General features: G+C 50.6%; 1 long non-coding RNA gene across 3 annotated transcripts; it reads right to left on the bottom strand.

Moving 5' to 3' along the window:
* Positions 1 to 50,438: 50,438 nt before the first annotated feature.
* On the bottom strand, positions 50,439 to 123,300 carry LOC119242974 (uncharacterized). Of its 3 annotated transcripts, XR_008551325.1 has the most exons (4): positions 123,097 to 123,300; positions 120,440 to 120,575; positions 90,098 to 90,166; positions 87,786 to 87,858 (listed from the first exon to the last, which is right to left on the bottom strand). It is a non-coding gene; the product is annotated as an uncharacterized LOC119242974 (long non-coding RNA). The 3 variants fall into 3 exon arrangements; XR_005124589.2 differs by lacking the exons at positions 87,786 to 87,858; positions 90,098 to 90,166 and adding an exon at positions 50,439 to 50,723; XR_008551326.1 differs by lacking the exons at positions 120,440 to 120,575; positions 123,097 to 123,300 and adding an exon at positions 119,961 to 120,064.
* Positions 123,301 to 143,845: the final 20,545 nt, after the last annotated feature.

The following is a 143,845-nucleotide window of genomic DNA, read 5'->3' as shown; positions in this document are numbered from 1 at the left end:
AGAGCAAATTTCTGTTCTTTTAATCACCCAGTGAGCAATGATCTGCTCTGGCAATCCAAAGAAACTAATAGAGCCTCCCCTGGTGGTGCAGCGGTTGAGCACTGGGCTGTGAAGATGCCCGCAGCTCTGCAGCGCCGGTTCGATTCCCGGTCGCCAGCGAGGGTCCCGCATGGTGCGCAGACCTCTCCTGCCGCCCGCTGCTCCCCTTAGCAGTGTACTTCGGTCCTTCTGCCTGCTCTGCTCCCTGCTCTGGCTCTGGTGAATTCTCTCACCCTTCTGCGCTTCTGACTGTACCTAGTGTTGTATAAATAAATAAATCTTTAGAAAAGAAACTAATAGGGAAATGATTTCCAAGAAGACTAAAATCCTCCCAAGCTTAATAAGACAAAATTTAATGAAACTGCAGAGTGAAAATGACAATGATCATCAAAAATTAGAAAGAGAGGGCCTCCCTGGTGGTGCAGCGGGTTGAGCGCAGCGCTGTGAAGCTGTCTGCAGCTTCTGCAGCACAGATTCAATTCCTGGCCAGCCAGGTAGATTCCCACATGGCGAGCAGACCTCTCCTGTCTCCCCTGCTGCTCCCCTCAGCAGTGTAGTTTGGTCAGTCTGCCTGTTCTGCTCCCCATTCTGTCTCTGGTGAATCCTCTCACCCTCCCGCGCCTCTGGCCTATACCCCAGCTATTGTATAAATAAAAAATAAATCTAAAAAAAAAATAGAGAAAGAATTTCCCAACTCACTCTGTGAGGCCAGTGTTAGTCTGATATCAAACCAAGACAAAGACATATAAAAACAGCAGACCAACGTTTCTTACAAATATTGATGCAAACTCAGGCCCACAAACCTATATATCATGACTTCTAAGTAAAGAAAACAAACAATTATAAGTTACCTCCTATCAAATGGACAAGAAATTTTTAACACTTTTCTCGTAACCGGTAGACCAAGGTGAGGGGTGGGGAGTGGGGGCGGAGAAGAAATATCAAGTATTAAAACTATGAAAATTAAAATTGATGATCTTGATGTAATTAACACACATGGAACACTGCACCTGAAAAGCACACATTAATTTTAGGCATGCATAGTACATCAAAGGAAAATTAATATCTCTTACTAAAGGAAGTGTCAACAAATATCAAAGAGTTGATCGTGTGTAGTGCATTTTCTGATTGCTTGTGTAATAGTGTAAAAATAAATTTTAAAAGGACAACTTAAAATATTCATTTGGAATAAAGTAGGATTGGATTAAAACATAAATTAGAAAAGAAATATCTAAGAACCAACATTGTAATACATTACAGGAAATAAAACAATAGAAAGAAAATACAAACCTATCAGCAAAATTGTCAATAATTTACATAGATGCTTTCCCTGTAGGAGAAAGAACAAAACACATCACAACTGAAGTAGAGGATACTCAAGAAATCACTATTTCCTTCCAAAATGTTTAGTAAGGAGGAGAGAACCAGAGAGTAACTTGTAGAGAACTTGCTGAGAAACCTCACATGCTCTACCTCAGTCAGAAACAGTGGTGATTGATGTATCCTTAATCTGATGGGGTGAAAGGCACATCAATGTCTTTCTCCCAAAATCTATCATCTTGGGTTAGTCACGTGATAAACAGTAGCTATACCATAGTAAAGGGGTTCCTACAATATATTTGACCAGCCCTCCTCACAGCTGTCAAGATCATCAAAAACATATAAATTTGAGATTCTATCACAGCCAAGAAAACCCTAATGAGACATAAATACTACATGGCATGTGCTATCCTAGATGAAATTTGAAACAAAAAGGACATTGAGTGAAAACTAAGAAAACTGAATAAAGCAGATATCAGTTAATACTAGTGTATCAGTAGTGGTTTGTTAACTGTAGCACACATCCCATACTGCTTTAAGATATCACCAGGTTATTATACTCTCAAGGGTAGCAAAGTAACCTCCAAAAAAGTTAGAAGAAATAAAATAAAAAATAAAAATTAATGAAATAATAAAAGTATAAGGTACACAATCATTCGCCTTAGTTATCCATCCACTCTCACAGTTCTCACTCCACCAATCTGTTTCTCTTCTGAGATTCAGAATGAAATTCCCATCCACTGGCAGAATATTGCCACTTGGCTATTCAAGGTGCACAAGTCATATCTACATATCTGAAATCACCACCTTCCCCGACACGCCCACTCTCGATTTGTAATCTTGAGAAGGACACCCCTGTTCATTCATTATCACCCCCGGAGCATCATCCCAGATGCTGTCTCTCTAGGCAATTACAAGCATGGAGGAGTTTTACTCTTTGAAATAATTTGACTATGTCCTAGATCCAATCTATATCATCTTTCACTTAAAATATTCCATTTTTTTAATTCTAGTTTTATTGTATCCCTCTTAGAGTCATCTCTATCACAGTTCCATTTAAAAAAAACAAAACTGACAAGATATTGCTTTGGAAAAAGATGTTTTATGGACACACCAAGTTCCATAGCAAGGGACAAGGTCAAGTTCCATAGCAAGACCCCTGGGACCTCAGGATGCCTGGGCCTCAGTCCTGGCTGTCTGGCCTCCTCTGCTCTGTGCGAGGCAGCAGAGAACTTCCTGTGGCTCCCTGCATGCACGACATGGCTATGGAACTCTGTGATGTCGTCACTATCACATGTTCTTCTGAGGAGCCTCGTGACACCTTTTTATGACAGCAAAACACTTGTTCACCTTCGAGAGGCCATCAAGCACCATCACGTCCAGGAAGAATGTCTTTCCTCCCAAGGAAGCTACACACCCCTGCATCCCTGCACCCTAGCATCCAGCACACCCTGCATCTCGGTACTTCAACAACTGTGTGTGTGTATTTCCTCTATTGACTATAAGTGCTTCAAAGTCAAATACTCCATTCAGCTTTTTACCCTGATAATTGAACAATAAACGATACAAAATGGCATGTGGATTCGTTGAAAAGAATTGCAGTACATACTCGTCTAATCAAATACAACAGAAATGATTATTATCAGTTTATCTCTTCTGTTATTTTCTCACTTGTTGCTTCTCATTCTGTTGTGTTCTCACTTGTTCAATTTGAGAACATCCACACATCTGCTGGAAAGAGGGTGCATAGAGGCTGGTGATTTCTAAGATGTTTTAATCTCAAAGTTAATTTTCTGCAAACTTTTCCATTTCTTCTCATGTATTCCTTTCAAGCTGGACACTTTTTCACACTTAGTTCTTAAATAAAATCCCACAGGACAAGTCTGTAGAACGCATCTTTGAAACCTCTTCAGTTTGCAATATAACCACAACTTTCCAGTCGTCTGGGGAACAATGTGATGGTGTCTGAGATTCTCTGGACGTTTCTATCTTCCTTTCTCATTTCCTATAAGCATTTGTTTGTAACCTGGGAGATGCAACTTGTCAGTAATTGCTGAATGCCATATCTCTATGAGAAATAACATTTCAGGACAAACACTAGTTCACACAGAACACTTAACAAGACAATAAACACAAATGAAAACTTACAGTTATCAATTTAAAAGTGGCTGTGATTTATCCATTCTCGGTGAATGACTGCAACCCTGACGCTGGTGACTGTATTAGAAATAACAGCCCTTAACCCACGGTCTGAGGACATAACTCAATGCCTGCATAAAGCCTCTCGTCCCTGCCTTTACCTATTGTCAGAAGAGATGAATGGATTGGCAAGTTAATCACAAAGCTAGACAAAATAAGAAGACATTGTATTCAACAGTGAGTAGTCTGTGGGAAGAAAGACAATCTGGAGAGTGGAGAAACTTGCTCAGTGGGGAGGCTGTTGCCTCATCAGATAAATCACTGGTGCTTACTCTTAACAAAACATCATTGAAAAAAATTTTCCTCTATCAACTTGTGAAGATGCGGGTACAAACACATGTTCATACACAAGCACATCCACCAACTCTAGTTTCTGCTGGGAAAGTTAGACTACAGAGGTCACGTCCTTCCTCCCCTTCCCTTCCAGCCATCTAGCCCGTCACCCAACTGTCACGTCTCCTCACCCTATAAACGTGCTCGGGTCTCACTCATTCTACAACAAAAACATCCTCCCTCACCCCACACTGCCTCTTAAGTCTTGCTCTTTATTTCTCCATTCAAGAAACGTTCATTGAGCATCTTCTCTCTTCCTGTCACTGTTTCAGACCTGGAGGCGTATATGTTACCCTGTGGAATCTGATGAAATCCCTCGTCCCCAGGAGACAAAGTCTAATCTGCTTCTCCTTTCATCCAAAGACTGGTCTTCACTCCTTCTTTTCCCATTTAAAAGTGATTTACTTACACACACACACACACACACACACACACACACACACACCAGAATATTATTTAACCATGAGCCAGAAGGAAACCCTGCCTTTTCAGTGGATGAACTTTGAGAACATTATGACAAGTGAGCTAAGCCAGACAGAGAAAGATAAATCCTATATGATGTCGCTCATGTAGAATCTAAGAGTGAACGTCTAGAAACAGAGACTCAAATGGTGGTTATCAGAGTCTGGGGTGGGGGACGGTGGGAAGATGCTGGTTAAGGAGCACAAACTTTGAGTTATAAGGTGAAGAAGTTCTGGGGATCTAGTGCACAGCCCTACGATGATCACTAACAGTACCATGTTATATTCTTGCAATTCACTGAGTGGATCTTAAATGTTCTCACCACAAAAAAAGAAATACTTATGTGACGTGTTGGAGGTGTTAGCTACAGCTGCAATCATACTGCTACCTATACACAAGTATATCCAATCAACACATTTTACACTTTGAACATATACAAAGTTATATGTCAATCATATCTTAACAAAACTGGGGAGCTTTTTAGCTATAGTTCTGAATTTCAGGTGAGGCAAAATATAACAGAAATGAGGTCTTTGTTGATGTTGTTTAATGTGTACCCTTCGTTTTATTTATATTTCTCAGAAGTATAAATAAAAAGTTTAAAAGGAACACAAGAAAATGAATACCCAGAAAGGAATATTCCCCAAAATTTTATTCCCATGTATAAGTTCTTCATAAAAGGGCATTACCTGAGCCATCAAGATACACTTGAAATTGATCATTTCTCAACTTTTATTGCAACTAGGAGAATTAAACTGCATTACTCATAAAACATTTTTTGGCCTTTTCTTTAGTATTCTGAAGATTTGTATCCTGTATAAAGGACTGGGAAGTTCCTAAATTATGTGTTCTGTGGAGCCAGCAATATGTGTGTCCTGAAAGTGGAAGTTACTCATGCCCTTGTCCACCTACCCACAGGCCCTGCCTGGTATAGAAACCATTACAAAACCAACCCAAGAGAGAAATAAGACTCTGAAACATCAAACAGCTCATTTGATCTAGAGAATGCTTTTGTAGCACAACATACAGCATGTTTAATTGCCTAAAGGAACAAAAGAAAGCAAAGACTAGCAGAATGACTTAAAAATGCTCAGAGTCTAGTTAAGGGAATGTTAGATTGCAATTTCTTCTTTACTACGCAAAACCAGATGGCGAGCTGAAGTGTTCAGAATATCTAAAATCTACAGATAACCCAGAAACATACACAATATTTTTGGTTGACAACTGAAGAGGGGGGGGAGTACATCAAAGACGGGACCGAGAGGTGATCGGCCTTGGTGACCTCATATCCCGCCCCCACGCATTGTTATGAAAGCACCACTCTTGTCCTTACATCATCTTTAATTCTTGTCCTAAAGACACTCGTACGCACTGGACACACCTGCAGGGACCCAATGTTTGAGGCAGGTAAGGAAGGAGAGGCGGTAGAGGTGACTAACACATGGGTTTAATCTTGCACAAATACGTGTAAGTTCTCAATGCTTTCTTCGTCTTGGTACCACCTTTGCAGGTCACACCTGCTGGAGTGCCGGAACACACTTGTCTTTACGCTCTCCTGTGCATTTGTCCATGTGTGCCTTGTTTCTAAAGAGCATCGCTAGTTGTAGTGAAGAAACAGAAAGCAAAAAAACCAAAAACTATCTTTGCTTTGGATGAAATTGGACTTTCAATGTCTTTTGGGAGTGCTGCCTTCCTCCTGTGTCCCTCAGCCAAATACAACGTACAAATTATACAGTCTGTTAAAAATCAATAATCATATATCGCGGTACAAAACCCAATATTTTGATACTGAATATAGGGCCTTTTGCTAACACATTAAACCAAACATAAGAGTTTTATGGGATTAGCAGATAAAAGATAACATTTCAATCTCAGGGACTGGTTATCTTTTTCAGGATTCCAATTAAACTGACTCAGCGGTCCAGTCAAAGGAAGAAGGTCATAATATAACTAGGGCTGGATATTTGTTTGAGAATTTATTTTCTTGAGAAATGATGGTATTAACCACCTTGTGCAGCACTGAAAAGGAACTTCTGGAATGGAACAGGATGCTTTAAACCTCTGTGCACACTGAGCCAACTGCAAGGCCTTCCCCCTCTCACACCGGTGTTAATTAAAGTAGAACAACATTGCAAGATCCGAGAGCACACTTTGCTTAACATGTCAGGATCCTGCTAGAAGCTCTGAAACTAATGCAGTAAAATTAATAAAGCAAGTGATCCAAAAGTGCATCAATACAGGTTGAAATGTTAATTCCAAGGTCAATACTCTCAAAAATGAAAGGAAAGGGTAGGCCTGCAGAGAGGGGAGGTGTTGGGAGATGGCCGACAGAGCAGTTACCATCCCAGTGACTTCGGTGAAGGTGAAGGACTTTCTTTGCTCACAGGAGCTGTTTCTTCGTTGTTTAATGGACAGTGATGTGATTATGAAAGGAAGTTAGCATCAGTTACAATGTTTTTTCAATTTATCAACATTTTCTTTAATGGGGCATTTTTTCCCCTTATATGCTTGTCTAAACAATATTAAAAGTCATATTCTTTCACTATACATATTTATAAAACCCTTTTAGTAGCACCTTCATTGACCAGCAGGGCTAAGGAGTTGGGTGTCTGGTGAATGGAGTTTTGCATCCAAATGCATCACACCTGCCTGCTTCATGTGACCCAGGTCTTTCTGGTAGCTCCTCATTCATTTAATTGAAAGATATCTAGCAGCTTAATTAAGCAAGTTTCTAATCTAGAACCTAATATTAACAAAATATTCAAATTGGGAGAGGCTATCAAGTGAAAAATGAGTTTTTCTTTTTCATGACATTAACAGTATGAGCCCAACCTAGAGAGAAAAAATAATTATCCCATTATTTCACATTATAAGTAGGTGTTTATATATTTATGAGAAATTTTGCATAGTTAAGAGATAGATGTTTCCTTAATAAGGCTAAAAGAGGTGCTTCTAAGAATATATTTATTATATTTATTATATATTTAATATATTTCTTATTAATATATTTATTATATTTATTTGTTGTCATTGTAAATAATGACTATTAAAAATAACCTGAAAACCTTAACTGAAAGACTGCATATAAACTGAATATAGGATTAAGTTTGTTACTAAACCAGATCCAATCCTACCTAAAGCAGATTTCTATAGGCTACAGAAGTTTCAAGTATTCTTTTTAAACGGGATGAATTTCAAACCTAAAATTCTAGTAAGAAATGGTTCAGAAGGTGTAGCACGGTGAATCACGTCTATTTGGGGGATAACAATGTTCTACCAGGTTCCCGAATCGTCCACCAGCTGCCTGGTGTGGCTACATAGGGCTGTGGACAGCTCTGCTGTGCCGGTGCTTCCTTTAATCCTGACACTGGCGCCGCAGCGCGTGGTCTTCTACTCCACTGGACCCCTCGTTCACCCGCAGCTGCATGTCTAGGCAAGAAGCAGGTGCAATTGCCTTTTGTTCCATTTCACCCAGCTCCGCGCCAGCATCTGTCCATTCCTTCGCCATCACCCCCACAACACAAGAAGCTGGATAAACAAACCCAGCTGAGAGAAAATGTCCTCTCCCCAGCCTGAAAAAGGTGACTTCAAGCCATTTCATGCCTCTTTGCCCCCTGGACCCATCATTGAGCCACAGGAATTCGAAGGAGATGCCCAGGAGGTGAAAGAGGAGAGCCCAGTGGATGCGGGACCAGGCGTGGTGAGAAGAGGGAGCCTGGTGGGGGAGAGAGAGCAGGGGAGGGAAGAGCTTATTGACACTTGGAGAGGTTAATGCAGAGAGAGAGGTGGTCCCAAGGCCTATGGAGAGCCATGGTTCTAACCCCTTTCACTTCAGGTGCCAGAATATCAACTTCACACCCTCCTGCCCCAGACCCCAGGCTACTTGCACACTTGCCAGATTCCATAAAATTATCCCATGGGATGGTGCAGAGGGGGTGGTGGGTTGGAAGGCGGGAAAGACTTGAGCGCTCCCTAGATGTTAGCATCTCAGGTGAACACATAGGGGACCAGCCCCCCAGCCTAGAACACAACACCGTCAGCTTCCCAGCCGTCAAGGTATGATCTAGTTCAGTTAATTACTCATTACCTACCCCTTCCCATGCTCAACATGGTCATTTATATCACATGAACAATTTAATAAACCAACAAATTCAGTCTTCAAATTATGACTTAAAGTTACATGTTTTTAAAAGTTATGAAGAGACTAAAGAAGATATGTACAAAAACACAAACTCAATTCTTGTGATTTGTGGGAGTTGTGCGCTGCAGAGCCCCTGCTGTGTGAACTGGTAGCTTCTGGTCCATTGCTCCCAGGGGGACAAGCGTGACATTCCTGTGACACTGCAGCCGTTTTGTGCTTAGAAACACTAGCCAGCGTTTTCGCAGCATGCTTGAGGGGAGTATCTTAAGCAACAAAGTCACATACAAAACACAAATGCACCGTTCAAGTGTGCTCATGAGCCCATCTTGTGAGTTTTTGAAAAAATTTCAGTAATTGTACTTTTCAACTCTAGAAATTCAAATTGTTTCTTTTTATAGTTTCTATTTTTCTGATGTCATTATTTGTTGATTGATTATCATCATATTTGTTTAATTCTTGAATCAGTCTGCACTTCCAGTCACATTATCTCAAAATTTTTGGTTGAAAGTTGGACATTTTACATTACATATTATGGTATAACTCTGGATTTTCATTTATTTCTCTGAGGCTGCTTTCTCCTCTTTTTTCTTCGCAACTCTTCACAACTCATATTGTGAACCCCGTCTCCCTTATATATGGGACCATCGAACTTTGCTCAAGTTTTTCAACCCTTATTGTGCATTTCATTTAACTTCTTAGTGATGGCCTCTATGTAGTGTAGCTGAGAGTTCACCAGTGATGTGGGCAAATATCGTGCTCAAACACTTCAGGTCCATGGTCTGCACCCTCCTTTTACTCACTGTGTGGGGATTGTGCACAGCAGGTTCAGTCAGTTCTCGTCTCCTTTGACCTTTATTTGCTGCCAAGCCTTCTGTGTCTCCCTAACGTGAGAACATGACTTGGGATGTGTGAAGAGCTAGTCCGGCCCTTATGTGACTCGTTTCCAGAGGGTGCCCCATTACGGTTCTAGTTAGTGGACCATTTACCCCAACAGGGGCGGTGACCTCATGCAAGCAAAGCCATGATTTTCCTTGTGTGTTTTCTAAGGCGCTCCCTTTTTCAGCTGACAATGCCAGCGTTCATTCTGTTTCAAACTGAGTCAGCGCCTTTGACTGCCGAGTTGCTGTTTTTCTGGACAACCTTATGCTGGCAAAACTACTGTTCTCACCCACTGGTCTGTAGGGGAGGTAGGGAGGGCAGAACCACCTCGGGCAGAAAGACAGTGAAATGCCGGTGCTCTTACTCAAAGCTCTAAAACTCTAGAATTTTGTTTGTTTTTTTTTTTTTTTTCAGAAAGAAATGTTTCTTAAATTGTTTCCTGCCTTCAGTCACTTTAAAGAGGTCCAAAATTGTTGTGTTTGACACTTTTGGAAAGTTTTGCACTTTCCTGGTGGAGAGGATTAACTAACCACACCTGGCCCTGACCACCTGGAGCCCCTCCCCTAGTTATTATTATATTTTATAACATAAAATTTTATGTACATGGAAAGTAAAGCTCACAGAAAGTGGGAATTGATTGGGCTTTTACTTCTTGTAATTCCCTATGTTGCATTCTTTTCCACTGAAACTTGCTGTCATTCCAAAGCACTGTATTATCCTGTGTTCTCACTCAGCTTATTAGAAAGGCAGCTCATTTTATTTTCTCCATTGACCTCAAACATACCTTCCCAAAAAGGTAAGAAATATTCCACAATGTCCCATGCCTGAAAATGAGAAATAAATGCTTTCTTTAGAGCGGCCTGATGATTTTTCTTTTAAATAAACATATAGGGAAAGTCCATGAAGCATTTTATCACCTATTTCGATATTTTATTTTTGATTGGCTGTGTTGCAAAAAAGGATATTGATTTCTCAATGTCATTCTCTTACTTCCTCAGCTACAGACTTCACATATTGCATTAGGTGCAGACTGGAGAGTAATATTCTGCCTGAAAGCATCTCAGGTTCACGCTGGAATTGTATCTCGATTCAGATATCACTCCTTTATCTGATATGAGTAAAAATAAGCCTTTCTGAGATTCATGCATTGTGTATTAGTATAAATAAGTAATATTCTTTCTCAAGGAAGGAACCCTTTCTTATTTATCCGTAGCAAGTAAACAGAAAAGGTGGCCAACTCCAGCCCCACATCAATCACCTTATTTACGCGCGGAGGGAAACAAAGCAGGTGCCTGCAGTCAATGTCAAGTGCGATCACCTGCCTGCAGCTCAGCACGGGAGGCCAGATGAGCCTCACCGCTGCGAGGCTGTTAGAAGAGGTGATGGGAGCAAGTAAACACGTGTGTATGTGGTGTCTGGGGAGGGGAAATATGGGCTCGTTTCACTTCCAACAAAGACTATTTTGATTCTTCAGGGTTGTGTGAGGCTGAAGGTCCCGTTTTGATAAGGAAAGCTGATTGTTCACGGTGGAACAAGCAGGACAGCTCATCCCTAGCATCTGCTCCTGTGAAGGCGGCTGCTCCCAGCCCCAAGGGCGCAGTGCTGGGGACACCTGAGACTGAGGGCATGGCGGGAGTGACTGTGTGTGGCTCTCCAGGGGCAGCTCGGACAGTCCTGCCCGCCACGCCCTGCCTCAGGCAGCGCTGCCGTCACTTTGTGAGCAAATCCAGGCTGGTCTTGAGGAGGGTGAGCAAGACTGGGGGCTCCAGTCTCCAAGGTCAGCCACAGGTGTGCGGCCTCCCGGGAGCAGCCACGTCGCCCCTCAGTGCCCACAATGCATGAGCGAGCCTGGACCACACCATGACCCCAGACCAAAGAGTCGGCTCAGAGTCAAGACAAGATGGTGGTTTTGAGTCAGAACAGGGAAAGGTCTGTCCCGAGATGAAGATGTAAGAGTGACCTTGAGTGAGACCAACGCCGGTGCACCAGCGCAGTGCCGCAGACATCCAGACACATCGTGGAGATGACGAATGACACTCAACTGAAGCAATAATCACACACACACATGCTCACACAAGCACACACAATGAACATCCACATGTGCATGCACACATGAGCATGTGTGCACACACCCACGTGTGTGCATAGTCTCCCATGCATGCACCTGCAACATTCATGCATGCACACATTTGCACGCTCACACTGTGTACACAGACTCATTCACACATGCAGGCATACACACATGAAAATTCACACGTATGCATAGACATTCAACACACATGCACTCACAAGCCACCATCACCTCCAACAACAGCTTGGAGTTGAAGTGGTTCCTGCTTATAATGTGTAGTCAGCAACGCTTGGGTTAGTGTCAAAGCCTAGAAAACCACACATCAGAAATCCATAGCTACTGATAACAAGCTTAATAAGAAAGAGTGGGATGCAGTAAAATTACTTTTAAATAAATTAAATGCTTCCTCAGCATACATGGTCATGAAGAGTCTCAGGCTTTGAAGTAGCACGAGCCTCACACCAATGCCAGCCAGGCCCTCCCACCTCTGCGAGCTTGCTCTGCACCCTCTGCTACTTACAGTCTCTGCCCCTCATTTATAACAATGATGATAAATACACCTCCTTCACAGAGTTAGTGTAAGATTGAAAGATGCAATGTATAGAATTGCCTATCGCTGCATCACAACATAACAAATGCCAGTGTCCTTCCGGGCCCTGCTATTTATCAGGTGTGCTGAGAAATACCGGAACTCGCTCTACCTACCCATGGTAAGTGTATGCGCCCCAGATCTAAGGAAAGAAGGTGAAAATATATGTAAGATACATAAGATGAATCTAAAACATATAATTTTATAATCGTAAAATATGAGTAAATGAAAATATAAAATACATCAGCATAAAACTTGGTTATTTTATAGTGCCAGTTTTTAGTAAAGCCCTATGAATAATAAATATGCTGGAGTAATAAAAGTTCTTACAGTTAACAATAGCTCAGGAGCAGCCCTGGCAAGACTGCATTTGGATGGTGCTCCTGGAGGCATAGGTAACCTCACTAACTCACCCCTACTCGTGCAGGCGGAGAGACGGCGAACAGCGGGGGTACAAGTGTTTGCATCTGTGTTCCACTGCTGTCCGTGGGGGCAGCCCTGGGGAGAAACGGCAGCTCCCGGGATGAGGGTGAGCTCTGCAGAGCACTAGGACGGCTTGAGACGCCAAACGCCCGAGAGGCAGGTCCAGGTGTGTCTGAATAATGCAGGTGCCTCCTTGACAACCCTGCGTCTTCAACGCCCTTCCCTCTGTTTTCAATCTAGACTTGTCTTTTCTACAGAATTGAGCAAACTTGAAGGTCTAGTTTTTGATAACACTTTATACTTACAAAAGGGGCAGCTTGATTTTTTACCGAAGGACCAACATGGTAGCAATTTTCCAGGATTATTTTTTAATCAGTTTCTTGGGATTGTTAATAACACCATTAATAATCTGCAAATAACCGCAGCCAACAGTTCTTTGAACACACATTATTTATACAAGAAAATCTTATTACAGAATTGATGTATTTACAAATATTAAACAGTTTTTCTTACCTCACACAAACTCTGCAAATATTCTTAGCTTTGAAAGCATTTTCACATATAACCTAGACATATAGCGAGATATTTATGCTAATGTATGCATATTGTAGAAAGGCAAAAATACTAATTAGCATGAAAATTGCCATGAATAGAAATGGGAAATATATTTTATAATAGGAATTCAGATGTATCACAAGTTGATAAATATGTTACCTATTTAAACATCCCATTTGAGTGCAGAAAGGCCCGCATATATATTGCACAATTTACATCATTAAAACAGTTTTTGCAAAATATTGGCTTGCACTTCATAAATTATCATTTACAAAGAAAGTATATATTTCCCCCTGCTGAGTTATCAGCACGTGCACACTAAATGCTTTGTAAGCAGGTCATCATTTGCTTCATTTTAGCCATTCAAATACTTCTTTTCACCCTTTTATTTTTTTTGCCTTTGACATCCAAGAGAAAATGAAATAGGATCTACTGCATTATTGTGTTAATATTTTATCTCAGAGTCTGCTCACTGCTTATGACACTAAATAATAACATTTGAAATAGCAATCCAACAAAGTTGATACACACTACAAACGACTTTTTTTGTAGTTGTAATGACATATCTGCCTTGTTCATTTAAAAACAGTAGACTCCTTAATGTAAAGGTCTCACAGCATTCAAGACATATTTAATTGAAAAAACAAGGCAGCAGCACCCCCACGTAAGGTGCTTGATGAGAGTGTTGCATTTCATTGCTCCAGGTGACATATAAAGAAATGGTTTTGAACTTCTTATGATTGAAAAGGAGGAAGGAAACTTGCACCGTTCCTTTGCCTCCCTTGGACGTGAGTCCAATTATTACCTCTCCAGTTCTCTCCAATATGCCCACAAAAGCCCTTATCTTCTTTCTATGCCTCTGATACCCTCTTTTTCTAGTTTCAAAATAGAGAAATTGACTTGACTGACCAGTGTCTCTAGCAACGAGGCATCACGGTCTCCAAACCATGGAGGCTACTTCTGTTCTTCAGGGGCGCCCTTAGTGACCCCTGAAGCTACCAGAAGAAAATATAAAACCTTAATTATGTAGTTTCATCTGAAATCAGCAGCACTCATAGGACTGTACCCCCACAGGAGGCACCGGTCACTGGGCCACGGCCCCGGTTCACCCCTCGGGTGGACACATCCAGGGAGAAGAAAGTGAGCCCCCGAGGAGGGGCTGCCCGTTAGCTCAGCTGCATTTACTTCCTTAAAGCTTACTGGTTACATGCAACCTTTTAAGAGGACTTGAGAGATTGCATGACCTAATTTTACCCAAATCGACTTCTACAAAGCAAGTGTTCATGTCTGAGGATTCTTGAAAGGAAACCAAAGAGAAATGTGAACCTCAAGGAGGCTGAGGCTCCTCCAAGAATCACCCCCAGTCTCCAGTCACACGCCGAGCAGCATCTCCCTCAACTAATGTTACAGCTTGAAAAGGGCGACGCTTGACCTGCTGCATTTAACGAGAATCGTCATCAGCACCACGGCGAGGTTAAACTAAGTGGCTATCTAGTGTTTATCCAATCTGAGACAGAATCAACCAAAACATCACTAGCAGGATGAGGGTTGACACCCAAGCTTCTCTACAGTGGTAACCCACGCCCTGGGGTCTCTGCTGGGAGACACCATCGCCTCCTGTCATGCCCTGCTGAGACTGGCCCCAGGAGCGCACGTCATCCCTCTACAATCTGCTCAGCAAAGCTAACAAGACTTTGTGAATCTTTTTTTTTTTAAGATTTATTTATTTATACTAGCACTGGGGTACAAGCCAGAGGCACAGAAGGGTGAGAGAATCCACCAGAGACAGAGTGGGGAGCAGAACAGGCAGAAGGACCGAAATCCACTGCTCAGGGGAGCAGCAAGCGAGACAGGAGAGGTCTGCCGGCCATGTGGGAATCTCCCTGGCTGGCCAGGAATCGAACCGGCACTACAGAGGCTGTGGACAGCTTCACAGCGCTGCGCTCAACCTGCTGCGCCACCGGGGAGGCCTAAGACTTAGTGAATCTTAATAGTAAATATTTGCAAATGCCATTGTGGGTTTTTAAAAATATTATTATAGCTCTCCATGCATAGCACCTGAAAATATCACAAGGATATCAAAGGTGGGCAAAACAAACTCATGAAAAAGTGTTCAAGATACTGTCCTGTGCCACTGGCTCCCAAATATGGAGGTAAACAAGGGGACCATATTTAAAATAAAGATGCCTGACGTCTGCTTAGGGAATTCTGGTACAAATTTTTGGAATATCACACTGTAAGGATTTTTTTCCTTGAAAAACCCTTTTCAAGGTCCCTTTCTCTGCACCTGCATTTATAGCATGCTTGTCTTTAAGAAAACTAGGTATTTCTGTTCCCATTTATTTACTGAAAGTCATAAAGTAGGAGTGAGGTGCACTTGCTGTAAGATGAAGACGAGCTCTGGCCAGGTCTGGCTGGGGACTCACAGGGAGGCACAGCACCAACAACACTTTTCCCCAAAAAGCCTGATCCAGATCTTTGCCGAGACTCCGCTCTGGAAGTTACCACCAGCAGCTGAGGGCAGCAGGTAGGAGGCATCATCGTGCATGTGAACATGCATCTCCCAGCTCATGTGGACCTGCTGGGCAGCAGGTCTCCTCCTTGGGAGAGGGTTTGGAAAACGGTGGCTTCCGTTCCATGTGTGCAATAAAGTACGCAAGCACCACATACGGTTTTCAAAGCCAATATTACTTTTTCAAAGGTTCATTGATAGCCATTCCTATAATCTCAAAGAAATGGAAATTTCTCTGGGTATTTATGTGAAATCACAGAGCTTCAAGGTGAAATCAGGAAATAACTTATAGATCTGAAAAAATATATTTATGGAATGATTTAGTTATATTAAAAAATAATTTAGGTTCCATTGCACAGCCAATTGAAACAATACAGCTATTTATAAAGTTAATAGGATATAAAAAGATTAATGTTTGTGATTTCTCAGCTGTATTGTAGAATTATCTTTTTGAATCTGATTTCCTCTAAAAGGTTGAGTGAATTTGGCAAGTCACTGGGTGTGGGTTTGCTTATTTTTATGTTGAGAATAATAATGACGCCCAACCTCAAAGTTATTGTAAAGATAAAATGGGGTTATGTTTATAAAAAATATTCTGATAGGTATCTAGAAAACCCTACAGAATTATTGCACGTACTTAGAAGATTGTGATGAATTATTTGTAGAATTTTTTAATACTACAGATCAATTATAGAACTATCTTGACTTGAAATCAGAAGACTTGACTTTACTACCCACCATGCCTTTTGCTAAGTGTGGAATGCTGCATCCTTATAGTTTTTCATCTGAAACTATCTACTTCCTGCATTATATATTATATATATGATTATATATTTTTAAATATTCTGTACACATACATGTACACATATATTGTATACATATATAGAATATTTTAAATAGCCTGAAATGTGAAAATGTATAATATATGTATACATGTAATTTGTATAGTATTGTGCTGATTTTATTGTTGTGTGAAGAAGCTTTACCCTGAGAAATTGCATAGGTTAGTGGATCAGGAAAACACACGTCCTTGTCAAGAATATTATTTTAACAGGTGGCATGTATTTGCTTCATAGAAAAGGTTCTTAAATCTATTATGTCCAATTATAAAGACGAGGCTGAGAGAATATTGTGCAAAGCCAGATATTGCAAATTTTTTGAATGAGAAAAATTTCATCTGCCAATAATCTAACCTAAATTTTGTACCCAAACTCATCTTGGTCTAAATCAGCCTAGTTCGGGTGTACAGCTGCTGAGTCGGCCTGCTCTGCATCATAAGTTACATGCCTGTTGCTACACAGGATTTCTACACAGGATGCAATGGGGAGGGAGCACTGGATTCCCTCCACCCCAGTACCCACCCCAGTACCCACCCCAGCGCCCAGCATCCACCAGGAATAGCTCTGCAGGCCTTATCAGCTCCCTTGCCAACATGTCTTGTCACTATTTACTAAAAGAAGAAAGAGTTTCTGATACCAAGTCACCCTTCTCCACACTGAAAAGCGGCGCAATTGCAAGGCGTCCTGGAATTCCAAACAGGACTCCTGCCTTCCACATTCCTCTTTCATTTTTTAAAGACCCGTGCCCTTTTGTGATGAGAATCCACCTTTTTGACTGTGTGCATTTTTAGGCGAGTCCCTTTATTTCCTATACAGTTAAATGATGCGTCTGTACCCGAGCTCAGCGCGCATCCTTAGTGTAGGCTTTGTTGGCAAATCACCGCCTGGGCCTGCAGATTTTGTCCACGGTTAGGAAAGCCCTTGGAGGCGCTGCGGCAGCACCAACTCATAAATCACTTTCACCATCGCTCAAAGAAGGCCTGCTGCTCGCAGGCTAATATTCCATGATGCTAAAATTAGTTTGCATCATTCCAGCTAGGGGACAAAAAGCTGTGAAACATGCTTGGATCATAAATAATGCATTTACAAGCGGCTCGCTCCACGCCGGCCAGTGGTGCTGAAAGGCGGGATCCGGAGCCCCAGACACCCCCGCCCCGCAGGAGTTAGAAGAAAATAATCTTTAATTAAAGTATCATTAGGGTTAATAACTTCTCTGTGGACCAATAACTACAGAATGAAGAAAAATCACCAAAAAATGGAGCTGGGCTAATGGGCCGCCAGCGAGCAGCAGCGGACGGACCCGGCCTCGCCATGGTCACTCCAGCGGGCAGTAAGCACGTCCGTTAATTCCTCACAAATAAGTGGGCACCCCCAAACTGTCAAACTGCTCCAATAAAGTAAACCATCGTCCCAGGTCTGATGGGGGAGCTCAGCTTTCTTACCCTAGTGGCCCGTGCCCCCCGCAGCCGCCCCCTGTCCTATACAGATGGTTTTTCCATCACTCACCGACACCCCAGGCCATGGCAGGGCATGGGGGCAGGTTCACCTGTGGGGGCCCGTGGAGGGCAAGACAATGAGGTCCCAGAAAGCCAAGGGGTCCACCCAGTCCTCTCTTAGCACACCTGCCACTTGACTCGCCTGGTCTTTGTGTTATGGGGTAAATAGGAAGCACAGCTCACCTGGGACTCCCCCTCGTCATACCTGAGCAGGTGAGTCAGCGCCAGGCTTGACTGCAGATCCTCAGAGATCCCAGGGCTTCCTCCTCCGCCTGCTCATGACTCATTCTTACTAAAGGGAGAGGCTTGCATGATGCCTTGTAGCTTAAAGCCTTGCTTTAGTGCTGAAACTCAAAAAGAAAAAGGAATTTGTGAAAATTACTTAGTGGCCAAAATGGGACTAATACACGAATAGGAACCCCAGCCCCCATGGAAACCTCATTTTCCTAAATTAAAAAAAAGAAAACGTAACTTTCTTTTCCAGTGACACAGAAAAGGGAGTCTCTGCACACATACATGCAGCACTTTCTTGTAAGTGGGGGAATGTGGTTTTATTAGACTCTAAGTAACAAGTTCCCTCGGTTCTGCCTTCCAAGCTTTCTTAGGAAATTGTTCCTTCTTATTTAGGAAAATGAAAGTCTGATTTTTAATGCTAGCAAGTACAATGTCACTCACACGGAATTTTTTTTAAATCTGTTTTGATGTAGAAGGAAGAAAAAAAATGTCCCCTTTGAGTACATTTTGTACATGCACAAATACAAGACGTGTCAAATGTACATCTGGTGTGTTCTTTAGCTGGGTCCATGAGAAAAGAAATCAGTGTAATAACTTCGGATAACCAAGTAACCGGCTTTTCTTTTCATGTTGCCTTTTACGGTTTGTACTTTAAGAATTAATCTGTTTTTTAAAAATCTCATTTAAACAAGAAAAACAAAACTTTCACCCTTTTCTGAATACATTATATCCACATCATTCTGTCTTCACCACAAGGTGCTGCAAAATAACTGAGTATATCAGCTGACATGTCAGCCCAACACTATGCTGCTTCTCCGCCCGGTGGATTGCTCCTGTCTCCACCACAGGCTCCTCGACCTGACACCAGCACTCAGGGCAGGGAGGAGAGCGTGACCGGGGCCTGCTCTCCCTGAACATCTTCCCTGTACACAATCCACACGCCGTGGCTCCAGATGGGCGTCCTTCGCACATAATCCTGTCGATCTGAGCATCAGCAAGCAGACGACAGCACTAAATATGCCTAAACCTTTAGCTTTAAGATGAAAAGAATGTCACCAGAAATATGGTGTGCAAGACAAAAGTGACATGAGCTTTGGAAAATAAACCCATGAGCTGTGAACACTCATGCGGGATGAAATATGTAAATTCAGGACAAACTTCAAATAGCCTCAGTTTAGTTTAAGCAATCATTGTAACAACTGGTTCTTCAAACATCCCAGTGGATGAGAAAGAAGAACTGTCTCTACTTGGCAAAAACTGAGTTTGCAAAAATTCTTCCCTACGAACAGTCTAGGATTTTCGTAGTCTGTGCATTGGTGGGTCAGCTTTCACTGGGAGGTCAGCAAAGCATCCTGGTCTTCTGAATATATTGACTTAATTTGGGGGAACGGTTAATATGTGTTTTCCCTAAGGGGTGGGTAGTGTGGGTTAGCCTATAGAGCCTACATTCAATTACGCCCACCAATGGGAAGTACAGTCTCCAGCACATTATTAAAGTCCATATTTTATATTATGAATAAGATTTTCCAATTTATAATAATATCCTAAGGCATCATGCATCCATTCACCAAGCAGTTACTGAGCATCCCCTGTGTCAGGCATTGTCTGGCAAGTGCTGGCAGAGAATACAGTGTGGCCTTTGCCCCCAAGCAGCGGGGAATTCAGTGGCAACAATGAACATGGAGTCACACTGCCTCTGTGGCGGCGCCCAGGGCCACTGAAGCCAGAGGACAGTCACCGGTTGATGGATGGACGGACTGATCTGGGTTCCCTGCGCAAGAGAGGGCTGCCGTGTCTTTATCTGACTTGTCTCACACGTGTCCTCGAGGTCAATCCACCTTGTCACAGATGGTTGGACTTGCTTCTTGTTCTTGCTGAATAATGTCCTTCCATAAACTATCGTGTGTGTGTGTGCGATGATGTGTAAGTGGTGGCTCCCCCAATGCCGGCTTCTGTTCCCAGTGCAAGGCCCCAGCAGCCGACTACTCTGAGCTACGGTGAGCCTGCTGGCGCCTCCTGCCGTGTCTCTCATCTCTCGCTCGGGAGAGGTTATTCTCTCTGCTCCTTGGCTCTCTCTGTCACCCCAGCGCCAGTTCCAACTCCTGGCATGTGGTGGGTACCAAAGAATATAGCAAGAGAGGAAGGAAAAAGGACAGGAGTGTAAGGAGGACAAAATTGCTGAGAGGGAAGAAATCAGATGATATTATAGGTCCGATAAGGCAAGAAGGCGAGGGGGCAGGTACCACTGAGTCAAAGCTGGTGGTGGTCAACATCAGTGACAGGAAGGACATGGGGTGCACAGGACCAAGAACTCCGTCCTTGTGGATTAGCCGTCCTTCCTCGTTCCTCACCAGACCTGGCCAGGCCGTGGTCCTCCAGAGACCAGACGAAGCTGCTGACGGGTATACCCCTGATGAGTGCTGGACTCAGAAAAAGCAACGTGCATTTTGTAGCCCCTTTTTGTAACGAGAAAATATTTTTCAGGATCAGTGTGAAAAGATGAGTAAGTCACAGCCTCCGTCAGGACCTGAGAGACCGCACAGGGCGTGACGCTGCAGGGTGTGGTGGATTAGGCGACGTGACTGATCTGGACTTTTCTGACGTGAGTTCCCTGAGCCGGCTGAGCCCACCTGCACGCCGAGCCACACCCGCGCGGCCACACGCAGCATGACGGCCTCTTGCAAGGGCCCTCGGCACCTGCCTGCCCTGTGCTGCAGCTTATGAAGATGGCGTCACCATCTTCAACTGGCACACACACGAGGGACAAGGAGGACACACTGAGCGTGAGTTAACAACTAAAGATGTGTCATTCCTGGTGCGCCAGGACAGCGAGAGAATCTGACAGGGAGGAAGACAGCCGAGAGTCTTTAGCATAGAGCTTTTGACATTTCCATAAGATAAAACGTGTGATTTCTAACTTTAGCCTTCCCTTCTCCATCTCAGCGCCGTCCTCTGACATGACTCCGGGCTGCTCCGGGGGAGGCTGTCGCTGGGGCGAGACCCAAGGCCTGCGCTGCACCTCCCGACTGGCCCCTGAGCGTCCCCTGTTGTCAGCGCAACCACCTCTATTTTCTGCCCCGCTTCAGGGGTGTCTGAGACTCAGGTAAAGACTGACATTTGGGGCAGCTGTGTGGCCCAAAATAAAAGCCAGCTCCCTGAATGTCAGATGATGGGATGGGGCTCGCTGGGGACATTCTTATTCCGGGAGTGACGCGGAGATGCTGTGGCAGAATCCAACGTTTCATGCCATTTTTTCTCAGGCTTGGAAGTTTCAGAGCAAGACGTTCCTGTCATTTTAAATAGGAAATATCACCAAGACAAAAAGAAAAAAAGGCAGAGGAAATAGACTCAATATTGGAATCACGCTGAGCTTGACGTTTTTAATAACTGCGCATCCTGACACCCTGTCGGCGCCCACGGGCCGCACCCAGCTCTGAGCCGCAGCGCACAGGGCCAGCAGCTAAGGGGTTTTCTGTTTCTTTAATTCATGCCGGTTATAAATAAAATTACCTTTTATTTTTAAGATTGATAAATAATTAAATTAAAGTATTATAAAAATAAACTTAGAATTAGCATATATAGGTATGAGGAAATTTATTTTTTTAAGATTATTTATGCATACAAGAGCTGGGGTGCAGGCCAGGGGTGGGGGGTGGAGGATGAGAGGATTCACCAGAGACAGAGAGGGGAACAGAACAGGCAGACTGACCAAGGTACACTGCTGAGGGGAGCAGCGGGCGAGACAGGAGAGGTCTGCTGGGCCATGTGGGTAGCTCCTGGGCCAGGGATCGAACTTGTGCTGCAGTGGCTGCGGACAGCCACACAGGTTGCGTCTTATCCCCTTGTGCCACCAGGGAGGCCCCCGTATGAGGAAATTTAGATTTGGTTTTGCTTGAGTGTGTGTAAAAGAGAGAGTGTGACAGAGAAAGGGAAGAGAGAGAGAGAGGGAAGGGTAGCGCTGAGGAGACACACGAGGAGGGAGAGAGGAGCAATGAGGACTCTCACAGATGATCCCCAAACTTTTCTGGGAGATCAGCTCTTAAAGCAGGTAGTGAGTGTTGGCACAGAGTAAAATTTCTTAGATTATCGTCTTATTTTAAAAGATTGTATTTTATTAAAAAAAAATTCTGTAGTAGTCTAGGAAAGCATCTTTCTTGTTCAGTGGTGTTTATTCACCCGTGTACTTGCTTATTAATTTAGTCCAGTATTGGGCACAGACTGCTAATTTCTGGCGACCAGCAGCCAAAGGAGCCGTTCCTGCCGCTCGGGGCCCCTGCGGGCCACAGGGGGTGCAGCGAGGTCACGGGTTGTGTGGCCTCCCAGCAGCCGCTCAGGACCCAGAGGAGCTGAGGAGGGTGTTGTCACAAAGGCCCCGCAGCTGGTTCTGGAACGCAAGCATGATGGTGGACACACCGCAGCCTTCTCGCTGCCACAGGAAGGGCCAACAACGTTAGAGAAGCTTAACTGAAGGTCGCTGGGTTACTGCTGCGGTTCTGCCAGAAGACCTTCGTGGAAGCCTCTGCGGGAAATAAGCCCACGTTTGATGGAACCCCTCTAAGTTGTATTTTCTCCTACTTGAAAACAAAAGCATCCCTAACTGATACCTCAAGTGAATGGATGTCAAAAAAATAATCAAAACACATGATAAATAGAATCCCATAAATAAAGGGAGAGTATTGCTGTCAGCAACTAATCACAGTCGCCCTGAGAAACAGACATTTCACACCCACAGAGTGAACGGTCAGCCGGACGCTCACTCAGTGTGTAGGAATCTCACTTCACCTTAAAACTAATGGGCGAGCCAGTAACTGGGCAACAGAAGAAGCGGAACATGCACCCGGGCAGGGAGCCTTCAGGGAGGTCCAGACAAGAAGGGACAGGGAAAAGAGGAGGGGGAAATGTGGAGCAGAAGGAAATAAAAGACAAAGTATAAAAAACTCCTGTTACTTAATATAATGAATTTTATTACTTGTGCAAGCTTAAATAATATGAAGAGTTGAAATAAAACAGGAAAACTACCAAATAGTGACGCAGGCGTGCACACACCCGCTCCCCCAAGCGACAGCAGAACCGGGGCTGCCACGCCCACCTCAGTGCACACATTCGACTCTCCTCAGAGAGCAATGCGCCCAGCCAAAAAGGTAGATTGCTGCTGCGCCTCCTTACCTGATCAATAAATGCTTATTTGGCTAAAGGAATTAATTGTAGTAGAAGAGTCTAATCAGGAAGACAGAATTCAGTTTTCACCTTTCAACTAGGGGAATTTAATGGAAAATGAAAAGGGAGCTGGACACACAAAGATGATGCAGAGAACAGGGTGCAGAGAGAGGAGGAGTAGGTGCTGGGGCTCAGGAACTGGACCCCCAGACAGAGGACAGAACCAAAATGGGCCTCCCCAGGGAGAGCTGAGCTCCAAGGACAGGCAGTCCACGCTGGGCGTGCCGCCAAGAGATGGGAGATCGATCACTCTTGCCCTCCAGTTCCCTCTCACGAGGTGAGCTCAACCAGAAGGCAGCTCACAAGAAGCCGGAGCCTGGCAGGGTCCTCCATTGGGGGGCTGCAGGGCATGAGAAGGGGCTGCTGGCAACAGGCATACTGGCCAGGCAGGGGCAGCTGCAGACTGCGGGTAGCACGATTTTGAAACATGCGCATGTTAGCAGCAGTGGATGCACTGTTAGGACATGAGGGTGTAACAAGAACCAACGTGACAACTGGGAAAAAATAGGAATAGAAGCGAAGGCTTGAGCCAGTGACGAACCTTTGCTTTAATAAAGAGACCCACAAAACTGCATACAAGAAAGTGAAGACACCCATAGCTTGCAAGTCTTCATGAAATGTGCAAGCAAGTTAAGTATTTGCTAGGTCATGAAAATTACTCTGTGATCGTCATGTGAAGGGGAGAGAGAGGACATTTTTAAACAGCTTTGGAAATAATTCTTGGAATAAGAAAATGGAAGGCACAGACTGTGGAGGGTAAATTGCAATGATGAAGCATTTCTGCCGTGTGGCCACAGCAGGCGGTATCCAGGGAGGATACTTTTACTAGAAGACAAGAAATACTGAAAATAAAAGTATTAGTCATTCCCTGCTGGATTTCTTTCACAAAATGAACCAAAAATAATCAGTTATGATAAAAGGACAGAGTCATAATCACAGAAGATTATGATATAAAGTAATGGAAAAGTTTAAAACAGCGGTGTTTGTGAAAAACTGGCCCTTCAAACAACTGATAAAAAACACTCATGAATTCTAACTAGAGAAAGTGAAAGACTGTGAGAAGGAACATGAGCATGGTGAAAAGAAGCCAGAGCTAAAGTCACAAAGGAGGTTTTATTTTTTAAAAGAAAAGCCAGTTTTATTAAAAACTAAAGCAAATCAATTCTGTTCTAGAAGAAAACATATTAGAAAAAAATTGCCTCAAGTTGGAAAACTTGATTACTTCCTATAAAATAAATTGAAAACATAATTTCCATTTTTACAAATTTCCCCTGAAAACTTCACAATTCTATTTTTTCTAGGAGGTTTATCAAACCTTTAAGGAAGACCCAGCCCCTGTGCTAGGTAAAGCGTGCCCTCATGCTCTGTCTTGGCCTGTCCCGGCTCCTGTGACAGGGCCGAGGGCCGGCAGCTTCTTCCGCCCTGGAGGCTGGAGCCCAGATCAGGTGGCCCTAACTTGATCTCTGGCGGGGAGGCTCTGGCTTATGGGCAAAGCCTTGTGTGGCCTTTTCTGGGTGTGTGTGCACAGGGGAAGAGGGAGGGGGTGACAGGGAAGGAGAGCTAATGGGGGAGACAGAGAAAGAAGGGAAGAGAGAAGTGGGTGGGAGAGAGAGCAAAGAGGGGACGGGAGAGGGTGAACGGGGAAAGGGGAAGCAGCACAAGAACTATGCTTTTGTGCCCTGGTGCCTCTTTAAGGACACTAATCCTGGGGCCTTAGAGCCCCACCCTTAGGACCTCACTGACCTCAGTTACTTCCTCAGCACCTTGCAGGCCTTCAACATATGAATATGGGGTGGGGGGCGCAGAGAACACCTTCCGTCTATAACACATTTAAAGGAAGAGCAAACTTTCCCAACTCATTCAATAAGATATCTAACTTAGAAATTCAAAAGAAAAAAAATCCAATTAAATATTAGCAAATCGACTCCAGTATTACAACGAAAGACTAATGCAAATAGGATTTATCTCGGAATTGTTCAACATTAAGAAGTGTACAAGTCTAGACTGTGATAAAATTATCCTTTGCACTTTCCCCAAATAGAGCTTCTTAGTGTTTCGACACTCACAGGAGACTCTGCAGGGCAATGAGGGTTCCACCACTATGCACCACGTTTGCCTTGGAGTCTCACACTCGTTTAAGGCGAGTGTCTTAGGTAACTTGTTTCACTGCAGGTTTTTGTCCCTGTGGTCAAGACATTTCATTTCTGCTGACATTACGTATGGGCAAATGCTTTAATCTGTTATCAGCACTTGGCAGATATTGTTCTCTTTAAATGCTTAAATTGCACTTACTCTGTATTAAGTGATGAATTTAGTAGGTTGGCATATTTGCTATTAAGCAAGAATCTGTAATTTCTAACAAAAGAAGGTAAAATCCAGTTAATCACAGGGTGATTAACCCAGGAACAACTCACTTTACATGGAATTTGAGATGTCAGAGTTAAAATGGAGCTAAACATTTTATAGGCAGTGTCATTCTCAAGGTGATAGGCATTTTCTCTCTACACAAAGTGTGTATCTTTCCTATTAAAGATCAAAGATCTGCACTGACTCATCATCCCTACAGGAAAGTCCCTGAGCTGGCACGGGTCATCTGGTCTACCTCAGCACCCTCTCTAAGAAACTGCACGCCCTCTCCTCCCTCCTCTGTCGGGCTAAGTACTGCTTGTTTACTTGTTCCTGTGGGCCTTCCAAATCAGTGGCCCTTTTCCAGGAGGAATCTTATGTAAATCGATTTAGGGTTTTGGTCATACCAAAGTCGTTTTTTCTATAGAGAGTGAGCAATAACTTTGATCGACTAATAACAATTTCAGATTTTCTTCCTTATCTTGTTTTCAACCAAAGTTAAACAATACTGGACAGCTAGAGAAACCAAATGGCAGGGAAAGCCCACCATCATCAGTTTTTCCTAAAGCTCACAGGAGAATTTTGTATTTTATTTGCAATTTTTTTTTTTTTAAATCAACTTGCAGGAAAGTGAAGTTCAACTGACCTATGAATAAAGAAAGGAAAGAGGTTTGATCAAGTGAAGAGCTACTCAAAGCAAGGGAATTGGGAGGGCCACTGCAATATATGTTCCTATCAATAAGGTGTTGGCTTTGCCAGCATTAGTTGTGTTTCTCACTTTTTTTTTTCCCCCAGGTAAAATCAGCATCTATGTGAGCTGCATCCACCCCAGGACCACTGTGTAAAGGGACAGGACAGGAAGAACTGGCACCTGTAAAGATTTTGCCATGTGCTAGCCACAAGTTTTATCGTTCTTTCCTCTAGGTGTCCTCTGAGGTAAACAGGGTCGTGCCAGCTTTACCTAGCAGGAAACTGAGACACACTGAGGTGGGGAATGCCCCTAATGTCTTACCTGGAGGGCCCTGGACTTTAATAAAGATCTTCCTCTATAGTCTTTACATTTCCCAAGGGGACCCAGAAACAAATAGAAATAAATTGGCCATAAGACTCCATTTCCAATACATTTTGGGCATTCTGGGATAAACAAAGTGACAATGGTCATCTGTGTAGGTCCCAAAGTGCCTGCATGTGACAATAGGCATCGTGAGTCTCCAGGAGGAGATTCAGACTCGCGGCAGTGCCTATGTGTACGCAATACGGAACCTTTCATCTGAAACATCTACAGGCTGAGCCATTTGGGAAATGCCTGCTTCAATCCCCCGAGCTCCTCGAGCTGTGTCTTGAAAGCGATGGTGGGTTTCGATGGTCAGAAGCGGGAGAAAGGCAACCTAGGGGGCTTAGGAAAGAGCAAAGTTTGATCACATGGGTTGATAGAGATTTCTAGGGACTATTTAACGAGCAACGTTACAGAGCATGCTTAGCATTTTGAAAACTACAACTGACACAGAAAATCTAATAAAGCAAAAGCTAAAACAGTGCACTGGCTGTGTATTTTCAGTTTTAGTTGTAAAGTAGATAAATTGTGTGTTCATTGAAAAAAGACTCACACCTGGGATTCAATAGCTTCACCTGCTAATTCATCCACTCGACATGTCTTCATTAAGAGCTCATTGTGCTCCAGCGCAGTCCTCTAGGAACTCAGGGTGGAATACTAAACAAGACAGAGCCTGTCCCCACGGCCTGTGGCTTGTGAGGAGAGAGGGGCGCTTCACGGATCATCACAGGTGCCTGTAGGCATCACGGGGCTGTTACGGGGGTTCTTGAGCAGGGGACACAGACTCAATCTTTTCTAAGGGCACCAAGAGCCTCAGCTTTGTGACCTAACCTGTGGGATTTAAGGTGAATTATTTATGTTTTCTGATGTAAATGTCCTTATCTGTAGCCAGATTGGCATCTTACAGTGTCCTCGTGAGATATGTATCACATGGAATCACTAAGCAGCACCTGATAAATGATCCTATTAATGATTAACATTGATTCGGTGAACACGGTATGCATCATTTTATAGTCATTAAGTCTGTTAATCCTCAGAACAACCCTCTGCATGTGAGTTCATGGCTTTCCTCTGTACCCCTAAAGGTCTATACCTTTGTAAGTAACTGAAGTGAGACACGGAAAGGGGCTTTTGAGGGGAATCTGATAGTTTCCCCCAACCTCAGCTTCACCCACAGAGCTGGAGGAACTCCGTGATGACCGAGACCACAGGATCGTTCGGGGGCTCCCCAGCTGCAAGTCAGTGCAGAGACTGAGTTGCTTGTCTTTGCAATAGTGACTCTGACACCAAACTTTAGAGACTTTGGTCCCTTAATTGCTGGAAGCTGAGATAATGTGTTTAGAGTTTATCTGTTTTCATATTTGTTTGTTTGTTGACATGGTGGCTCTTATTGTAGAAATGAGAAACTATTTTGGTGCTCACGTCTTTTAGCCCTGAAAGCGAAACTCAACACATCGTTGAAATAATACAAGAGCAACATTTTAGACAGAGGTGTTGTTTGCACCACATGGAGAGGGGTTGCCCCTGCCTGCCTCCTACTGTGAGTGGGAGGAGGGATCTGGCAGCTTCTGTGCTGAGAAATTCACATATCAAGAAACGGATGGAAGCCTCGACGAGAAGGGTCAGAGCTCCCTCTGTGGTGGAATGACCAGGCTACCACACTCTGATCAGCTTGGGGGCACAGCGGGAAGGAAGGGAGGAGGCAGCCCCTAGACCAGTCTCTGCCCACACTGCCCTCTGTGCTCCATTTGTGCCGTCGAACCACTGGCTAGGTGTGGCCACTGACACTCGCCATACGGCCACATGAGGAAGGCGCTGGCTGCCGAAGCTGTGTTTACATTTATTCATTTAAATGTAAACAGACTCGCTGAGCGGTATGTTAGACAGTGCAGGCCTAGACCAGCAGGTGTCTGCTTCCGACTTTGATGTGCTGGTGACACGTGAGAACAGGATTGGTGGCCTAGTGTCCAGGATCTGAGTGTTCAGATACCAGCAGGCCCTGAGGCTCTCAAATTTGTTCATTCAGAGTCCTTAGAGTCGGTGTATATAATTTCCACAGCGCCCCAGCCCCCAAAAAACTAACCATTCCAAGCACTGCATAGTTAGATCCAAACAGTGCGATCGTGTAACAGATGCCCCATGGATGCCATTGGGCTTCCCTCAAAAATGTCAGCCCTGCCAAGGCAGCTGGAGAACGCCCTGTGCTGCCCAGAGGGGTCTCTGAACACTGAGCGGGAGGCCTGGTTGAGGCCAGGGATTCCCTCCTGAAAGTCACAATTTCATGCAATACAACAGCGCGCCCCACCCCCCCCCTGGCTGGGGCGAGCCCAGCTGCCCACTGGCCAGCAACCTCCCTTCACCACGCTCCTGCTATGTGAAAGGTACTAAGATGCTTGATCATCAAATCACCCCACTTCCTGGCAGCATCTAATGCAAAATTAGACATATTTCCTTACATTCTCCCCCAGATCAAAAGCTCAGGCCCACCCTGACACTCTCCATGACACGCCGAAGGTGTGCGCATCCTGCCGGAGCAGCTAGCCCACCTGGCTTGGATGGCCGTGTGCTGCCGGGGCCGAGTGCTGGGGCTCACCGAAGGAGCTCCAAGGGTTCACACGGCAGTTTAGAGGAGAAGCACCTCCGTGTTTCACCGTCAGGAGGATGCCTCCCTTCATATTCCCCTCGTTTGTGGTCTCCATGTAAATCAAGAACCAGCGCTTCAACCTCCTGCGACAGTGAATGGGAAGTAACAACACCCACCTCTGCTGGGAAACGAGCAAGTACTTTCTTCAACAAAACTTTTGTTCAATTCCTCCTTCTATGGATTCCTGTGAGGAACTGAGCACAACAGGCAGAAGCTGCACCAGACAAAAATAGTCTCTGACTCACCTTCTGCACAACTGTCCCAGGGAAGCCAGCCAGGAGGCCGGCCTACCTTCCAGAAGCTAGACTCGCAGGGGTCAGACCCCCTAGCCAGCCTGTCCAGAAGCCAACGCAAAGCCCCTGGAGCCATCAACTTGAAAAGGCCAGGGCTTGGCTATGTTCACACCACTGTTCAAAATTCAGCTGTGTATTTCCTGATGACCCCAGGAACTCTACAACTTATATAACCACCAGTGAGCTTGGGATTTCTGGAGCCTCACAAATGCTAGAGTAGATCAATCTTCCAGTCTTCCTGATCTGTGACAGGCACTGACTGTGCTTCGGTGTGATGCTGACCTTCGAGTCCCTTCTTTTTGGTCATTCACATTCCTGTGACCCTTCACCCCATGTGGTGAACTCATATTCCTATTTCTGCCTGGACTGGAGAGACTCCCACACCCGTCTCTTTGAGAAAACAAGCTCCCACCATCCTGCTCGTGCCTGTCGACTCTGTCAAAGACCGAAATAAACTATTTTCAGGAGACCCAGACCTTCCACTCTGCTCAGTCCTAACCCCTGCCCAGACCTGTGGTCTCCTTGTTGACTCGGCATTCTACATAGTAGTAAACAAAGTTTAAAGCAAACCTACAATGTCAAATTTTATGGTTTTTACCTTACTTGAAAGGACAACTTCCTTTTTCTCTGGCTCCCCCGTTCCCTTGGAGAAGACTCGGAGCCTTCTCAGTGCCTCACTGTCACACGCTGTGGAGACACTCCCGGCTTCTTCCCACAGGACTAGGCCACGTCCTGCAGAGACTGCAACAGTAAAACTGCTGCCTGAGGGAAGCAAATCACGCAGCATCGCTGGCTTATTTAAGTGCATAGATCCCACCTGAGTGGGCTCAGGGAGAGAAATGTGCGCCACATGAGCCCACCAAGCAGAGCGGTAGAGAAAGGAAACCGGTGTCCGCGGCTTGTGGGCAGAGACTCAACGGGCCAGCTGCGTCCTGCCAATCCTGCCAAGAACAGAACAGCTCCAAGCGTGAGGAGTAGAGCTGACCACACCGTGCCTTGACCACAGCCCGCTGAGCCGCAGACGCTGGTGAGGCCTGGGCTTGGCGAGAGGCCCCAGCGGGGTCCTCAGCCTCCCACCTGCCTGCTGCTCTTTCCTGGCACAGAATCTTTGCCAAATCCTATCAGAAAGGACCTCCCCGTCATTTCCACTGAGACCTAACTAATTAATTAGTAAATAAGCCATTTTAGAGTTATAAAAACTTAAACCATCAAGAGAAAATAGGTGCTCACTAAGGGAAAATATCCATTTAGGGATTTTTGACCCAGTTCTCCGCAGACGCCGCCGTCCCTCGGGCCTTGAGTCCAGCTCTGCAACTGGGGCTCGCATTTCTCCCAAGACACTGAAAAACTCAAGTAGCACTTCAGGGCCAGGGACCACGTTCCCTAACAGAGCTGGAGGGGGCACGTTTTCTGGTTAAGGTCACAGGAATGTCCACCCAGCGGGAGCGCCGAGTCCGCACACGGAGTCCCGGGGCGGGGAGGGGCGCTCGCTGGCAGCAGGGCAAGGTGGTTCCGCCGTGGCGTTGGCTGGTTTTCCTGGGACACTCGAGGCGGCTGCAATGAAGCGTGAGTGAGTCTCCTTCAAAGTCATCTTCGCACCAGCACGCTGACGTTTTTAAATGCATGCACGAGAGAAGCCACGCCAAGTCTATTGTTTTGCACTCCCAGCCATCACCCTGTCTATTTGCAACTCACTTTGCATCAAGAAAAAAATTCCTAAATTTAGAAAATTTAACTTTGTTGACGTGTTCTGAAAAGCACTTGAAGACGTGTAAGACCATCCCTGGCAATGAACTCAAAGGACTTAGATGATTAAGTGTACGGTTCTCTCGATGTTGGCAAATGTCTCATGAAGCCAAGAAGGAAAACAGATTTCCTCAGGTCGAAGATGTGGAGCAGGTCGGAACAGCTGTCATCTGTTCTGAAGGTGTTTCTTTGGGGGGGCACCGGCATAAAAGACAAACAAAGCAAGTGACCGGGAAGAAGTCAGCGTTGCTACAACAGGCTGAGTAAGGAAAAGCTCACACACCGCTCAGAAGCCAGAGAAATGACTCGGCCCGTTTGGTGCCAAGCCCGTGAGTGCTTTTATATAACCCGGTGAAACTTAAATACAGTGAAGGAGCAAGGCTGGTTACTCAAATGCCTGTTTCAACATTTTGAGATACTGCATGAGAAAAAAGAAAATGCACAAGGCCCTTGCTTAGGCGTTAATAAGATTCCCCTATTAAATGAGCTGATGATTTATTTATTTGCATTGTTAACATGAACCCCACTTAGGAAGGTGTTTGACATTTTAATATTTTCCTCAATGAATATGAAGAAAAACTTCCATCGTATGACATAAAGCTTGTCTGTATTAAACAAATTGCCTCGTTCCCCTAATTTGCATGTTAGAGTCCACTCTTACCTCTCCCTTTTCTCAGCTTCTGCACGTTACATGTGAAAAGAGTGAGGTAATCCAGGAGTTGTAGCCTTTCAAAATAATAATAATAAGAGGCAAACGCGGGACTGAAGTGTCCTCCTCAGGGACGTTTTTCGGGTGGGCGGGACGGAGGAGAGACGCGGCTTCTTGTGTCCCGTGAAGATGTTATTTCAAACGCTTATTTAACTAGCAGGTTGTTTTGAAATGAGCTTCTGCTTATCGCTTGAAAAGGAAAACATTAGCTTGGCAAATGGAATATAAGCAAGAGAAGGACGGACAAGTTGCCCATTAATAAATTGCTTTCAGAAAAGTTTTGCAAACATATTTTGCCCACCCCACCCAGGGAAAGCGTCTGGGGTGTGACCGGGGACGTGGCCCCAAGGCCGGTTCTTCACTCGTCAGGGTTGTGAACGGCCAGGGCTTCTTCACTGTCCCCCGCTGCTGAGTACCTAGATCACCTCCTCTGGGGGTGCTTAGGAAAACACCTCAATCTTTTATTTGTAGCTTCTCCGTTGTCTGAACATCTTCTGTTATTTCCTCGAGCTATTTTCCTACAGGGAGCATGTCTGAGTCAAGGAGTAGAGACTTGTGATAAATATTGAGAAATTGCTTTCAGAAAATTTTTGCAAAACGTTATTTGCCCACCAAGAATATAAAAGATCCCTGCGTGCCACATCCTGGTTGACATCATTATTAATATTCTCATTAATCTTCACCATCTTGTGGGTAAAATGTATGTCTTCGGTTTCCATTTCTCAAAGGCGCGCTTGAGCACTTGTCTGTATTTATTAGCCTTTGGTGTTGGAAAGAACCTTGTCACATATATTTGGGCGACTGTCCTTTAACAGCAGTAAAAGTCTGTAACACATGGAGGATCTATTTCCCACCAAAGAGTAAGAGTAAAAATAGGCTACAATTTTATTCGGTGACAAAATGATGCTGAAATATAAAGATTTAATTTTGGCAGCAAAAGCACAGATACTCCTTACACGTGTTCAGCATCTTAAAGAATATGATTGCAAAGAAAAGACTCCATGGGCAGGTGAGCGAAACAGCGCGAGTCTCATTCTTAGGCCGTAGCACAAATTGCAAGTCCGGGAGCGACTGCCCAGTGAACCACCAGGGGCCGGGTGGCTCCGGGGGAAGGTGGGCCTTCTCGGCCCATTTCCAAGTTTGAACCAACTTGTGAGCAATGGATGAAAAGCAGAGGATTGAGAGCAAAATATATCAGCTCTCCGGAGGGTGTCACAGGAGCGCAGCTCTCTGGAAATTATAAGGACACGACACGCAGGACCCAGTGCCCAGGGTCACCAGGGATGGCCCGGAGGACAGGAACTGACAGGACCACCAGCACGGCCACCTGGAGGGGCGCTCAAAGGAGAGCAGCCAGCAGGGGCGCGGGCAGGCTCACCTCCTCTTCGGGGAGACAGCCTGGGGGTGGGGAAGGGCTTCAGGAGTGAAGTCAGAGGCGCACAAAGAACAGCGCAGACTCTATAAATTGCTTCACTGCAAAGCAGCTAAAGTCAAAACTGCTTCCTTACGATATACTTAATTACCAGTAACTTTTTCTCACAGAATTTCTAAACATCTAGAACATCTTTAAGTGGGGCAGACGCTTCGTCCTACCATGGGGCCTCTCGCCACCGTCCAGAGTCAGCCTCTGCCTCCCTGGGGTGGTGACTGTGGTAACTTGAGGTCCCCAAGGCCCTGTGAGCCCAGGGGCTCAGTTACCAGCAGGAAAAATGCAGTTTTGGGTGCAGAGGGCGAGGTCCCTGAAGGGGTTGGAGCTGCTGCCCTGGCCTGCACCTGACTCGGAGAAGGGATCCTCCCTCCTTAAGCTTCTCCCTTTTCTTGAAGGAAGACGGACTCACCATTCCCTTTAAATAACCTAGAACATAGTTTGGTTTTTTTTTTTGGGGGGGGGGGCGCCTCACCCAGTTGTAGGACATGCTGTTCACCCAAGAATCTCTTTACTCTCAGAGGAGGTTGAGGTCACCCCTCCCCCACCTGTCAGGGAAAGCCCCCTCTCTGCCCTTGGTGCCCTAAATGCGGGTTAAATGTCCCCCGTCTACTCAGCTGTGACTTTGCCGCCGGCACTGGGAGGTGGATTGCGACTTTGCCCGCCCGTCTGAATCTTCTCTGATGACCCCTCTAGCCCTGGAGGTCCCGAGGGCTGGGGCTCTCTCCTGTGCCCTGACACTGAGCCTCTCACAGCAGGTGTTTGACAACCTTGTATTAATTGAAGTTATAAAACCCCCAAGTTAGAGGTAATGTGACGAATGAAGACAACAGGGTGCCTTTGAGCTCAGTTCCGGGGTGGAGCCCCTGAGATCCAGGCCCCGTCTGCTGCGTGTGGAGCTAGCCGGTTTGTCTTGCTTGATTCTGTCAGCAGCACAGGGATCCAGGAGGGTTTGTGATCATCTCCTGGATTCTCCCAGGGCATCCAGAGGGAAGTTATCTCATCGCAAGGAGCCTTAGAAATGTGAGGCTAGAGTGGAGCTAATCTGATCACCTGATGGCCTGGACATCTGTGGATGTTTGAGAACAACAGCTTATAACCTTACAACACTGATTACAAAACACTTCCAAGATGAATCAGAGGGACATTGGATGCTCATTTTTGAGAAACTGAGGCACAGGGCTGCCGTGGGATTCAGCAGACCGGGGGTTCTGGAAAGAGCTAGAAATCAAACCCAGATATTTTGGTTCTCCAGGGCATTTTTTCCCACCCCTTCCCCCTCCTAAGGCAATGCACAATCATGTTAAAATAAATTGTGTGATACATTTTAATAGTTTTCTTACACTTTCATTTCACCTTCAACCACTTTAAATGTCTATTTATGAGTTCATTGAAAATCCCAATATCCTGACTGCTTGAAAGGCAAGAGTTTGTTTCTGGTCTCTCCCTGGGTTTTTGGAAGCAAAGGGATGGCGTTTGACCTTCAGGATTTCCTATGATGCCCAGTTTGAAAGTCCCAAATCAATAGCACTTCCCAATACCCCCCAATTTTTTTTCTTTTGGCATCTTTCCCAGAGAGGAAGGTGAAATTACTATAACTGTTGGCTCTAATGGGTGTTCTAATGGAGAAAATCGATACAAAAAATAAGGTTTAGCTTATTGATGAGTTTCAAAGATAAGAGCATAATCTTTTTTGATGAACATTAGCTGTCTGCAAGTGTCATTCTGTGAATAACATAAGTTGCATTTGATTGGACTAAGAGGAGAGTCTTATCATGTGGTCCTCGTAAGCTAGCCAGATTTGGAAGAGATTTTTTCTATCTGGTTTAATAGAAAAAAATTCAATTTTCACTTTTATAGCTGTCTCCTGGGGCTTCCAGAAGTATTAATTATATAAATGAATGAATCGGAGACAAACTTCTTAACTAGTTCAGATAATTTGGCAAGCTGATGAATAAAGGAAGCTGGAAAAGTATGGGAAAGGAAATCTTTGGGGGATTGTAAGCATGTTGGGGAAAGATCACAAGCTGAGTTTCAGGACGTGAGTCAGACACACCCCCAAGGCACTGGTGGGAAATACTGGGTGCGGGTGAAAATACAGACTCAGCAGCCCTGGAAGTAAGAACCTCTGTGGAGACAGAACGCAGGAAATACCAGCCATTGAGGATATCAGAGTAGATGACATTGCCCAGGAAGAGACTCAAACGGGGGCGGGGAGGAGCACTTTAAAACTAATCTGAAGCCTCTTGGATGGCTGGAAACAGGCAGGAGGCGGCTGGAGAGGTGACCAGGAGGATTGAGGGGTGGGAGGGGCCAGCAGCCCAGAGCTGGGGTGCTCCCTACTCTGTGGAAACCAGGGGATGGGGGGTCACCCACGGGCTCCTTGGAACTCGGGGTTACCTGTCTCACCCATAACAAAGGCAGAGGGGCTGAGGGGTTGAGGAAGAGCGGAGACAGAAAAGCTAGGGAGAGCTGGGGCGCAAGTGGGGAGTGAGGAGGTGGGTTCTGTTACAGCGCCCCTCAAAATCCTGGCTCTGGCTCATGGAGACACTGGGGCCTTCGGACATCCAGAGAGAGTCATTTTTCTTTCATTTTCTTTTTAAGATCGGACAGTGCTGTGGGCCGCTGAGCAGAGAGAAACAGTGACAGCTTGGAGGAAGGAAAAGGGCGGTGATTGGAAAACCAGGAATGGAGGGCGAGGAGACACTGGTTCCATCCTCTACCAGTGCGGGAGGAAGAGGATCCTGAGGGGAGCCAAATGCCCATGTTTATTTGTAGACACTAGAAACTCCATCATTTCCTGCCTAAAATAGCTTCTGTGTTCAGGCTTCAGCCGCCTGGGTAGTCACCTGCTGAGATTCAACCCAATCAAGAATTCTCACGCTACTTCAAGGGTGTGGCAGGCCGTGCCTTTGCTAGATGTGGCCCACTGGTGTCAACTGGTACAGTCTCGACACCGCGGTGGGCAGTGCTGCCCAAACACCTAGCCTGTGAGGCGGAGCAAACCATTCACCACCTCGCTTTCAATCCTTAAAAAAAAAAAAAAAAATAGATTGGGGGCCATGATCATTGCACTGACTATAAACTTCAGGCAAGCAGAGTCTTTTGCTCAACATTTTACCCTATGCCTAGCAAAGTGGCAAAATCAGAGCGATTTCTTCAACACATGTTGAGTAAGTGTTAGTAAACACAGCATCGGCTCTGCTTTCTGACTTATTTAATTATAAATAAAAAGTACTGGAGAAAAAGTCCTCTCCTAACACAAGCCAACTATCTCAAAAACTTTGTTTTTGACATTAAAATATGTTGTGAAGTGCTTAATAACACACAAGAACTTAAAGCTGTACAGTGAAGTGAAAACGCAATGTGCCTTCGTTAATTACTTGAGAGCCACTGTCATAGAAACAATGCCAATTACATTCTCGCTGCCATTAAATTGGGCAGTTTTCACCCTAAGCTGCTTCTTTGTTTTGTATCCCTAGAGAGGAGCAGAAGCTATCATAGGACAGATATTTCATAACGGTCGTGAAGATGCATTGAGCAGCCAGAATTGTATGTTTGTTCTTAAAATAATTAGAGGATCTTACATGGAGCATCATCGAGTGACAAGATTCCAAGTGAAGGAAATATAATAGAAGGTTCACGGTCGTGCCCCATGTCACTGACTTAAGCAGCCAGTCTCATAAAACTGTTGAAAACATGCTTTAAACTAAAACACTCCATTGACCACAGCTGACAACATGCAACTGGATGTTCTTTGAGTGTGCACATTCAGAAGGTGCCTGACACAGGCCAAAGCCCACTCTGTCCTGTGGAACACAGAAACTCCAACCTATTGTTTAATTAATTTAAAATCATCTAAAAGTGGATATTCTTCCATTTAACAGATTAAGTGTTTAATCATTACTTTACGTTACGTTACAAATCATTCCACTACACATAACACGGCAAGCCATTCATTCATGAACCATGAGCAAGTCACTGATACAAGTTCAAAATGTCAGTGGAACGTGAGACTCTTAGTCATGTCACCCCTCGATGGTATCAATAAGATCTCAGCCTTCCTTATCTCTCTTCTATATTGTATTAGATTCAAATTACTTCACTCATTTATTCTATAGTTTGTTCAATATTTAGGCCAAACACTATTTCTCTGGCACATTTTAAAATCCATAAACCAGGTGAGTCAACAGAATCTGAGAAATTTATTGCTAATTGGCATTTATCCAGATTCCGCTACTTGTTCTGTGTAAGGATGTTAGCAAATAATGAATTCAGAGAAAACCTGCATGGACCAGATGGCCTCAATTGATTTGCTTCCAAAATACTGCGCCTTAAGGGTTTTATTAAAATAAAAAAAGGTATTACAGAATATAAGCATGGCACAATTTCTTTTTTTAATTAAATAAAAGGGAACTAACAAAGGATAAGAATCTGTTAGTCTATTTGGTTCTATCGATAGTCACTAAAATCTACAGTCAAGTGACTTTTAGTCACGTAAAAGCGCAGCTATGGAGACAGCTGCAGGTGAAGACACTCACACGCATTCCAGCTGATACTTCAGAGGTCAGGAAGTCAAAATATATTTCTGCTTCTCAAACTGGGCATCCTAAATCTTAGGAAATAATGTCGTGTCTTCCCTGTGCTCTGCTATATTAACACATATACATGATTGCACTACGTACATTAATACCAGAATATTAATCAACGTACTTTTTATATTAATACCAAGATATTACAGAATCATGTACAAAATGTGCATCTGCTTCTTAGCACTGAGAAATGATCTGCCGCGTATGAAGGAGTTGTTCAATCCATGAATTTGACTTCAGGTAAAGCACTTTTGTTTGTTGCAAGTCAGGTCATGTTAGGCGCCCAGGCGTTAATTCTCATCTGCTTTTAAAAATGCCTTAAGAGAGTTGAAGAAGCGCCATGGCTCCGGCTCAGCCCACGTGCCCACTGCTCCGTTGTTTCTTATGAGAGATTCTTTCCTAAAAGAGACGCCGCCCAGATCACGCACCCTGGCTCCGCTTTCAAAGGTTTGCACTCTCAGATGAGGGGCACAAAACTGAAATCACACTTACCGGGATAATCAGAGTCCACGTACATCATCGACATCACAAGTGGAAACATCAGCGCACATTACTCACAAGATCGCTCAAACAAAGTGACTCATAGTATAAACCTACGTCACGTAAGTGTGCTCTGGCAAAGAAAAATATGGCAAGGCAAAGTAAAACGATTGTTGTATTGTGTGGGTCAGTGTTGCTGGTGAAAATTCAGGCCAACGGGTGCTGACATCCCTGTGGAACTGAGTAAAGGCGCCTCCTCTACAGTGACGCCAGGTGCCAACCCTCTCCCGACAACCTTTCTTCCTCGTGTCATCCTGACATCTAGGTTGCTGCCCCCTTCGCAGAGCAGGAAAATTAGGCCCCCACATGCAGAAGAACTCTTAGAAAGACTCACAGCTGAAGTGAGATGTCAGTCCAGTGTGGGTCTGGTTCACGTCACTGTCATGAAACCCCGTCTGGACACCCCGTGTTGCTTCTGCCTGACCCTGTGTTATGTCTCGTGGAGCGTCAGAGACGCAGGTTCTCCTTGACCTGAGCGATGGCTCCAGGCGACCCGCAGCTGCCCACAATCAGAGGCCTCTTCACCCAGCGGCACCTGCTTGTAGGAGGCACAAACAGGCTCTCTTGCCCTCACGGCACCTCTCAGGCGAGCTCACATAGCAGCTCGTGGCAGCGACGGTCGGGCCATTCCACATCTTTGAGGATCACTGCCGGCTAATTTTTGAGTAATTCTCTGTCTGGTCTGAATGAGGCATTTACTAGGGGAAACATTCACTAAAATTGCAGACCTAGGTACTGAGGTCTTGCACCATTAATCAAATCCAAAAATGAAAAAAATGCAACTAAAATGGTTGCACTGCTGTCCCGCTGTTGCGATGTTCCGGGAGGTGTGCTCGGGCTCGGCGGGGCTGCACTGCTCTCCAATCATTGCTGTTTCTGGGGCAGCCGCCTCTGCCCAGGACAGATCCCAAACTGGCTGACTTCTGCTGATCCATTAGGAAACTTCCCACTTCTTAACTGAGTCCCTCAGACAACAGGACTCTTGGTCTGTTAAGGAAACTCCAAACAGATTTCACTCAATCTGTCATAAAGATGCAGCGACAAGTCGAAACAGAACATCTCCCTCCACGTCTCCATGTTTGTCAGCTCACAGCACACAGCACAGGCCTTGCCGAAAGAGTTACTAGCTGGTCTGCTCGCTGACGTTCAAGGGTGACAGGCCACGGGCCACCCCATCAAGGCCAGCCTCCCCGCTCTGCTCATAACCACCGTTACTAGACCGTTGCAAGCAGTGCCTATTTCAGATGCTCACCACTCACTATTCATCACGAAAACTCTGAGCTTAGTGAAACTAAGGCTTCAAAGGACTTAAAGACTCTCCCTACCTATTTCAGACAATATGAAGTTTCTTAAGGGTATTGCGTTAGCCACAACAGCAAAGCGCACATAGGTAATTACAGGCTGCCAGTAAATTCATTCAATCAACATGATTAACAGGATTAATCCGATTAATAGGGGAAATTAATGGGATTTATTGTTCCGCAGGAATTTCCTGCGCATGTTAATGATGCGCATGTATAACTCTTGGCTGACAGCGTGGAGGCACATGCAGGAGAGCTGCTGATTCGTTCACGAGGCAAACAGGGCAGGGGATGTAAGTCTCTGACTCCCCCTGACAGCGTCGTAAAAGAATTCCTGTCTCCTTGTTTTAAATGTCATTATTGACTCGCAATTCCTGTTCTCAATAGCAGGTAAAAACTTCTGAATGATACACTCCTATCGAGCACAAATCCAGCCGACAGCGCGCTTTACTGCACCTTGTTACCAAGAGGTTAAGAGGAAAAGGAAGGTTAGAGATTCATCAGCATTAGGACATTTTACAAAATGTTGTATTTCCTTCTCCCTGAGAGAAGGACATTGCTTTCCATAAATATCTACGTTTTATTGTCCTTAAAGGCTAGTTTTATATGAGAGGGAAAGGAAGATAAAGAGTTGGTTAGGACCTGAAATCCACCAGCTCCATGTTACGAGGCCGTGGTTTTCCCCAGGCACAGCGCAATCAGGGGTAATAATACCAGCATTGTTAGTGCTGCTGCTATTATTATGGTCATCATTACTTCCCTTTATTAGACAGCAAATCGATGTTATGACAATGAATTTAAAACCCTAAAACTCTGCAAGTGTGCTTAATTATTCTCATCGTATTGAATTCCTTCCCCACAGGAGGAGGAACAGTCTCTTCAAACAGCAATTGTAAACAACAACAAAGCAAAGGAAAATGAGGGAGAGAAACGACGTTGATATGGCTTGTTTGTAGCCTTGTTTGTCCTCCTGACAAGCGGGGGTACAATTTTCACGTGGGGTTTACTGACCCTGAGGTTCCTGGGGTGGGGAGACCAGGCCAGTGGTGCGCAGAGGAGTTCCGCCTTGTGGGAGCCGGGGCAGGAGGCCCGCCAGGCAGTCGTTAGTCTCAAAATTGGCTGTTGTGAGAAGCAGAAATTACCAAGGTTTGTGATGACAAAAGTGAATGCTGATATAAGGAAATCTAGACAGCCACTGAGTCTTAAAATTAAGTCTGGAAGAGCTTCATTAGTTCTTAATAAGATGTGACGGCAGCAAACATTATCCTTATCCATTAATGAAGTAAAGTTTGAGAGTTGAATAAAGGTGATAAAATGAAGACAGATGCTGAAAGAACTGGAAATTTTTACCCAAAGAGAAGACTCAAGAGTAAAGCAAGATCAGAAAGGATTCGGAAATATTCGGAAAGCACAAGTCAAAATGGATAGTTTTGTACATAGATTAGAAAATAGCTCTATTACCAGACGGCTAAACAGCTTTAAAATAGTCTCACTCATCTTCAGTAGTGTTTGTAGGGCCTCCCTGGTGGCTCAGCGGTTGAACGCTGGGCTGCAAAGCTGCCCGCAGCCTCTGCAGCACCAGTTCGATCCCCGGCCACTGGCAAGTGTCCCACATGGCGCGCAGACCTCTCCTGCCGCCCGCTGCTCCCCTCAGCAGTGTCCTTCGGTCCTTCTGCCTGCTCTGCTCCCCTCCCTGGCTCTGGTGAATTCTCTCACCCTCCTGCGCTTCTGGCTGTACCCAGTGCTTGTATGAATAAATAAATAAATTTTTAAAATTTTTTTAAAAAAATAAAAAATAAATAGTGTTTATAATGCCATGACACTCTCTATCCTACAAATACAGAGTCCAAAGCATTCTAAGGTCAAACGATTGCATTTTAATTCAGCAAGTACATGTTTACTAATGTTTACCTCGAGCACGGAGGGATGAGTCGGCGGCTTCCACCTGCTGTAACAATACTCTGGGTCCTTCGTCTTTCTGGCTTTCACACTGTGCTCCATGTGTTTTGTGTCAATTTTCTAGAGGAAACTGATCTTCTCCAAGTGGGAGCCCACATGTATTGCACTTTTCCCTCTATCCCTCTTTCTCTGTTTGCACATGGCAGGTGTTGGTGACTTTTAAATTAAAAACTGAAAATACAATAGTTGTCAAACTCCATCAACGCTGATTTAGTTACAGAAGCTGTTCCCATGTATTCTTGACTTAAGGCAAAGTGTATCTATGCCACATGCCAGGCACTGTTGTCGGAGAAGCAGCCTATGGGTGGGACACGTGACATACGAACGGGAAAGGTGTCAGGGAGCAGAGGGCCTGCCTGCCGGGCTTACCTCCCCACTGCCCCTCAGAGTACCCCTCCCCAGACACCTGCCCTCATCTTGGATCAAACTGAGTCATAGCTTAACGTTGCATCCTGCTCCCCCACACCAACCCTTTTAAACCTGAGTCCTTTTCCAGTTAAACCTGTGTCCATTTCCCTTCATTTTGGGAAGCACTGTATGCTTCTTGGGTTTCTACGTAGAAGTGACCTTCTCTGGGAACCACCTCTGTGGGGCGTGCACCCGGATTTGATCCTTCTTAGGTGCTGTGTAGCTCCCTGTCGCTGTGCAGCTCATCACACTGCAGGGAGTTCCCACTCATGCTGCGCCTCTTTCACCCAGGAGCAAACTCTGTAGTGGCATATTGCACTTGTTCTTACACGTTTCCAGAAAGAACACACAACACCTTGCACGCGTGGGCCAGACCCTCCTCGCTGTGTACTCCCCAACCCTCCCAGCACTGCCTGTGCCCAACCTCAGGGACCAAACCTCCCAGACTCTCCCCTTTCCTGCCTCTATTCCAGCAAGGTTATAGGTACATGGCCCGGTCCTACCTGAAGAACCCAAAAGGGAAATTTCTCCTTATTCATAAAAATACCAAAAAGAAGAAAACACCCCTTTCTTCTTCATGGGAATGTCATCCTGTCTGATGTGGCACCTGCAGTGCGTCATCCCTCTTGCCACCAGACTAGAGACTGAGGTTAATGTGGCAGAAACACTAAGACAAAATACACCTGAGTCCTTTTTTTATTATTTTATATAATTCTTACATCATTTTTCATTTTTGCACAAAGCATGCCTTTTCATTTCAGTTATAGTCCCCAGACAATTCCCACTCCCCTTATTATGACCCTAATCCTTCCTTTCCCCCGCCCCCCAGTGTGTCTCTGGTTTATAGCTGCTTGTTGATTTTGATTTTTTCTTTAATATAATTAGTCTTTTTCCTGGTCCCTTATTTAGGTTTTATAGATTCCTGCTATGAGTGAGACCACCCGGTATTTTTCTTTTTCTTTCTGGCTTATTTCGCTGAGCATGATCCCTTCCAGCACCATCCATATTGCTGCAAATTGCATGTGTTTATCTTTTTTGAATGCTGAGTAATATTCCATGGTGTATATGCACCACATCTTCTTGATCCAGTCATCTACTTTTGGGCATTTGGGCTGTTTCCAAAGCTTAGCTATTGTAAACAGTGCTGCTATAAACATAGGGGTGCAGGTGTTCTTTGGAATTGATGTTTCTGTGTCCTTTGGGTAAATACCTAGGAGTGGAATTGCTGGATCCTATGGAAGCTCTATGTTTAGTAGGTCCAGAAATCTCCACACAGCTCTCCATAGTGGTTGGACCAGTTTGCACTCCCACCAACAGTGCAGAAGAGTTCCTTTTTCTCCACACCCTCGCCAACATTTGTTGTTGCTAGTTTTTTTAATATGTGCCATTCTCACTGGTGTGAGATGGTATCTCATGGTAGTTTTGATTTGCATTTCCCTGATTGCAGGTGATGTTGAGCATTTTTTCAGTCCTTAATCTTGGTTGTTGAGCGGACAGCGGCACCGCTCTGGCAGGGCTGCGGGTCCCTTGGGCAGACGTGTGGGCCACAGGGCAGCTCCCAGAGCGCATCGCAAGCCTGAGCACAGACCCGGCCTGGTCTCTGATCCCAAGCTAATGGGCTGAGGGCAGGATGCCCTGACTTTGCTATGGTGTAAAACCCACGCACCGTGCAAGGCTTCTCAGAACTTCCCCTGCAGGACACTTGCCAGGGCGCACACTTGGTCAGAGCCCAGCAAACCCAGTGAACTCTGCTCCCAGTGGGGGCCTGTGGTTGCGCCGGGTGAGCACACGGCCTCAGGGGAAGCCGAATAAATCAAACTCAGAATATGTGTCACTTAATGTCTGCACGATGGCTTTGCTTTTAAAATTAGTGTAAGTTACATAAATTGATAGTTTTGTACTTTGAGTTTGATGTCAGTATGCTAAACTCTATAGGGATATAAAAATGTGTGTGATTTGGAAATGGTAGTGGGTGACACTAACTGCTAGGTGGAGGCAATATTCTAAACCAGTTGTGTTAGTACCTCTGAAAAACAGAAGCTGGGCCTAAAGATCAGGTGACATGGCCGGGGTCCCAGAGTTGAGATTCCACCTGCTTGCGCTCACACTGACATTGTCTCAGCCTTAATTTTGAAAATAGGCTTTTGAATTTAGGACTCGAAGGCAACACTGGGGCCACTGATGGGGAAACTGTCCTCACTTAGAAAATACGCTAAATACGGCAGCTGACACGCACCACCCCCCCAACCTGTGAAAACCAAGGGCAGGTCTCCCCGCCATGCTTGGCGGAACCCAGACTATCTCTGGCGTTGGGGTCAACCTCATGCCTGATATTCTGGGTCTCCACCACTTTGAACATAAACGTGGCTCTGAAAGACGCTATCATCTGACTTTTCTGACAGTCTTAGGTTATGTAAAAAGAGACTATAAAAAATGTAGTCAAAATGCCATGCATTTGAATAATGCTTTAGAGTTTTATATATGCACCCGCAGTCATTGCTTATTCATTTATTCAAGTTGCCCTGGTGGCGCGCCTTGCAGCTGCTGTGGGCTATTTGAAACTCAACAGCGGTGGCCAAGACAGACCCAATCTCACTCTCAAGGCGTTTGTGTTCTAACGTGAGTCGTCCAGATGATGGGACAACAGGACCGCAGGCTGTGACATGTGCCTGGAAGGCTATGAGTCCACACCTCGTGGAGGTGGGTGAGACCCCTTCAGACGGCACATGGGGACCTCTGGGAGACAAGTTGAGACTGAGAGATGAAAGAGTGAGAAGAAAAGCATCTGGGCAGAAGGAAACAAGAATATAAAGACTGAGTGCCGGATAGCTGTGGGGTGGGGAGCCCAGGGGAAGGGCAGCTGGCGAGCACCAGCCACAGCAGGGGTGAGCGAGGGCAGCCAGAGCAGGGGAGATGTCAAGAAGTGACATTGGAGGGGCTGGAAATAAATATCATGTAGCTTATCTAGGTTGCTGCAAAGGGCGTGGGATTTCATGCCAAGTAAAATGACACAACATTAAAGGTGTCTGGCTCGGGAAGCAAATGAATTGACTCGAAACTTAAAAGTGTCATTTTAACATCGCCTGTCGATAATTTCTATTACAATCAAGACTGCTGGAGGAACTTCATTACTATCTCTGTTCAATACACAAGGAAACCAAGGCTCCGAGAGGAAATCCAGAGAAAGAGAGCGCCTGGGGTGGAGACCTCACCCAGGGTTCCTCCTGATTTCCCTCCCCTCGGGTGACCTCTTCGCATCTGTCAATAACCAATTTATACAAAAACAAAATCAAATGTCAAACCGGGGTATTTCCCTAATGTCCACATACTGACACTAGTTCAGATCACACTGTGGCCTTAGGTGAAAGTGATGAGAAAAAGTGATGGCTGCCAATAGGAATGAAATTATTTGAAACGAAAAGCTTTAGTCTGATTGACTAACATAAGTTGCTGGGGCCAGGATGACCAGGCCAGATTTGAACATTCTGCTTCAAGTCATCTCTTCCCATTTCTTCCTACGGCTGTGAGCCTGTCGGGAGTGCTCGTGCCCACACCTGCAGCCCCCTTGGTTGGACTCACTTCCGCTCAAGGTCGGCCACTCTGCCCACTCCAAGGGCCTCGTGACCTACCACGACATCTACTGCAAAGAAAAAGATGTAACTCATAGTTTCATAACAATGTCATTGTTGTCAATGCACCAAAAACACAAAGATATAAGCAGTTAACATATAGCGATGGAGTTAGAAATTGCTAGGTAGTAAGTATTAGAATTGCTAAGAATTGTTGTCCAGAAATGAGAATAATTGAGGAAATAAAATTTAGAGAAGCGGGACCTAAACAACTTAAGAATTTAATGAATTGTACATTTAAGAAAGAAAGACACTTTGAGTTCTGGCGGTAGGAATGCATGTAGACCTTGACCGTTCTTTGACTAAAAAGAACTAAAGCTGTTGAATAAAAGAGGAAAATCTATTTAAATACCTCTACAGACCCACTAGGGAATTAAGGGGTAGTCAGAGCCCCAAAGTGAGAGCATCACTTCACATTGGTGCACGCAGCATGGGAACCAAGTTTTCTCTTGAAGGCGTTTGCTGAGCTCGATGCGTTTAAACTTTGGGTTTGGAAGCCTGTGGTTTGTAGGGTTAAGAGATGAGCACAGGGGATGTGTGAGAAGACAGCTCTGAAAATAAATCCAAACTCAGAAGAAGGCGGTGGCGCGTGAAGACAATGTAAGAGCAATGGTCTGTCTTTGACCTTGGCACGGAGTTGAAAAACAGACGGGAGAAGCGCCAGAAAGCCACACGCTTCCATAGCGCTGCGTCTTCATCAGTGGCCAACCAGCTCCTCAAACACCAGGCCCAGACAGTTTGCAGAATGTTCAAATACTCCAGAGTCAAATGCATCTTGCACAAACCGTTTCAGGGTAAGAGAGAGACTCCACAAATGTCTAAGTGTAAACTGATATGCGGACATTGGCCGTGAGAGCAGGAAGGGGGGGTGGCCCAGCCTGGCTCGTGAGCACCTATTTGTTGGCTTACATCACTGGGGGCATTCTGGGAGGACAGTCTTATTCAACCCATCCAATGAAAGTCTTGTAAACCACTCCCATGGCTCCAACTTTAAGTATTTTTTAAACTGAGGTGGCGTTGTTTCACAAGCCTGTGGAAGCCCAGATTCACAGCTTCCAGATGGAGGGTCTCACGCTGCGCCCAGAACCTCAGGGCTGATCCTGCTCCAGCCCGCCAGAGACCTGCTCCCACCCCTGCGCTGGTGACCGTTGCTTTGTGTCAGAATCCAAAATTCATTTTTGTTTTGCTTTGTTGGCCCATTTGCTCTGTTTATGTTCCGCATGAGAGAAATCACCTGGTATTTGTCTTTCTCCTACTGTATTTCACTAAGCACCCTCCCCTCCCGGTCCACCGATGTTGTCACCAATAGCAAGATTTCCTCTCTGCTCTAGCTGAGAAGTATTCAGTGTGTGTGTGTGTGTGTGTGTGTGTGTGTGTGTGTGCACTCTTCTGTATCTGGGCACTCAGGCTGTTCCCTAGCATGGCTGCAGTAAGCAGTGCTGCGGCGAGCAGAGGGGGCATATATCCCTGTGAATTAGTGTTTCACGTAATTTGGAAGAATACCTAGACGTGGGTTAATGAGTCAAAGAAATCAACGCTGCAGTGAATGCGCTTCTCAAGCTCACGTGACCCCAGGAGACCAGGGCTGGAGCAGGAAGCCTCCTCGGGTACTGAGCTTGGGGCCAGCGCTCCTGGGCGCCTTCTGGGCTCCCTCTGACAGGAACGGACAAAGTGCACAGCTCACTTGTTCTTAAAACACGAGTATGCAAACACCCTAGTGCTGTTTCTTCAGACGGCCCAGGAGCTTTTTATTTCATCCTGTTCTAAGACACTGGAGACTGCGTGGAAGCAGAAACAAGCTCCTTTTTACATCTTTTAGAATATGGCTAGAGGGCTGGTTCAGTTCACCCACAGAGGGACATGGGGTTGGCCTTCCTGTCCTAGAACGACTTTATCAGCAGAGTATGTCAAGCGCCAAGGAAAGAAAATAAATATGCCTGCAGCAGAGAAGAAAGACACTCAAAGACACAGCAACGAGAGCCATCTTCGGACACTGCACTCTCAGAGCAGCGAGGGTAATTGTTTTTCTGAGTCTTACCTTTAAGCAAATTTGCTTTCAAACTACTCACGTGGAGTCATCAGCCTCCCGGGTCTGGAAGTCATCCCCGTCTGGCCACAGAGAAAGAGCTTTTCGGGAACAATGACCCTCTTTGTAGAAAAGTGAAGAAGGCGGATCCTCCAGTGTCACTTCAGTCAATGGCCTTGAAGAGCTCAACGCCAGCAAGAAGCAGAGCGCGGAGAGGTGTGTGCTCTGCTGGGCGGTGCTGAGACCGCCCTGGTTCCGCTCCTGGCGTGGGGCTCAGCGTGGCTCTGCATGTGGCGTCTACCTGGGCACCAAGTGAGCTGGGCGAGCCAGCCTGCAGCCTGTTTCACGCTGTAGTCATGACGGCCCCGGAGCACGTCGGCTCAGGTACAGGCGCTGGACGTCGTCACGCGCCCACTTTCCGGCTGAGAAACCATCAGGATTTCCAAGGCCACACTCATAAGTGAAGGACCCGGCAAGGGCCACTCACTCGAGTGACACACGTTCCCTGCGCGCCCACGGAATCTGGGAAGACGCGGGCCTCTAAGGTGTCCCGGCACAGGAGGGGCAGCCGGACGGGCAGAGGGACGGAGATGCGAGCGTGGCCTCCGGCTCCCAGGGGCCAGGAGACTAGACACAGCACAAAAGCAAAACACGCAGCTGACTCGGGGGGGGGGGGCGGGAGGCGGCCTCTGACTCTTCCAGGCTGTAGGATGAAGGACAAGGCGAAGGTGGGCCCTGGAGCCCCCACCGAACCCCCAGAGCAGCGGCGGCGGCAGTGTCCTGAGAACAGTGATGAAGAGCAACGGGCTTGCCAAGCCCAGCTCGGCTGCTTGTGACAGCGGCTGGGGCGGTGACGCGGGTCCGAGGCCATCTCAAAGGTGACAACAGCGACAGTAGGAGGGTTCGGGTCCAGGGAAAAATATATTTAAAATATAAATTAAAAACCTTCTCCAGGGCAGAGATTCCGACCCCACACCAAGCATTTCTAAGTGGCCGGGCCCTTCTCTGTACCCTGAGGGCCAGGCAGGGCCAGGGCGCCCTGTGACCTTGAGGGGTGGCCATGGTGACCTTGAAGGGTGGACATGGCTCATAAAGGCTTGGCTGGAAAACAGACAAACCCGCCTCTGTTTTGAGGTGACTGGAAGGAAACTGACATTTCTTTCCTTACCGCCCTGCTCCTTTCTCCCTGGCCCGCCTCAGCCTCAGAGCCCTGGCGGTGTTTTCATTAACCCGCACCGGCTCTGGGAGTCGCTGACTTTACAACCATCCTGCAGGAGAAGCCCAGGGCTTGTCTTGTCACCTGACCCGCCTTACTGCACATCATTCCCTCCAGCGCCTCCATTTTCTGTAAAGGGTGACTCGCTTTCCACCCGGCTGAGCAGGTGCCGGCGCGTCCTGACCCAGCCTCTGCGGTCGCCCCGAGCCGCGCCCGCTGCTGTCGTGGGCGCCGCAGTGACCGGGCGGAGCAAATAGCTTTTGCGTCGATGGTGTGGTGCTCTGGGAGCGGGCCTCCGTGACAGTCGTACATTCTTTCCATTTTTAGATTTTTAAGGTACATCCAGGCCACTTTTCAAAATGGCTGCGCCAGTTTTCAGGGCTACCAGCAGCGATAGAAATTACCTTCACTTGGAAGTTTTACTGAGAACACGTGTGTCACATGCGGCTCTAAGAAAGTGCACGCAAGAGATTCTGCTGCCCTGCACCCCGCTGGCCCAGCTTGAACATATTGCAAACTATGGTACAGCCTCATCCAAGATGCTTCCCCGAGTAAAATGCACAGACTTACTCCTATTGCCCCAGTTTTGCTGGTCTCTCGATGAGTGTGTGTGTGTGTGTGTGTGTGTGTGTGTGTGTGGCTCTGCTCACCTTTAGCGCCTGTGCGGATCACAACACACAGAGCCCCTCAGCCCTCCAGGGCCCCCCACAGCCTTTTCAGAAGCCCACCTGCCACCCTCTTTCATTCCGGCTCCTGGGAACCTCTAATTTCCCCACCATTTCTAAAGATTTTGTCATTGCGAGGAAGTTATTTAAATGGAACCCCGCAGTATGCAACCCTTAGGGACTGAATTGTACTCACTCAGCACGATTACCTGGAGTTTATCCAAACGGCTGGACGCTCTCCAGCCTCTCCCACTTGTCTCTGAAGAGTGTCCCGGGATATCAGGCAACACATTGTTTCTAACCATTCATCTCCTGAAGGGCATTTGGGGTCCCCTAGCCCCCACCCAGTGTCTAGTCCCTGGTTTCCTCTGCAGTCCTTTGCGGGTTCCTGCTCCTTGGCTGCCCGTGTTCGAGCCCTCGCTCTGCCCCCTCCACCGCCCGCCCTGTGCTGGTGTCAGCCTGCTCGCCCTGCAGACGTGTGCCCAGCCTCTGTCTCCCCAGCTGCTGGCCTTCTTGCTCCTGACCCCTTGGCCACCCCCAAGCTTACACCTGAAAGCTCTTCATTCTCACCAGGAGGATGAAAGGTAAAGGGTTTGCGACGATCACTCCCTTAGACCTCGGAGAGCTTTTCTTTTACTTTCTCTGACTTGACCAAGCTGTGGCCGTGGCCGGGTCTGCCAAGACACGGACTTCCAGGAGGGTGAGACTGACACGGATGAAAAATGAGTTGTTGAGGATCAAAAATACCTTGAATAGAAAATTACTTTGTTTCCCAGTGTGGACCAAATAAGCTTAATGGTCTTTGAAAACACCAAATAAAGAGGGAAATAATTGCTTCATCTCATTGAGGGTAGTGATCTCTGAAATTGGATAAAATAAAACAGAATCAGCTGGTTTTACCATCGTCCTCCTGTTGAAATTAACAAAAGAATACTGACAAAAGACAAGCCATAACCTGTGAAAGTCAACCTTCATTTGAGACACAAGTTCTCTGTACTCTCACTGATTAATGTTAATATTATTTTAAATAAACTTGAATATATCTGTGAACTACCTACCCTATCCCATTGAATTATGGATCAATTATAGCACGACTAGGAAACCATAAGGATTTACGAATAATTGTACGAATAAATGAAAATGAAGGAGAAAATCTCTGGTAAACATTGCTTTAATGGCTGCAAATATATCTTACCACAAAGAATAAATTTCATTAGAGTGAACTGGGGACAAATAAATTATTTTTGATATTACAATTAAATCGTAAGTCTGTTTGAAAGCAAATCAATTTACTGTGACATTGATAAGGAAAAATTATACTACTTGAGACAGTATCTTTGAAAGTTTAATATCAGCAGCTAATACATTCAGCAAGCATTGAAAATAAAAATTGGAAGAAATAATACACAAATTCTTTATTTTTTTAAGATTTATTTATGCGTACAAGAGCTGGGGTGCAGGCCAGAGGTGTGTGGGGTGAGAGGATTCACCAGAGACAGAGCGGGGAGCAAAACAGGCAGACTGACTGAAATCCACTGCTGAGGGGAGCAGCGGGGAGACAGGAGAGGTCTGCCATGCCACGTGGGTAGCTCCCTGGCCAGGGATTGAACTCGTGCTGCAGTGGCTGAAGATAGCTTCATAGCGCTGAGACTTAACCCCCTGCACCACCAGGGAGGCCCAGGCAAATTCTTTAAAAAGCAAAATTACACCCAAATCTCTCTAGATTAACAAGAAAAATCGGTCAACTGCTCCTACAGGTTTAATATTTTGTTGACTAAGCTCAACTTTTCAGCAACGGCTCAGACTGTATCATGACCCTTTGCTTTAAAGCCTTGTCATCCACACAAGCTTAAAAGCAGTTTCTGGGGTGGAAGCATATCTTCTCTTTATTTTTACAGCCCAAACACATTCACCACAATAATATCTAGCACAATGCTTCAGGCATCGAATAGTTCACTCCTTGTAAAAACTGAAATTAGACTTTGCTTTGTGTTTTGTGAGTTTTATGCCCAGAAAGGCCTCCTGAGTTTAGCTTAAAATAAACCCTTAAAATTTTTAATGAGAACAAATTAGTCTTACAAATGCACATACAGATTGAACATAAAATCAACTGTCTTTGGAGACATCATTTCTACAGACACATAATTAATTATAGCCATGAAATATAATATAAATAATGCACATTCACATTTTTCACATTTTGAAATGAAAGTGCAGACATATTTGATTCATTCTACCTGACAACCCAGAACCGTCCAAATCAAATGGAGGCTTTTTTATTACGAGCAATCAAGTCTCTAATTAGGACTGGCATTTCACCCATCAGCTCCCTATCATTACTGCGGCAGCTCGTGCATTTGACAGCCTAAAAAAAGCTGGTTGGGGAAAATAACAGGATAAAAATGACTACTTTTATAAAAAGAACTTCTGGGGTAGAATTGTGATTAAGCCAAAAAGTTTTTTAAATTATATAAATTTCAAAAGACAAACATACGTGGTTAACTGCAAACAATGACAGTGTGTTTAGAGGAATTGTGCGCCTCCCCCAAGCCAAACACAGGGTCATGGCCAGGGGTCTGCTGTAATCGTCAGTTTACGGCGTAACCGCGACCTTTGCCTCATGTCCTTGGTCAGGCCTCTCTTGTTAACGCTGCCCTGCAACCCCACTCCCCACCAAAGGCTGAATCTCAGTATTTTTGACCCCCAAAATTCGGCACGCTCAACTGAAGTCACCCTGAATTCTTCCATCAAGAAGCAGAGTTACCTTCTCCCTCCACCACTACAGCAGGTCCTCAAACAGCATCATTTTGCTCCAGGCTGCGGGGTGTAGCATTGATGAGAAAACGTGAGGGCCGGTCCCGGGCACTGTCAGTGTGGAGGTGGCTTCACCCCGTGCCTGGAAGATTCTCCGGGACCTGGTTCCCCCAACGTGGGAGACACACGGGCCTGGGCTCAGCCGCCCAGTGGGAGTGAGTGCAGGTGTGTGTGGTGCATGCGTCTCCTCGGGGTGGAAGCCTTGTTTGCACCCTAATCTCCCCAAGAGGAAAAGCTCCATCGCCCCGGACACGGAGCAGGAGCAGTCAGGTTGGAAATGGAGCATGAATGAACACAGAGGACCATTTCCTATTAGCTGTGTTTGCGGTCTTCATTTAGAAGTCTGGTGACTTTTTTTTTTAAGATTTATTTATTTATGCATACAAGAGCTGGGGTACAGGCCAGAGGGGTGTGTGTGTGAGAGGATTCACCAGAGACAAAGCGGGGAGCAGAACAGGCAGACTGATGAAATCCACTGCTGAGGGAGCAGCAGGTGCGACAGGAGAGGTCTGCGTGCCATATGGGTCAGCTCCCTGGCCCAATTGCCCCGCAAGGCGCTCTCAGTCTCCCACAGGCCTCCCCAGGCGCCCAGACACCTGCGCAGAAACTCTCAGGGTGTCGTCAAAGCAGAGGCCGGCAACGGTGACCGGTGTCACCCGACCTAGCAGGAACAGCCAGCCTCCCCACCTCACCTCCACCCCAGCCCCTGGCCGGAGTCCTGTGCCGAGGCCCCAGATGGCTGCAGCCCTGTCTGCAGAGGAGCCCGGCTAACCCTCTGCCACTTCCTAGCGGCGGCCAAGCCCGGCTTGCTTCCCCGGCTGCCCATGAGTGAGCTGAACCCTGGTCAAAGCTGAACCCTGCTTTTCCTGAGGGAGACACTTCAAGGGCCCATCCTGAGCGCCCCTGAACCCTGTTCCAGCTCAACGGCCGCAGCCCTCGTGGCCGCAAACTTGTTCACTCGGATTTAATTAGCGCCGGAGAAACACTCGAAGCAGAGAGGAGCTGGCCTGCCCTGCAGGACAAGGCCCCACGGCGGGCACAGACCCCAGGACACTGTACGCGCCGGAGTAGAGGCCTCTAACCCCAGAGGTTCTGTCTGAGAGGGTCTGACTTTGAGGGGCAGACAAGTGGGGTCCCACGTCTTCTATCTACTCTTTTGACCTTCAAAAAATCACCTGAGAGGCTGCTCCCCAGCAGAGAGGACCCCACACCCCCGTTCTTGTTTTCCTTCCAAGCCAGAGTTCTCTAGCCCTCGCCCCTCCAAGCTGAATGAGGTGTTTGCTGCATCCCAGAGAGGAATCTGCACTTTGGAACATTCTCTTCACATGTCAGTGTTTGGAAATGCGAAGAGCACACATTTAGGAAAATCAAGTAGCTTGAAAGGAGACCAACCTTCCCGCAAGGTCAGCGCTGCGGCGCCACACGGCCGTTTGTGTGATGGGCGCGAGAGGGCGAGGAGCTTCACGGTCATTTTGGAACTCGCGGCCGGTCTTTCTCATCTGCCGGCGGGGAGCCCGGCTGCTCTTTCCAGATGTCCAGAGGTGTCTGCGTGCGGCGAGGGGGCATCTGTGGAGAAGGCATTGTAATGCGAGCAGAGAGCCGAGCCCGGCAGCGCGCCCAAGGGCTGCTACTCGGGCCAGGCCAGCTCCGATGTCTGCAACAGCGAGGGTAATGATGATGATCCCGGCGCTCGGTGATGGGGCTTTTAACCTTGCTGCCCAAATGCCCAAATTTCCTTTTGATGAGGCTGCAAGGGAGTAGTAGCCTGTTTCCTGTAGTCACAATGAAAGCCTTGGGCCAAATGCTGGAGTTGAGCTCTTGGGGGACTGGGGAGGAAGCCGGAATGTGCCCGTGTGCCCTTGTCAGCTTCAGTTCTTTAGATGCTTTCATTGCCTGGAGCACTTGTCCTTGGGCCACAGTAAGTCTGCTCCAGAGCCCCCAGGTGAGACGTGTGTGTCCCCAGCGCGCTGGATTCCCCCATGGTGCAGCACCACAGGGGTGCAGCGATGTCTTTCTGGAGTGCAACGTGTCAGGTTGGCATTGTCTTCAGCGTTTTTCAAATTACTGAGTTTGACAAGGTGAATCTCCCCCATTGCGGGGACAAACATGGGCTCCACTCTGGGTAGTCGGGAGTTGATGAATCAACCTAGAGGAAGGCAGGATCTTTATGCTAATGAAATTTGACACTAAGTTTCCAGACTGATTTCTGCAAATCTGGAGTCTGTCCACAGCAGTAAGACCTCCCGGCAGGTTGGCGGTTTGTTTCATCTGGGAAGTGGATCTCTCGTCTCATGTTCTGTCTCAACACTGAGAATCCCAGAAGCACTACTGTCGCCGGGTGCCCGTGACTGACTGCCCGTGAGTCATCCTGGGCCACACGCAAGTCGCTGAATCTCCCCAAGATCCAACTCGCCTTCTGCAAAATGGGGTGGCGGCATTTGTCACGGCTCACAAGGGCAGTGAGGGTCTCTGAACAAATCTCTATGAACTTAAATTTCTGTGGTCCTTAAAACGAGACATATTTGAGTAAATATCAAACTGCACAGCTTATGAGAAGTAGTCGCTTAGAAAAGTGTGAATGTGAAAGAAATAGGATTCTTCAGTCTTTTGTCTGGTTAGCCATAGGACCGGATGATGGGCTATTAGTACATGACACTTTTCTGGAGAGGTCAAGTGTTAAAAATGAATTTTTGTTCCTGACAAATGTGTTCCCATTACGCACATTTCACCCTTGATCTGCTTTTTAATGTGAACTTTTTTTTTTAGAAATGCTCCTATAAGTTGTTGTCAACACTGGGGACCCCCAGATATCTATCTACAAGCTTGAGCTGTCCATTGAACTTTAGACTTATAAAAAGACACACCACACACACCCCTCTGTGTTTATTCCTCTAGTGCTTTTGTTTCTCAGACCAACTGGCCCGTCTCAGGACAGAATTCTGAAACTCCAGCTGGGGAATTCCTTCTTCTTCGCCCTCTCTACCTACTCAGTCACTGTCCTCCAACCTGACCTCATCAATATCAGGGCTCTCCAGATTCTTTCTCTCCTTTTCCCGTCCTGCTAGCACTGCTCTCGTCTATATTCACATAACATCTCACGTGGCTGGCTAAAGCAGCCCAATAAAAAGGTCTTCTTGGCTGCCATCGTGTGCTCAAACTGGAGTCAAAAACATTCTAGAATTATCTGTCTACACCCAAATCCAAGGTCATTATTCTGATGAATGCCCTTGCTCTTCATTGTCCAAAGCAATGTTTCTCTAGAGAGATGGCACCTGATTGTGTGGAAGTTTGTGTGTGGCTGTTCGGCTGTCATAACGCTGGGGGCAGAAAGCAATGGCATTTAGTCATGAAGTCAAAGCCAGATGTTTGGCAACGGGCGGGATGTTTTCCCATAAACCCAAAGTACTTGCACAGTTGTAATGTGCACTGATTCTCGCAGCAATGCCTCTACCTTGCACCTTGTTTTATTCTGAAAGGTAGCAAATGTTATTTAACATCTTAGAAAAATCACATCAAGGCAAAGTTTGGGGGCATTTGAGTCATCAACGTGCCCCCTCTGCCGTCCACAGCTGGCACACCACACCCACCGCCCTCTGCGGCGAAGCATCTGCTCTCTCGTCATGTTTCCTCATGAGGTTACGGTACAGAAATTGCATACTTATGTTCCTATTATTTGCTTGATAATTTTTCTTTTACGTTTGCTTCTTATTAAGTAAAAGCACCATGTTGATTTTTCACACTGATGTTGCAGACAGGCCCTGGGAGGACAGGTTTCAGGACAGCGAAAGGAGCATTAACTGAAGATGTAATTTCAGTGGTGGGATGTGTCAGGGGAAGAGAACCTCTGTCTTACAGCATGAACCCAAACCACTCAAGCAGGTGCAGTCGGCCCTCCACAGCCAGCCACGCCGGTTTCTCCAGATCCGTCTCTTGCACAGCCAGAGCATCCACCTCGTTGGCTGCTGGGCTTCAGTAATGCTGATGGCTGACATCTCCCAGACACAACATGACTCCTCGTTATGCGTCTTCATTTAAGCTTTCGGTCCCTATAGGCCTTTTCTGCTTGATTTTACTTGACCGTCTCCCACCCCAGGATGTGACCTCACTGGGGCCCCGGGGCCTGAGGAGCTGAGCACGCCCCAGCGGGTGCATTGGCTGTCAGGATTCCCCCACCCCCGTGTTGCACCCACTGGTGCCGTGTCTGTGCTCCTCACCTGGGCCTCGCAGGTGCAGGTGTGCGGATGTGCGCACAGATGAGTGAGTAAATAAGTCAAGGGAAGTGAACTGCTAGTTGGGAAAACGTAGTGACAATAAAGAGCCTCTTGGGTAATCAAGTGATAGACACAGTGGTCTCCTGAGGCACGTTCCAGCTGACAAAACCCATCCCTGAAGCTCAGCAAGGAACGTGGTATCCAGATGATGCACTGTGTGGAGTATGAAGAAATCAAATAAAACACAAACCAAACCAAAATAAACCTTCGAAAACTGACTGTGGATTGAGGTTGTCAAAGGGGGCGCATGGGGTCTGGGGAGGATAAACCATGGATTTTGGTGGAGGACTCTGGGTCCCGACGGTGGTGGTGTGGGGTGACGTACATCTGAAGAGGTGTAAGCCTGCACCCCCCGATGAGCAGTAACAGAGGGTGATTCCTCTCACATACATTCAAGGCTTGGCGTGAAGTGAGAGCCAATAAGTGGGCACACACGATGCTCAGAGTCAATCAGCTCAAACAATTAATGAAAAGCCACTGGTCGACCTTGCTGCCAGCTGACTGTCATCAGCTTGTTCACAACAGCTCTAGGAAGCCAAACTTGAATAGGGTCAGTTACCTAAGAAGTCACCCACAAACAAAACAATCCTTGATTCTAAGAAGCCATGCGCGGATCTGGAGACAGCCACACCAGGAAAACACCCAAGAATCTATTTCCCCCAATATTGGGGGTTTTCCCCCCACGAGCTTCATATGAGAAAAATCTACTTGAGTATTTTATTGAGAATCGTAGATCTGACCATACCACTCAGCAGCAAAATCCTCTCATTTCGAGGCAGTATTTCATCTTGGCATAGTGCAGGTGTCCCCCAGAGCCGCTCGTGGTTTTCCTGAAACTGCGGCAGATTGTGTATCACGCGCCAACTCCTTTCACAGAATGTAAAGACACACGGAGCCAGGGACACCCATGACATTTGGTGTCGTTTCGGTCAAGTCAGCAAGATTGACTTATAAAATTAATTTCCTATAAAACACAAAAATGAAACAGAGGGGAAAAGATTTGGTCCAGGACATGAAGAAAAAGTCAAATATTATCAACTTCTACTCTCTTAATGAACAATATTCCTTTAAGAATGCAAGAAACATTCAGAAGTTTTATTGACATAAGCAGTCATCAAAAATAACTGTAATATGTGGCCATAGAAAAGCCATTTTCTAATTTGAAGCAAGTTTGAAAATGAAAATCAAACAGTCCAGAATTAACACACACACAGAGGAAACAATAAAACCCAATCATGCTGTCAGTCTTCAGAAATTCTATGCAGGAACAGCAAAATTATAGATCTTTAAACATTCCAGATAAGGAAGAACTATGGTGTTTTTAAGTCATTTCTCTACGAAGCTCTCATCAGATTGACGTGGGTAATGTGTTTGCGAGGTAGACGCTGCTAGAAAGATAGAGGGATGGGGGACAGCCAGAGAAAACTCCACCATCCTCAAAGTAATCAACGCGCAGGATAAGTCACGTGTGTCGTGGCTGCCGCAGGGGATGGATGAAGAAAGCCGGGAATTTTCTCTAAGGTTCCTGGTGCTATGGACTCAATCACGGCCCCCCTTGATTCAGATGTCGAAGTCCTGACCCCCAGTATCTCAGAATGCGGCTATCTTTAAAGAGAAAGTTAAAATGAGGTCGTTAGTGTGGCCTCTCGTCCTACAGGCCTGGCGTGAGCTCAGACCAAGGGCAGGTCAGCACAGCCGGCGGGGTCAGTCATCCGAAACCCAGAGAGGGCCTCGGGAGAAGCTGACCCTGTGCACGAGCCCACCTGGGGCTTCCTGCCTCCAGGAGGGCGCCCCTCGCTGTGTAAGCCGCCCAGGCGCGGTGCTCGTCGTGACACCCCTGGTTTGGCCAAAGGTCAACCGGATGAGAGGTCAGCCAAATTCATGATGCAAGGGCTGCGGACCCCCCCGGTTCTCAGAAATGGCCAAAGGTCAAGGTGGAGGTTTTGCTCGAATCAGACAGAATGTCTAGAAATAATTGAATTTCTTTTTATTGTTAAATGATGTCCTATTGCCACAACTGGTATAATGCTCAGATTTTATTATACGTCCAGCTGCATGAGTTGGCCTGACGTGCACCAGATCCCCTCTGACGATGCCGCAGCATCGTTTAACCCGCACGTTAAAGTCTGGCATTTTAAAGAAGGCCTGGATATTTTACATGCACATCCTTCCGGTCATTCGCACTCATCCCAGAGTCTCTCTGCTTTCTGAAATCTACTCTATAATGGAAAAAAAATCTGCAGATCCTTGCGCAATCCAGGGATAACAGGTACCAGCATCCGGGAGAGGAAAGGAGCCTCACCCAGAGGAAATACTGACAGCTACCGCCAATTAAAGACACTTAGTCTACGCTCTTAATATTTAGAACACCCCAAAATGTGTACCCCATTAGAGTCAGCATCAAACTACAGTTGAAATGATATTATTTTTGATACAAATGGTTACATAAAAAATTTATTAGTAGTGTTTATTTCGTTTGTTTCTTTTTAATTTCACGTGCCACCAGAAGAGCTACTGGGACAGTCCGCGCTGTACTTCTGTTGGGTGGTGATCGTCTAGAGAACTGGGCCAGAGAGTGACTCAGAGGAAGGGAAAAGAAAGGAGCTGTTTCTGGAGCATGAAGCTTTTCCTTGAAGCTCGACAAGAAACTGGAGTTTGAAAGGAAAAGAAAAAGGGAACTGACAGAGTGAGAGCAGCGAGCCTGCCCAAGAACAGAGGCCAGGGTGCTGGGACTGAGTAGGGACCTGGCAGAGGAGCCCAGGGTCGACCAGCCCATGCTCTCAGCCAAAGGCCTCTGAGGACCTCGGAAGCGCTGGCCCAGCGGACTTGATCCTAGAGCTCAAGGAATCTCGCTCAGAGTTGGGGATCGGGGCAGCCAGATTAGCACAGTTGGTGGAGCCCGGCTCAAGTTTCATGATTGAAATGCGTTTAGGCTTTCAAAGCAGTAAATGCACAGCCCATCTATTTCCAGAGCAGAAACTAAAGCATCACCAGCTCTGCCTCTGCGTCACGATGTCAGACGAATTCCAATTTTTCAGAATGTGGGCAAACTCTCAGGTTATGGCCGCCAGGCTGCAGACACCGCCGTGGCCTCCGTGGTCAACGTGGCGAGATGGGAGCTGCCTTGTCCTCCTGAGGACGAGCTTGGAGGCTGGGAAACGGCCTTCAATCCACCACCTCCTTGCAAGTCCCTGGAGCCACTGCTTTTGAGGTTTGCCTTGTCAATCAGGAAATCTTTTCTTGTGCCCCTGTTACAGCGGAGTTTCATGGGGGAAGCAGGCAGACCAGAGAGAGGAGGGAAGCTCTTGTTGACGCCGGCGCGCCCAGGGAAGATCTCTCTCCAAAGCCTGAGCCCCGAGCAACTCGGTTACAGAGCATTTATTGACTAGAGCGAGGGTACAGCCAGCTGGGAATGCATGAATCAGGGCCCTGTAGTCTTGAGGGCGCTTATCAGTTGTTCCCTGAAATTCCAGTCTGCGGGCTTCGCCCTGACTTCAGCTCATCAGCAGGTCAGCCTGACATTTTCCACGCCACCCCCATGGAGGCTGCAGTGGTGAGGCGCCATCTGTAATGTCAGGGAGGAGGCCTGGACAATGTGCGCTAAACACTAGAAGCCCGTGACCCGGACCAGCTACCCCATTTGCAAAGTGACAGCGTGTGGCCCCTTGCTCAGAATTGGAGGCGCTCCTGGGCCTGAGTGCAGAAGGGCCCGTGCACCTGCACAGGTAGCGGCCCACCTGGGACGCTGAGTCGGCTCTGTACTGGCCGAGAGGCCTGGGAGGGCCCGTGATCTCTGACCTCTGCGCATCCCCCGCCTCCCCCCCACCCCGGTGAAGACAGGGCAAAGGAGACTTAATCCAAGGTGAAAGGTGTCAGCAAGGCCAGAGACTTTAATCCTCTCGTATTTAGAACATTCTGCCCCAAAGGCTGCCTAGAGTATTTAGGAACATGTCTTTCCACCCTAATCCACTTCTACCTCCCCACGTAACTCGCCCTCTGAATGACAGGACCCGGGCTGGGTCCTGCCCATACACTGACCTCCAGAGTTTGAGCGAGGCCTCCACGGCCTCAAAGGACAACCCGGCCCCGCTACGGGGCAGCGGTGTACACGGTGACGTTTTCACAGTCGAGGGGTCGTTGCTGTGCGACTACCGCAGAGAAATACACGAGCAGCGAGGGCCCCGTCGGGGGGTCATTTTGTAAACGTCCTGCTTTCCTCCGGCCCACGCAGCCTCTGGCTAAAGCCCGCATTTGTAGCTGAGCCTGCGGCCTAGATATGGGCCAGAATCCCGATGCTGCTTTCCTGGACGGCGAGGAGACCCCCGCGCTGGAGGCTCTTTGGGGACCGATGCCCTCAGCGGAGAGGAGCTCAGCGCTCAGGCCTGCCCTGAAGCCTCAGGGGCTACTAGGCAACCGCCCCCCAATACCCAGGGGCCCAGGCTATCCCCAACCATCCCCCACTGACACTCCCCCTGCCTCCCTTAGCTCCACTGGCTCAGAAGAAAACCGCAGTGCACGGGGGGAGGCCCCTGCTCCTCCTGTCCCTCCCTCAGCCCTAAGGTCAGGGCGAGGCCTCAGTGACCTCCAGGCCTCCTCTCACCCACTGGCCCCATCTAAGCAGACCCACCACTGCTCCCCTCAGGGACCCCACCTCTCACCCCCTCTACCGGCACAGCGTGACCAACAGCCTTCGTGTGACGACACTGTGGTCCCCCACCTGGCACCTGCCCTGGGATCAGCTGCCGGCCTCACCCACACCTGCCTCCTGGCCGCAGCCCCTCCCTCTCGCGTGCTCCGCTTCAGCAGCTGCTTTTCACATCTTTTTTTTTTTTTTTTCATCATTCTTCCTTTTGTACAACGTTTGCTTTCTCCCCGCAGGTGTATCCCCTGTAAAATTCCCACGACAAACTCACCCGTGCACAGTCCCTTGTGTCCGTCCCGCCCCTGTTTTGATCCCTCTCTCTCCCCGTCCCCTGCAGAGTGTCTCTGATGGAGAGTTGCCTGTTAACTTTGTTTTTCAATTTATTATAATTTTTCCCCTACATTCCTCTTATAAGTGAAACCATCTGATAGTTTTCTTTTTCTTTCTGGCTTATTTCACTGAGCATGAGCCCTTCCAGCTCCATCCATGTTGCTGCGAATGGCATGAGTTTATTTTTTGATGGCTGACTAATATTCCATTTTGTATATATACTGCAGCTTCTTGATCAGTCATCTATTTGGGGGCATTTGGGTTGTTTCCATAGCTTAGCTATTGTAAATAGTGCTGCAATAAACAAAAACGGCGCTTCCAGATGACCCAGCAATTCTACTCCTAGGAATCTGCCCAAAGGACACAAAAACATTCATTCGAAAGGATTCCTGCTTTTCACTTCTTATGGCGCCTCTCTGCTGCGGTCCCGCCCACGAGCAGGGTCTCACCTCCAAGCTCCGGGGCCGCCTGCCCACCCTCGATCGGAGTCCACGCCAGCCCCGGCATCTCTCCCTGCAGGGCCTGGCCCCATCCATGGGGGCGGCCGAAGACTCCGAGCTCTCTCCCCAGCCTGCGCCATCGAACAGTGCAGACACTCAACTTCTAAAAACCTGTTTAAGGGATGAAAATTAGAAACCATGTTTTTAACTAAACACAAAAATCCCCACTTGTGCCCTTAAAAAAACACTCTCAATTTGCTTTGACTGTATCAGGTCGTGCAAACTGCTTCCTTCCTTCCCACTTCTCCCTGACTGCCCTTCCCTCGTGCTGTGAAGTGTGGCTGACAAATAAATCCGTGCACATTGAGGTTACACACATGCCTTTTTTAAAAAACGTGCATGCACATGCATTGGGAAATGATGATCACAATCAAGCTAATCAGCACCTCCAACACTGCAAGTATTTTCTTTTTGTGGTGAGAACATTCACCCAAGACTCCCTCTCAGCAAATTGCAAGGGTGCAGCATACACAGCACAACACACTGTGGACTGCAGTCACCGGGTGCGCGCTCGAGCCCCAGAGCACGTTCACCTTGCGACTGAAAGTTTATCATTTGGCCAGTTCCCCTTCCCCGCCCGCAGCCCTGGCAGCCGCTTTCTCCCTGGTTCCATGGGTTCAACGTTTACAGATTCTACGTGTGAGATGCCGCAGCTCCTCTTCTGTGGCTGACTTAGTTCACGTAGCACAGTCCCCTCCAGGTTCATCTCGTATGTGTGTGTGTGTGTCGTTCTTCTATTGCACATAAATATAAATATACCAATAAATGCCTCCTTTATCCATCCATCTGCAGACACGCACGTGCAGCTGCTCTCTATCTTGGCTGTGGGGGCGATGCCGTGGGAGCGTGGGGATATGGAATGAGACCCTGATCTCACTTCCACAGCAAATATCCCCAGGGGAGGGGCCGCAGGACCGCAAGACAGTTCTTTTTTTTTAAGATTTATTTTTATTTATTGTTGTGTAGAACTGGGGTGCAGGCCAGCAGTGCAAGGATTCAACAGAGACTAAACAGAGCAGGGAGCAGACTAGGAAGATCCACTGAAATCCACCGCTGAGGGGAGCAGCGGGGAGACAGGAGAGGTCTGCTGTGCCATGTGGGTCAGCTCCCTGGCCAGGAATCGAACTCATGCCGCGGTGGCTGGTGATAGCTTGATAGCCTCGAGACTTGATAGTCTGTGCCCCCAGGGAGGCCTGGCAGTTCTCTTCTCAATTTAGGAGCCTCCACTCTGTTTTCCATCGTGGCTGCACCAAGGTACGTTCCCACAAACAGTGCCCAAGTGATGTCTCTACTTGATATCACTTGATTTTTTTTTTGTTTTTTTGTTTTTTTGATAAAATCCATTTTAGTGAGTGTAAGCGATTCTCATGATTAGGAAGTAGTATTTTTAATTGAAAGGAAAATTTCGATGGCTGGCAGCAAGCACATTTTGAGGCTCCTTATTTGGTTTCAAGCCCAATTTTGGATAGCTGCCTCGTATTAAACTTTCTGCTAGACACAATCAAGACACCGCAAAAGGAGATAATAGAAGGGCAATTTCATGGCAGCAGCAAGTTCAGGGCCTGTGGGAACTGTTCAATCTTCCAGCTCAAATGAGCAAAAAAAGCTCCGCTTTACCAGGGGGCAATTATACAGCGGATTTCCAGTCATTGTCCTGTCCGCCGCCACTTTGGATACCCACGCATAAAAACACCTTCCAGTTACAAGGAGGAAAGTAACAAAAGGTTTCGTGTAAAGGGCAGTCACCCTTCTAAGTTTTCCCCCGAATAAACGCAGCCCTTCGATTTCTTCCATCTCCTCCTCTGGGGGGTCAGAGTGAAAGGCAGAGCAGTGATCAAATAATGCTGATTCTCCTTAGACGTTCTCTGTCGCTCCTCGGCTCATGGCGGGGTGTGCTCTGGAGATGACAGTGATAACGAAAGGGGGAGGTTAGAAGAAAAGAAAGCCAGCGCGACTCTCTGAAGGGGTGACATGAAAGCAAACGCAGTTGAGATGGCAAAATTGCTCAGAATCTAAAAATACTACTCAGGAAATTTAAAAAACGGTGAGGATTATGCACTCATAAATGTTAGTCGAGTGAATCCGCCTTTGAGAGCCATTTTCAAAACCTCTCCAAGTTCTCCTTAAATGGGTCTTCAGTGCTCTGTTCTGGACGCAAGGAGCCCTTTACAAATTCAGGTTCCAAAAAATCAGCCTCTAGAAAATTAAGAATCGATTGAAGAAATAAATTTAAGCATCTTTTGGAAAATGTACAGACTCCAGCTTGAGAACAAGGGAAACCAAACGACAGACATACGTCGCCCCAGGGAGAACCGCCGAGAAGGGGAGGATTTGGTGCCAGCCCGTGATACATCCCCTGCTGCTGAGGGGCCCAGACGTGGGGTCTCCACCAGGTGGGGGGCAGGCCTGGCCCAGGGCTCACCTGAGGAGCAAACAGTTCTAGGAAAAAGATTCCAGTGGCCAGAGTCTTAGCATTTTAAAGAAAGAATACCCTCAAGACACAAGCTAAGAAAAAAAACAGAGCTGAATCTTTTCTAACCCTGTAAAACACAAGCTTCTGATTGAGAATAAAATAGATGGAACTTATCGCTGCGGATTCACGCGGCGCCTGCGTCAGTGGGTGGCTTTATTTCTCCAGCACTTATTCTAAATATCATTGTATTTTTACCGATACCAACATCTCCAAAATTTTATTTTGGTCACTGTCTTTGGGTAAATGTTTATGCTGGGATCAATGATCATGCTGTATAAAGCAGGAAATCCCTTCGTTTGTTTGAAACTGGTCTTTCTCGCTAGCAAGGAAACCCTTGTTACGAGGGTGGGGTGCCCTTCAGTCTGCAGCAGATGGGTGCATGGGGCAAAGCGGGGGCCCCTGTCCTATCAGTAGGTGAGAGCATATGTGTGGACAGGTGTGTGCACACCTGTGTGCCCGTGCTCGCGTGTCTACGTGAGTGCAAATGCAGGTTTCCACGCTCAGCTTACACAGACTCCCCTTCCCAGTTCCAGGGTGAACCCCTGCTTCTGGTCATTTCCTTCTCCCTCACCAGCTCCCAGCTTCCTGGCCAGTCCACAGTGGCTGGCGATGGTGACCAAGCCCGCGGCAACCCCCTCCCCGGCTCCCGTAGGCCCACCTGCTCACAGGGCTAAAAGGGTCAGCCGCGTGGAGGGGAGAGGCCGCCAAGGGCTCTGGAGGGGTCGGTCAGCCCGTTAAGCCCCGTTGAAAGGGAGGCCTACCATGCGGATGCCGTCAGTTCAAACCCCTTTCCCAAAATAATCTGGCGAAGCAGAAATGCATGCAAATCAGCCCCTTGCACAGCTCCCTATTAGACAGCGCCCGCCCACCCCCGAGGGCTGCTATTTCAGGGCCCGGAGGCGGAGGGAGGCCTGGAGGGTTGCATAATGCTCACCGTGGAGATGTGCACAGTTCCTGAAGGTTCCAGCTCCCACCTAGACGATCGTTTCCTACATGGGCCAGGAGAGAGCTGCGAAGTGGCCCCACAAGAGGCGATAAGACGAGGTCTCGGGGGAAAGGGAGCAGCTTTCGCTGGCTGCCCGCCTTGTGCTTTCTTCAAAGTCACAATTTAGGAAACTCCACCCTGGATGTGGCAGCAGCTCGGAAGGGGACCGGATGGTGACCTGCCTCTCTGTGTCAGGGCTCCCCGTCACCCCGCCCCACCCCCAGCCAGACATAAACTCCACCATAAGGACACAGGACCTGCTCGGCTGCCCAAGGACACACAGATGCCCCACAGCTGCTGTCAGCATCTCTAACTCCCTCAGCGCCTGTGGCCTTGACCCGAGTTCCCCGCAGGGGCTGCTCGCCAGCCCCTGCGCTTCTGCCTCAAGCATTTAACACGTTAGACGGTGACGATTCCGTGAGCAGATGCTGCCGGAGCTGCCGCCCGACACGCTCGGGTGGCAAAACCTGACTCCAGCTCACAAAAACCTCCAGATGCTGATGGACTTATTGACGGGAAACAGGTCGTCAAATTTATAAAGGGAAAGGGAAAGCCACTCTTGGCCCCCAGTGGCCAGAAATGTGACACCCCCTTGCAAACTTCAGCAGTCGTGTTGCAGAGCCAACCAGGGACCGGGCAGCGTGTGCGCTCACCCTTTTTAAGCACAAGGGACCCTGCGGTGACCAAGACAGAAAGAGCCTTCGCAGATCCTGTGTTTGGAAGTCGATGGCAACAAGAGAGGCGGGAGAAAAGCCACCGGTCCTCAGGCGTGGGTGGCAGCTAGAGAGACGCCGCCGCACCTGGGCAGGACCAGAGGACGGTGAGGGCAGGCGGGCGCTCAGGGGACGCCCGCTGGGAGGTGGCCCTGGTGCCAGGTCTGCAGCATGAGCACGGATCTGGCGGGGACCCCGGGGGCTCGGAGCAGCTGGGGGGGGTGGGCGGTGAGGGCAGGAGGGGTGAGAGGAAGCCGGGGGCCTGGCCAGCACCTGCGCTGAAGGCCTGGGAGCACCGCGCCTGCCCACGAGTGGGTAGACACAGTCCCAGCGTGGGTCCCTGTGAGTCCTGGCAAGGAATGCAGATTTGCTCCCGAGCATAACGAGAAGCTGTAGAGCAGGGAGGGATGAAAAACCCGATGTTCATTTCAAACAGATCAACAGTGCGGGTGACTGGGCAAGAGTGGGAAGGAGACAGGTAAGAGCTCAGGTGTGGTCGGCAGACGTGAGCCCGTGAGCACAGTGGGGTGAGGGGGCGGGGATGGAAATCCAGTTTGCTCCAGTCACAGAAGGCTCAGCAACGTGGGACCTTTTTTCAAGGGCTTTCAGACTCTTCAACACCGGGGGCATGAGGTTGGGGAGAGGCACTGCTGAGGCCTCTCTGGGAAGTTCTGTAGCTCTTGTTCTCCAAACCCTCCAGCAGAATGTGGGTGAGGCCTTGACATTCCGAGAGCCCCTGAGGGGCTGTGGCTGAGCTGTGAGTCCCGAGGGCACTGGGTGTGAGAGCGTCTGGCCGTGTCCACTCTGGGGAGAAGCCCACACGCGAGGCCACATGTGTGTGAGGCATCTGGGACCTGCGTGGCCACTCGAGGGCAGCTTCCCAGGCTGCTGGGGACATCCCTCAGTTGAAGGTGCTTGGCCAGCAGCTCACGTGCCTGGTCTTGGAGGTCCAGCACCTTCGTGCTGGGGCACCAGTAGAGTCTCTGGGACACCCCAGAGCCGTGGCCCAAGGGAGCTTCTCCTGCCGGACAGCCATGCTGAGGGGCACATCTGCCATGTCCTGGGGATGAGGGGGCGTCTCCAAGGTCACTCCCCAGGTTGTAGGGGCTGCGTGCCCCGGTCCTGGCCGCTTCACCTCATAGTAACACCCACAGAATTGACGCTCTTACTGATCTCTCAGCTTCCTCTGGGAACCCTCCTCTGACCCCTAAATCCAAGTCTAGGCCAGATGCCTTTTCTACACCCCATGGACCGCAGGGTGTGGACAGGTGTGGACAGTGCCCGTCTACCGGCCAAGCTGCTCACGCCGAAGGGGCAGCCTCCAGCCAAGGGCAGCCACTGTGCATCCTGCACGGTGTTACTCAGGACGTCTGTGAGCATCCACCCTACACCCGGCGACAGGCAAGATGGTTGGGAAGGGCGCCGTTCATTGGAGCCCACAAAACAACAACTCGGCATCCACCCACCGACAACAATGCATCTGTGGCGCTGTGGGATGCAGTGCCATAGTCGGGGTGAGTTGTTATCTTCACATAAAGGAATCAATTCATCAAGAAGAGGAGTCACTCTTAAATGTATGCACCCAACACCAGGGCACCTAATATATTAAGCAACTATGAACAGATTTGAGGGAGGAAAAAGACAATAACACAGTATTATGAGGCTTTATGTCCACTTTCAGCAACGGGTAGATCATCCAGACAGAAAGTCAATAAGGAAATACTGTGCTCGCACTATCCTTTAGACCAAATGGCCCTAACAGACACGCATGGAGCATTTCATTCAACAGAAGCAAAATGCACATTCTTCTTGACTACACACAGGACAGTCTCCCGCACAGAGTGTGTATTAGGTCACAAAACAAGTCTTAGCAAATTTAAGAAATGTGAAATCACACCCAGTGTCTTTTCCTAACACAATGGACATGAGACGAGAAAACAAACAGCAGGAAAACTGGAAAATTAACAAACTTAACAGAAGGAGGAAAAGAAGGAAGGAGAGAGGGACATGGGGGAGAGAGGAAGGAAGGAAGAATTTTTCATGGATGAAATTTCTAAAAGTCAACAGTGTCTTTCTGAACAACCAGTGAATTAAAGAAGAAATCAAAAGGGAACTTAAAATCAAAAATGCAAACATATCAAAACTAATGGTGTTCCTCAAAAGCACTCTAAGAAGGATAAATACATACACTAAGAAAAACAAAATCCCAAAACAAACACCTACCTTTACATCTCAAGAAACTAGAAAGAAAAACAAAGAATTGGGAGAAGGAAATAACAAAATCAGAATAGATTTAAATGAAATGAAACCAGAAAAATAATAGGAAAGAACAGCAAAATCAAGAGCTGTCATTTTGAAAATATAAAACTAACAAAAGTTTACTTAGACTAAAAGACAGAAGGCTCCAATAAAATCAGAAATGAAATTAAAAGGATCATAAATCACTACAATAAACAGTTAACACACCCACATGATGAATAAACTTAAATAACATGGGTGAATTTCCAGAAACAGACAATCTATCAAGACTGAGTCATGAAAAATAGAAATCTGAACAGGCCAATAGCGAGTTAGAAGATTGAATCAATAACCAAGACCCGCCGAACAGAGAAAGCCCATGATGGTCTCACAGTCTATCAAGGTCTATCAAGCATTCCAAGAGCAGAGAACACCCTCAAATAGATTTTTTGAGGCCAGCATTACTGTGACAGCAAAGCTCGATCAGGACACTACATGAAAAGAAAATAACATCCCTGATGGATATAGACATAAAAATTCTCTAAAAAATATTAGCAGGCCATATTAAACAGTACATTAAGAGACTCATGCTCCATGACCAAGTGGGATTTATCCTTGGGGTGCAAAGATGTTTCAATGTACACAAATCGTTAAATGTGATACGCTAAATTAATAGAATGAAAGATAAAAATCACACGAATACCTCGATAGAATAATAAAAAGCATTTGGCAAAATTGAACATCCTTTCATGAGAAATGCTCTCAACGAGTGTAGGAGAACCCATATTCACATAATAGAGGCCATGTATGACAAACCCACAGCCAACACCAGACTCCACAGTGAAGCTTAAAACCTTTTCTTCTAAGACCAGGGGCAAGATATAAAGGCCCATGTGCCAAGTCTACTCGATGCAGTACAGGAAGGCCCCACAAAAGCAATCAGACAAGAAAATAAAATAAATGTCATACAAATCAGAAAGGGAGCAGCAAAAATGTCTAAAGATGATAACTACAGATTTTATATACAGAATATCTTAAAGATGTCATGAAAACATAGTACAACTAATCAAGGAATACAGCAAAATTACAGGATACCAGATCAACAATCAGAAATCAGTTACGCCTCTGCACACCAACAACGGAACATCTGTCCAAGAAATAAAGAAAACCATCCCATGTACAATAGCATTGGGGCAACAAAATATTTAGGAATAAATTTAACCCAGGGATGAAAGATCTGTACACTGAAACCTGTGATGCTTTGATTTAAAAAATTGAGCAAACACAAATAAATGGGAAGGTGTGTTCCCGGATCGGAGGAATTAACACGGCGGAAAGTCCAGGCTACCTGAGGTCCTCCACAGAGTCAAGTCACCCCCTATCGAAATTCCTCACTAGTGCATGTCCTGCCCCCGGCACAGGCCCTGAATCTTCGATAAGAAAGAAAGGAGCGGGGAGAAGAGAGAGGAAGGAAGGATTTCTCATGGATGCACCTTGGGAGACCAGGGATGTTTGCGTAGCTGTGAACGGAAGTGGGCATGAAGGGGTCTTCCTTCCCTCACCTTTTCTGCCACGGCTAAATGGACAAGCAGGTGGTTCAGGGAGGCTGATCGCTTTGCTCTGATCTCCAGGAAGATTCAGAAACCAGGTTGTGACCATCTACCCACAGCCCTGCGTGCGCTCGCAGAGGCCGCCTGGGCCGGGCGCGACTGGGGAGGCACCGCAGGCTGCTGGGGCCCGGGGTCCACGGGCCCCTCTCTGCGGAGCTGCTGCCAGGGGCTGTGTCACCTCCAGAGACAGGCTTCCTTCAGGGCTCCCACCTCTCCTGGGTATTTTTAAATCATAATGAGCCGGGATGACTCACTGAACCCTGCAGGAGGGGAGCAGGCCCACCCGCAGTCATGGGCGGTTTGCAGAGTTAACTTTTGAGAAACACCAGCCCGCCCTGCTTCCCTCCCTCCCAGGGGGGTCCCCGCAAGCCCTGCCCCTCCACCCGGCCCCTTGTCCCCAACATCCCGCAGTGGAGGTGACCGCCCGCGCCCCCCCCCAGGCGCGGCTGAGTCCACGGTGGGCTCGTGGGAAGATCCACGTCTTCCACCCTGTTCTTCCAGATCAGGGGCTCAACCGGGGACCCAGGGGGTGGACTGAGCCGCTGACCCTGTCCGCCACCCCGCAGGAGGGGGACAGAGGGCAGGACCCCGACCCCAGCGCGTCCCCCTGCGGGGGCCTGTCAGGGACGGCCCCTGGACAGGGCTGCATAACGCCCGCCGCGGAGGACTTTGGGGTGCACCAGCGCCCGCCCAGATTCCGTGTCTATGCAGCTGTTCATTTTCTAGTTACCCCGCTTTTCCTTTTCTAAAGAGATTTATGGTGATTGTGCCAGGCGTGGGAGAGAGGCCGTGCGCCCCTGCAGGCGGGGCAGGCCGTGCCCTGGGCACACGGGTGTCCCACGGTGGTCACGCCAGACTGACTGCTAGTGAAGGCCAGCGGCAGGCAGTGCGATCACAGAGCACCCCCCCCCCTCTGAGCACAGGCACCTGCGGGCCCTGCCACCCCCGCACAGGTGTGCCAGGTGCCAGCTGCGGTCCAGGGACTGGGCAGAAGGACCAGCTCCTTGTTTTATGATGGACCCAGAAAACCCTCCCTCACCGTGCCTCCCTTCTCTCTGCTCACCTGCCACCCACGCAGAGGGCTCAGCACAGGGCACCTCAGGGGGCACTGCCTGGCCCCCAAATCACTGCACGCAAGGCTGCTCGCGGAAGATCCTCGCTGTCCTGTTACACAGGGAGCACGTCCTACTGTGTTGTCCACTGAGATCTGAGATGGGCGATGGGAGCAAGCAAGGTGCTGCCCTCCAGAAGCTGAGGGCCTGCCAGGTCACGTAACCCCCCCTTCTACAAGTAAACTTGCTGCCCAAACCCCATCCTAATGACAAGGGTCAAAGGGCAGGCAGGTGGCCAACTGGCCTCGCTTACCCTCGGGCCCTTTTCCCTTCCTCCGGATGCCAAGCAAGGAGCAGCAGCAGGAGGGAGAGAGACCCTCCTCCGAAGGTCCCCAATTCAGGGAGTAGCTTCGCTAACTCCTCCGGCCGAGCAGCCCTCCCAGGGCACTCGTGAGTCCACACTCCGCGGCTGCGGACAGAATGTGAGGGCTGATACACGGGGATGAAGCGACTAGGACAAGGAGGCCCAGCTGAAAAATTGTCCTAACCAGACGTCAGCTGCAAGGGAATTCCGGAGTCTGCATTTCCCCTCCAAGGAGGCGATGGCATGTCTGTGCCCGCAGAGCTCCTGAGCGCCTCCGCCCCATCCCCAGCAGGTATCAGCCACGGTGTCCACTGGTATTTCTGCTCTTCCTTAGGGAGGAGCGTGCTCAGCCCCCTGGTGCACTCAGAAGAGTCTGATCCTTTTATGGCTGCGGGTGACACGGGGATAAATTAAATAATCTCATGTCACGCTGCTCGAGGCCACCTCCTGGCAGCCCCAGGCATTCCCACGCTCTGATGGCAAACACTGTCCTCAGCTCGAGGCCCCTGGAGCGTCCGGCCCCATTTACATCCCGCTGTACGGTCCATTCCAAGACTTCAAGGTCCTTCTCCAAGTCTCTTCAAAGAAGCGAAATAGCGAGGAAACACCGAAGACAACGGCAATAATCCGCGGCCGCGAACAGCAAAGTGCTGAAGCCGGAGAGACCGTGGGCTATTTCCATGCCCTCCGGAGAGGACAAGCAACAGTTTAGCGGAAAGGCCGAGAAGGCTGCGCAGAGACTGGCAAGAGGCTGTTCACAGGTAGGTTTTCCTCTTGGAGGTGAAGTGCTTCAGCGTTTTGCCCAGGACAGGACCCCAGAACCCCTCCCCTGGCCCTGTCCGCGGTGAGCGTGGTGATCGAATCTGCAGGGAGCCACGGCCCAGAGTGCCCTTGGAATCGCCCGTGCTCTGAGTTAGTTGAAGCGCTATTTTTATAAATGACTAAAGATAAGACCAGCGCAGAACCTGCTTTACGCTCTTCTGCACCCAAGTCACAAAAATATCCGTGCAGGATCGAGCATCGACAGGACTCCCCGGCTGACCAGCCTGTCCGCAGCTGATCACCCGGGAGCCGGCTGCCCTGATCGCAGCCTCAGCTTCTTCAGCATAACCCGACGGGCCGGCGAGGGATGCTGTGTCAGGCTCCATTTCAGTCCTAACATCCCATGACTCGCGGCCAAGCCGTTTTTCTAAATTCAGTGACGCTCCTGCTATAGTTGAGGAACTGCGTGTTCTAGTTACCGCTCAAGGGTTTTCTGGAACATTCCTTTGATGGCTATTCCACACTGTTTTGCTTCCCTTGTTTGCTAATTGCACACCCTTTCCCTTGGATCTAAAGCCCCTTCTTTGTCATTAACTCAGTTTCCAGCTCATCACAAATGACAAGGCGGCTTCTGCTTCCTCCTAGGGACCGGGGGCCTAGTTAGATCTGCAGGGAGGACACTTTGGCCTGCCCTGGCCTGCCTGCTCCTGCCACACTCACTCTTACGCATGTGCCTCAGTTCCTCTCTCTGCCGTGTCCTTCCTCCCTGCTTTGGACACGCCTCACCCTGGGCTCAAGCCCCGCGGCGTCTGGCACGCTGTCCCAGCGGACTCAGCTCTCGTCTGCCACCCCTGTTGGCCTGTAAACATACGAGGAGTAGATGAAGCGGGCCACCCCTCCCCACCCCTCTCCCGCGCCGGCCCCACCCTCCTGACCCAAGCCCCTCTCCAGCTTCGGGGTCCCCTAGCACGTCTGTCAAGAATAAAGTCGATGGTAGCGCAGCTGGTGCTGTTGGTTCGGTGCATAGTGTTAGGGAGACGGAATCAGGAACAAAAACCTCTCTCAGCCCAGAAAACCCTCCCTGCGGGCAGGACAGAAAGAAAACAATTTACTATGGAGCGAGCATGGCCCTGCATTCGCCTCACAGACGATCGGGGCTGAGAGGACAGGAAGAAACCTGGGCCTCGCCGGCGCCCGATAGAGCAAACTACTGCACAGCTGCTCAGGATGAGCCCCAAATGACGTCCTCAGCTGGAGGACTTGGCCAAAGCCCGGCCACGATCAGCTCCTCCTGGGTCACCCGGCGGCCGGGGGCCGGCGGCCACCAGGGCTGATGCTTCACAAGGTCCATCTTGTTTCCGTAGAAGCAGGCCGGCCCGGGCAGCCAGGCGCCCCAGGAGCAGTTGGGGGCCACCTCCGGGCCCAGGGGGGACTGGTGCATTTGCCAGTGTAGCCGTAGCTCCCGGGCCTGGAGGGAGACGCCCCGGGGCTGCCTGACTTAGCTCTGAGAAAGATCCACACGCAGTTCCGGAACTGGACAGAACCTGCAGTCACAGCAAGCGCGCAAGGGGAGCGAGTAAAACGCTGCCCTCTGAGCGGGGAGACAGGGAGACACCGCTTGGCTTTTTTTGTTTGTTCATTTGTTTGTTTTTTAAGATTTCTACGAGGAAAGGAGAGAAAGAGAAACCGGGGCCACCGTGCTGCTGCCTCACCCAGGGCAGCGCTGCACGGCGCAGGGCGCGCGAGAACCCCGAGGGAATGGGGGGGGGGGGCATCCGGGCAGCGAGCCCTGTCCGGGCGGGCGCGCGGAGAAAGGCCAGTCAGAGCCCAGCTGCTCCTGCCCGCTGGGGAGGCGTGAGGCAGGACACGAGGGTCCCCGTGCGTCTGGGGCTGCGCGACCTCGCGGTGGACAAGGACAGTGTCTTCACTTCCTTCCCCACAACCTGCCGCGCCGCCCTGGCGGCTGTGACCGGGCGCAGACACTGGAGACGGGCTGTGCAGGACCGAGGTGGCCGGAGCGGAGACTTAGGCAGGCGGAGAGGGGCCACCCGGCGTGTGTTTCTGGAGATTTCTTCGCTATCGACTTGATGGCACAGAGAAAGCAGAAAGACCAAGCACAACACAAAGCCCCTCTGATGCACCCCAACTGCTCACTTCCCCGGTACCAGCCAAGACTCATTCTCCACCCTCTCGTGAATGATCTATAATATGTTGCTTAAGTAGCAGAAATGGGATCGAATCTTCCACGGGGTATTTTTAATAAAAAATCTTAAGCTTTGATAGTCACTCAAGGACAGGCTTGGGTGGACCCTCAGTCTCTTAATTTTAATTTGTGTCAATCTATTAAGCTGGTCTAGACATTTAAGGCAAGGAAGCTTCCTGCACGGCAGGAAGCTGGGGCCACGGAACCCCTCTCCGGGACGGCCGGTGCTGGCCTAAGCAGCTGTGCTTTTCCAGACACCCCCAGGTGCTATTCATTTCTGGATTCCTTACTGTTCCCTCCGTCGTGGCAGTGCCGATCTGCTGCCATCTCCTCCGAGCCTGCCCCGTCCTCCCCAAGGACCTGCCTCCCCTGCGCAGAGCCACACGGCACCGGCTTAAACAGTTAGTGGTAAACAGAACAGCGAAACCCACATTGGCTGGAAAACAAAATCTACCGCTATGGAAATTCCCAAGTGCATTCCTGTGACTCTGTCTTTATCTGTACCCCAACTTGCTGCCCCAAACAAAGATGAGCAGAGAGTCTCGGGACCACGTGTAGCTGGATTGTGCTTGGTGAGAGTATGACCGTCGCGGGGACCGAACCTGCTCGTATGTGTATCTATATTATATATAATTTTACATATATATTTATATCATTGTTCATATTTCCACAGTATTTGATTTCTCCTCTCAGGTGTGATCCCCACAAAATTCTACCAGCCAGTCACCGTGAACAGTCACCATAGTCTCCCGTGCTCGTCCCACCCCTGTTTTAATCCCTCTCCCTCCAGCTTATAGCCTGGCTGCTAGTTGGTGTTTTTCTTCCTAATCCCTTGTTTAGTTCCCCTGTGTTCCTCCTATAAGTGAAACCGTCCGATACTCCTCTTTTTCCTTCTGACTTATGTGCCTGAGCATCGTCCCTTGACCCAGCAATTCCGCTCCTAGGAACCCACCCAATAACCTGCTCTTCGTTTCAGGTCAGAGTCTGGCCACCTGCCTCCTCCACCCCGGGAGACAGACGTGCCCCCAAACCACAGGGGAAGTCCTTTCGACTCACTTTGTCCAAATCTAGAAAGTGCCGTGTTTTCATGCACGAGCGGCTCTATTAACAGTAGACTCCTTTCTTCAGATGATATTTTACCATGGGGCCTTTTTCAGAGTTTTTTGTGTGGAACTTAGGTGGGTGTTGCTCTGGCCCAGGGGTGCAGAAACTGCTGAAGGAAAAGTGGCACATATATTTATAGTTTCATGAGATGCATTTTGAGAAGGCATTATTTATTTATTTATTTAATACACTCCTTAAAAGGCAGCTTCTGTCTTTTCATTGGATGTATTTTTGAGAATTTAACAACTAATTGAAATGAAACAAATGAAGTAAAATGGAAAAACCAATGGTGACTATGGTTATGCTGAGCAAAGGCCATATGAGTCCATGTATGGTTCTCGACACTGACAAGCGGCCAAGATGGCTGACCTAGTGGCTGAAGGACCAGAAGTGATTTTGGATTAAGCTGCGGCTGCTTGCACGCAGCCTGTGTGATTCCGCGGCCGCCGGCCCACGCTGGGCTCACCTGGGCTGCAGGGATCCAGCCTTGCCCACAGCGCAATGTCTCTGCCCCCACACCGTGTCAGTGACCTCAAGACCTTTGTGGCTTCGCCCCTCTGTGAGGCCAGCAGGAGAGCACGTCCTTGGAGCTTCAGGTCAATAGTCAGCTTAGAGGTTATTTTTCAAGCTCTGGCCGTAGTTCAGTCTCTCTGTATTTCTACATGTGACAACATCCCTCTGACTTATTTCACGTAGTGTCATCTCTTCCAACTCCGTCCATGTTGCTGTAAATGGCATGAGTTGATCTTCGCACTTCTGAGTAGCACCCCATTGTGTATCTACCACATCTTCCTGATCCACTGCTCTGTTTGGGGGGGCTTTTACGTTGTGTCTGTGTCTTGGCTGTTGTAAACAGTGCTGTGAACACAGGTGATGCAGGTTTCCTTTCTCATTAGTGTTTTTGTATTTCTTGGTGTTCTGCGAAATATTGGATCAAGTTCTTCAGAATGTTATTTTGAATCTTATAAGGAAATGTGGTTTGGAAAATACTTGCGTGGATTTGTGTCTGGATGAATAAATAAAGGTAGAAAACAGCCTTCTTATCAACCTGGGAAGGAGGCTCCAGAGAGAAGCCGCTAGTTGGATGAAAAGATAAAAATCATCCTTATTAAATCTGCAGCTGGCACAGGTTGAGATAGTGCAAGTGCCTTAAAGGACAGAGCAGGATCCAGAGCAGTCCCAGGATGGAGAACATGACGCTACAGGGACGCCACCTTACACGAGGTGGGCCGATTTGGCTGGGCAGCCTTTTTAGTGCAAAAAATGTCTATTTTGTTTTAGTTCACTGGAAACTCAAATTGAGTTAGCAACCTTCACAGCAATTTAATTCTGTGGTGATAAAAGAACAATGTCCAAGAAATAAAAAGGTGGCAAAATTCTACTACGCTGTAAGCTGTTCCTATTCCAATCTGCTTTGGGGTCCCTATTTTAGGGGGAATATAAACAAAGAGATGTGCTCGGGAGAAGGGGCCCATGTTGCTGAAAGCCTGGAAACCATCCCCTGAAAGAACAAAGGAAATGCCAGTGGGTCGCGTGAGTCACCTTCAAAGTAGGTTTACAGGGAGGAGATGAAAGAATCCACTTTCACAATTCCGTTCTCACTGCCTCCTTGTGTCTCTGTCCTACTTACGGCCCCTCACAAAGTGCACGTTTCTTCCTTTGTCTTATAAAAGCCCGGGTGGTGCGGGCTCACCAGCTCCACATTCTGTTTTCTTACTACTTTCTCCACCCCCGGCCCCTGTCGCCACATCTCAGCTGCCAGCCCCCCACCCCGATTCCAGCCCAGACACACCGAGATCCACTCCCTTCCTCAAAAGCCCGTCCTCTTGCTCTCAGTCTCCTGGCCTTGCTGTCCCTGCTCTGGACACGCCTCCTCCTCTCTGCTGTGCTGAGCCTGAGCATCCCTCAGCTTTCATCTGGAAGAGCGAGCGGCCTGGCCCGGCCCTCCCTGCACGCTGCGGAGTGCGCTCTCCCAGGTGCTTCCACACTGCGTCCGCGTGGCCCAGACCCTCCGGCACCGGTCCAAGCGCCACGAAGGCACAGGCCTCCATCTCTGCTGCTCGCGTCCACCACAGCCAGTGCGGGGAACTAAATGAGTGGATATTCTGCTTTTCAAGAGCAAGGTTAGGCCAACGTGGGCCATTTGCGTGAAGAACTTTGCTCAAATTCAGGAAAACACTTCTCTGCCTTGACCTCCTGGCTTGAGGTCTCCTCCCCCAAACCCCTCCCACCCTGGGTCTCGACTCTGGGGCCTCCCCCTGTGTCTCTGGGCACCCTATGTAGCTCCAGAGAGGCTTCTCTCTGCGGCTTTTTTCCCGGGGAAGACTATAAATTAGTGGGAAGCAATTTTACTCTCGAGCCACTTCCGCGGGGAAATGTATGTTCTTTCCAAATGTGTGGCAGTTTGGATCTAGAGGTTCCTCCAGGTGCTGGGGTGCAGAAGGCTTGGCAGATGCAGGAGGTGTTTAGCAAGGGAGGATAGAGGCATTTCATTGGTTAAAAACTAGTAATTTCTTCAAAGATACCCACTTCCACTGTGTAAGACCCCTGTGGGTCTGACAGTCTTTCACTCAGACCTTCGTTGCCCGGGGAGCCAGAAGCCCCCAGAAACCACGGCGTGCCCGGGCCATGGGAGGGCCCTCGCCTGCAGCAGCCTCGTGAGGGGGGTTTCCTGCACTTACGCGCCCTAAATGCAAGCGAGGTCGGGCGCGGCAGAACCTCTGGTGTGGGTTTCCTCTGCCCAAATCCGCTTGCAGGGAAGAGGTGCGAGCGCTGCAGGGGCCTCGTTACTTAGAGCAACGTGCAGTAAACACGCCTCGTTTCAGAATTATTCTTAAAATCAGTAGAAAACAGTCCCTAGAAAAATGAGCAGAACTGAGGCTACTAGAGGGGAAGGAGGTTGGGGACAAATGGGGAGGGGCCGATGGACTGTGGTGGAGGATTATGGTGCCTTGGGGTGGTGTGGGGTGACCTACGTCTGAAGAGGGGTGAGCCTGCACCCCTAAATCATCTCCAGTACTGTAAACCAGAGTTAACTTCTTAAAAAAAAGTTTAATCGGTGTGATTATCCTTTGTCTTTTCATCAGCTGGAGGCACAAAATGTTAATTTCGAATTGGACCCCACATGCACCTGGGGGCCAGCTCGGGGCGTGGGTCAGCTGCAGAGCTCCCTGGCGCTGCCCTCGCTGGGCCCAGACTGCGAAGTCCACGCGTGGCAGGCGGCCAAGCGCCCAGGAAGGTCGCCGGGCAGGGATTGGGAGGCTTAAAGAGCTTAAAAGGAGAAGATAATTACCAAATACCCCGTTAATTTTTTAAAAGCCTGGAAAAGTCTACTAATAAAATGTCCAGATTATAAATTGTGCCGTTGTCTTTCACAGCAAACTGTACTCCAGAGGACACACGGCCCATGAACTGCTGGGTCCACACTCCATCGCCGCTCAGCATAAACCTTCAATCCTGCTGCCTGGGCACGAGATTGGTCCTTTTTCTGAACCGCGCACGGCTCAGGGGTCCTCTCCATTCGTGGGTGTGCTGTGCTTAGTCCTTTAAAAAGGACAAAATTCATTTCCCGAGAGAGTCGTTATCCCTGCGGTCCCCCAGGCCCCATCCCGTTGAAAATGTGGCATTTTAATTACCTGTAATATCCCCGGAGCCAGGTTCACTTGATAATGATCTGCCTTTGAGTTGAGTTCAAATTATGTGGGTGTCCCCAAAGTGCTCCCGTTGATTTTATTTTTAAAAAGATCACATATTTAAGGGCGTCGGGGAAGCTACTCTGTGCGTGAGAGCTGCGTGACTCACCCTCCAGAGGGTGGGGAATGTGCCTCCCCGGAGGGTGAGCTCGCCCTCTGGGCAGGGGAGCAGGGCCTGGCAGGACCCCAGGGAGGCAGCCAGAGCGAGAGGGCGCTGGCTCAAGGGCGCTTCCAGGGCCGCCCCGGGCCCTCCCGCGCCCCCACGGCGCTGGTTGTAGGCGAGGCCGCGTTGCTGTGAGGCCCGTGCTCTTCCGAAGGCTCTGGAAGCAGCCACGCCGTTACTCAGCTGAGGCTGCTGTTGCCCCGAATACATCCAAAACCTCATTGAGTGTAATTTCTTTTGGAACGGCAGACAAACCAGGCAAGAAGCGCCTCGACTTTACCACTTCTGTCCTGCCCGGCCTTGCTCGTCAAAAACGAAGCCCCTGGCGCGAGGGTTTTCATTCCTTGTACCGCTGGTGTCACTGTTGTTCCTCTTGAGTCTCCCCGACCTCAAACTCCCCCCTGATGATGGACATTTGCTGTCACTGAGAGGAGCCAAAGGGACGCGCTGCCCTCCCCAGGCTGAGGACGGGCAGCTCTCCGGGCCCGCGTAGGCGCAGCGGCCGGCCGGTGGGGAATTCATCTGCCCCAACAGATGAACGTGCATCGCGGGCAACAGAGAGTGAGTCTGGATAACACCTGCTTTCTTCTCAAGTCACTAGACATAGTTTACTCCGTATCCTTCGGCGGTTTTGCCTCACAAAGTGTGGGGCGTAGGCCCCGGCCACAGGGTAATACAGTTACCTTGGAGACCTGAGCGCAGGTGATTATAGAGTGTTAGGAGGAAACAGTACAGCTTAAGGATTTGCCGGGACACAATCTTCCCTCGAGTGAATGTAAACAAAAGAGTGACTAAGAGCAAACCACCACCAATGGCTGCCGAGGGGCAGCGCACACCCCATGGAGGCTTCTTCTCCTAGACCAGCGTCAGAGGATGCTGAGGCCTAAAATCCTCAACCTTTTTTCCTGCTGCCCTATCCAGGAAATTATCCTTTGTTCTTCAGCTGCCCAGAACTTTCTTTGCATCTGAAATGAAGACGAACTAGATTGGAAGTGGGGAGGAGCCAGGTCTCAAAAAAGAAACCTTGGAAGGTGCACGCGGAGAGAAGCATTTCTTTCCCGGTTGGAAAGAGGAGAGAAACAAGTGCTGTGAGGACGGGGCAGAGAGGCAGGTGGTGTGGGTGCAAGGGGCGGCACCCAGCGGCGCCCACCCCTCGCGGCTGCGGGGGTCTCACTCCCGCCCTGGGTCTGCTCTCGGGGTGCCCAGCCAGGAGAGCTCCTGCTGGCAGTTCACTCTGCTGCTGGCTCCCGCAGCCGCCTGGGCAGGCACATCCCCAAACTATTTTTATGAGCCATACCTTTTTTTCACGAATTTATTTTTGAAGAAAAGTGCTGAAGTTTGAGCTGGCCGATAAATCATAGCAAATATAGAGAGAAGCTTGGCTAGTGGCCCCTTGGAAGGTACTAACAATCCAGGAAACTAACCGAATGGGGGTTTGGTTAGCACCCAAGTAACTTTCTAGACACACAATTTATCTTCTCGTCATCTGCAGAAGAGCGGATGGATGGTGCCAGCAGGAGACAGGAGAGCCGGGGCAGGAGGGGGGACAGGAGAAGTTGGTGGAAGAGGAAAAGTCAAGTGAATGTGATTTCTCAAAGCGCCGAGTCTGACCCGCTGAGCAAGGGCGCGGGGTATGAAACACCTGCCCTGGGTGCTGGGGTGAGGGCAAGCTCGGGGGCAGGGCGTCATTCAGAAAGCTGGTTTACTGAGCAAACCTTTTCACACAGAACTGAGACGGTGTCCGTGTAAGTCACCCCTAGAAACACGAGTGTGGGGATGTGAGGGAACACACCGCCCTCCCATTCTCTAACTTATAGGCTATGAAGGAAGAACAAAGGAAAAATAAATGTATATTCAAGCAAATAAAAAGCGGGAGACTTCACCCCAGGAGACAAGCACGGACAAGTTGGAAATCAATGAGCTAACGAGGCTCCATCCGAGGACGGCACGTCACCAGCAACGAAGCACCTGTTGCTACCAAGGAAGGGAACTAGCGATAAAACCGTAAATTGGCAACAAGCACACAAGAGAGGGGACCAAAAATATCATACTTGGTACAGTGGTAATGAAAAAGAAGGGGAAAAAGTTCAAATAATATTGTAAGTGAAGAAGGAAAAGAGTAATAAAAACTGAGCGACACATTGGAAGGATTTTAAAGGGATATTGTGAATAAATGTATGCTAATGAAGACTCAAATTTAGGTGAAACTGACCAATGTCTAATAAAATGTAATTCGCCAAAGCTAACTGAAGAACAATTAGAAAACTAAAATCATTCAAAAAAACAGTGCAACATCTCAACGATAGCATAAGACATTATGGAAAGAAATTACGGAAGATACATCTGAATGAAGGGACAAAAGGAACAGACTCAAGACTCTCAATATACCCGTTTCCCCGAAATTGACCCACTTAATCCCATCCCAATAAAAACTGCAGTATTTGTGCGGGCCCCTGGCGCCCCACTCTGAGCTTTCTGTGGGCGGCGCCACCCCGGGATGCGAGGGCGCCCAGGCCGGTCCCGCCATCCCGCGAGCCCCGGGGAGAAGCCGGCTGGACACGAGGGCCTGGCCCCTCACCGGTTTCTTCAGCAACCTGAGTGTCGGGGCCTACGAAACGGCCTCACGGGGGCACAGCTGTCCCCCCAGTTCCCAGGTCAGGCTGGAGTCCAGTTCTCAAGGACAAACATCACGTTTCTAAATTCACGTTTAGAAGAAACATTCTTCATGTTCAGTCAAGGAACCACAAGGATTGACTCCATTTAAATTTCATAAAACAGGGCCTCCTGGTGGTGCAAGGGGTTAAGACGCAACCTATGAAGCTGTCCACAGCCTCTGCAGCACGAGTTCAATCCCCGGCCAGGGAGCTCCCCACAGGGTGCAGCAGACCTCTCCTGTGTCCCCGCTGCTCCCCTCAGCAGTGGGTTTCAGTCACTCTGCCTGTGCTGTTCCCCACTCTGTCTCTGGTGAGTCCTCTCACCCCCTACACCTCTGGCCTGTCCCCGAGCTCTTGTGTGCATCAATAAATAAATCTTTGAATGAATGAAAAAATAAATTTCATAGAGCAAACCGACGTTTATCACCGGGACCACGTCTTACGACATTGGCTGTGCGGACCCCTGTGTCCGGCACCAGCCGCGGGAGCGCCCACCTGGGGTCTGGGAATGACTGTCCCGAGAATCGAGGCACATCGCGGACGCGGATCCTGCAGGGCTCATCTGTGGGTCAGTCACCCCACAGGTGCAGGTAGTGGGAGATGGGGAGGAGTCCTTGGGCGGATCTTTTCATCATGTGGCCCCACGAGCATGTTTCAGCAGCAGTGACCCGTTGTGTCCAGTCACAGGGCATCTGGAGGAGGCGCCCTGCCCCGGCCCGACCCCCTGACTTTATTTGCAATGTTGAAGATGTCGCATGTGAGGAGAGGAATATCGTCATCCTCCACGCTCGCCCACCCTAGGAAGCGCCGCATCAGATTTAACACAATTAAACTCCACAGTGAGTGAGACGGGCTCATGCTGGGAGCGGAAGGCGGGGCTGCCAGGGGGTCAAGAAGAAACAAGGACCAGCAATGATGCCATTAGACTTTTGGAGACAGTCTGGATTTAGCAAGCAACGGTTCTGTTTTCTCTGCAGCTTTGCAAACGATAAACTGTTATGCAAATGTTGACATCTCAAGGTGATAATTTTCTTACGCTAGCAGTTGGCGCCAGCGTCACTTCCAGAACTCCTGTTTCTGACAAGATGGAGCCAGCAGTACGCTCCTCAGTTCCTAAGAAAGGGGCTGGACACCGAATCTACATGGAAGGCCATTCACCGTGGGATGTGGGTGGCTCCAGGGCAGAGCAGCTGGACCCCTGAGGTCATGCATCTGTCTGGGTTTGAGAGGTCACGGAATCCCATGTGACACCGCTGCCCACAGAGAGCAGAACAGAAGCACGGGCGCCCGCCCTGTGTGTGCTCAGGGACCCCTGCCCCGGACACCAGGCCCCGGCCCTGGCCTCCCACGGCATCTGCAGACACCTGCGCGGCACCTCTCCCGCCCCTCCCCACACACCTGCACAGGCTCAGCCTCAGGCAGCAGCGGGAGGCGCACACAGAAAGCTCCCCTGCTTTCAACAACAAAGCCAGTGCTGTAGAACTTCCAGCCACCCAGAAAGGCAAAGTGCTTTTCCAACAGACACAGGCAGAGAATGAGCTCCCTGTTCTCAGCAATCCCAAAATAGAAAAGTAACCTGACCCATGTTTACCATCTGTCGGCTGGTGACCTCACGGAAGCAGATGGCATGGCTGCCCCCGCGTCTGGTATCCAGTGGGCATCCACATCATAAGCGCCACCAGCGCGCCAGGCAGAGGATAAACACAGGCTGCCTGCAGCTCCCCTCCTGCTCAGGCGGCGAACGCGGAACCCTTGATGAGGAAGGTGAGAGAGAGGGGGGCACGCGGCGCTGCACATGTTTCATAGGGAAGTCACAGGCGCTAATTTGAAGTCATAAAATTCCCACCCTCCCCAAAGGTCTGCACTCAACCAGGGAGCAAAGACGAGTCTGTTCTTGCTGAGGAAAAAAGTCAATATAACAACAAGCAGGAAAAACGGCGCCACATCATCGACATCGAGAGGACAGCTCCCGACGCCTGCGTTTAAAGCACGGCGTTTGCCTTGGACTGTGGACTCCTGGGCATTTCACAATCATCTGAAATCTGAATCCAGGAGTCTTGTCCTCATTCTCACATACCTGGTCACTCCCCCCTATGTTTCTGCATTCCCTCCAGCCCCTGCGGCCCCCCCTGCCGGCCCCCCACGTCAGGTGGACAGACGCACCTGCCCGGCCAGTATGGACAGCCCAGCGGCAGCTTCCTTCCTCCTCCTGACCGAAGCCGCTCCCCTCAGCCCCCCCCCGTGGCTAAAACTGCACTGATAAGCCTTTCCCGACGAAGTATTCCCGGTGTGTGATGGTGACGGGGTTCATCTTTTAGGGTGTGTTTGAATTTTTATGAAACATGACTGTTCAATATGCTCAGTCGACCCGATTTCTGATTCCATGTGGGGTTTGGACACGTAGCTGTTCTGAGGCTGGCTCCCTGAGAGTTAGAGATGTTGGGCTGATTTTTTTTTTTTTTTAATTTAATTACCTTCCCACCACCTTTCATTATCCATGCGCTCTGACCTTCCCCCACCCCCTTAACCTCGGAGCCTGACTGCCCTAGTCAGTGTCTGCTGTGTCCTCGCCACGTGAGCATCCAGGATTTGTCTCTGTCAGCCTGACTCCTCCCATTTTGCCATCAATGGCTGTTTCATCTTTTCTCACGGTTGACTAACGCTCCGCTGTGTGCCTAGGCCGTATCTTCTTAGGCCAGTCCTCTGTGGGCACCTAGGTTATTTCCACATCCTAGTTACTGGAAATAGTGCCGCAGTAAACACTGCAGAGCACAGGATTGTCCGAGTTGATGGTTTATGCTCTTTGGAAAGATGCCCAAGAATGGGATTGCTGATCATAGGGCATTTCCAGTTTTAGTTTTTTGGAAAATCCAGATCACTTCCCAAAATAGCCGTCTCGGTTTACACTCGCACGGGCAGCGAAGCAGGCTGCTTTCTCGGCACCTTCTCCAGCATGTGTTGGGCGTGTTTTTTAATATGTACCGTTTTCATGGATGGGTCTGAGATGATCGTCACCATGGTTTTCCCTTGCATCCCTTTGTTATTTTGTGTTTCATGTCTTTGAAGAATATTGTTGATGGAGATTGCATTAGTATTATCGATGGAGTTTGGATTAAATTTATAATTCACACTTGGCAGAATAGTCATTTTGACTACATTGATTTTCCCATCCATGAGCATGGGATGTCTTTCCATCTCCCGGTGTCATCATCTAATTCCTTTAATAATGTTTTATCATTTTCATTGTATAAATTCTTTACTTCCTTGTTTAAGTATTTGGGTTGATTTTCTTACCTTTATTTTTTTTTTATTAAAGTTTGTTTTATTTAAAGGTGCTCTTTGCAAATAGCATTCTAAAAACCTTATAAGAAAAAGCAAAACAAAAAATAAAAACATTCCTTGGCTCCTAACTTTTAATTTTTCATTCAGAGGAAACAAAATTCAATTTTTAGCTACTTTCCCTATTTATTTAAAAGCTGTACATGGTACGCATGTATGCACATATACAATATGCAGAAGTGTAGTATGTATATGATATGCAGATATATACAAAATGGCTTTTCTTATGATTCAGTAATTTTATAGCTCAATCTAAAATTTTAGAATTCAGAATTTTAGTAGACTTGTGTGCTCTTTTTCTTTCTTTACTTTTTTTTTTTTTTTAAGATTTATTTATTTATTTATACAAGCACTGGGTACAGTCAGGAGCGCGGGAGGGTGAGAGAATTCACCAGAGCCAGAGCGGGGAGCAGAACAGGCAGACTGACGAAGTACACCACTGAGGGGAGCAGCGGGCGGCAGGAGAGGTCTGCGCGCCACGTGGGACCCTCGCCAGGCGGCTGGGGATTGAACCGGCGCTGCAGAGGCTGCAGGCAGCTTCACAACCCAGCGCTCAACCACTGCGCCACTGGGGAGGCCCACTTTCTTTACTCTTTCAATATACTTTATTTTGAATTCGCTCAGACAGTATTTTTATTGTATACAAATTTAATTATTTCTAGCCTATATATTTTATATTTATGATCCTATTTTCATTTTTATGCCACCTTTTGTTTTACCTACATTGACATGTGCATTATTTTATTGCTTTAATTCTCTTTCAACATTTCCTAATTCTTTTTACATCCTAAGAGAGTTGTGCAAAATCCCCTCTCAACACTGCTTTTTTTCCACATGACCAAATGCTTCAGGAAATCCATCAGCTCCATTTATTTCTCTCTCCATCTCTGTCTGTGTCCTCCAGTCTGGCCGGGCTGCTCCACGAGATCACTGCGCAGCGGCTGGCCTGAGAGAAGTTTGCCATCATCGGAGCATCCATTTCTCTTTGCTGTGTGACAATGTCTGTTCCCCAGAGGCCAAGCCTTTCACAGCCTTTCCCCCCAACTCCTCTCATTTTGCTGAAATACGTCTTCTGGCAGTTTCCTGAGAAAAGGTACGTAAGAGGTAAATTCCTGACACTTGTTTACATTGCAACATGTCTTTATTGTTCACTCACTCCTGAGTGGCAATCTATTTAAATACAGAAGTTGAGGTTGCAAAATAAGAATTTTTAAAGTGTTTCTCCTTATCTTCTAGATTCCAGCACACTGCTGAGAAGTCTGACATCTTGCTTTTCAGATTCCTTGACAGAAGTTTCCCCTGGACATTGTTCATAATTTTTCCTTATTGTTGCTATGAAATTTATGTTGATACATCCTGAGATGGGTCTTTTATTTTATTCTTAGTTCTGGGCATTCGTTAGGTGACTTCATTCTAGAGACTAGTTTCCTTTGGTTATGGGAATCTTTATTATATTACTCTCTGGATGATCTTTCTGTATAGCTATCATTTGTTAATTCTGGAACTCCTACTATCAGATATTGGAAAACCTAGACTGATTCTCTACTTTTGTTTTCTCTCCAATGTCTAATTCTACTTCTTTTTTATACAAAACCCTCAATGCTTTCTTAAATGTTATATTTAGGCTTTTATATCTCTATCTGCAAGAGTCCTCCTTTGTTGTGTGAATGTTTGAAATACATCCTCTTCTTGCTTCAAGAAAGAGTATCTTCTTTCTTCCCTCAGAAGTTAACTGTGATCCCTAGGAGATAGTTTTTAGCTTCTTATTTTCTACACACTCCTCTTCCTATTCATTTGCTTTTGATTCAGCCCTTTCCTTCCACACTCCTTGCACATCTGATGATCCCTGTTTATCTTTTTTATGGTGGAGGGTGAAGCATCAAGTCCTGATTGGAAGTTCTACGGCAGGCAGAGTTACATGGATGGATGACAGGGGAGGTTGGGGGGATAAGCTGGATTTAAGTTCTCCTTGCTGGAGAACCCCCCCCCCCCCGCCACTGTCAATACCTGTAGATCCTTTCTTTGGGGCATTTCAATTTCTCCAGAGGAAGATCCTCTCGTCCCTTCTGCAGTCTGCCTTCTGGAACTGGGTGGAGAGAGAAAGCCGAGGGCTTGACATCCAGCATGCAGGCTGCTACCCCGGGTGGTTTAGCGACTCCCATCACCTCTCCGCCTCCCTCGCGAGGGACCCTCGCCAGGGCCGCCTGCCCCACGACCCTCCAGGGGTAATGCTGGCCCCTCGCATGACCCAGCCTTTCCAGGGCGCCCGTCCAGCCAGTCCTTTCCGCCATGTCACCCACACCCCCCATCTGAATTGCTCAGTTCTTTGTGCTTTCTCTTTCTTTTTCTTCTTGTATTTTGGGGGGATTTTTGAGGAGAAAAAAAGGAGAAGACTATCTTTATTAAGATTTTGAAATCTTAAGGCAATGGAATTTCATTTAGTTTTTTATGCCAATGTGTGACTTGTCATTAGTCATATTCTAGTGTTTGTCTTCACCTCAAGCAGCAAATACATGACACTCTTTGTGTAAATATTGATGATATTTAAGCAGGTACAGCTTTGGGCAATGAATCATTTTGCTAATTGGAGCTCAGGAAAAATTCTTTTAGGTTTGTTTTCCTAGGTAGTCTCGTTGAGATCAAAATTTCATTAAAAGATTATGTTTTTCTAGTGGGTTTTTCCAGAAAGGGCACGCACAAAAAATCAATCCCAACTGACCTCTAAACCCGTATGAATGATTTGGGATACGAGTTTACTGGAATGTCTATTCTGAATAACCCATTCCTGTAATAATAATTCCACTTCTCACTTCCATCATGTCAGCTCACTGCTCTCTCCATCTTTTGATGTCCGGAAAGTGTGACTTCTGGAAATCAAGCCAAGAGCTCCTCTCCGGTGACAGGAGACCAGCTGGTGAGGACCAGGGGACTCTCAGATCCAAAGTGGCTGGTCAGACCCCTGTCTGTCCCACTGGGATTTTTTAGACTAATAACAAATAGTTTCCCCTCAAACCTGATCTCGGGGAGGTTTCCCAGGAAGACCCCACCCCGTCTATCTTGACTTGTCCTATTAGAGAGGGGTCACTGTATGAGAAGCCTCCTTCTTTTACTCCAAGAGAGGAAATAAAAATATTATGCAGAGGAAACAGACTATTTCTTCTCAAAACAAGGCTAAGTCCAAGAAAAACAATCCAGCTGTGAGGTTTGCCTTCAGCCCATCCCTGCTCCGCCTTTCAAGCTGGAGGTGCTCTGCCCCCGGCCAGGCTCTGCCATCCCCTCCCCAAAACCCACAGTGGGCGGGGGCTGTAGAACTCATCCTCCTTGAAGCCAGGCCTATGAGGCTGGGTGACAGTGCAACCGCCTGCCCCAACACCCTCACGAATGTCTCACTCCGACCCCGGAGAAGCCTCAGGTGAGAGGAAGAGCTAACGTGGCATTTCAGGAGGCAGGTAAGCAGCGAGGTTTAGCAGGAGAGGCTCCGAGAATTCCAGCACAGCCAAGTGCACACTCAGCCCAGGAGGGAGAGATGTACTTAGTAAGGGAGACTTTGTCTACTTCCACTGCAGGGGCGATGCAGCTTTTCTAATTAAAAACTCCCTAAAGTCAGAAACTAACTGGACCCATAAGGGCTACCATTCCCCATCAAGAACCTGCTTCTGGAAAAAGCAGAGGAAAACAACGTTTCCTCCAGGAGCCACTGCAGTCGATTCCTGGCATGAGGAGAACGTCTGCTGGAGATTATGTGCAGACATTTCTGCGAAGCTAATGCAGTCAGAAGGAACCAAATGGCATAGAGGCAGATGAAGACACATTATTTCTATTTTGAACAGGGATTTAAATCTAGGAAGACAACTCCACCACAGGACAACAAAGGCTTGCACTTATGCGGACCAACTGCAGACACGTTTGAGGAAACTGGGAAATTAAAAAAAAAAAAAATGAGCTAGCAGATGAAGTTGGTTCCATAACTATAATACTGTTTTGAGAGGCTGGTGAAAGAAGGTTAAGTGGCCTTAGGTGCCAATCTTAAAATAACTGTCACCTCTCCCCTTAGAAGTCTTCATCTCAATGACACAGCAGCTGACTGGAGCTCTGCCTCTCCAGCCCAGGTTTCGAGAGCTGTCCCTTTTAACCTTTGCAGGATGGATGGATCAACACGATGATCCAGAGGGATAAACACTGGGAAATCATGAGAAATCACTTCACCTTGCACAGTGGCAACCCTGAGGGAGCTGCCTGGTGCTGCTGAGCTCATCACTGCACCCTACCCCAGCAGCTGGCTTGGAGAGGCTGTGTTCTTCCTCCAGCTGAGCCCACACACATACCTTTTTTTAATTGGGAGAATTGTACCAGAAGTGTGTCAAGATTCACATTTTTTCAGCTGATTTTTTTTTCTAAAAAGAGAAAAATAACTGAGGATTACTGGAATATTTTTTGATAAGTTGCTGCTAAAACCAACCCAAACACCACTAGGGTGATAAAACAGGAAAATGAGAAAGATTCAAAATCCAGTGACTTCTGATTCCTTAAGACCTCAGGCTTGGCAGGGTCTGTCTCCTCCATCCGAGAACAACAAGAGTCAACAAATTGCCCTTATTACTAGAGAATGTTTAACACAGTCCAATAGATTGTCTGTATTATCAGTCCAACTCTTCGGGACTAGATGAGAAAAATGACACCTCTGTTAATGTGCTGATTTCCTTTCCAATTCAATAAATAAGAATCTCAGTATCTTGCACATGAGAATAAATCTCATGTCTATATGGAATAAAGATCATTACAAAATCATCTCTCTGAGCAAAAGGCACAGGCACCCACATGTGACATTCTATGCACAATAATTCCCTTTCAACAATGTTGTGACATCAAATATTGATGAGAAAATTCTTTTCTTTCTCCCTACCATTAGTTCAGTATCGGTGACCCATATTTCCCTAAATGGTCTCGTCTCTCACTGTAGAGCCCAATTCCGACATCCATCCTTGATGGACTTTAGGTTGTTCTCATATACACTAGATTCACCTGACAACAGCATAGACCTCATTGTGTATTTGTTTCTGTTGCTGCTGTAACAAATCAGCACAAACTTAGCAACTTAAAATGATGCAAATATGTCATCTCACAGCTTTTGGTCAGAAGTCTAGAGAGGCTGGAGCCTTACCTAAATGTCTCACAAGGCTGAGGCTCTGGAGAAGAACCAGGGCTTGTTTGAGTTGTTGGCTGAATTCAGTTCCTCGCAGATGTAGGACTAAGGTCCCTAGTTCCTAGCTGGAGGTCAGCCAGTACCTACCAGCCACCTACATTCTTCTTCATGCTCTTATTCATGCCCGCACCCTAGAAATGGTGGGTTGAGTCCTTCTCACACTTCAAGTCTCTCTGCCTTCCTCTTCTGCAGCATCAACCTGGCCTCAGGGCTGGTGTGATTAGATCATCCCACCTGGATAAGCCAGGGTGATCTCCCTGTGATTAGAACTAACTACAAGTGCCAAGTTCCTTTTGCCAGGGAACATTAAAGTATTCATTGGTCCCTGGAATCAGACACCTTTGGAAGTCATTCTTTCTATAATGATCTGCCCCCTGGACCACAGAGATTCATTCAGTGAGACACATAGAAAATAAAAAGTAAAATGACATGAAAAAACACGACTCTATCAACAATAATATTAAATGCAAATTAATTTAACAGTACAATTAAAATGGGTAAACAAAGTAAAAGAAAACAGAAGTCCAACTACATGCTCTTTACTAAAGACACACTGTAGCTTCAAAAATACAGACTGAAAGCAAAGGATGTAAAGGAGAGAGTGTCATGTGAAAGGCAGGAGTAAGAAATCTGGAATGGCTACACTAAGATCAAAGAAACTAGACTTAAATGCAAAAAACAGGCTAGAGGCTCTCTGGAGGCTCTTCTATAAGGACACTAATCCCATCCTTGGGGTCTCTACCCTCAGGACCTAATCTCCTCGCAAAGGCCCCACCTTCTAATACCGGTATTTGGGGGGTTAGGATTTCAACGTAAGAGTTTGGGGAGACACGTTCAAAACATACCAGGGCCTCCGTAACAAGTAAGAGCTGCAGCTAGTGAAGACGCAGATAACCCTTCCAATTCTCTTTTCATGTTCTGGAAGCCTTTGGTTTGGCTGTCGTTCTGACCATTACCTGGCTGTCTGCCTGGGGTAATGTGATACCGCCCCGTCTCTCTGTGGAAACATTCCATCTTAACTAACACCCCAGTAGGCTGGACAGATAACCCCCATGGTCCTCGCCACATTCGGTCCTGGATGTTGGAGGACCCTCTAGCCGTGGCTTCACTGAAGCAACACACGCTTCCCTTTCCTGCCGGGAGCCTTGGCTTGCACAGAACCTCCCACTTCATACAGCTCTGGCGCTCCCTGGGATACAGGCAGTGGTCTGGTTCTGCAATCATTAGCTGCGTGATATGCTCCCAGCAGCAAACACTGGACACGATTCACCTGAAAGTCAGCATGTCATGTCCATGTACATAACTCCCCCCACACACACACACACATTGACGCTGAGAGCTCTAGATATTTGGAGGATCCCTATTTTTACGACCGGTCCTTTACCATCCACTCATCGTGTAAATTCCACCTGCTGTGCCACCTAGGGTGTGACAGGTGCCACCTGTCTGTGCTGCCCTGCTCAGCCGTCTCAGCCCCTGTTAACTTACAGGCCATTTCCTGCTTGCTGTGGGCACTCACTGTCAATTAAAGACAGTCAATATTGACTATTTTAAAAGTCATTTTTTCCAAGGTGGATAATTTTTTTCGTTCACGCTGCTATAAGATAACCACTTGGAGACCATTTAGAAACATTTGGTGAACTCCCTGAAGACATTTACTACAGTCTATGCAGTGCTAATAAAAAAACACAGGCGTGACTAGCTTTTCTAGTAGCTACATTATAAAAGTAAAAAAGAAAAGATAAAATTAATTCCAATGATATATTTTATTTAACCTAATATTTCCAAATTTTTACCATTCAACATGCAACCTGCATCAACACTGTTAGTGATCTATTTTACATCCTGTTTTCAGGGCCTTGCTGACCCAATGTACATTTTACACCTAGAGCAATCGGGGTTAGCCACCCCTCTGTGCTCGTGGCCACACGGGCTGGGTCGGGGGCAGCCACGCGGAGCGGGCAGCTGGGGAGTCCTCAGTCAGGGCAGAAGCGTGGCTCAGGGCCAAGGCCTGTGCACAGTGCAAAGTAAGCGACCGTCCCTTGCAAGCAGGAGGTTACCTGTCTCCATTTTCCCTGAGACGGCCGAGCAGGCAGCACAGACAGGCGGCCCCTGTCACGCCCTAGGTGGCACAGCAGGTGGAATTTACACGATGAGTGGATGGTAAAGGGCCGGTGGTAAAAACAGGGGTCCTCCAAATATCTAGAGCTCTCAGCGTCAGTTGCGGGGGGCGGGGGGGTTATGCAGGTGGACATAACATGCCAACTTTTAGGTGAATCGTGTCCAGTGTTCACTGAACACTGCTCAGATCCCCGACGGGATGGGGGCTGCCAGCAGCCGAGGCCGAACCGAGACTCTGAGAAGTCACCGAACACCGGCTGTCTTGAGGCCTCGGATCCTAGTTGAAGCCGGAAAACACGACAGCGGCCACTTTCCCAATCCCCCCTCTGTGTCTCCACCCAAAACGCTGAGGACTCAGGGCTGAAGCAGAGCCGGGTGGGAATCATGGAGCGAAACGAGGGGCATGAACCACACCCCGTTGTCTGTGCTGTGGGAAGCCCGAGACTCATTCCTAAACCTGGCCGAGCATTTCTCCTCCGGCTCGGTCTGCCCGGGACAGGGGCTAGAGGTCGGGAAGAGTCTCCATTCTCCCTTCAGGGAAGGCTACAAAACGGAGGCCCCTCTGGGCTTCAGTCCACCACCCGCACCTCAGCCCCAAGCACCCCCATCTCCGCGGCGCCAACGGCATTCCTGCCGGCGACATCCCTGACGGCCACCCGGCGGAGCTGGGCTTTGAGGCCGCGGAAGAGACGCCCCCCGAGGCCAAGCTTCTCTTTCTGGAGGGGTCCCGCCGGTCCCCCTGAGCCGGCACCATGCTCCGTGCCCCTCGCCCTCGCCAAGTGTCACCTATCACCTTGTCTTTCCCACGCACAGAGCGAAACGGCTCAGAACCCTGTCCCCGGGCACTGCCTGCAAGCCCAAGAAGGCAGGAGGGGTGAGATGCTCAGGATGGACTCGTGGCCAGGGCGCCAGCACGGAAGGAACCCACGAGGGTCACCCCTTCCACACCGTCCCAAACCAGCAGCTCTGATGGGTCCCGGCCAAGTGAGCACCTGGAGCTGCACACAGACGGCAGCTCGGGCGCGAATGGCCCAGGGGCGGGAGCAGGAGCACGGCCACGTGGGCCCGGCCGCCCCATCTCTCTCCCGGCTGCCCTGGCCGGGCCGGTGACGCGCGTGCTGAGGCGGCCGAAGAGAAGGCCGGCAGCGAGGGCCGAGAGCTGCTGAGTGTTCGCCCCACGAGCCCTTTAATTAGGCCTCTAACCCCCCAACAACCAAGTTACTTCATTCCCATTTTGCAGACCAAGCACAAGCCCAGGCCGCTCAGCCGGACCCTTGAGACAGGTCCCTGCTACGGTGCCTCATCTCCACCTGGAGCGCGGCAGGGACAGGGGCCTGGAGGAGGAGGAGCTGGGTCTGGACACAGCAGGGGCAAGGCTGAGCTGGAAGGAGGAAGCCTTGGGGCACCCAACCTTCCCGCCTCCCCCAAAAGGAGACGTGAGGTGCTTCTTCCATGTCTGCTCTCCCCAAAGCAGCACAAACCCAGCTGTGCCAGATGACGTATTGGAGGGACAACTACTGTATTTTGAAACTATTTGCATGCACACATTTCTCATCTCCCCGCTCCACCCCCTCCATCTGTATACAGTCCTGAAACTCGCACAATTAGTCAATAACAGCTTTAAGCAATTTGACCTTCACTCTGCTGCTCAGTGACGTTATAACCCTGGAAAATGGAGGAATAAATAGATGCTTATTTATTCTCAAACATCCAAGGTGTATTGATAATGCACTGTTTACCCAAGACTTAAAGCGCTATTATGCTTTGAGAGAGATGAGAGAAAATTCTGATCACATAAAGCCTGGTGTTACTAGTAAATTATTTATTTCCACATGAGGTGTTTTATGAGATTGTTTTAGTCCAGCGCAGCTCCCCACCAAACCTCATCTGAAATGCAGCACTTCTACCCTGGGCAAATATTAGCACAAAACCCAAATGAATCAATCTCTCTCTCTCTCTCTCTCTCTCCCTGTCTCTCTCTCTCTCTCTCTCTCTCTCTCTGTTTGTCTCTCTCTCTCATACACACACACACACACACACACACACACACACACACATTTTCAGGTTGCTCTTCTGCTCTGCAGAACTGACATAACCTTTGCTTGTTACACAGATAAAGGTCTTCCCCAGCCCGCCACATACTGATCACAGGCAGAAGATCAAGGCTGATCCCACTGTCAAGAGGCAGCGGGGGAGCCCAGGGGTCTAACTCCTTTGCTGAAGCACAAGGCGTGCTGGTGGGGCCCATCCCCACCGAGGGCTGCCCGCCACGGGCGCGGAGTCTACAGAATCAAACTGGCACCAGCAGGCGCAGGCAGGCCTGGACCCTCCTCTGTTTATTAAGGGGACCGTGATTTCCAGGAATGGTTGGATTCCCTTCTCAACGTCAGACCTGCTCAAAACTATTGATTTAGCTAGAATTCGTCCACACATTTACGTGCTAAGTTCATAGAGTTGGTGGATTCAACCACATAATCCCATTTTCGCAAACCAGCAACCTGTTTCCTGCTGCAGCTTCGTGGCACATCCACCCGGCCGGGACCTCGGGTGTTTAGTTGTCATCTATTTACTTGAGCGCCCTCGCCCCAGTCCTCGCCATGCCCTGCGGCCCAACGTGGGGCCCCTAATTCAGGATCTTTCCCGGCCCCTGTGGACGTGACTCTGGTCTCGGTCGGGTAATAAGAACATCTTTTAACAAATCATAAGTTCTAGAGGCTGATTTAGTTCACACCATTTTTTTTTTTTCCTGGCATGGGATGATACTTGTTATAAAACACAGCACTTTTATTAAATAGTGATATTGAGACAATATTCCTTTTAAACCTATTTTAAGGTATAATTTACATGATTTAACTTCAAAATCAGTTTTCTATTATTTTCCCTGGGAAAGCTTTCAAACCATAAGTGATAGGTGCGTAGGGTTTTATTATACTATTTGTTCTATTTTTTCTATATATTTAACATTTCCATAATAACTTTTCAAATATAGTATAGCAAAATACAGTTTATAGAAAGCTGTTAATTTTAGACTGTGTCACATTTGGTTTTGAGCATACGTTTAAAAAAACGTGTGTTTTATGGTTTAAAAGACTATCGTATTTATATTTATTTAACATATAATTAACATTTAATATGATTAGAAAATATATATTATCAAATACATTAAATGTTAGCATTATTTTATTATTTTCATCTTGGTTATAATCCCCGTACCATTCCCACCCCCCTTGTTTTGATCCTACTCCCTTCTCCCCCCACCCACCCCTGCACCCACCCGGTAGTGTGTCTCTGGTTTATAGTTGCTTGTTGATTTTGATTTTTACTTTATTATAATTAGCATTTTTCCTGGTCCCTTATTTAGGCAACCCAAATGCCCAAAAATAGATGACTGGATCAAGAGGATGTGGTACATATACACCATGGAATATTACTCAGCATTCAAAAAAGATAAACACATGCCATTTGCAGCAACATGGATGGAGCTGGAAGGGATCATGCTCTGCGAAATAAGCCAAAAGAAAAAGAAAAATACCGGATGGTCTCACTCAGAGCAGGAATTTAGTTCACACCATTTTAAGCCACTTTTAACCATTAGTGTAATCGAAATTCTAATGCAACTCCCAAGCATATACATCTTAATCAGCAAAATTTGTAGTTCAATTCTAGGATTTAAATTTAAAATTAGGAAGATGTAAATTATCATTTGGGAACCTACAGTGAAGTTGAAAGACTATATTAAAATCTTCTGTAATGAGAATTAGACATTAGGTATTAGGTACTTTCTTTTAAGCATTGTAAGAAAAAATACATTAACCAGTTTATAATTTTCTTCAGTGTTCTGCCCTGTTTGGATTTTTTTGCCTTGTAACCCTCCCATCTTCCTATTTAGAGTCATCAAGTCCACCAGTGTTGACCTACAGCGAACATGGAATAGTGGGGTAGTGGGAGGTTACTAAACAGTATGGCAGGATCTTGCTGCCTCTGAAGTCATACCCTCCTATAGTCTGGCCGACTTCTTTCATGCTCACCTGGTAGTCTTAAAAGAAAGCACCTACTGCCTAATTCTAGGTAAGCCAACCTCAGAGGGGACACCTGGACCCACACAGGGGCGCTGAGCTGGAATGTGGCTCGGGCTCTGGGGCTCCTCCTGTTTTATTTTGAGCACAGGTTGGAGGCTGGGGGGCAGCTGCAGGAGCGGGGCCCCAGGGCAGAAGGAGAGAAGCACCCTGTGGACGGGCCCTGCTAGGGGGCAGGGGCCTGCAGAGCCCGGCAGGGGCCTGCAGAACCCAGCTGCTGCCTGAAGTGGAAGCGAGAGAAACAGAAACCAGCCAGTCTACACTCGGCACCAGCGGAGCCGATCCGTGCACCCACAGGTGCGGGGGTTCAGCAGTGCTTGCGCCTGCTTCCCAGCTGGAACCCATCAGGTCACGGCCCGATGTGGAACACCCGAGCCCAGGGACCAGGGAGCATCGAGCCCCAGACGAGGGCGAGGTGGGAGGTGGCAGGTCAGCCCAGCAACAGGGGGAACACGGCCACTGGGCCAGTCCCCTCCAGAGCCACACATGACATCAGGGTCCCGAATAGTGATAGGAGGGCCTAGGGTGCTCCCGGGGCAAGGCAGGGGCCAGCTGACCTCAGGTCAGGCTAGCTGGCGTGGTCAAGGCCTCTCCAGAGAAACCGCACATGGCAGTGGTTGCAGGAGCTGTTGCCTTAGCCTTTGGTTGCCATGCGGCCCATCTTTTCTTTGACCAGAGCGCTTAGCTAGAAGAGCAGAGGCAACGACTAGCATCTACACAGGTCTCCTGCGTGTGCGTCGCTGCTCCTGCACCACAGCCCCAGCAGCGGGTGCTCCCAGACGCCCTGGGAGCAGGCACCGGTGTCCCAGCCATCACGGGGACCGCGCGCCCTGCCGTGCCCACAGCCGCGGGGGCCCGACGGGACACAGCCAGGCAGCCTGGCCCAGACCCACTCGACCGCATGTCTACTGTACCCTGGTCCTCCTCCCCAGAGTTATTTTAATTCTACAGAATAATAACAATAAAGACAACATCAGCAAAGAAAAGGAGCCGAGCGCCTTGGCCTCCCGCGGTCCCGGCCAAAGAGTGAGCCGGAGCCAGGCTGCAGCTGGGGGCTCCATGCTCCACCCCAGCCTCGGCCCAGCACTCCCTTTCTGTCAGCAATAAATGAAAGGCTATGAAATTCACAAATAACACGTGAGCATGTTTGGGGAATTGCTTTTGGGGAGCGAGGGGAATCTCTGAAATGAGCACCAAGCCATCGTCTAGAAAATAGCATCTATTAGCTCTAAAAGCTTAAAAATCACTCTCCTGACATGGGTAGGCGCTGACCTTAGCATCCGGAGAGTCAATAAAGAGAAAGACAGGATGTGGAGCAGGTGAAATCCTCCTAAGGCATTTTCCAGAAGACTCTGGAGAGCAGATATTATAAAGGGAGAGGGGAAAAGACAATATTGGATACCTGGAATTTTGGAAGTGATTTGAGTTAGAGCTTCAGGATTATGGGGGGATACAGTTTAAATGAAGCTGCTAGGAGTTGAGCTCACCATAGAAAGCCCTAATTAATTTGAAATCCATTCATTTCATGCTAGTATAATAGAATATGTAATATGAAGTATAAATATGTAGCATCAACGCCTATTATTTGTTACAGTATTATACATTACACAAGTTGCTTCTCAGCGTACTACAGAGTGTGATTACACTCTGTGCATGTATATGTTTGCACCATACACATACACAAGTCCATCATATCATATGTTAGTATCTTACTCAGCACAAGCATGCTAACAGCATAGTAGAATAATTATATAAGGCGGGTTGAAGCTTAACATACTTGTGAAAACATGTGCACCCACAGAAGCAGTTCACACACGGGGGTGACAAGCCTGAAGTGCAGCTCCGTGCTCCCTCTTCTGTACACGTGAGCACACGCCCAGCCCTGCCCTCACCACTACTTGCCAGCAACTCCGGCCTTCGGCAAATCACATTTGCAAACACCATGCAAACTCATTCTGTGATTGAAATGAAGATGCCTCTTTTACCCTGACAATGAAATATAAAGTTCCCCCAGAAACAACTGAAAACTATCAGGACTGCAAATGCACTTTCAGAACAAATCACGTCTTGTTTTCCTCCCGATGGCCCGCGCTGTGACAGCAGTGACTTGACAACAGCCACAGATGGTAAGTTTATTAACACCCGCATTTACACTCCTGGGGCTACGGAAGTCAGGATGTGTATGTGCGCACGCACATGTACGTGTAAATATGTGTAAGTGCGCATATGTGTGTATAAAATCACAGTAACAATGCTGAGATTGCACCAGGGGCTATATTGAAAATCCATATTGTAAACCTCAGTAATTTAATTACTCAAGAGATAGATGTGTCTTTTTAAAAGATTAAAGACAATTTTCTGTACATCAAAGTGTGGCATTTCCGCTGCCTAATCTGATTAGCAGGTGAGTCGATATTCTTCCTCGTGGTAGCGGGAATGCAGGTCCCTCAGGATCCGCTCTGGGCGAGCGCTCAGCCCACCTCCGTTTGGTGAGCCAGACCTGCTCACGCGCACAGAGGCCTGGACCCGGCGGGAACGGACTGGAGCAGGCGACGACCAGAGGCTTGAGAACCGAAGGTCACGGCCAGAGGTCGCACTCGGCCCATCACGCCTCGGGAAGCCCTTAGCGTCTTCACGGGCAGGTCCTGGCTTTGGTACCGTGTCCCGCACAGACCCCCACTTGGGAGCCTGACTCTTCAAGCACACAAAGCAGGGCTAAAAGTGTGGTCTCTGTCTTCCTGCTCCAGGGCTTTCATGAGATGGAAGTGAGGACACACAGGCAGGGCGCTCTCCAAGGCACCGGCCTCCGATGCACCATCACTGCTAGAATCAGCACCAAGAAGGGAGAAATCCACAGTCCCTCCTCTCTGGCCGCCCCTCTCGTGAGGGTTTCGGAAGAGGCTGATTTCGAGCAGGATTCAACAACAAACGAACAAAAAGAACAACAAATCATCACAGACGCGGAGCCCACAAGCACCGCCACGGACGCTTCCTTCCTTCCAGCCGCCGTCACCCGCCCCGCGGCGGAGGCCGCCAGCACAGGCAGCCTTAGCTTCTGCAGAGGAGAACCTCAGGAGTCAACCGGCTTTTATGATCATTTATTCTATTTTTATTTTATTTTTTAAATATTTTATTTTATATAATTCTTACATCATTTTTACATGCTGTACGCATGTTCACCTTGGTTATATTCCCCCTACAATGGCACCCCCCCCTTATTTTGACCCTAGTCCTTCCTCAACTCGCCCCTCGCCCCCGTAGTTGCTTGTTGATTTTGATTTTGACTTTGTATTAATTAGTCTTTTTCCTGATCCCTTATTTGGGTTTTCTAAATTCCTGCTATGCGTGAGACCAGCCGGTATTTTTCTTTTTCTTTCTGACGATCATTCTTCTTAAGGGGACTCGACAGACGTGTGGCCCCACGTCCTTGACTTCATCTGGACACACTGCCCAAACCTGCCCGTGGCAGGCAGCTGCGTGCCCTTGGCCTGGAGGGTCAGGCCAGCCCTTCTCGGCAGTATTTGCAAGCGTTGACCGCGGTGGGGAGATCCTGGGCCTGCAGGCCGGGTGTCCTCGCAGGACGCGCACCCCAGCTCCCTCCTGAGCTCACGTGGGAGTCGTGCTCGCGGACCCTCGTGGGTGCTCAGTAAATGTTTGTTGGAGACAGCTCGTATATTTTGAGGGTAGGAGACATTTCCAACATTTTTCTCTCTGATTTTGTTATTCTTGTGAAGAAAGAGAAGCCACTTACAGGAGCACCGCTGTCTGACGCTCCTCCGTGCCTTCCAGACTAATTTTTCACCAACAGAGCGGGAATAATCACACTTGATGACAGGAGGCTTGGGGCAAACCAGCCAGGGGGTGAGCCAAGCATTATCTCCATTGTTCTCCTGGTCTTTTGTCTTATTTTCTCCGAGCTGTGAGGTGAGCTTTTGAGAGGGAGGAGAAACCGAGGAAGAAGTCCACAAATTGGCGGCAGAATCCACCCCTTCGAGCCTTGTTACTGCAGAATGTAATTGTGATCTGCATTATTGGGAGCCAACGGCTCGGGCTGGAAAGGTCGTCTTTAATCATCCAATTCATTCCCGTGCTCCCTCCGAGCGGAGAACGACCTGCAATCTTCAGGGCAGACATTCCACGGACGTTCCTCGCTCCTCGTCACTTAGTGTTCAGGTTTTCTTCTGAAAAACCATCTTTCTTTTAGTTGTACTTTCTCAAGTTTTACTTTAACAAACATCCTCAAGATTGACGGTGGAAGTAATCAGGGAGGAGGCTGCTTGCGAGTCTCTTTATGTTTTTATTTGAAGGCGGCAGCAGACAGGGATTTGGGAAATGCAAACCTTCAGCTCCCTCGAATCTGAGCAAGGCAGATACGTTGTTTAGCGATGAGGGCGGGGGCTGATGTTATAACGGAGCAGAGAACAGAGAAACCTGCCGAAGCCCCAGGTCTGTTCTCAGAGCGACGATGACAGGGCTGGGAGGAGGATGGAAAGGAGGTTCCCTGGCCTAGTGGCGGGGGTCTCCGCTGCGAGAAGCAGGGGTGCCGCCCCCAGGGCCCCCGAGGGGCAGAGCAGGCACTGGGCGCCGTCCTGGGGGATGGAGGGTGCGTGGCCGCCACCCAACTGCTCACCGACTGGAGCTCCCGGTCTCCGCTTCTTCTTTCTCAGTTTGTGATGAAAACACCGCGATGTCCTCCAGGCAAAGGTCCAGCGCCTGGACAGTGGGCCTCAAGCGTTGCCGGGGGTGAGGACCCTGCAGGGCTGACCGTGCGCCCAAGACACCACCTCCCGCCGCCTGCAGCCCCGCCTGCCTGGCCTCTGGCCCCTCCTGCAGACCCCACACCGGGAGGGCCCTGCAGTCACCTTGGGACGGCTGTGTCAGGGCGGACGCTGGGCCTCCCTCATGGCTGGCCCTGCAGGGCCCACCCGGGGAGCACTGTCACCCCACGCTGGCCTTGGCGCCGCTCGGTCCTGCTCGACCTAGGGGTTCTTGACAGAACACGACCTGCGCGGAGCTGCTACGGGCGGCGACACCAAGCGGAGGTCACTCCCGCCCTAAGGAGGTTTTTAAACCAAGTGTAAGAAAAATCCCCATCAGGTTCTGAGGGCAGGACTTTCCACAGCAGAGGGGCCGACAGGGAGAGGGGGTGGGTCAGTGCTGTTTATCTCCAGGCTGACTTGTGGCAGGGAGCATCTCCTGGTCCAGGGCGTGCCAGGGGCTGTTTGTTGATGTCATAGCCATTTTTATGGCTGTGGGCAAGTTTATCTTGAACCAGAGTCCCCAGCATCTAAGAGGCGCACCAACCACTTGTCAGGACACTTGGCATCTGAGGACATGAAGCTGGCGGCCTCCTCCTTCCTCCTCCAGAAGTAATCAGAGGGGCCTCCCTGGTGGTGCAAGGGGTTAAGAGGCAACCTATGAAGCTGTCCACAGCCTCTGCAGCACGAGTTCGATCCCAGGCCAGGGAGCTACCCACATGGCACAGCAGACCTCTCCTGACTCCCCGCTGCTCCTCTCAGCAGTGTATTTCAGTAGATCTGCCTGTTCTGCTCCCCACTCTGTCTCTGGTGATTCCTCTTACACACACACACACACACACACACACACACACACACACACACACACTTCTCTGGCCTACACCCCAGTTCTTGCATGCATAAATAAATCTTTTTTAAAAATTAAAAAACAAAAGTAATTAAAGCTGTAGCAGGTCATCAAACTGGCTTAGCTGTTCCTAATTCTAGCTAAATGACCTCGAGAGAATACAATATTACATCATCTACTTCCATACTTTACAAGCTTTAAGACAAAGGTGAGTTTTAATGCAGTTACATCAAAAGTAAGTATCATTCAGACTTGGGGTTTCTGTGGCCTTGGAATAGTGGGTCACAGATTGCTCTCAGAACATTCTATTAACTCTGGCTAATTCGTGGAAGCTTGAAGTAACAGACAAGCTTGAAAGAAAAGACATTCTATAAAAATATTTTATAGAGACGATAATACGTGTAGTGACTGCTAAGAGTCCACATTTCTTGTTATCCCCCGTTGCATTATGAAGCTCAGAATAGCAGGTAAAAGGAGAAAGGAGGTTTTTGGTATTTGACATTTTAGAAATATGGATTTCTCCTGGGGAAAAAAAAAACACATTTCCTTTTTTATCATCTACTTTAACTTTTTGCAAAGAAAGCAGTTTAGATGTAATAAAGAACCTGCTTAACAGGTTGCAAGTTATTGAAGTTATAAAAAGTACAAGAGGAAAAGTGTTTCCTGCTCTGTAAAGGGTAAGACAGAACCTCACAGCCGTACACGTGAAGCAGGATCTTCACAGAAGAGAACGGGCTCTGTGGTGCCAAGCATGAGACGTTTAAAATAAGGCAGAACTGTCACGGGACGAGAGACTAAATGGCAGCGCTTGGGGAGGCAAACCCCCCAGAGCAGAGCCCTCCGAGGGCAGGCCAAGGCGCCCACCTAAGGCATCATGGAACTAGTGTGGACCCAGATTCGGGCACTCGCTGCTGTGACGACTCGGCTGCTTCGGATATGAAATGATGAGTAAGGGCACGAGGCGCCGAATACACAGGGTCTCCAAGCTCATCTGTCAGAAGTTCCAGGCCTGACGACATGCTGTTGACAGATCTCCGAGGACAGATACGCGCTGGGTGCCCTGCTGGGGGCCCAGTGGACGCCCGTCATGATAACAGTTGCCCTGCTCATGCCCAGTGTCAGGCATCCTGTGAGGGAAGCTTGTGGGTGGCCAGTCATGGGTGGTCAGCAGGGAAGGCCTGGAGTCATCCCAGGGGTTGGCGGCTCTGCGGAACAGAAGGCAGAAGCAGAGAAGAGAGCGGAAGGCCCCACGGACACGGAGGGGCTCCGGGACAAGTAGGTCAGCAGGAAAGCCAGGTCCAGGCAGTGTGGACAATGGATGTGTTGTCTGCATTTGAGAGGGAACAACAGGAGTATCACCAGGAGGGTCTCTTCCTATCTGTGTCACACAGAGCAGCGCAGAGCAGCATGGGAGGCTGGCCCTGCGTGGACGGGACAGCGGGTCGCTGGGGCAGAGACGGGACAGACCGCTGGACCACATTTGATTGTTCCAGTCTTCAGACCAGCCAATGTTTAGCCGACTCAAAAAATTCAGTTATATTTTACAATTAGTGCTGGCGCAGATGACTGTGTAATAACAGCAGAATGAAATGAGAGCCCTATCTCATGCCACACCTAACAGTGAAACCCAAACCCGTGGGCAGCAAACTTGAAACCTCAGAAGGAAATATAAGGGACACTTTCATAATAGCAGAGCCAGGAAGATTTTTTTTTTTAATTATGTAGAAATAAATCAAACATAAAGGAAACACTGTATTAAATGTAAAACATCAATAAGAAAAAAAAAAAAAAAACACCATGAATAAGGAGGCCAGAGGCTACGCAGATGGTATTTGCAACGCAAATAAAGCACGAAGTATTTGCACTGGGAGTTCATAAAGAGCTCCTTTAAATCAATAGGAGATTAGACAAATAACCCCAGGGAAAAACAGACCAAGATATATACAAGTAATTCAGAAGAAAAAAACTTGAACAACCAACAAACACAGGGAAGAGGAAAGAAATGGTGCTAATAATCGGGAAATTGCTAAAAAGTCATCTCCATGGTCTATACCTGGCCACCTGACTTCAGGTGAGGAACCATCTTCCCGAGAACACCTGGGAAAGTGCCGTGAAGCCCCCGCACACACCCCCGGGATGGCTGCGCCAAGGCCTGACACTGATGTGAAGCGACTGGGAGATCAAGACTTCCATGAGCTGACGAAGCTGTTGAGATGATTCTCCCGAGAAGTGGAGGCCCATCAGCTCTTGCTCTCTTGGCTTCTACCTGTTGATCGAGTTACTTTCTGGCATTTGCAAGGAGCGGGGAGCCAAAGCTGAAGGGAATGAGGTTTAATGCTTTTATAGCGATGATTTATTTTAGCTTAAGTAAAAGGTTCAGATCAGAGGAGCACGCGTCACTGATGGTGACGACCAGGGCAGAAACGCAGCAGGCGCTGGGTCCTTGGGGCGAGCTGGCGGGAGCAGGAGCGCAGGCACGGACAGGAGCAGAATGAGCCAGGGAGGGAGGGGCTTGAGGCCACCTGACGACCCAGAATGTGAGGACAACAACGTCAGCTATTCTGGGTCACCTCGTGGTCCCCCCAGACCAAGACGTGATGAGAACACCCGAGTCCGCGCATCCCGAGCTGGCGTGTGCTGTGGGCAGGCTCCAAGAGCCGACGGTCTGTGGCTGTGCTGAGAGCTTCCCACCCCACGCTGGTAGGTGAGGAGCATGGAGCGTCGCATCTTCAGTTATCTCTGCCCAAGGAACGAGGAGGTGGCAGGCCCGGGGATCAGGCCGCCTCCGACTCTCAGCCAACGGGAGATGTGGCATTTTAGCAGGATTTGAAGCCCAGGGATTCTGGGGAAGGCCAGGGGCTGCAAGGAGATTTCTTCCCAGTGCTGGCTGGCTGGCTGGCTGGCTGGCGTGGTGGCTGCCTGGAGCACTGTGCTGCAGGGGCCCTGAGGGCTCTGCCTGGAATGAGCCAAACCCAGGGGAGGGCTGGCAGCACTTCTGCCATCAACCTTAGTTTCCAGGTCCCCGTGGACACCCTCACGTCAGGCCAACCAGCTGCCGATTCAGGCCCCCACAGTTCTCTTAGGTTTCACAATTTGCTAGAAAGAGGCACAGAACTCAGTCCAGCGCTATATTTACAATTGCAGTGCTTTTCATAGCACGGGGACACAAGTCAGGCCAGCCAAAGGGAGGGACACTTCTATAGGCTGAATGTTCGCGTCTGTCAAATTCCTATGATGACACCCTGACGCCCAGTCTGTGACGCTGCTAGGAAGGGGCCAGAGGGTGACTGGGTGGGAGGGAGGATCCTCATCAACAGGATTAGGGCCCTTGTTAAAGGGCCGCAGAGCGTTCCCGGCCCCGTGCCCCGGGTGAGGACACAGAGGGAAGGTGACCCAAGACGGCTCACCAGACACCACGTCTGCCCGGGCCTTGACCGGAACCGTGAGCAGCCAGTCTCTGCTGCTGCTGCCCTCCGGCGGGTGGGATTTCTGCTAGAGCAGCTGAAAAATACTCAGACCAACACACAGTGAAGCTGGGAGCTGGAAGGGTAGAATCTCAAAGCTTCCTGTCCTGAGACACGCCCCCTCCTGCCCTGCTCACGGCGACACGCACACAGCCTTCCCCGAGCCGGTGTGCACAGGCCGCATCCAGGCTTCAGTCACAGGCTCGGTCGGCCGAACCCCGTTGTCAGGCCGCCCCACCACCCTCCCCAAGCACACGCCGGGACCCACAGGCATGACCAGTCCCCCCCAGCTCATCACCCACCTGCTGAGCCCCCAGACCGGGTCGAGGGCCCTGCCAGGAGTCACAGACCCTCCCGCAGCCCGGGGCGGCCGAGGGCTTCAGGGGCTGCTCCCAGGACCCGGGAGGGAGGCCTCTCTCTGGGCAAACTCTTCACGCTGCAGCAGAAAGGTCATCACGATTTTATCATTATGATTGAATTTCCATACAAATAACTAAATACCTTACTATCAGTGATGCCATTTATTGAGGGCAAATTATGTGCCAGGTCCTGTGCTAAACACTTTACGCAAGTCTCTCGCCGACTCCTGCCCCCGGAAGACCCCTGGGGTAGGTGCTAGTTGCCCACGGACTTGCCCGCCTATGGGCAGAGGCAGAGCCAAAGGCGGCCTGGGCCTCCCCAAGGCGCCCGCGTCCTGGCCTCGTGGGGCGTGACCCTCCCTTCCACCTCCCCGAGCCTGACGTGTGTGAACACCTGCCAGGCTTTCCAAGGCACGTCTCAAAGCCAGAGAGTTCATTCACCCGAGAAACACCAGATCTTATCACAGAGCAGACAAGGAAATGGATGTTCACATTCTGGGCTTTTGTTCTAAAGAAACAATCTCCGTGTGCGGAGAAGGAGGTTAATTGGAGCGGAAAAGCCACAGGTGGCCTCCTCTGCGCTCCTGCGGCTTCACCTGCGGGCGGGGAAGGGCGGGCCGCCTCGGCTTGGGCCACTTCTGCATCATCTTCGGTCCTCAGAGTTTTCTGGAGGTTGGGACGAAAGACCTGAGTGTCCCTGTTTAAAAGTCAAAGCACATCCGAGGATCCTTCCTGGCTCAAGCAGCTCTTTCAAATCTCTAAAGCCAGAAAATTTAGCAACACAAGGAAGCGGCCCCAGGAGGCGGCTGGCTGTGGGCAGAGACAGGCGCTCTCCCGGGCAGGGGTCTGCGCTCGCTGGACTCGGAGGCCAGCTGGGAGCAGGCGGCATCGGTGCCCGGCAAGGGAAGGGGCTCTTAGACCCACAGGCCCCAGGAAAAGGAAGCTGTTTTCCTCCGAGAACCGAGAGGCTCCTCCCCGGCCTGTTTCAAGCCACGACCTTCCCCGGGCCCCGATGCAGCTGCTCACGCCTCGTGATCCTGTCACGTGCTGCCTGCGGGTCTCCATGTTCCTCAGAATTTCTGAGGCTGCAGAATGCTGATTCAGTCAGTTCTTTTTGAAGATATCGTCAGGATTCCTTGGAAATAGTCGTTTTCTGACGAACTAACATAAGAATAAATTTGGCAAAGACAAATACGGCAGACATGGGGCGCATGTCCATGGTAGAGCCGCGCCTGGCTTCCCGGGGCTTTCTGAATCCAGGCCAGGGCGTCACGTCACTCTCAGCGCTGGTTAGAGGGCAGAAGCCGCGCCAGGGGCCTGGCCCGCAGCACCCTTGGGGTTGCAGGAGACATGGCCGTGAGCACTGCCCACAGGAGGGAGCTGCAAGCAGCAATAACGGGGGCCTCTGCGGGAGACGTTCCGAGGCATGAAGGAGGCGGGGCAGGCACAGAGCAGCGAGGGGTGGGGCAAAGCACAGGCTCCTGCAGGGAGAGCAAACTGCTGCCTCAGGAAGGCCCGGGTCCAGCTCCTCGCACACCTGCTCCCCTCAGAGCTCTGGGGAGCGCACCCCAAATTCTAAAATGGGGTGTGATGGTGTGGTGATGGTGACGTTAGTGGTGGCCATGACGGGGTGATGGCAGCCGTGGCCGCGGTGGTGGTGAAGCAGCGAACCCCGTCTCGCCTGGCACAGCAATTCCAGCGCCGTGACCCAGCCCTCAGAGGAGGGGATGGAGCCAAAGGGCAGCTCGTGACCGAGCCGGTGAGAAGCCAGGACTGGAACCGGAGCATCCGCTCCCCTGCCCGGGCTCTCAGTGACCTCCGGCGTCTGTTTGGAGCTGGTGGCGAGGAGGCACCGAGTGATCAGAAACACCATCGCGGGCGCAGCGCGCTTCGTCTTGCAAACGCCTCTCCTATACATCAGCTGGGCTGACGAGTTCACAGTCCCTGTGGGACGCCCGAAAACATACAAAGCCTCGCTGGAAGAGCCAGCTCGAAAATTAACAAACAATAGTGCGGCAACGGGCAGTATTTCACAGCAGACAAATGTGCAGTCAGCAACAATCTCAACTAAGAGGATAACATTGCTAAAAAGAAGGAATCAAAAGCAAGAAAGAAGGTAGAAATATGTATCAAAGGAGAGATTAGGATCGCGGGGCGGCCACCTTAGCCCCTTCGCCTTAATCACCCCAATCACCTCCTTAAAGGCCCTTTGGACGTCAACATATGAATGCCTGGGGAGGCGGGCGGGGGCGGGGGGCGCTGTGCAATACCCAGTCCATCACAGGGGGATTTGTTGAAAATGCAACAAGAGAAGGGATGCGAACAAACACAGCACGGCCCCTCCACACCCCACCCGGTGGAACTCGCTGCAGCTGCAGAGAAGCGTGAGGACGGGGAAGATGGTCCGGGGGTCCCCTGGGCTTGCGCGGAAGCCAGTCCTTGGACGCGGCGTCAGGACAACGGAAGAAACTGGTGGCAGCAAAAAGCTGAAGGAATGACCTAGAGTCTTGTCACCGCGCGTGGGCACCCGGGCTCCGCCTGCCCGAGCCCTTCCGCAGTGTCTCAGATCCGGGAGAAGGGTTGTCTCCACCGCGAGGGCCTCTTTCAGCTGTGCGCGCCCCTGCAATTCCCAGTTTGCCCTGAGCCCGCGCCTCAGGGTCCAGGGCCTGGAGCAGAGGGTGGGAGACCCCAGCACGGGGACAGGGCGCCTCAGGCCACACTGTGCAGGCCGCTGGCCTGGGCGCTGGCTGGAGTAAGAGGGGGGGCCGGGGCGGAGCACAGAGGTCTCTGGCGCAGTCCACAGCGCGGCCACCCAGACCCCTGCGTCCTCCTCTCAGCCGGCTCCTCACAGAGCCTGCCAGGGTCGCTCGGCCCCGTCGTGCGGAAGATCTCACGGCCGAGGGTGGGGTGACGTCCAGGCTAGAGGGTGACGCTGCCTTCAGACCGAGGAGCACGGAAAGAAAAGAACTTTTCTGAGCCTCGCTCTTACAGACACGGCAGAGCCGGAGATCGCCGCCCCTGAGCCGAGCGCCGAGGTTCGCGGGCGCTGGGGACAGAAGGACAGCAGAGGGGCGTCCTGGGGGAGAGAGGCCCGCCGGCGGGCGGTCGAGACCCGTGTCAGGAGCAAAGCCTCCTCACGCTCCGCGCGTGGGCTCCCCGGAAGCAGCCAGGAGAGCCCACCTTTCCCTGCCCTCGGCCTGCTCCTTACTCAAGAATATTTAGCTCCCGTGTTTTCAACCCCAAACCCTAAAGCCAACGTCACTCCACTGCCGTTCTCAACTGCGGAGGCCGACTTGAGGTGACCCCTCTTCCTGCCGAACCGTCGCGTAAAGCTGATCTCTCTTCCAAGACGCAAACCCCGATGCCATCCTCTGCTCTGGACACGTGGGGTGGCCGCCTGCGGTCCGCGACACCCAGGCCCGTCAGCCCCCCGGACGCCCCGGGCCCTGCCACCCGCCTCCCCCTTTAGAGCACGCTCAGCGATTCTGGCGACGGCCAGAGCTCCAGACCCTGCCTGCCCTGGTGCCTGTCCCTCCTGCGTCCACCACCACCTTGGGGGAAAATCAAGATCCGACCCCCCAAGCCCCGATCAGTGGGTCGAGGTTCTTCGGAAAATGCCGCTGCCCTGCTCGCTGGTCCGGACATGGCGCCTCTGGCCAGGAAAATAGCTGCGCCCCTTGGCCATCCACGAGCATCTTCGCCTTCGGGGCTGTTTTGGCAGAACGGGCTATTTAGCAAGCACTTCCACTGCTTTTAGGATGGGAAGCAATAAACAACAGCTGTGGTTATTTAAACCCTGAAGTGGCGCTGACTCCGTTTCCTTCATCACAAAAGACACGCACGGCGCGCAGGCTGCAGAGCGCGGGCCGGCCGCGAGCCCAGAGCAGGGCGGGCGCGGCGCGGGGTCTGGCGGCCGAGGCACCTGCCCCCCGGCCCCGGCACGCCCCGTGCTCGGCTCTGGAGTAGTGTGAACAGGGTGGGCAGGGCCGCCGGCAGGATGACGCCAGGCACGTGAATGTCCGGCGAGCTGGACCTCGAGTTCATGCTTCACACTTGCCCCGCGGGGAGGGCGCCGGGGAGCACAGGGCCTGCTCCCGCGGGACACCCCTTCCCACGCGCGCCCCCCAGGAAGAGTCGGTTCGAGCGTCACTCCTCGAGACAGGGTGACCAGCCAACCTTGAATGTCAGAAAAAATATTATTTGTTGGTTACGCGAAATTGGAATTGAACGGGCGGCCAGCATCTTTCTATGCCACCCTCGCCCCCAAGCCAGAGGCCGCAGAAGCTCCCGGAAGGACTCGACCGGGAAAGGCCGGGCAGCCGGGTCGGTGTGATGCTGACGGTTCCGGCAGGTTCTGGCCTTGCAGCTGTCCCAGGGGAACGAGAAACAGCACATTCCCCGCCGGAGAGGGGCAGCCGAGGGCGGAGGCGACGGGCCCCTCGTGGCCAGCGTCTGGGCTTGTGGTCCCTGCCACGGACCCCACGCAGCCCCACCCCATCCTCACCCCCCACCTCGGGGCCGGCCCGCTTGTCTTGCAAAGGCCGCTGTCGGGGAAGCAGCTGGGGCTCAAGTCACCCTAAAAGGGACCCCAGCAGTTGAGGGAGCCAGCGAATGCGGCGTGGACCCACCCGGGGACTGCCCGGGGGCCCCTAGCATGGCTCATGTCCTCCAGGACAGCGCTGGGGCACTTGTTCCAGCCCAGCCCAGCTCCACCAAGAGTCGGATCATTTTAGTGACAGAACAAGGCAGGCCTCCCTACGACTCAGGGCGACCCAGCCGCGTCTCCATCGGGATTTTTGTGTCACCGTGAGGTTTCTCCTCGGTTTTCACCCATTTCCATTAAGACACTTAAAACTCAGAAAAGGAAGTGTTATGACGGCAGGTCGCTCTGAGAAGGGCGGGCGGCTTCTTAAAATCTCTGCATATTTTCACCTTAATGTTCTGGAGTTGTTACGTGCTAGAATTGGCTGCTAATAACACAAAATTTGAAAAACAAGTGGAAATAGACGATAAAAAGTTCCCACCCTCACTGATCTGGCCAATGCTCGCTTGGTGCTTCGCCGGCCTGGCAGAGCCCAGGGGGTGGGGTGTGCTCTGTGCCTGCAGATTCCAGCTCAAGGGCGTTCTGGAAACGGCAAAACTGGAGGCCGTGAGATCAGTGGTTGGGATAAATCAGCAGGACAGAGGAATCTGAGGCACACGGAACTGTCCCGTGTGCGCCTCTGAGGCTGGTGCTGGCCCTGACTCCGCCAGCCAGTGGGCAGAGGTGCTGGCCCTGACGTCCAAAGCCTGAGCCTGCAGAGCCGCAGTGTCTCAAGTCCAGCGGGACTTAAATGTAGAGGAGAAGCAGGGCCTGGAGGAGGTGCAGCGGGAGGGCCTGGGAGCGGGACTGCAGTTCACCGAGGATCCCTGCGACCTTGGGGGAGCCAGCCAAGGCCTGTCCCGGCCAGCGCTGCAGCAGGCCTGGAGCCTGGAGCAGGGAAGTCGGTGGTGCGTGCCCGGAGGTGGCGGGAGGCATCCATCACCTCACTCTTCCGCTGCTCCAAGGAGAGCGACGAGGGAGCTGGAGCCCAACTCCAGGTTGGCAGCTGTCACCCTGCAGGGCCTGCTCCCCCGCCACGGGGGAGTCTGGCCCAGGGGGTGCAAGGGGGAGGTGATAGCACCCTGCTGGGGCAGAGGCGGCACAGGGGGCAGGAGCCGCTCCAGTGTCTGCCTTGTGACCCACCTGTTGGCTTCACTCAGGGAGGCCCGGGGAAGGCAGTGGTAAGCGCTTGGCAGGGACCACTGACCCGGTGAGTGTCCAGCCACATGATGAGATGTGCAGCCTGGCCTAGCCAGACACACGCATGGACGCTTCCCAGGACAGCTCGTTCCCCAAGTCCACGGCGCTGCACGTCTCTCCTGCAACATCCCAACCCTAGTGCCTGGACGGGGTGTTTCCTCTTTCTGGAAGCATGTCTTTCTGGGGCAGTGATGACGCCTCCCTCCTCCGACTTCACAGGCACCTCGGCGCGCACTCAGGGAGCTACTAGGCCTCTTCCTTTGAATGATCCCACAAGTTCACAAATATCAAAATAAACTCATCTTCAAAGCACTGCGTGTTCACACTGCAACAGGGTACACGCTGAAACCCAAAATACAGCGAAGGGGTGTGCTAACAGGAAAATTCCATTTCTTCTAAACTGTGACGAGTCTGCTCTCCTGGGCAGTCTCGGCCCTGGGGACCAGGCAGTGCATGGAGGATCCTGAGAGCCGTGCAGGAGAGACACAATCCTGCCCTCCCTCTAGCGGGCTGCGCAGTGAGCAGGGCGGTGGCAGGAGTCGCTGGCAGCGGCTGAAACATGTGCAGGCTGGTGCGCCGGAAGGCCAGAGGACCTGGCCTCCGTCCACTGCTGCAGGCGCTGCCCTCCGGAGCAGACTTCACCAGGAAAGAGAAACACCGTCTCTGTCTTCACGGGGGCGCCTGTGCAGACACCTTCTCCTGTGTCCGTTCGCAGAAGCAAAATAAACAAAACGCCCCTTTCAAATCACCTTCTAGAGGCTTCGGTTCAGATCTGAACAGAGTCTAGGCTCCAGCTGAAAAGCTCCCGCTAGCGCAGTGCTTTTCCCATCTGCTCAGCAAGCAGCAACAGGCAGCCCCGGTACCGGAAACTGCCCCCAACAAGCGCAGAGCCCCTGACAGTGACACGTGTGTTCTCAAAGCAAACGTGGCGCTGCGACCACCTACACTGGAGGCCACTCTGGGCGGGGTTGTCCGATCCAACTTCCCTGCAGAATCCAACCGTTTCGCCCCACCTTCCCTCTAGCCCCTTGTCAGTCCCTGCTCCCCACTCCAAGCTCAGGGTCCTCACCGTGTTGATGAGCATCCATTAGTTTTTTTCTCTTTTACTTTGTCAAATCACCCACTATGTGAATGTGCAGTATTTGTCTGCCTCATCTGACTTGCTTGCTAGACACAGTTCCCTTGAGAGGACTCCATTTTGCTGTAAACAGCAGCATTTCAGCCTTCTGCATGGCTGAGGAACACTCCATAGTGTGACCAGACCAGGCTGGCCATTTAGGCTGCGCCCCCGGCCCAGACGCTCTAGGACGCGCTGGCGCTGCAGTGAAGGGCGTAGAGCAGAGTTTCCTGCTTTAATGATTTCTTGCTCTGTGGTAGACGCCCGAGAGTGCAAGTGCTGGGTCAAAAGGAATTTCACTTTTAGTGTTTTAAGATGAAACCAAATCACTGGCTACCCCAGTTTACATTCCTACCCACAATGTGACAAGTTTTTGTGTGGGGGAAGATTTTTTTCATCGTTCTTTCGGGCTCTACGTTTGCGATTGTTTTGTTCAGCGCTTCTGTTTCTTCCTAGGTTAGCCGGTAACTATATAGAAATAGAAATTTATTCATTTCTTCGAGGCTATAGGAATTTCTGGCATATAGTTCCTCATAGGAGTCTCATGCACGTTTGTATTTCTGTGCTGTCTGTGGTCTTTTCTCCTTTCATTTCTCATCCACTTTATTCACGTTTTAACTCTTGTTTTGCTGGCCTAGCTAGAGGCTTGTCTACTTTGTTCATCTTCTTGAAGAACCAACTCTTAGTTTCCCTTAATAAAATCTGTTTTAATAAACCTCTTTTAATAAAACCTTGTTCACTTGAATTAAGGGAGGGAATGTTAGTTTGCCCCACATCAGGGGATATTTAAATACTATCACTTTGAAAGTGATAATGCTGCACCTTAAATTTAACAAGACATGATCAGAATTTGTTAAGCCAGGCATGCGGAGGGCGTGATGGCAAAATAAATAGTGACCCAGCCGGAAAGCCTAGAATCTGGATACAAAAGAAGATAAAGACACAAAAAGTGCATCCCAAGGAGCTAAAGGTGAGTCCAGGCTTTTAAATATGAGAGACTGAGGAAGTGGGGGTGGCCACTCAAAATTCAGGCGAATCAAAAGCAAACCCTGTACGTCTGGCCAGGAGCGGTTGCAGTCCATGTGACATGGGAACATGGGAAGCTGTCACCGCAGCAGAGGAGGCTGCGGGCCGGGGACAGGGGATGGGCGTGAGCAGAGGCCTGGAGAGTGCCTGGTTTACAGACTAAACTGACAGTGGAGAAAGAGGCGCCAGAGAGAAGAATCAGGAAGGTCTGGTAGCCAAGCGGTCACCTGACCAGTCACCGCCAGGGAGCGAGAGGGCTCGGGAGAGGGTGCCCGCCTCCGTCAGCTGGCAGCCGGGTGGCCGAGCCACGCCCCTGAGCCGCACCGCTGAGCTGTGAAGGCCGCCCAGGACGACGCGCAGGGAGGAGCAGAGAGCCAGCGGGGTGGGGTGTGGGGCTGTCGTGGTTTACTGCAGTCCCAGGGGTGTAAAGTCATCACCAAACAAGGAGCTGGGGAAGGTTTGTCACGGAAGCCATTGCAGAGCATTTCGTCCCCGACAGCCGAGCGTAAATGACCTCACAAGAAGTAACAGTAAAATGTTCTAGAGCAATTAGGAAGTGATGAGTCTGGGGTATTTACTACTTTTGCATATTTTTAGTAGCGTTCTTAGTTGCGAGTTTTTATCGTGTCATGTGATATTTGCTGTATTGGAAAAGCAAATTTAACAGTGGTTCTCAAAGCCTGGCACCGGCGGGTCCCCACAGCCCAGCCAGCAAGGCCCGCCCCGTTGTTAGATGCTGATAGGGTTGTTTCTGGGTAGTAAACAGCCCTGCCCCACCCCATGCCAGCCCCTTTCCTAGAAACTCCTGCCTCTTCCCATGATTCAAAACCTCAAGGGATAGCGCCTGCAGGACCAGAGGGTGCAGACAGCCAGCACCGTTCTCCAGCAGCTGTGCCCCGCCAGGGTCCTCTCTGAGGCCTGGCCTCCGGCACACAGGTGACCAGCCGTGGCTGGAGTCTCCTCCCACAGCACATGGTCAGGAAGACCTAGAGGCCAACCGAATGTGTAAGAACTTGGGGGCCTTCACCCCCAGGCACTGCCCCCCTCCGCTCGAGCGCCCTTCATGTGCTTGGCACAACCTCTGGGTACAACCGTCCTCGGCACTTGGGCCATCCCTCCCAGAGACTCCCGAGCTGTCCGGGGGCCATTACCCGACAGCTAAGGCAGCCCCCGAATGTCACGAAGGGAGGAAATCACGTCGAACCGTTTACTCAGAAATTCCAAACTGCAACCAATTCCACATAAGGAAAAAGCCAAGAAAATGGTCTTGAGATGCAACACCCTTGGGCGCCTCAGCTCCGGCTGCAAGAGAGGCTGGGGCCGCCTCCAGCTCTCGGGGCTCCTGTTCTGGGGCCAAGCAGCAAGGAAATGGGCCGCAGCACTGATGAAGAAGCCGTGATGAAGATAATTGCAGTTCTTGGTAAAGACAAACTCCGTTATCCGGGGAGATGAATCAGTAGGAAGCTGACGCCAAAAAAAAAACAAAAAGCCCTTTCGTGGGGCGTCACTGGAATTCTTGCTCACTTCAGGAAGTTCTCTTTTCAAAGAACATCCTGAGTCTGTAAGAATCTGAGCAAGAAGGAAGCGCGGTGAGAGAGTTCGCAGGGATCTCTGCTCTCCACGCACCGGCAAGCGTGGCTCACGGAGGCGGCTGCTGCCCGGGTGAGAAGGTGGGTGCGGGCCCGGCCTGGGCGGTCAGCTGGCAGCCTGCCGATCAGCCTCAAGAGGACCGCTCCCCTCTGGGCCGCGTGTTCCTGGGCTGTCAAGAAGGAAAGGTGGAGCTGCAGAGCACGCTGCAGACGGTCCGTATCCTCAGGCTCATTTCCCAAAGGGCTCGCAGCCCCCTGAGGACCCGACCGGGAAACGAAACAGCAGAGCGGGCCGGTGAACACGCACTGGCATCACCCCTGACCCCGTCCCAACGGGACAGCGGCGGCGAGGCCCCACAGCAGCATTGCTCCGACGGGAAGTCTCCATGAAGCCTCCGTGGCTGTACAGTGTGTAACAGGACGGGGGGGTGGGGAAGCAGGACCCGGCCTGACAGCAGAAGTGACCCCATGGCTCCAGGGCCAGCACCGCCCCCAGCCACCGCAGACCCCAAGGCCTGTGCTGGGGTGGGCTGGGAAAGGCCTTCCCCAGGATATACCCCAGCAGCATGTAAGCCACGTTTCCCACTTGCTCCACACGGCCTCGGCCGACCACGCCTCTGGATATTGCGGCTGGTGGGCATTTTCCCTGCTTTGCAAAGATGAAATAGGTTATTTAATATTAATTATTGGTATTAATACCACAGACACTATTAACTAATATTAATAACAAATAGGGCCACAAAAGATGTAGTCCTATTTGTGGTGGGGGTTTTTTGCTGTTTTTTTTTTTTTTAATCTAGTCAAAATTTAAGTGTGTCAGCTCTTCAATGACGATGCTGCTAAGATTCTGTTAGGAAAAGGCAAATTTCAGGATCCCTTTATTATGTAAACTCAACTTTTAAAGAGGATGAAATAACCCCAAATGCTCTGTGGACCTTAAACTCCTGCCAGACCCAGTTCTGACAACCGGCCCAAAGGCACAGTCGCCTGCTCCTCACTGTGGCCTCCGGGGTCCCTTAGGCCGGCCACTGCCTCGCTGGCCCTGTGCTGAGCCCCATGAGAGGCGGGGTCCCCCCTCTGCCTCCTCTGGAGTCCAGGTTCCCGCCCCAGCCTCAGGCATCCTGCGGACCCCCAGGCGGAGGAGGAAGAGCACTTTGCCTGAGGCTGGGGGTGCGGGGAAGAGGCCTGCAGGCCGGGAGCTTCTCTCTGCAGAGATTTCTTCAAAAAGGCAGGGCAGAGCTCAAGGGAGAGAAAATGAGTCTCCTGACACTAGAGCCAACCAAACAGCAGTTAGCATGCCACGCTTGTTCGTAAAGCACATGACTCCTGGCGTGGAATTTCTGGTAATAATTCGAAGGGAATCATCACAGGCAGAAGGACTGTGCAAATTAGTTGTTTTCAAAGGATGAATTTTTTTTTTGAAGTTTGAGTGATTGCAAACTGATTAGGATGATCCTTTACACATTTTTCTTACCATTAATTCTCCTTAGATCTTCCCCCTGAAAGTGGGTTCTGAAAGACGGTTCACTCTCCCAGATCACAGGCGCCTCCCCCCGGAATGGATGGACGGTCAGCCAGGAAGCGCAGACTCTAGAACACGGAGCTCTCGCCTGCCGAGATAAACACCAGGGGCAGGCGCTGGCGCCCTGGGGAGACACGCACCTTTCCAGAGCTCCGTGCAAGCAAGCAACGAGGACCTTGAGAAAGGAGATCTTGAGCCCGATCACAAGTTAACTTGGCTCACGTCAGTGGCCCAGGCCCAGTTCCGATGTGAAACCAAGTGGTGATTTCCTACAGCGCCTCTCTCCTCCCAGCCCTCTGTCCCTCGCACACTCACTCTTCACGAGGGGACATTTCCGAGGCGCTCTTAGAGTAAGTCATCCCGTGCACACTTCCCAGATTTCCTTTCCAAAAGCTGAAGAAAAGCAGATTTGGCTTCAGAAACGTCAGGGTAGACTATTAATCAGAAATTAAATGCCAGCACAGGCTTCCCGGGGAGTCTGGCGGCCACTCAAGCTGGCTGACATTTCCTTTCATACTCAAAGGCCTCCTTCCAAATGTCTCCCAGCCCCGCGGGCAGTGTTGGTGCGGTGGGGTGGGGGCTGGGACACCCCCAGGGCGCCGGGGAGAGAGCAAAGCCCTGCAGAGGCTCGGGAGGGGCCGCTGTGGCCTGTGGGCGGGCGGAGGCTGGCACCAAATTCACTGCAAAAGCCCTGCCAGCTCCGCTTTCTTAAAACGTGTCATTTGGGGGATTTGCCGTGTCTGCTCCCCCGGAGGAAACTGAGGCTGGAAAGATAGGAAGGCGGGCAGGGCACCCAGGCCCGTGTGCCGCGTAGAACTCGGGCAGCTCAGGCAGCTCCCCCCAGGACACCCCTCTGCGAGCTGAGGTCTGCTCTCGAGGGGGCAGGAGTCGGGCGGGGGTGGGGTGCCCCCCTCGGGCAGTCTGCAACAGCTCCAGCTTCCCAGGCCTCTGAGGGCCCCGTCAGTCTGTTGCCAGGAAAGGTGAGGGCGGTGGACAGTCCGTCCGCGTCTCCCCCACCAAGGTCACAGGGCTGACCTTGCCCGGGGGTCGACCCCCGGGGCCTGTGATCCTAGGGCGCCACTGCCCGACACCCGTGTCCTGGAATGACTCCCGCAGACTCCCTGCCCAGTCGCTAATTCATCACCGGGAGCAGGGTTGGCCCAGGCCAGATGTAGAGAAAAAAGCAATTTTCTGTCCACACGCCTCAAGAAAATCAATTCATTTCATTTTGGTGGAGTTGCCGGTTGTCTCAACGCTCTGTCAGAAACCCCAGCGCCACTTAAGGAGCAGGACTTCGCCGCCTCCCCTACCAGGTGGACGTGGCCCCGGTGACCACGGCCCCTCCCTCGGCCGCGCGTCCAGGCCGCCCCAGCCAGCCCCCTCCGCAGAGCGCTCAGGCCAGCCCCGCCTGAAGCCGCCGCGGGGACACGCACTCGCGGGGCCCAGGCGGTTCCCTGCCCAGTCATTGCAGCTTCTCCTCCCTCATGGGCTGGGGGATCAGACTGGAAATCCGGGGCTCATAAACATCTCTGCAGACAGTACTCCAAGTCGTGGGTGCGACCTTATTATTTTGTCCTGTTGACAGAATCATCATCCCCACAGCCTGAAGCCCCGCCAGGGAGGCTGTGGGCCTCTGGGCTCCTGAGTGGACGCGCTAGTGATTCCTCAGCGGACAGAACGGCTGACCCGCCGGCCCTGCCAGTGAATGATCCCTGGGCCGAAGTAAGGAGCTGCTATTGATCTGACGCCGCTGAACTGACACCTGCTGTTCTCAGACAACACTTTCCCATGAACCGCACGCGCTCTTTTCCACTCCGACGCGAGAGCAGGACTTCGCAAGTACGTGAAAGATCTTATTTTCTAAACAAAAAGAGCAGGGGGCTCTGCATTCCCTCCAGAACCTTCTCGATGAGAAACGAGGAATCAATCTTCCAGATGGGCCAATTGGGGCTGCCCAGAAGGTCATCGGGACGGGGCTCAATGTCACGGCAGAGCTGAGCTGCCAGAGGCGTGACCCGGCGGAGCGGGCACAGTGACACTCACTGCAGTGACCCCCAGATGCCCCAAGTTGGGGTACCTTGTTAACTCCATCCTGTGGTGGGGGGTGTCGCCGAGTCCTTTAGTAGGGCCTTCTTCAGCCCTTCCCTACTGTACATATTCTGTTTTTCACCAAGAACATATTTAATATCAGTTGTCAGGACTCACAAGATTGTAGAAACAAAATAAAAATAACAAGAAAACACGCTGCCTATTACAGATGGATTGTGTGTTGAATCCGAAGCCGCGTTGGATCTTAAACCCGAGAACCTCAAAGCACGGCCTTACCTGGAGATCGGTCTTGGCACTCACAGGTTCTGTCTGACCGCGCGCGTGTCATCCACACACATCCCACTGGCCGAGGAGGCCACATGACCCTCCCCACCCAGGAGGTCGACTCTGCCTACAGGGCAACAGTGACAGTCACCATGGCAACCAGCAGGCCGCAAACCCCCCCCCCATGAGAGAGGGGCAGAGGAGCCGGAGGGCACAGGGCGACCCCCCTGGATGCAGCCGGGCGGCTCCCCTGCACTGCTGGGCCTCAGCTTCCCCGGCTCCTGGCAGCCACACGCACGCCACCTCCATCGCCACCCAACTATTCTGGGCTTGGAACATCCAACTGCTCCTCTGAGTCGCTCACAGCTCAGTCCCTGCCATCCTCACTTCGATTAAAAAAGGAAAAAGCAGCAGAACATGGAAGTGCTTCATCTCAGTGCCCGTGGGACCCGAGCAGAAGTCAGGAAGGGGAAAGGAAAAGACAAATTTACCTTCTATCCAGACACCAGAATTGCCTGAGGGAGTTTGGAAAGTCCCCAGATTTGCTGACTCTTGGCCTGGCCGTCTCTGCTCTCTGCCTTGGCACAGCCGAACATTCGTGAGTTCCAGCCAGGCCGTCGCTTGGCCCTGGGGGTAGAGAAGAGTGACCTAGGATCTTCCCTCAGAAAACTCGCAATCTGGGGCTTCCCTGGTGGGGCAAGAGGTTACGTCTCAGCACTCTCAGCAGCCACTGAGGCCTGAGTGCGATCCCCGGCCAGGGAGCTACCCACATGCGCAGCGAACTCTCCCGACTCGCCCGCTGCTCCCCTCAGCAGTGGATTTCAGTCAGTCTGCCGGTTCTGCTCCCCACTCTGTCTCTGGTGAATCCTCTCACCCCCTGCACCTCTAGCCTGCACCCCCGCTCTTGTATGCATACATATATAAAATAAATCTTTAAAAAAAGGAAAAGAAAACCCGCAATGTGATGACAGGGCCCTGCGCCCTGCGGGTCCACCCAGGAAATGCTTGTGCGGGGCTCAGAGGGGGCATGTGCGGCACCAAGGTCCACTGCTGCGGTGGGCACACAGGCAGCAGGGCCACTCACGCGGGCGTGATTCCCTCCAGGGGCCTTTCTCTACTTCAGTCGTGACCTACCTTAAGGACCGACATGAATGTGTGATCGTGACTGGACCAGCACCCCAGGGAGAACAGAGTCCACGGGTCCCGAGTGGGGGTCTCTGGGAATAGGTGGCGTTCCCAGGCCAGGCGGGGCGGGCGATGTGCCCTGGGACGTGCTGTTCACCCGCCTTGGCCGGAAGCCTTCCCAGGCTGGTCCTCGAAGCCGCCCATTTGTGGCGATCACCTTGGCGGAGCCAGCACCAGAGTGGGGTCCAGCAGAGGCCCGTGGGCAGCTGGCTCTGCCGTGGCGATCTCGTCAGGGATGGATGAGACTCAGAGATTGAGCTGATGTTAGTCTTAAAAATGATTCCTCCTTGACACTGGCTCAAAATGTTTTCTTATATCGTCTTCCACTTTATAAACGGGGTTATAGTGAGTCCCCCCAAATTCATGTCCATTTGGAATCTCAAAATGTGACCTTATTTGAAAATGGGGTCTTTGCCAAGGTAATCAGTTAAATTAAAATAAAGTCATACTAGACTAGGCGGCCTGGCCTTCAAGCCAAGGACCAGTGTCGCACTAAGAGGAGGGGGAGGGAGACTCTCCACAGGCCCGGGCAGGGCTGTGCCAGGCAGACGCACCCTGCAGGAGCCAGGACGGGACAGGAGCGTCTTCCTCGAAGTCCCAGAGAAGGCACCGGCCCTCCCACGCCTGGGTGTGGGACTGTGGCCTCCACAGTGGTGGGAGGATAGATTTATGTTGCTTAAAAGAGCTGCTGCTCCCAAAAGCTGACCACAGATCTGGGACGGGACAGGCAGGAGAACACCCAGGGCAGGGCAGAGGTTCCGCGGTGACCACACCCCAGGGCAGAAAACCTGTACTGTTGAAGAGGTAACAAGGCTGGAAATAAAACACTGCTGCTTCGTTAAACAGATAAATAAATGATAAGGTGTGAATCTGGGGGGAAAAGGAACTGTTGTTTCCTGAAGAATTTCAAAAACCCCATCTGCAGACACGGCGGGCCCTGGCCCGGCACCCTGTCCACCGCCCTGTGGAGGCTGACCCTCGTCATCACCCCACGTCCACAGATAAGCTCCCCCCAGGTTCCCCCCAACAATTCGGGTGGCACAGAGCTAACGAGTTAGTGGAGAAGCGCCCCATTCACCAGAGTCCATGCAAGGCCCGACCCCCCTGCAGACACCACGCCAGACGCAGCTCCTGCTCCCGCCTGGAACGGGGACAAACGGAGCAAGTTATTTCAGGCTTGGAACATGGAGCGCGTGCCAGTGAGTCCGCAGCCCTGTAATTTCAGCAATCAGATGCTGCAATTAAGTGTCTGCACGTCCGGTTCCACCGCGAGGCGCGCTGCGCTCTGTCGGCAGGCGGGCGGGCTGGCCCGGGAGCAGGATGTCCACCCACGTCCACCACGTCCACCCACGTCCATCCCGCCACCACCACGGCCCAAGACCAGTGCATGGAACTCATCTCAGGAGTCTTGGATTTTTGAGGGTTATTTTGAGGCATAAGCTGAGAAGGCAGGTGCCCCAAGTGCTCTAACGCACTTTATTTTTACTTTATTTATAAAACAGCAGTTTATGCGGCGTTTCCGAGAAGCTCAGGCGTCCGCAAGCACGCGAGGACAGCCTCGCCACGGCCACTGACAGAGGAGGACGCGCTGAGCCAAGCGAAGGGCAGAGGTTGGGCCTCCTGCTCCCAGACACGCGATCGCTCCCGCCCACGCCTGGCACGTTTTGGTTCTTATTTCTAGTCCCCCGGGCGCTGGGAGCTGCTGGCCACGGCAGGGCCATTCCCAAAGGGAGAGCTCCATGGAGCGCCCCCCCGGCCCCCACCTGCCAAAGGCGCAGAACTGCCGTGCGTCACGGAGCCGCAGGGCGAGGGAACACGATGCCCAGGACGGTGTCCACTGGGCAAGGCTGCTGGCCGGGGAACCACGCGGGTCTGGGGAGAGGGAACGCCATGCTCCCCGGGACTGGGGGTGCACCAGTTCTTCCGGCAGGGCACCCCGAGATTGTCGAGACGTGAACCCCACCTCCTTGGCTGGGAGCCGCTCTCCCGATCACTCAGCTCCTTTGCTCTAATGATCGGCTCATCAAGCCGTCCTCGGCCTATGATTTGGTCTCTCGAGGGCCTTGCAAACGTCTGATCACTTTATCCCCCAGATCACAGCCCTTCAGCGCCCCCATCACCCTGCAGCACGGAACATGCTCATCCTCTTGCTTCCAAAGCCTTTGTGACAAAATCCTCCCCTTCCAGGCGTGTAATTCACCAGCCCCCCTCCCCCCCATCTATGCTGGACACTGGCGTCCAGCTCCCCCCAGCACAGCACGATGACCTCCTTCACTCCTGGCCGCTGAGGCTGCCTCCCCCTCTCGGCCCGTCTGCCCACCCCCGGCTCAGCTCTCCCCGCCTTCCCTGAGCTCCCCTCGCGAGGGCCCTGGTGCTGATCCCCTGTAGCTGCGGGGTCAGAGGTCAGAGGCGTCTGTGTCTAATTTCCTCCCGCTGCCTTCATTTCACTTTGAAGCTCAGGCCTGGGCGCTGGGGACCGGGCCTCCCAGACTTGCCAGGGCCAGGCAAGGTCCCCGGGGAGAAGCCGCCCTCCTGGCTGACCCGGGGAGGGAGGGTGAGAGGCCTGCTCTGCGTCTGAGGCCTCATTCCTCGCTCATCATCAGATGCTGACAGGGTGACTGTTACAAGCAGGTGCAAGCTACGGGGGGGAGGGGGGAACAGTGATTAAAGAAGACCCCCCTCCCACCCTACACTCGGGTGGGGCAGAGTGAGGTCGAGGGAAGGGTCCAGGCACCCTTCCCGCTGCTCTTCACCAGCCCTCTCGCTCGCTCCCTCCCCAGGTCAGCCAGGATGGCAGCAGCTCCCCTAGGACCTTGCCTGGCCAAGACACAGACACAGCCCAGGAGGCCCCGTCCCCGACGCCCAGGCCTGAGCTTCCAAGCAAAATGAAGGCAGCGGAAGGAAATTAAACACACAGACACCTCTGACCCCACAGCCGCAGGCCCACACTCAAAGGAGCACCTGCCCGAGGGCGCCGGGAGGGAGTCACATCCCGGGGGTGGCGGGGGCTGGCATCCCGAGGGGGCTGGCATCCCGCAGACACAGGGAGACCAAGGCCCCTCGGCTCAGCCTCGGCCCAGTGCCGGGTAGCTGCGTTCTGGAGACCTCTGGGGCCTCCCACACAGAAACAGCTCAGTGCTTTTAGCAGCAGTCGATCTGCAGACTCAAGAGAGACTTGGATTTATTTGCAGGATCTTCTGCTGAAAAAGATTTCCAGGGCTGTGGACAGTGGAACGATTGATTCTTCACCCTACGAGTTGCCTTTTTAAGTGGAGGCACTGGTGTGACTTGCAAGTCTACGAAGGAGGTACTTTGGCTCAAGTGGACGGAAAAGGAAGCTCAACGCAAGCGGTGCCGGAGTGGGCTCGCCGCGGACGGGCGCTGGCCCCGGGAGGGTCGGGGCAGGAGGACACCGCCGGGCCTGCCGTCAGCAGCAGCAGAACTTGCTTCCAGGGCTCGCCCTGCAGGCGGCCTGTGGTGTGTCCTCGTCACCGTAACCTCCTCCAAAGCTCAGCCGTGGAAGCGCCTCGGTCACTGAGCCCCACGGATGGGGGTGCCCCACCCTGTGCGCCACCTGCCTCTGGAGACCAAGGCACACGAGGGGGTGGGAGGCACCCACAAATCAGGGCCCATGCAGGGCTGGCCGCCGGGACCGAGGGGACACTGTCAGGGTGCGGACAGCAAGGCGGACGCCCTGGCCGGGAAGGCAGAGGTGACCTCGGTGCGGCTGGGAGCCGTGAGGACGTCGGCTGTGCGGGTGCCGGAGACACAAAAACGCGTCCAGGAAGTTTACCCAAATGTCAAAGCTCTAGTCAGCTGAAAATAATTTCAACCACACTCCCTGTTGCGGAGAACCTCCCTCCAGAAGTGACGGAGCTGACGTCCGACCTTTCGAGAACGGGAAGTTCTCTGAGCCCGAGCGCGGAACCGCTGATGCAAACAGCAGACCCGCGGATTACTCACCCCCGGGCGCCAGTGCCACGGAGAGCGGCGCCACGCTCCAGGAAGCGCGTGGGTGTCCCAGATGGCGCACGGAGGAGCCGTTGGAAAAACTTTCTCAAGGACCTGTCATTGAAACCGCAGCTGAACATGATTCTTGATTCTCCTCGAGCGCATCAAGTGTGTGAGAGAGAGAAGAACGCAAGCCATTAAGGAATGAGGAGATGGATTTATCATTTCTCTTCCTCAAAATCCATCTCCGCCCCATCTTCCCATTCCTGAGGGGAGCGTCCCCAGAGCCCTGAAGGTCACTCGAGACCCCTCGGTCCCGAGTCCATGGTCAGACACCCTCCCAGTTCCCGCGCCTCCGCCAGATGCTGTGTGGCCTCTGCAGGGCGCCTGGCACCCAACACCAAGCCTCTCAGTCCCTTCTCCTCTTTGCCCCCAAAGCAGCGCTTCTAAGAGGCCACGTCGACCAGTGTGACTGTCGGTGAAATCCTGCCATGCTGCCTGTAACCTCCACGCCACGCCCAGGCCCTGCTGCTGCCAGGGCGCTCACCCAACCCCTGCAGAGCCTCGAGCCCCTGCACACGGGCCAGCTTCACCTCCCGCGGGCGCCATCCAGCTGCCTCCGGGCCTCCAGGTGCGTCCCGGCGCGGGCCCTCCCCACGGGCCAGCGAGCCTGCTCTCTGCTCTGCCCTGATTCTCCCTGCCTCTCCCCGCCGCTCCCTGCCCCCCGCCCAGCCCTCAGCTTCTCCCGGATTTCAGGCCGCTTCTCCAGTCTCCTATCAAGACAGATGCAGGGCAGCTGCCCACCCAGACACTGCAGAGTGCAGTCCCTGCTCAGGCTCCGTGATGAACCTGGTGACGTGAATAAGCCAAATGCACAAAGGCCAAGGAGCTGCAGACAGCGGCCGTCCGTTTTAAGGTGTGTCTCAGAAACCCCCAACTGCCTGGAAATAGACACGGGCAGACCACGGCGTGACTGGATGGCCTTGTTGACACTGGGTCGGGTGTCCAGGCCGTGTGTGTGTGGACACGTCGGGGGGCGAGGCCTGGCGGGTGGCGCCATTCAGCAGGACTCTGCATGGGGTCACCGTGCCCAGCGGCCCCCAGTAACCACCCCTGAGGGCTGCGGTGTGACTGAATGCCCGCGCCACCCCACAGGAGCCAGCAGCTCACCATGGGTGGAGTCAGCCTTGGCGCTGCCTGACGTGAAAACCAGCCCCTGAGAGTCAAACCTGCTCTTCCCACGAGGAGCGGCCGGACCACAGGCGTCCTCCCCAGGCCACAGACGTCCTCCCCAGGCCGGGTCTCCAATGGTGCCCTGTCTGCAGGGATCCTTCTTGCCTGGCAGGTAACTCGGGGGTGGAAGGCTGGGAGAGCGGGGGCGGGGCGGGTCTCAAGCGCCCACTCCCTGGCTCACGGGAAGCGTCATCTTCTTGGTGATGCCACGAGCACAGGTGGGAGGAACGGCCTCGAAAGCCCCTGAGTCCCTCTAAGTTTATTCTAATGGCGTCAGCGCCCTGAGGGGGTTGTTTCCCGCCTGCTCCAGCCCAGCAGCAGCCCAGCCACTGGCCCCAGGGCCACTCCCCGGCTGCGGCCCAGCAGGTGGAGCCTGAGACATGACGTCCTCATGGCCTAATGCTGGGGTCAGCACCCGCAGGCGTGAAGCCGGGGGCCAGCTGCCGCCTCGAAGCTGCGTGACCTAGGGCAAGCCTTAATCCAACTCTTTCCTTCTTGCATTAAGGGAGCACAATTATCTGAGCTCAGGCATAGCTGGGAGGGCCGAAGAGCGGGTCATGATATGATTGTCCTTCCAGTCATGAAAGGCGACCCAAGGCAAGGACCTGTCGTGAGGTTTCCTGCGGGTGCGTGCACACACACACACACCCCGCTACACAGCCGTGCATATGCACACAGATGCACGCACACCATGGACACGCACATAAACACAGACACACACACATATCCACCATATCACACATGTACGCATATACACCATATGGACACTTCTGTGCACACATACACACACATGTGGGCACGTGCACACATATAAGCACACACGTGCACGCTCATCCTGAGTGGTCAGAGCGCGCCCACGCGTACCCCCAACAGGGAAGGGGAGCGGCTAGCACTGGGGCTCAGAATGAGGGGTGCGACCCGCTGTCCTTTCCTCAAAGCAGGTCTCCATCTCCCCAAAGTGTGCCCAGCACCCCCACAGGACGAACACATGACCCTCTCCCGCAGGAAGCCCAGGGGTGCAGGGAAACCCTGGCGAGTTAACGCTGACGGTTACCACCCACCTGTCCCCTGGGTGGGGTAATGGCAGAGGCAGCAGCTGTGTCCCCACGAGCCCACGGGCTTACCCGCAGCGAGCACACGGCGCGTCTCCCCAGAAGGAACAAGAGCAAGCCACAGGCGACATCAGCCGGGGCGCCCACACCTGCCTGTCCCCAGGTGAGCAGCGCCCCTCTCGCCCCTATATCCAGCCAAGGCGGGCCTGCGGCGTAGCAGTGCAGCCCAAGGCGCCCAAGCGGGCCGGGGTGTGAGCCGGTGCTGGGGCCCACGGCAGGCTCGGCGGCAGGCGAGGGATCAGGGCCGCGGCCAGGGAGCATGTCCAGGAGGGGACGGCCGCCAAACGGGGGCCTTGGTGAGTTTCCCGGAGGGAATACTGGTTGGTCCCTAAAGGACAAATGAAAATCATCCAGAGACAAGGGCCTCGGCAAGCGAGCAGACACACGAGCCCGCTGGGGACGCCCAGCATGAGGGGCAGGGGCACAAGGGGGGCCTGGGGGTGCAACGGGAAACACGTCAGGGCTTGGGCGCCGCGGAGCAGCCCCGGGGTCTCGGCGCTCAGCACCCGATGAGCCGCTGGGGTGGCCCCTGTCCTGGGCTAGATGACCCCCCACGCCGGCCCCGCCCGCGCTGACGAGCTGACATCGGCTCTGCAGGGCTCTCGGGCGGGCGGGGCTGCCCGGGTCTGGGTGACACTGGGTGACACTGGGTGTCTGCAGACACCAGACACAGGGGCGTTCTCGAGTCAGGGCCCGAGCAGACACGGCAGCCGGGAGCCCGCAGAGCAGGGGCAGGCCTGAGGACACCCCAGGGGCGCGAGGCTCGGCAGCACTGCTGGCTTCCAGCCCCGGGCAGCAGGGGTAGGAGCCGCGGAGCTCAGGCCGAGTGTGCGGGGCCGGAGGTGCCAGACGGCGCGGAGAGGTCAGAGTGGGGTGAGGAGCCAGCACACAGCTCCCCCAGCCCGCCGGGGCGTAGTGACCGGCTCGGGGAGACCAGGCCAGACGGCGGGCAGGTGAGCGTGGTCACGGGGGAAGGCCCTGGTGCAGAAGGGAGTCGTTCAAATTTTTAAATATTTTTGGTCCTGGCAGAACAGGGGCTGAGTGCGGGAAGAAACAGATGGACAAGAGGACACGGGAGCTGTGGTGGGAGCGAGGCAGACAATTGTCTGGAGCGGGGACAGGAGGCTCGAGGAGCAGTGCGGAGAACAGCTCATCTGCGCCCCGAGTCCCCTGCCCGGCTTCCTAAGAGTCACAGGCCTCGAGACCCTTGAGCCGCGGTTTGGAAAGCCAGCTCCGAGGCGCGTGGAGCTCGCAGGCGAGGCTGCCGCCGCCACATTGATCCTTCAGTGAACAGGCGTTAGGGAGATTTCTGACTTCTGGCTTCTTGCTAGGTAAAGGCTGTTTGTCCCGCGGGAGACGGCCCCTGAGCTGGGATGAGGTGAGACGGCCGCGTGCTGGTGGGGAGCCCCTGCGTGGTGACAGGGCCGTCTGGAAACCTGCCGGGTGCACGAGGTACAAAGGGTGACGCAGGGCGGGCGGGTCGTGGGCTCGGCTATTAGTTACCAACCAGGCGTATCAGTCTGGCTAAACCGCAGGAGGGCGTCAAGAAGGGGAATGGATGAGGGGGGCTCGGGCGCCCCAGGAAGGGGTCGATGTGCTGAGTCAGGCTAGGGGCGCAGGGCTGATGAACCGCCGCTGTCAGAGGACGGAGCAGATTCTGGTCATTGACCTGTTTGAAATGAGGCCAGCGGAGGGTTTGCGCAGTTCAGGCCTGGAGAGCCGGGGCCAGACCCTCCCCACAGAGGGTCTTTCTCGCCCGCCCGCGCTCCTGAGGTGACCGTCCACTGCAAGAAGCAAACACATTTCAGTTTGCAAAGCAGATTCGCTGAGAAATTCTATATTTTGATCCTGCTCTTTGGTGGTGGGAGATGAGTATAATTGTAATAGCAGGACTAACTGCCTCCCACCTCCGGCAGAACCTTCTGGAACGAGAGCTCGGTGTATTCTCACTCCCCCAGGAGGTGGGCATCGCAGCAGCCACCTGAGGGAATGCACAGAGACAGGACGGCCACTGGACTGGGGACTGCAGGGGGCCCGAACCCAGGTCTGGGACCTGCTGACTCGCCAGTTTGCTCGCGCACCTGTCGAGTTTTAAGTTGGTGTTTAATTTCTTTTAATATTGTTAGCACACTGCTTATTTCAAAAGTGCAAGGTGTACAAAGAAATGTCACTCCGCCTTTAAAAAGAAGGGGGCCGCGTTCACAACCACGAGGATGAACTTGGAGGACATTCGGCTCCGTGGAGTCAGCCAGTCCCTGCAGGACACAGGAGGAGCCTGGAAGTGGCCAGGACAGTGGATGGCCGGCCGTGGGGGTGTGGGGACAAGCTCCCGAGTCTTCATGCGCGACCAGACTCTTGAAGGCAGACTCTGCAGAGAGCCACGCTGTGTCTAGAGGATCGTGCCCCAGGGAACCTTTAAAATAAGGCCGTTTTACAGAAACCAGAACATTCTCTGTTTTAGGCCTTTCTGTAAACGTGTTGGCGTCTCCCTCTCTTCCCCAAGAGTTTCCTGCAGCAGGAGCAACAGAGCCTCACCTGCTGCCCTCGGAAGCCAAGTTCCTCTGAGCGTGAAGCAGGGCCTCGGGTTGACCGGCCTCTGCCCCTCACGCAACCCTTAGCATTGACCACGGAAGAAACACAGAAGCCCGTTTGTCTCCCCCACCCAGGGAAATGCGACCGGGTCACATGGTGAGACACAGGGGTCCCCCCTCTCCGGGGCGCAGACGCCACAGGCGGCTCCGCGCTCCAAGGACTCCGAGAACGCAGCGATAATCCTCCTGAAGCATTTGTGAAAAGTGGCTTTCGTAAGGGAGTGGGGAGCCAGAAGGCCAGAGCGGTCCCGCGCGTCGCCGTCACCCGCGGCCGGACTCGCCGCCAGCTGTGCTTTGCCGGCATTGGAGAAAACGGGACGGGCTTTTCAGTTCTTTCCAGAACGATGACACAGGCACACATTTTAAAGTCGCGGCGTTCACTGTCTCAAGTGCTTTCCAGCTACCAACCCGGTTTTGTTCAAGATTAACCATATTTTTCCAACTGTCTATCACTGGGACCTGATCACCGCAAGAGAAACCCTAGTTCCCTAAAGGACAAACAGGCTTTGATGTCAACACTCACGTTCTGCTCTCATAATTCATGAACAGGGAATAGAAGGGGAAGGTCGATGCAGGAAGCCTGGATGCAAAAGCCCACCAGGAGGCCCGCCTGGGAGCAGGGAGGCGGGACTCCGCCTGGAGGATTCGGGCTTTGAGCCTCACCAGCTACCAACTTTCTCCCCGCCCGGCTTACCACTTCGCCTCTCCTCACTCTATAGAAAGCCTGTCTTCCCCTAATCAGGCCCGGGAATTCACCGACCCCCGTCTTAGGTCGGTGATTCTGCCCAGGAGCAATAAATTTTCCCTTCCTTTGGAGAAAGCTCGGCCTGGCTCTTCCTTATCACGCCGTCCCTTTCACTAAGCAAGTTCATTGATGCGATTTCCCTTGTTCAAGTAAACAGTGGCAACATCTGGGTTAATACGAAGGACTTTGGAATGTCCTTTAAGGGTTGTCAAATCCTGGCACTCTCCCCCACCACCCCTGGGGCCCTGGTCCCTCCCCCTCGGCCTCCGAGCCCTCAGGAGGCCGGGGCGTGTCCACTACTTTCTGGAAGTGTCTCATGTTGTTGACTTGTCTGCTGTGTGAACGTCCAATATTTTTTTATTGTTTTGATTTACTTTGTCTAAATGAGTCTCTCCAATTCCTCCCTTTGTTTTGAAAATGACAATCCACCCTTTCTCACGGCTGCATGATACTCCGAGGGGACCGCACCCAACTTCTTCATCCCGTTGTCTGTGAAGGAGACTCAGCCTGTCTCCACGTCCTCGCGGCTGTGACCACCCTGGCGCGTGTGGGGGTTTCTGCCGACCGCCTCACATTCTGTAGACATACGCCCAAGAGTGGGGTTGCCGGGTCCAGTGTTTCCATTTTTAATTTCTTAGGATAAATCTAGGTTGCTCGCCATAAAATCTTCCCCAGTTCACATCCCCCAAGCCAGCGCACATCCTCCACCCTCGACTACTGCTCTCCCTCTGGCGACAGCAGATAAAGCCATTGGAATGGTTTCACTTCCTCCTTCCCTAAATGAGAGATTTTAAACATTCTTTCTTATTCCGACCCACTGCCTCACCCAATACCAACTCCCAGGTTTGGGTGTGATGACTTAATATTTTAATGGTGTTTACTTCTTAACTCTTATTAGATTTTTTAATTAAGTCATGTCTTCTATCTCAGAATCCTTTGGTGTATTCATGCATACAAGAACTAGGGCACAGGCCAGAGGTGCGGGGGGTTGAGAGACAGAGTGGGGAGCAGAACAGGTGGATCTACTGAAACACACTGCGGAGGGGAGCAGCGGGGAGACAGGAGAGGTCTGCTGCGCCCTGTGGGTAGCTCCCTGGCTGGGGATCAAACTCCTGCTGCAGTGGCTGCGGACAGCTTCATAGTGCTGAGACTTAACCCCTTGCACCACCAGGGAGGCCCAGAACCCTTACTTCATGTATCGGTACCAGCCACGTTTGCCGTCCATTTCGATTTAACTGAGTAGAACGACTTCGGGATTTGTCGGCGCCTTCTGCTTCTACCCGCCCCCACCCGCCCCGCCGAGTCCTCGCCCACACTGAGGTCTCTGTGGTGATTCACTGAGAGCCTATTTTCAAGCATTGTCTCCAGATGGGGTTTGTAGATGGCGCAGGCTCTGAAACCTGAGTATTTGTAAATCTCTCTCGCCCTGGCAGGTGAAGACATCTTTGCTGAGTAGGGATTCTTGGAAGCGCGGCTGCTACTTGGAAGCGCAGCATCTGGTGAGTGTTCAGGCTGCAGAGGAGCAGCTCCCGGCCTTCTCCTCCCGCCAGAGCAACCTGCTCTTTCTCTCCCAAAGCCGGGAAATTTTCTTTTTGCCCCCGGGCATCAGAAATTCAGCTACAACATGCCCAGGTGTGTCTATTTTTCATCCGTCCCGGCAGGAGCTCAGAACACATTTTATCCTATAGGCTCTAGGCCTGCTCCAGCTGAGGGAAACAGTCCGCGGGGCTTGTTTCTGCCAGGTCCTCCTTTCACAGCTGCCGCTGTTTACGTCTCCGGGATCCTTCTTCGTCTCTTTGCATTTTTGTCCTGCACTGTGAAGTCATTCTTCCTCTTAATTTTTCCAGCACTAATTCTATCTTCAACAGATCTAAAGTAGGTTATTGAAGAGACTCTTTTAAAGATTTTTATTGAGGTGGTGTTGACCTGCGACATCACGACATAACACGTTGACATTCAAACACACTGCGAAGGGTAAAGAAAATGTCAGGCTTTTCTGCCCTCCCGCCGTCAGGATAGATGGTGGATCCCTGCGGTCCTGAGTGCATGCCTGATGGCGGCACCTGGAGTAGGGTGTGGGCCTAGGGAGATGGGATTCACCTGGGCTGAGACTGGGCTTTTAAGGGCGGCGTCACGGGGGCGCCAGCAGAAGCAGAAGCCAAGCCAAGAAGCAGCAGAACAAACGGAAGAGCAGAGAAGCAGAGAGAAGGCCGGAGAGCCCAGATAGAGTGAGGATTTGCTGGGGGCTGGGAGGCCTGCCAGCCTTCCAGCCCCCCAGCACCCCTGCCTGCTGTGTACTGAGTAAATCCCAATAAAAAGACCTGCAAAAAGCCACTGAGGACTCCGATTCCTCCTTTACCCGGTCTGCATGGGACCAGAAAACCTGCTCAGTGTCCAGTCCTGTCTTTACACCCACCCAAAGCGCAGTTAACAGCCATCGACGCACATAGTCACCAGATATTTCTTCTTGTGATGGAACTTTCAAGATCTATGTAAATACGTGCGACAGGATCATTCATTACAGCACCAGGCTCCTTTAAAATCAACTCTAAGGCTGAAAGGGCGCTACCGCCAGCGCCTTGGCAATGTCCTTGGAGACACGGGCTGCAATCTCCAGCAGGGAAGTGCCTCAGAGGACCCAGGTGGCTGCCCTGGGGGTGCCAGACCCCATGATCTTCACTCACCCTCATCTGCTGAAATCTCAAGGCCTTGCCCCCCATCTCATCTTGTCTAGCACGAGAACCAGGGCCAGCCACCACCAGCCCCAGCCCTTAGGAGCCCGTGACGCGTGTGCGCACGGGGGGCGGGGGGAGGAGGTGTTCACACTGTCACCTCCATGTGAATCGCCCCATCCGCAACGTCCTCCCACCTGCCCCTGGCCGACTTTACCAGCTTAGAAGTCACTTCTGCCGGGGGTGCACGAGGCCCCCCTTACGTGCTCTGCCTCTGCGCGCAGGGCCCCACACCGCAGCCACCAAACAACAGTCCCCCTAAAGTGAATTGTGTTTTTTGATTTCCCAGTGCACATAAGCGTCACGTTTACACTAGACTCTGCTCCATTGCGCATCTTTTACATCTAAAAGATGCACGCGTCTTAATTCCTTGTGACACAGACTCGGGAGGTGAGCACACGCGGCTGGAGAAGCAGCAGGACATGCGGGCCTGCCCTGGTGTGAGCCATGGCGTCTGTCCAGCGCTGCAGGTGTCTGCCTTGACCTGTGCGCTGATCTTTCAACAGCCCCCCAAGCTGCAGACCCCCTGGAAGTAACAGTTGGGCCTGACTCACTGCGTCTTTCCAGCACCTTGGTCCTGCCTGGCCACAGGTGTTTACCTTTCTTTTTTCTTTTTTTTTCTTTTTTTCTCTTTTTTTTTTTATTTTTTATTTATACAATAGCTGAGGTACAGGCCAGAGGCGCAGGAGGGTGAGAGGCCAGAAGCGCGGGAGGGTGAGAGGATTCACCAGAGACAGAGTGGGGAGCAGAACAGGCGGACTAACGAAATCCACTGCTGAGGGGAGCGGCGGGGAGACAGGAGAGGTCTGCTGCGCCATGTGGGAATCTCCCTGGCCAGCCAGGAAGCAAACCCGCGCTGCAGAGGCTGCAGACAACCTCACAGAGCTGCGCTCAAGCCTTGGCGCACTGGGGAGGCCCTGTTTACCTTTCTTGAAGAAACACAACTTCCGTCCACCTGGTGTGAGCTTCCCTTCCAGTAGAATCACAACCATCACGACAACCATCACGTCCCACACCCGCTCAGTCCTCGCTGGCAGACACGGCTTTTGGCTCCAAGGTAGAGAGGCACAGGGAGCTGCCCAGCTGTGGGCTGTGGCAGGTGAAACCGCCACCCCCACAGCAGCTACATGCCCTCAGGGGCAGGTCTCCCCACCTGCAGCCCATCCCAGGGCTGCTGCTCCCCCACCTCCACACAGCACCTTCCCTCCTAAGCAGCCTCACAAAGGAAAGGCCTTCAGAAATAGCCTCTAAGTACAGCCAAGAAAGCTCCAGAAAATCTCTAAACATAATGGATCTTTCAAGAAATGCAGATTTGGAAAGGTGACGTGTTGTGCCCCTGAGGTATTATCTTAACAAAACAACGTCTCTTTCATTTCAGATTCATCATTGTATAAATTCTTGTCCTCGGCGCAGGTGTTTGTTATTTGAAGTGCGTATTAGAGCAAATGACACAGCAAGCCCCTCCGTGAGGACTGCCTCAGCCCACCCACCCGCAGAGCTATTTCCGATCACACCCACCTTGAAGCAAATTCTATTCACGTAACATTTCGTAATATTTCTCTGACCGACGCACGTGCCCTGAATGTTCCAATTTTGCAAAGATTAAGAAACTCTTAAATAAGATTCATTCTTATCTGAGTTCATTCATTTATTCCTTTCAATGACCTTGTCCAGCAGCAGGATAACTCAAAGGCCCCTGGACAATCAGATGAGGTGCCTCGGTAGCTTGAGAGAATGAAGGAATGGCTTTTAAACTGCATAGTCAAGGGCCTCCCCGGTGGCGCAGTGGTTGAGCGCTGGGTTGCGAAGCTGCCCGCGGCCTCTGCGGCGCCGGTTCGATCCCTGGCTGCTCCCAGGCCACCAGAGGAGGGTCCCACATGGCGCGCAGACCTCTCCTGCCCCCCGCTGCTCCCCTCAGCAGTGTACCTCGGTCCTTCTGCCTGCTCTGCTCCATGCTCTGGCTCTGGTGAATTCTCTCACCCTCCCGCGCTTCTGACTGTACCCAGTGCATGTATAAACAAAACAAACAAATAAATAAATAAAACATGCCTCTATTAAAAAAATAAAATAAAATAAACTGCATAGTCAAGACCTTCTCTGCATCTGAGCAACTGCTTATCTGTGAGCCTGACACTATTTAGTTGGGGGGGTAATAACACCAAATTATAGGACCAATTTTGCATTTTCCTTGCATTTTTAAGATTATCATAAAATGTAAGCAGAAATCTAGGCACAAATAATCTTATCTCTTTCAGAAAAGGCTCAACACACACAAGCTCTTTCCATTTAAATTCCTTCCAAACATCAGTCCTGACAGGCAGGAGGCACAGAAGCCTGATCCCATGGCCACTGCCATGTGCTGACCTGTGTCCAGGCAGGAAGCTCAGCATTGTTCCCGCGTCACCTCATCTGACCCTCGGGACCAGTGTCCGAGTAAAGATCACTAACACCCCTGCCCTCTCCAGCCACTGTCCCCTCTCTGACCACCCTGCAAAGGTCTTCCCTGGGACGACCCCACTTTCCAGACCCCTCCGCCCAGAGTTCTTTCCAAGACACTACAGGAGCCCCCAGGGTGCCCACCTTCTAATCTGGGGGCTAAACTCAAATGCCAGGAGTGGGTATTGCGGACGCACCCCCAGTGCACCAAGGGGCTAAGGTTTGTCTGGGGGTGACAAGCCCTCCCTCTTCACTGCTCTCACTCTCCTCCCTGGCCTGAGGCAAGCCCACCTTGAGTTCTGTGTCCCCCCCACCCAGGGAACCTAGAGACCAGCCCATCTGGGGAGTGGCCCATCGCCCTGACCATTCCCCCAGCCCTGCAGCGTGGCGACGTTTGGGGGCTGGTTGCAGAGGGCCTGTTTTGATTTCACTCGGCACAGGTGCCAAGGTAGAGCAGTGGTCTGCCTTCATCTCTGCTCTCCGGAAAGCATTTGAAGATTAATCAGCAGCAGCAGCAGATCACGTGACATTATGCCAGACATTATGGTCAAAAAAAGAAAGAACAGTCGAATCAAGGGCTTCACCCCAAGGATTAACGGGCCGCCCCACCTCCAATTCTCTAAATCTCTGTTAGAAAATGCTAAGCTGTTTAAATCGGTAAATCAAAACAGTGCTGACTTTTAAATACCTGGAGCTAAAGGAAGCTCTGAAGAATACAGAACAGCCCCCGGCAGCGGCCGGCTTGGGCTTCATTTCATTGAACCTTCCGGGTTTCCTTTAAATTATCAACTTGCTTCTTGTGCAGGGTCTTGTAATACATTTCTTGGATAAGAGCCTGGACCTTACACTCTGACTGAAGCTTCTACACAACCTCCAACCAGGACACACCACACAAACGCACACGCACGGAGAGAAATCCACGCCGTGTTCACCCTCAGCTCGTGTGGCTAATGGGAGACTCGGGCCTTGGTTCTGCCCAATGTGTTTAATCTCGTACAGGTGTCGCGTGGTTGGGTGCACGCTCAGGTAGAGGCAATAGTATGACGTTCGTTTCCGTCATCGTGGTCAAAATAAGATTATGAAGTACTTTCAAAGAATTTAATGCTTTTTTCCTCAGAAGATCTCTCTGGGATAACTAGTCACTTAATCTTGTGCTTTAGTCTCCTTTTATTCCTAGGCATCCGGATTACACTGTTTCTTCGATAACATGGAAATTACTCTCAGAAGCAGGACTGCACCGAGCATTAAGTGTCTGCAAAGCGAATAAACGATGGTGAAGGTGGCCGTGGTCCTATTCTGGAGAAAGGAAGAAGCTCCTTTAACTGAAGCGATGTAAGAAAAGAGCTTCCAATCATTTTTCCGATGCATACATGAGAAACTACACTGTGACACCCCTAAATCGTGTACAGTGTCATAAACCAATGTTACCTCAATAAACAAAGCAGACAACTTGAAAAAGCAAACTGTGGCAGCATCTCAATGACACCAGGTGGGTACGAGCCTCAGCCAATCCCTGGCAAGAAACAGCTGCTCGGGACAAGCCACCGGCCCTGAGACCTGAGCCCTGAGCCCCAAGCCCCAAGCCCCGAAGCCCCGGGGCATGAAAAACAACACCCTCTCTGCGTTTGAAAAAGAAGAGGGGTAAAAATGTCCACACCCATGAGAAGGAAGCGCTTCCGTTGCTCTGAAGTCTCCTAGGGACGCTTCGGTGAGGAGGGGGGTAGGGCCTGGATGTCAGCTGGTCCCCATTCTGGTCAGCAGTCAGGTGACAGGTCTCAGCCCTCGCTGCTCATCAGTACTGGAATCCCAACTCTCTGTGGGGGCACCGCTGCCTTTGGGTCCCTGGTCACCAGGTGACCAGGGTCGTGCCAAGGTGCACCAGTCCTTCGGGGTGTGGAGCTGCCTTGGGTGGTCCATGGGAGGGCCCTGGTGGAGGAGCCGGCCCCAGGGGCCACTGTCCAGTCCTTCAGGCGCCATAGGGGAGCTGGGCTGCCCCCTCAGTCACCACCAGCAGGTGCTTCCTAGAGGGTCCTCGGATGCAGCCCCAAGGATTTATTTGAACAATCGTTTGCAAACAGCCCTGGGAGATTTGCAATAGATCTGGAGGATCTCAAGGAAGAACTTGTCTTACTTTGCTCACCAGAGCGTGTCCAGAGTGTCTTCAGATGCTAATACCTATTAGCATCCCACAGAGCTGCCTTCCGGAAACATCTGAGGAGCTCTGGGTAGGACACTGTCTCCCCACAGGGGAAATAAAAACGTGTCTTTATTACACTCACGGCTAAGATGCAGCATCTCCCCACCTCCCCCAGGACTGCACAGCCCCGGAGAGGGACAGCAGACATCGCTCGAGCCCCGCCCACCTGAGGCAGGTGCAGCCATCTCGGAGCAACTGATTTTTTAGGAGTTAAATAACTGCATTTTAATGTAGCTGGTTCCTCCGTCAACTCAGCGTTGAGTGTGTCTGGACCCTGTTCACAGCAGGCTGGGGGCGCCAGGCTGAGCCCCAGGCGCTGTTTCCTTGGAGGCCAAGGCTGCCTGGAGCTCCCAGGACTGAGGCCACACAAGGGCGGAGGGGGTGGAACGACCCAGACCATAAGGGGGAGACTTTTGAGGGGCAGTCTGGGGCACCCCACGCCCTCAGCTCCCCTGCCTGGAACCCCACAGACGGCCACGGAGCCTACAGGGACCTCACCCCACACAGGAGAGCGGCGTGCAGAACGCAGGAGGGACTGGGGCCTCCGTGGCCAGCTTTCTTCCTAAGTTACAAAGCCCAGCATCTTCTCCAATGCCATCGACAGCAGAGCCTGGGGCGCCCGCCTCTCCCACCAGTGAGCCCGGGCCCTCCGCTGGGCCCGGCAGGAGCGGGCCGAGCACAAGCTCTCCCCAGCGACTCACACGGACGGAAGGTGACCCGGACGGGGAGCAGGAGCCGGCTGGAGGGCGGCCGAGACCTCTGCGCACAGGAGCGGGGGCAGGAGCCCCGGGAACCGCACCCCCGAAGGCCGCTGCCGGCAAACACAGTTGCGCCACGGACGTGGCCACGGAAGAAGCAAGGGACACCCCGCACCCCAGAGTCACGGGCTTCCCCTGGAACAGCGGCTGGGGTCCCGACAGGTTTCTGAATCAGAATCTCGAGTCGGACTCGAGTTTCTCCCAGTCCCCGGGAGAGCTGAACGGGCCCCCTAAGTTTCCAGCAGCTCAGCCCAGGGTCTGCAGGGCCGGCAGCTCAGAGGCGCCCCAGGGCCCGGGGCAGGCCCAGCCCCTCAGCTCAGGTGCCAGCGTTCAGCCCAGCCGCCCCTCAGCAGCTGGGAAGCCTCCTGACCCTTGCCCACACAGATGCACATGACCACCGTGCCACCGGACCCCCTGCACCGCCCCACGGGCGCCGGCCTCCTGGCAGCCCCGCCATCCTGCCTGGCCTCGGCTGACGGGAAACCAACGTCCTCCAAGAAGCCGGGGAAGGGGCAGTTGGGAAGGGCGTGGGCCGTAGAGTCCAGAGAACCGGCCCCATGCGGGTTTCCGTTTGTCCACGGCCTGCCGATTTCTCCCTCATGCCATACGCTCGCGGACACAGCGGACTGGACGCTGAGGCGGCCTGGAGAGGCGAGGAGGCCCCCGCGGCAGACCCCCGGCGAGTGGAGGGCGGGGAGCTCGCCTCACCTATTTCCTGCTGGTGACAAAAGACACAATTTCCATGTCACCTGTTCTCTGAAAGCTGAGACTATCGCCGCCTGAGTTTTCCAAGCTACGCGCGCCAGGGGCCGAGGCCACGTTCTCCAGGAAAGGGAGCGACCCGAGAAGGTGGACGAGGGTCAGCCCAGGATGCCCCGTCCCCGCGCTCCCCTCCCGCGCCTTGAGGACGCGCTCTGCTGAGTGAGCGAGAGGACGCCATCCTCACGGCCCCAGGCATTCTGCTGGGTCCCCGGCACCTCAAAGTGTACGCTGATGTGGCCCCGTGGCAGCATGACTCAAGTTAGAAAAGTAAAAGCAAAGTGGCGCTTGAAAAATCATGATTTCACACTCTTTGTCTTTTGGTACTTTTTTCCCTAATTATATTCACTTAATGACTTAGAGCAAAAGAATCCCCTTAACAAATAGACCTTTTTCTCCAGCTCTGTCTGTAACGTGAATAGAATGAAAGTTCTCTTTCCAATCTATTCTATTATTATCAAATGCTAATTGAGAAAGATATAATTTGCATAGTTTAGAAGACTGTTAAATGAATTAGCTAATGATTAAGTACTTTTGAATTTAAAAACTAAATAACACAAGTAGGAAGGAGAAAGCACTTTGGCAAGTCTCTATATTATATTGTCAACCAAGTAGGAGACGGTAAATAGCGGCATGACAGAGCCAGCGCTGGGCCAGGAACGGGGGTCAGGAGGAACGGGGGTCAGGAGGAACGGAGGGGCCCCCAGAGCTCCGATGCTCCCGTGCCTTTTGCTTATAGAAATTGTGCTGATGACTAAGTCAGCCGGGCGCGTGTGATAAATTGTCAATGGCTAAATGGCTTTATCTTCAGAACGGCGTTTGCTCCGGTTTATCTATCACTGTGTCCAAACTGTCCCAAAACACAGGGGCTTCAACAGCCATTTTATTTTGCTATTTTGTGAGTTGTGAATTTAGGGAGGTTAATCCAGGCAGCTCGTTTCTGATCCGCAGGGCCTGACCTGGGACAAGAGGGGTGGAGGGGCCACTTCTAAGAGGCACAGAGCCTCAGGGGAACCGGTTTCTTTCTAGTGAGAGGAAATTTTTTTAAACCATTTTAAAAAATAGTTGAAAACTATTTTAAAAACTCTTGCGCTAAGACCTCAAGAGCTCCAAGGTCAAAGTACGGTGCCAGGTGGGGCTCAGGACAGGAGCAGCAATACTTCCACGGTGTATTTTTGGACAAAGTGGCCACAGCGCTCACCTGGATTTGTCTGGAAGAGCAGAGCACCCCAGAACTGGTGGTCACACTTAATCCACCGCAAATCTCCAAGGCGGCAATTCTCAGCCAAGGTGCTCGTCCCCTGGGAGACAGTCGGTGATGTCCAGGGACTCCGTCCACCCGGCGGGGGGAGGTGGTGCTCCTGGCATCTAGTGGACACAGGCGGAGCTGTCAGTCTCCCACAGCTGAGGGATCTGTCCCCCACCAGCTGAAAATCGTCTGGTCCCAGGGTGCTGAGGTTTCCCGCGCTCCCCTCAGCAGTGGGGAGTTAACGTTTCAGGACAGAGAAGACAGGCAGCATTCTGCAGTAGTTTGGATTCCGCGAGAACACTGATCCCCGGTGCGCTGGCAGCAAAGGGAAAGCAGGGGCCAGGGAGACCAGTCGCCTCCAGCAGCTCAGATGGGCGGAGGGAGGAAAAGCAGCGGCCGGTCGACCTCACCGTGACTCGGGAGGGACGAAGGACCTGGCAGGGTTTAAGCGCCACAGATTCAGGAACGTCAGCTTATTTCCTGCTCTATTTCTCACACCTGGAAGCGTTGGAACCACGTCGGAGGCCCCCGGGTCGCCTGGGATTTTGGGGGTGCGATCGCGATCTAATGACCCCCAGAGGAGTCAGTAGAGGGAAGGGGTTGCTGTGTAAGGGTCTGCGCTGGAGGATGCCCAGAGGGTCCCTTGTTGGAAAGGCCAGGCCACCGAGTGTCTCCCCGTCTGGGAAGGCGCCCACGTAAAATGCCACGTCTCTCTCTAGCAAAGACACATGGCACGTGACTTTCCTATCTTGGGGTTCCTAAAGGCAAATTCAACAGTTTTGGGATATGGCGGGTGGGGGAGGCACAAACACGAGTTTGGGTTCTCGGTGGAAGCCAGGAACAAGGCTGGGAGCCCCGAGTCTGATGGTCTGGTGGCTTCTCCTTGTCTGCACTTGTCTGATTGCTTGGTTATTTCTCCACAGGGCGATCAGCTGAACTCTCATGAAAGGAAAGGCAGAGGAGATGTGACAAAACCTCCTCCTGGTAGTTGAGAGATAAAGTGGAGGGTCCAAAATATATAAAGAACTCATGCAACTCAGTGGCAAAACAACCAACCAACCCAATCAAAAAATGGGCAAAAGTCCTAAATAGAAACTTCTCCAGTAGACACAGAGATGTCACAGGCACAGGAAACATCGCTCGTCCTCCCTTGTTATAAAGGAAACACAAATCAAAATCACAAGACATCGCCTCACCCCTGGAAACAACACATGTTGGCACAGATCAAGGGGAAGATGAACACTCACCACTGCTGCCGGGAATGTCTTACTCGGTGCAGCCTCCATGGAAGACGGCCTGGAAATTCATTGAAAAATTAAAAATGGAAAGCCCCTGTGATTCAGCAGTTCCACTTCTAGGTATTTGCCCAAGGAATATGGAAACACGAATATGAGAGGACAGCTGCACCCCTGCGTCCAGAGCAGCGTTAGGACAGTAGCTGAGGCACGCAACCAACCAAGTGCCGACTGACAGGCGCTGGGCAGAGGCCAGGATCATACAGACAGTTGCAAGTCAGAATGCAAACTGGAAGATATCTACAAAAGCTGGGCTGTGCAAATGTCTGATAAGAATATTTTTTTAAAATCTTATGAATAAACAATGCAGACGACCATCCTAACAAAAACAGATTTTAAAAAAACGGATTAAAAACAGATTTCAAAAAAAAAAAAGACTAGTTAGAAAACAATTTCTAATGAATACGTGAAAAAGTTTTTTCACTAATAATGAAAAATACCAACAAAACCAACAGAATCTAATCATCATCAAACTTGCAAAAATGAAAATAAAGAAACACAGAATACAAATTGTTAGGAGATTTTTTTTTTTGAGAGCAGTTCAGCAAAGGCTTTAATAATATATAACTCTTTGGCCCAAAAATTTCATTTCTAGAAACTCATCCAAGCAAATTATGGTGTAATAAGAACAGGGGCAAGGATGTTTATTGTGCTATTTATAAGAAAAATTATAAACTCTATGTGCAACCGCTGACAATTAGTCGGGTACATTAAGAACAACACAAGCCACGTGACAATCTTCTCATTTCCACGAGACCCTGAGTGTACACTCACTGGGAGGGAGAGAGGCGGGAGACCTGATTGCTATGCCCCTGTTGTGTTTCTGAATCGTGGGGTGACCCCGATAAAGTCTCAAATTTACCAGTGGTTTTCACTGATGGGGATTCAGATGAGTGAATTTTGTTGATTTATCTGATTTTTCTCCAGTGAACATTAATGAAATATAAGTGCTTAAAAAACAATCCTGGGCCTCCCCTGGTGGCGCAGAGGTTCAACGCTGGGCTGTGAAGTTGCCTGCAGCCTCTGCAGCGCCAGTTCGATCCCCGGCCGCCAGGCGAGGGTCCCACATGGCGCGCAGACCTCTCCTGCCGCCCGCTGCTCCCCTCAGCAGTGTCCTTCGGTCCTTCTGCCTGCTCTGCTCCCCGCTCTGGCTCTGGTGAATCTTCTCACCCTCCCGCGCTTCTGACTGTACCCAGCGCTTGTATAAATAAATAAATAAATCTTTAAAAAAAAAATCCTGATTCTAGTGTGTGATTTCAGCCTTTTAAGATTCTAAGTGCAGACAGGAGCAGACGGCACGCAAGAACACATGTGGCCTTCAAGTGCTGGGGTTGCCTCTGAAGGGCAGGAAGAAAATCCTTCCCTTCTAATGGCTGACAGACCAGTTCTAGGTTCTCAGACGGGACCCTTGTCGTAACAGACAGATCAACGAGACATGCAAACTGGAGTTTATGATCGTGTACATTTCATATAAACGTGAGAGGAAATCAGGGAAGAATAGCTCAAAGAGGGGCGAGGGCTTGAGCTTCAACACCACCCTCAGCTGGTCAAAGGCAGCGGGGAGGGTAGTGGTAACAAGGTCAGGGTCTCTGCCCGCTTAGGTCTGTGCCTTCCATGCTATTAGTCTCTCCTGATTCAGCCGTCTCCTCTCCCA

Source organism: Talpa occidentalis, unplaced genomic scaffold (assembly GCF_014898055.3).
Source record: "Talpa occidentalis isolate TD23 unplaced genomic scaffold, MPIMG_talOcc4v2.1 talOcc4.13, whole genome shotgun sequence".
NCBI classification, from domain to species: Eukaryota; Metazoa; Chordata; class Mammalia; order Eulipotyphla; family Talpidae; genus Talpa; species Talpa occidentalis.
Note: the sequence above shows the minus strand (reverse complement) of the source record. Positions and strands in the feature narration are given on the sequence as shown.